Source organism: Gymnogyps californianus, chromosome 11, assembly GCF_018139145.2.
Source record: "Gymnogyps californianus isolate 813 chromosome 11, ASM1813914v2, whole genome shotgun sequence".
Classification (NCBI taxonomy): domain Eukaryota; kingdom Metazoa; phylum Chordata; class Aves; order Accipitriformes; family Cathartidae; genus Gymnogyps; species Gymnogyps californianus.
Window position 1 is genome coordinate 4,538,509 of NC_059481.1, and position 127,898 is coordinate 4,666,406.

Here is a 127,898-nt window from a genome sequence, read left to right on the forward strand (position 1 = left end):
CATAATGTAAAATGTATTCTGTACTTAGTTCATAACATGCTTAATTAAACTATTCACAGGAATTAGAGGCTGCTCTTTGCTTGGCACGCGGAAATCAAGAATTGATGAGGTTTTTCTAATATTCATTTAAATGAAAGTATTTCAGAAATAGGAGTATGAAAGAGAGAAATCTGGAAGGTATACAGAGAATTTAAAAGGAGGAGAATTTATTGAAGAATATCATGGTGTATTAGGGAGTGTCTTGTGTTCTCTGTGTGTGTGTGTCAAAATAATGGTATTCAGGGCTCTGAAATAGGTAGCATAGGTCTGAGGTTTTGTTGAGTTTACTGCAAACTGTCTTCCTCTGGTAGAACTTGGGATTTTGTGAATATTTATGTTATATTTATTATAAAAACTTCTTTTTTCAGTCACTGATCAAAACTGCAATTTTAGCCTGCAGAACTAGACTCTTCTAGTCTGAATGTGAATGACAGTACATCTGGTGACTTAACTGATGTCATACCAGTTTCCTTGAGGGTGAGGGCTTGAAAATACCTAAACATTTCTTCAGGTGATACAGCTTAAGGGAAACTTCAAAATGGTGTGTTGAACTGTTGGAACACTGGAGGAACCACAGCTTTAAGAGTGACACTTTCTAGGGAAATGTCACCTTGTGGAAAGTTATGCTGAATATTCCAAGCAAACAGGTTGAAGGGAGAGTTTTGGTTTGTTGCTGAGTTCTTGGAATTTATTAAAAAAAAAAAAATCACATTCCACACCCGTGAATTGCTTTATGCACAGAATTTTTATTTATTAGCAATTTGTTAACGTTCCAAGTACAGAAATGGTGTCCAGAAAGTTCAGATGAGGATAACTTGCATCCCATCCTAAATGTGCAAATTACCCAGAAGATGTATTGATGGACTGTTCCTCAAGACACCAGCTTGGTTAAATAGGATGCCCTTTGCAGCCCTTTCTGTGCAATGGGCAGAGCTTTCTATTCATCTAGCCAAACATTTCTATATAATGGAACTGCTTTTCATTTCAAAGCAAAACTTTTGTTTATTTTGTGCATTTTTTTCTATTAGAAGAATTCGAGGCTTTTGTTAAACAAAAAAAATACAAAACTACTAAAAGTAAGGTGTTGTGTGATAGTTCAGTTCCGCTCTTGGGAAGAGGAGTGAAAGGTTTTAAATGCTGTTTTCTGTGTGATCATGTAATTAAATTGATTTAGCACTATCTACCTAGAGCTTAAGATAGTACATTTGGTGAAAATTCAAAAGTAAATGTAGGATGGGGTTTTAACAGAATTCATTGTTGTGTATTGTCTTGCTCTTCTTTTACTTTGCCTTTTTTTTAAATAGTTTTACCAGCTCCTATCTGTTTTCATAATTTTCCCTGTGGAATTTTTACTTTCTTTTTTAATTTTTATTATCGTTATGTCTATGTTTATAGCAACATTTAAAACCAAACATCACACAAAATTAAGAACCTATTCTAGTCGTGTTCAGCTTGTATTAGATCAGACCTTTCACCATAGCTGTACTCTTCCAATGGAAGCTGCTGACCTGCGTTATCAAGTGCGCATTGCTGCAGCTGCTGGTGAGATCTGATATGAGGGGACTGGCTCTGAAGATAGACTGTGGCTCTGGTTTTAGCACACTGAATCCGGCCAGTACCTTCTCTTGAGATTTCACTCTGACATGAAGAGGGGAAACTTGAGAGTGGCTGAAGCCCCCTGAGATGAGCAGCTTGTCCCCATGAACTGAAGGAAAAACTGGCATGAGAAATAGTTCCCACTGGACCCTTCATATTGTTCAATGTAAACGTGTCTCTGAAATCTGCCTGGAAGTGGGAGGGGTGGGTAAGGATGGGGGCAAGTGGGCCAGTATGCAGATTGGCCATAAAATGGCATGTCAGGATGTTTGACCAAGCATTGCATAGGCTGTGTGGGACGGCTAGGCCCTCTGGCCTGCCCACTCACCGCCTGCTGCATGGCCTGGCTGGACTGCTCTGGTGCCTGTGGCTGGGTGCTGTGCTGTACACCTTGCCTTGCTCTCACCTTCAGGGCCTGCATCCCAGCCAGCAGCATCCAGCAGCTATTCAGGGCCTTTCAGGAGCTGAATACTCCTGTTTTTCTGCAAGGAGGAAAAATGGGCAGCTTGAGGGAATTAAAAATAACAGCAAGGAAAAACCTGTTCAGTAATCAGCTGAATGCTGAGGGAGGGGTGAGGAGGAGGATCAAATGGAGCATAGCCAGCTGTATGTGTTTGCCCCTTAGCACAGCATTTGGGCCTGGGGATTGATTATACCAAATCCTGAATGTGTGACCAAGCAAACACTTCTCCTTATGAGAGAAGATACAATTAAAGAAAGAATAAAGTTTCACCATTTACTTGCTATATCTACTTCAAAATGTTTATGATAGGGTTTTATTGGCTTTTTCACTTCTAGAAAAATTGGGGGGAAAATGTCTCAGCCATGAAGTAGCCTGTGTGCACAAGTTTGCCACAGTGTATTGACTGGCTTCTTGCCTCTTCCTCCTTGCTACTTACTCCTCTCTCATAGCCTGGCAGAACACTTCTGCTCTCTGGTCATATACTTCAAAAAGTACTACCCATCATGAGTGGGTATTGCAATTTAGCATCCCCAGCTAAGTGGACAGAATATGTCTTTCAGAGCATGCATTCTTCTTTTCCAAGGCACATCCACAGAAAATTGTCCCTTTGGCTTTTCCTGTCCCAAACCCATTATTATAAACCACCCAAATGTGCATTTGCTGTACATTCATAACACACAGAAGACCAGAAACACTTAACTCCCACCCCCTAAACCCCCCAAAACCACACCTCAACTCATTTTTGAGAAGCAATAAACAGGTTCCCAGCTCAATTTCTGACATTTTTCACAGCTGGATGATTATTCAGGTGTGAGTTAATTCTTTAATTCAGATGATTCAGGACAAATTAGAAATAGCTGCAGGTAGCTATGTGACTGGTTCCAGAAAACCATTTTTTTTCCTTTAATATTTAAAAAGTGAACGAGTATCTTCAAGTTGTGCATGCTAAGGCTTGTCTTGACTTCAAATTGTTGCCTGTCTGATTTTAGGGCTGGGCGGGGGGTTTGGTGGTTTTTTTGGGTGGGGGGTGGGGGGTAGTAAGTGCAGTTATAAAGAGAGTCATGTGCCTTTAACCAATAGTGCAAGAACAAAAGATGAAAATACATGCCTCTGTATTGATGCCAATGGCATCAATCCTAGTAATTTACCAGCATAAGTAGGTTGGGACAGACAAGATTACCCCCTAATCAGCACAGCTGTATTGGTCTTTTACTGACTTGTTAATTGGCTGAAGTGTTTATTAGTGTTCACAATACAAATGTTTTACCTCATCTCTTTTCTGGATGATTTAGGGCTGAATTAGCTACGGCAAAGAGGAAATGTCTGTTGGTTGCTCTGTGATTCTCTCTGTCAAGTCCAGGACTTCATGGCACATAGAAATCCAGATGCCTGTAGGCAGGACCTCTGGGCTTTTGGGTTAAACCCCTAGTATTGGGTTGTGGAGACTGGAGCTGTATTCCTGGCTCTGCTCCAAGTTATACCCTGAAACTCCAGAACAGCCTTGGAAAAGTTGCTTCATCTGTCTAGGCTTCATTTTTTACCTCTCTGAAATTAAGATGTTGATAGTGCTCCATGTGAAAGATTTCTTTCCAGTATTCATTTTGAAAGTGACCTATATATTGCCACGTCTCTCTTGTGAGTGGGCACTTTCTTTCCCCAGCAGCAGCAAGGTATTGTAGTGGTGGCAGCCCAAGAAGCTATGTGGGACAGCAAAAAGCAATGCTTGAACTTTACCAGTCTCTTTCTAAAAAGACCGATATGAGCAGGGGTTTTCTTGTAAAAGTAGAATATTAGGCAACATGCTGAGCTGGAACACAACCTGTGCTAGACATACTGGGATGAGATAATTATCCTATTTATACCTTGTGTTTTCCCCATCTAAGGGAAAAATGATTCCTTTTGAAAAACACTTTGAAATCTCACAGTGAAAGGTGCAGGAGGGTATTATTTGTGTTGTGGTGCTTGCTGGAAAAGGTTGAATGCAAGAACAAATGGAATTAGAGGAAACGTGAAAACAATGGGAAGAGAAAAACTGCTTTTAGTCTTACAGAGTAGTCATTGATTCATGAAAGCAGAAGGATAATTCCTCATTGTATAGCTTTCAGACAACAGTTAGAATATTCACTTCCAGTTAAAGACTAGAGAAAAATCAATGAACTGACAGAAACCAAAGAAGAGTCACTAAAAAAAGAAAAGTTAGGGAACTGGGGGAATAACTAACAGGAAAAGAGGAAAAAAGTATAGTTTAGTGAATTGGTGGAATGGAGCATAAGCGAGGAAGTGACATAGCTGTCAGTTAGAAAAGATGATAAACTCAGAGAAAAATGACTTACAAAACTAAATGCCTCTTGCTGAAAGAAATCACACATAGGATCTTGCATGGAACAATTATGTAAAGTATAGTAATATTTTGCATTTGCGCAAAAAGATTAATTTGAAGCAAGTTATACATCTAACTAGTGGCATTATGCCCATTTCAGAGAGAAATAAATAGGAAGGGGACTTATTCAAGGTCACATGGCCTCAATGAAAAAAATGGAAGCTTTCTGCTTAACCGAAGCCCTCTAGATAAACTAATTAAGTATTACTTTTTTTTCTCCTTATGAAAATGGAGACTGGATCAGTGCTGTGCTTATGACTGCATCAACTTTAATTTTAACCTTTATTCCTTAAATTTTTCACCTCTCTAGAATTTCCTTGAAGAAAAACAGAATACTAGTGCTTGCTAGAAACAGCTCAAGGATTATTTTGCTACTGAGTCCAGTTTCATATGATGCAACTCTTCGTAAATATTAACTCATGAAATACTGTGGCTACTCTTTTTTGGAACAGCAGTGAGTTTACCGTGCATTAAGTTAATGTGTACCGGCACACATCTCTTGCGTACTATATTTGGCAATCCTCCAGTACATCCCCCTATGTCCTGCCAAGACTAACCAGTCTGCCTCTGTTGCTCCAGGGCCATGATAGCTGGATAACCTCTCCACTTTAAATGCAAAGGGACAACTAGTCTCAGTCTGTTTGCATCTGTGTGCTCCAGTAGTAAGCACAAAGGTGATGTTAGAGCCCTGTGTTGTCTCTTTTCCGTGATTCCATCCAGAGGCCTTAGTTTGCCTTGCTCACTGAATAGGAAAGACTATGGGGGGAAGCAATTGTGACAAGTACTTTTCTTTTCCAAACTGTATTGCTAAAGGGATATGAAGTGGGGACACAACTGCAGGATTGTGCAACACTGGTTCTTAAAAGAAAGCAGAGGACCAAAACTCACTCATAAGGCCTTAAAGGTATTGTGAACAACTGGTAAGAGTACAGCTGGGGAGTGGCAATCCTATGAATGGTACTTTGACCATTGGTCATTTATTGTTTAACTCTTTCTAGTACCTTTATGCACGTAATTATTATTAGGACACGATATTTAAGCTGCACTTTGGCTGTGCACTGAATGCTATCATATTGAGCTGATGTGAATTACTAATCCTTTTGAAGTTCTAAAAACCTTCTTGCTACATATGCTCAAAATGTTTTATACCCATGCATAGATTAGTCTGGAATTAGTCTTGTGTATGAATTTAGTTGTTACTTAGTTGTTCATGTATAATCCTTTTATTTTCTACTTTATATTCTCATTCATTGTCTTCCAGTGCAAACCCCTCCTGTTTCCCATGTGTTTTTCCCATTTGTTCTCTGACACGTTTCCTGTTTTGGCCTGGCCAAGGGCATTTCTGAGGTGCAGAACGCTGTTTCACCCAGGCTGCCTTGTAACAGTTTGAAAAAGTTACCAGCTAGCTAAAGAAAGGGAGAGATGGTGATGGATTGAATCAGATCTTAAATTTGAGGTTACTTCAGACTGGTTCCTACTCTGCATTTCACAGTATGTTGGAATCCAACAGTAGAAGAAGGGAAGTGACACAGCCACCTGCAATCCTGAGCTCTGAAAGTGCTGATTATGTGGCAGCGATGATTTGTACTGGGGGAAGAGCCAGCTGGCCGTGTGGATGTGGCTTTCAATTGCTTTCTAATAAATAACAGTTAGTATGGCTCAGCTTGGTATGAACAGGAAGTGCCATGCAGAAGAACTGTCACTCCAGAACATGAGTCAGAAGATGAAATTAGTGACTGACACAGATGCATGTATTTCAATGCCTCCACATTTGGCATCCCTGCATAGGCAAAATGTTCTAATAACAGCTCCCCTCATATACCTTGGTTCCACAGGAAAAGAGCTAGTGTTGTGATAAGTAACCTATAGAAGACATAGGTGAATGGTATTTTTAGCCTAGCAATCGATTTTTCCAGACACTTCATAGATTGGTGTAGGCTGGCTTTAGTGATGTTTCTTAGTGTTTGCAACTTCCTCTTCCACACCTGTCCTTTTCTCACCTTTTAATTGGTAAACTTGCCTCTCTAAAATATTCTTTTTTTCTTTTGCCTCACGCAAATTATGAACTCATTGGCCAAGAGAAGTGTCTTGCCTTTGAATGAGCCCTCACAGAGAAATGATTGTTTGAAGACCTTTCTTTATTGGGATGAGTATACAAGACTCTTCTCATGTATTTCTGAACATTAAGAGCAACATGTATTTGGGCAAATCTGGGTCCTGGTCTAGTTAAGTGACTGCACAGGCAGATCACTGTAATTTTAATAACGCTCGAGAGTGACAAAGCTTTACCCACAAAGCCCTAATTGCAAGATGGGGTCACAAGTAACAATTTGGTGTCTTGTATCCAATCAAGGAGCTTATGTTCAGTGTCTTTTGCTGGTTTGGCCTTTTTCTTTTTTTTTCCCGTTGACCATTTATTAACTGGTGGGCACAGAAACATCCAATGTCCATTATTCTAGTTTTTGTCCCATTTTTGTATAAAATGATTTCTGAGTCGCATCCAAAAACATAGACTCCTTTCATTTCCATGACAACAGCAAGGCATGCAAATGTTAGCAATGGCTGCTGGAAAAAAAGTCAGTAAAAGCAAAACACAGTTAATTGAGATATTTCATATATAAATCCGATTTTTCTGTAATGATCCAAAATTATCCTGCATTGTGGAGAAGCAGTTAAGAACAAGCACTAGATAAAGAGCGTAGTCTAATGCTGAATGCTGGTTCCTGTCCTCGGCACTGCATTACAAAAAAAATCTTACAAAAATAGTGAGGATCAGAAGAGGATAAAGAGTTAAATGTGGTTACTAAAAATAAAGGATAATTACTGACAGTTCTAGAAAAAGAAAGACTTGATGTTAAAGTGCGCATCATTCTTTCATTATACCTTTCTCATCATTGCCTAAGATTAAAAGTACATTTGACGGGATTACATGACAATACATTTAAAACTAATAAATAATGCAGCAACTCATATAAAATAATAGGAAATCATTGATGTAAAACAGGTCTTGCAGAGCTGAATGCTAGAAGAAATCTGCCTTAGTCCAAGCGCAGCTGGGAAGGAGGAAAGCCAGGGGGGTGGGACTTGAGAGATCTGCAGTCATCAGGAGGGATTATTTCTGTTTTAAAAAAGAGGTGGAGCAAAGAGCTAATGGAGGTAGTATCTACAGCCTCCTTTCCCTTGAAACCTGCACGATCGTACGGGCTTTCTCCTGGCCTCCCTCTATGCTTTGAAGCTAAGATGGAGGCTGTCTTGGAAATAGAAATTGAGCATGAATATCCTGCAGTCAGGAGCGTTACCTGCTGAACTCCAGAAATTTGTAGGTTTTGAAGACTTCTGCTTATGCTTGCTGTGAAGGAGGAGGAGAGGATGAATGATGTTGCCCACTGAGAAGCTGTGATTCAGGTTTTCCTGGCCTATGTCTGGGGTTCTCCCATAAAACTCTTCTCAACTTTGTTATTTTCGCCCTGTTAATATGTAGCTGCAGATGGCTGGAGGGCTAATCTTTCCTCTGATGTGTCCTCAGGGTGCCCAAAAGAGTTTTGGGAGCCTCTGCAATTTCCAAAGGATGGAAATGCTACGTTTTCATTTAATGATAGTTTGACTCTCCAATGAAGTGGCTGATTTCTAGCGACAGCCATAGGTGATGTCAAAGCAAATGTACTTCTTGTTCCCCTTATTTATATCCTTATTTTTAGACCTATTGGTACTGCTGTAGACTAGGATGCTGTGGGCTTCATTTGGTTTCTCAGGAATTTTGACAATACGTGCTCGCTTAGTACAGGGAGATGGAATAGGCCTCCTCATCCTGCATCACTTGCCATCCTGGGTTTTCTTTGAGTCAGGGAGGTCCCGAGTGCCAGCTGGCTATAAGTGCAGACAGTACTTCAGGCAGTGTAGCCCCCAGTGGGTGGGGGCTCCAGCTCTAAAAGAGCCCTCCTGGACTCCCAGAGAAACTGGGGAAGTCACTTGACTTCTAAATGCTGTTTGAGACTTATCAAAGATTGCGGTTAATATCAAATATTAACAGTTGCTGTCTAATAAACAACCTTCATGTGAGAATTCAGAAAGATAAATTGCAATGGTCCTTTGGGACGTTGGCAGCATTCTATGGGCTGAAAACCTGATGAAGGTTAGGTATGCCAAACTGGATTTTCCTTTTTTTTGTTGTCCCTCTTCCCTCCACCTTTAGTTGGCAGCATGCTGTTTCGCAACAGTAATGATCGGAAATTACGTGGCAAAGATTTTCAAGGCGTCTTAGAGAATTAGGTACTTTGATTGCAACAGTCTATATTAGAGTCATCATGTATGTTTAAAAAGATACATATTCTAAAATGCTAGGAAGATTTTTAATCTAGAACACTACTATTAATTTGCTTCCTTGATTCTTCTCATGTTCTTGGCACCTCAGGTCCCAGTCTGGAGAGTGGCTGCATAATGTCTCCAGTGTAACTTAGATTCTGAGATCAATGAGCCTCTGTGGAAACAGACAGATACATCTGCATATAGCCAAATTGCAAGATGAAAGTCCTAGACTCTCAGTATTGCAAGGTGATTGATGGGCTGTGTCAAGACTTGACAAACAAAACGAGAACCTTGCAGCTTTACGAACTTCCTATCTAAGTGTATGTAACTTAAAAACATTAAACATTTACAAACCTAAGAAATTCCCTGAGAATTGTACAACACTTGGTTGCTGGTGGAGCCTGCAAGCCATAAAAACCTGCAGTTAATGATAAGGTTTGTCTTCATGCTGTGGTTAACCTAAGTATGTGGGTGTGGGGCATGTTAGCATGTTGAAGAGTACTGCTTAGTGTGTCTGTTTATTCTGCTTTCTGTTCTGTCGAATGGGCAGATCTGCTGGACATTTCTGAATCGAATGTATTTTGACGTACCTGTTGAATTTTTTAACTTTATTTCTTACACAGCATCCTTTAGCTGGCGTATTTTAAATACTTAAAGAATCCTTTAAAATGTTTTTATAATTTACCCCATTTTTGGTGATGTTTGTTTGCACAGGTGGTCTCATCAACAAAGAAGCTGCTGATTCACAGCAGAGTTTGACTGTGGCTTTAGACAAAAGATTAGCTGGTGCCATTAGGGGTACAAAACTAAAAAAAATTAAGACTTCTTGAACAAAAATGGGTTGTCTTGACCATTGTTCTGTGGGTTGATGTTACATGGGTAAGTTGCTAACAGAGACTTTTTTTGGTCTGTGTTTTTCAGCTTGGTTGGGTCACGGACTATTTTCAAAGCAAAGCATTTGGGTTTTATTCTGCTGCAAAGAATTATCAATCCATGAGTAGCCTTTTAGGGGGACAGAATAAAGAGCTGCGAATCGCTGGGATCTGCCTCCAAAGTTGCCAATGTCATTTCATCTAATTTTAGTTGGAACTTGTGTCATGAAGTGCAACAGCCCCTTCAGGGAGCTGAGCTCTACCCTTAGTAAATCCCCTAACCACTTTCTACCTGAGAATAAACTGTTAAGGATATGTGCTTTGGGCTGAGAGGGGGGCTTATACTGAGGAGAGATGCAGTAAAGATGGGCTGTAGGACAAGGACATAAGGATGGGAACACTGGTCCATCGGTACCATGTGTCTGAGGACAGCCATCAGCAGATGCCTAGGGAAGAAAAGACATGAGCAAGCACATAATAATGTGTCCCCAAATACTCTATGGCCTTCAGTGGTCTGCGGGTCAGGGAGTTTTTCAACCAGAGGAGACATCTTTCGTAATCTGTGATGGATTTTTTTTCTTTCTTGGTTTTTTCCAGTCCCTTTTTGGGTCCTGGTAAACTTTTGCTACATAGCGTCCTGCAGCAAGGTGTTCTACAGCTTAATTATGTGTGTATGAAGAAATAATCGCTCTTTTGCTTGTTCTGAATTTGACATCTGCTAGTTCTACTTGTTAGTCTCTAGCTCTTCTATTGGAAGAGACAATAAACAATTGTTCCCTGTTCACCTATTTCATGTCACCAATCTTTGTAAACTTCCCTTATATTCCTACCTTAGGCCAATGTATCGAAACATATGGAATTGCTCCTTGCACAGAAGTTTTTCTGTTGCTTCTCTTGTCAGTTTTCCCATTTATTTAATGAAAGTCATTAACAACGTATACTAATTCAGTCATGACATCCCTACCATTGTATGGACCATAACCAATCGATGTGGCTATAACTGAAATTTCTCATTGTTTTGTTTCTTGCCAGTGTGGCCTCACTGATCGTACGTGGTATGTCACTATTGCTGCCTGTAATTCAGACTTGATAGTATACTTTTCCTATTTTAGACCCAGAATTTCAATTCCCAGTGACACTTTTACTTCTTGCTGTTGTTATCCTGTTAATTTTGTTTAAGCCAAAGCTTTCTTTTTCAATATACTCCTGCTTGTCCACTGATGTGACCTGTTTTGCCTTTTCTGCACACTTCCTATCCCTGCATACAGCATCCATTTCTCTTCCTTTCACTGACTTTCCAATACCTCTATTTGATCAGTATCCTCATCTAAATTAGATATTTCATTCCCCTGATCTGTTTTTTAGATTGCATTTATGCAAAAACAGTTGTCTGCTATTCCTTGCACTTTAAGAAAACAAATAAACAACCGCTTTGGTAATGCTTTCATTCTCAATGCCAGCAACCTGCTTCCATTTTGACTGAGGAAAAGCCGTCCCTGCTGCACGTGCTGCCCCTGTTCCAGCCCTGCCCTGTGTGATGGGTTTGGGCTCCTCTCTTCTGCACAGCGATGGTTTGTTTCCTGGTTTCTCTATGGCTCTTGCCACAGAGTCCCTCACAGCCGTGTCGGGAGCCTCTTTGCCTCACCAAGCTCCTGCAGGCTCAGCAACAGCCGCCTGAAGTGCAGCCCTGCTGCCTTGGTGCTGCACGCACACCTGCACCACAGGCGCTCTGGGCAGCCAGCTGCCCTGCCCGTCACTCTGGCTGGGCTGCTGCAGGCCTCACTGGGGCGAGGTGGTGTGTTCCCTGTCCCTGCCGACAGCCCTTCTGTTCGGGGCTTGCTTTGCAACTTGTCTAGGCAAGGAGAGGAGATGCGGCGGCCGCCCGTCGGCAGGGGAGTCTTCCTGCTCGGCCGGGGGCTCTGGGCGTGCCCTGTCGCCCGCGGAGCGGGGCTGCCGGCCGCTGCGCGCTCCTGCCCGGCGGGCCGAGCCCCGAGCGCGCTACCGCAGCCTCTGCTAGTCACGGCCGCGCCGCTGCGCGCCCCGCGGCGAGCCGCCTGCAGGCCAGCGCGCGCAGAGGAGGCGCGGAGCGGGCGGCCACGCGCCCAGCTTTCCCGCGGCGCGGCCGGCGGCCGCTCGCGGACCTGCGCGCGGAGGCGGGGAGCGGCCGGCGCCTCGCGAGAGCCGCGCGGTAGCCCCGCGAGATCTCGCCGCCTCCCTCCCCCTCCCCGCCCGCGTCATGTTTTCTCTTTGACAAGCCGCCGTCGCCGTTGCTGCCGCAGGAAAGGACGCGGCTCCCGGCGCGGGCTTGCCGCTTGCCCCGGTCTCGCGGAAGACCCGGACTAAGGTCCGCCGCCTCCCCCCGCTGCCTGGTGAGCGCTCGGCTGCCGGAGGCTGACGAGCCCGGCCCCCCCGGTGGGGACAGGGGTGGGAGGCCTGAGCGAGCCCGGCGGGGGAGGGGGGTTCTCCTCAGCGCCGCTCCCCACCTAAACAAACCGCCGCCTCGCGGGGCGCGGCCACGGGGGGGGGGGGGGGGAAGCTGCAGCCCCGCGGCACCCCGGCACAGTCCCCCCACCTTGTCACGCGGGGCCGGCTGCACCCCCTGTGCTGCTGACGGGCTGTTGGGGGGGCGCAGGGAGGTGAGGCCGCAGCTTTAGCCACGGGCGTCTGCGAAGGGGGGAAGGTGCGGGCGGGGATGGAGGAAAGGGGGAGGCCGGTGGAGCCGGTCAGATGTCAGTGCCCTGTTGCTTAGGGTGAGAGAACGACGGGCGTCCAGCAGCTCTTTTTCCTTTGTAGGGAGAAGAGGAGGAGGCTTTTTGTGCCTCTTCAAAACAGTATAAACTATACAAAATCTGTGTTGTGCTTCGGCTGAGATCCTCGGAGCCTGTGCTTTTCCCCTTGAGCCTCATGAATGCGGTTGTGGTGTGGCTGTGCGTTCTTCCCCTAACTGTTAAATGCATCTCTGGCTGCGTGCATCCTAGGTGGATCTGGCTGGTGTCACAAAATTCTGTCTGAAGTGTGTCATGTTGGCCTTCATTAACTGTGTGTATGACTGCTGGTGTTCCATGTATCTCCAGACCTGTCATTTGAATTGTATGGTCTCCCCATGGCTTATTTGCTGGCTCTTACTTACAGTACTGAAAAATTATATGTATATTTTTATTTAGAGATGATTTATTTTGTATTCTAAAGTGATGTCCTAGGAGGTGGTGTTTGTTTTTTTTTTTAACTGCATACAGTTGATTTCTTTTAGAAGTTACTGTATACAAGCTGTTTTTCATGTTTTTTTAGGGGCAGAACCCTATTGTTATGCTCTCTCCCTTTCACAGTGTACATAGGAGAGGTTTACGTGCAGTTGGTGAAACATCTTCATCTTCTGTTGTTTTAGACCTGTTCTTCATGTTACATATCTAAGCTGATCGTTGCTTCATGGACTGCTTAATTTGCTGTAGCTGGGACCATGTGCTCTATATACATGCATAAGTATTACGTACGTACATGTATATATATATACACACGTACATATTGTGTCACGAGGTTGATCAGATTTGTAGTTTAGCAAAATGTTCTATACTGTTACTTCATAACAAAAAGTTAAAGCTATAAATTTACGGGTACTGAATTTAATGTTCCTTGTTAGAGGCCCCATATAAACCACATCATCTCCACTGCATAGAGATGTGGGACTGCGGAGAACTTGGATCTCAGGATTGAGTCTCACATAATTATGGGAAAGAACATAATAGACATTTAATCTGGAAAGGTAGATTGTATACCTGATCAGCCTGCTACTGCTTCCCAATATTCTAAGAGGAATCCATTAATTCTGTGAGAAAGATTAAAAGCTGTACAATGTTTATGTTCTACAGGACAGAAGAAGGGCATTGTCGGTCTCCTGTATTCTTGCACTTACAAGGAATTTGTTAGGTGGCTTTATACACAGTAGTTGTCTCAGAATGAAACATCTTAGGGCTCCTTGTCTCCAAGCATAAACAAACTTGTATATGAGGCTTTCCCCTCTGCTCTTACATTCTTATTTAAATGTATCGTGTATGTTTTATTCATTGTCTTAAGAATAACCATGTTTTTGTGGCTGGAAGTATGTAAGTTGAAGGGGGAGTGGGGATGTTGAAATTTTTTTCTGCAAGCTGTGTAAAGGAGGTATTGATATCTAATTGTTAATTAAGAATAATAGGGATATAAAGTCTTTGACTTATTTTTGCTGAAGGGCTGCTTGGCATAGTAAAACTATAACACAGCATTTTTTTATTCATTTAATCCTTGAACTGAAAGATAGTTTACCAGTGAAAGTTTTTTTTCTGTTATTTCAGAACTGAATTAAATGGATATTAGTTGATTAGGAAAGGATTTAAGTGGCCTGACTAAAAATTTCAGGTGTTTTTTGTCATTAATTTACCAATTTCAGATAGCCATAATCTTCCTTTTTTGAAGAAAACAGTGCAGGGGTGCTCTGCATGTTTTAAAATATTCGTGATGACTCGAGTGGGACCATTTTATGGATGGGAAAAACTACATGTGAAATTAGTCTTTGTATTTTGGTAGTAAAATTAAAAGCATATACATTTAAATACTTTTGTTTAAGACTCACTTTTAGCATTCCAGTCTTTCTTTCCATTTTTAATGTAATTATTCTTGTAATTATCATGGGGTAGAGAAATTTTAACCCCATTTTAGAAATAAGTAATGGAGACAAAAATTATATGTATTTCAGGAAGACTTGGTGGAGCGGGCATTTGAGTTCTCATCATAGGTTGTTATGAAGTCATTATGCTTTCAATACAACAGTCTTAATTTAGATACTGTACAGATACTCAATCTTCCTCTGTTTATATAACTTGAAAGATTTTTATCTTGCACTAGTATGTTTTAGGTAAATGTAGGGTGCATTTGTCTATGGCTGATTTGACTTCCTGGTGTCAAAGTCATCTTAGTGAATGGTGAGTACTGTGTCGGTTATGTTTCTTTCTCACGATTGGTTCTCAGAAGTACTCAAACTCTGAAATTGCTGGCAGGTTTTCTTTTTTTCTGTCTCCCTGTAGTGGTTGACATCTGGAACGTTCAAATCTAGTAGGTGTTTTCTCTTTAAAAACATCGCAAGTAGCCCTCAGAAAATGAAGCTCTACTTTCCTAGGGCTGCTGAAGTAACTGGCAGTGTGCTGCAGCTGCTTACTGTGCATCATAGTAACTTCACAGAAACCCTTGTAATTTCTGAAGCTGATAAAAAAAAAAAAAAAAACCAAAAAAACCCAACCCAAAACATCCTGGAACCCAGTGGCTATGGAATTTGCCAGTCAACAACAAGTGTAATTGTGGCCTGGGAACTGTCCAGGTATATTCTCTGGCCTTGACTGCCTGTTGTGATTGACCCGATGTCATCAAGCTCGTTGGGACTATGTTCATGTGGCTCAAGCAATCATGTTCTCTGCTGGAAGCTGGAATTAATTTACTGTTTAAAGAAGAGCCTACAGTTTGAGTCCTCCTTACTAGTAATAAAAATTTTTTGCTGTCAGCACTGCATAATACAGAAATTTCATCCTCAAACATTTCCTTACAAATGCATGAATTTATACAACAAAAGTTTCTTTTTCAGTTAGTTATACTGGGAGTACTCTGAGTCAAGAAATGGAAATGTTAACACAAAGTGTATGCTTTGCTTATCTTGCATTTAAGTTGCAGTCTAGCTCTTGAGTACTTTTTTTTTTTACTCTCTGAAATAAGAAATTGCATATTAAAGCAAAAATGGGCTCGACTGTATTTTAAAGTAGAATTACCTACACCTTATTCACTGTATTTCAGAGAGAGAAGAGATTCAAAAACTTGCTAAGAGGACCATCAGATAATTAGGTTGTAAGTCACCTCTGGAGGTCATACAGTCATAGAATCATAGAATGCTTTGGGTTGGAAGGGACCTTTAAAGATCATCTAGTCCAACTCCCCTGCCATGGGCAGGGACACCTTCCACTAGACCAGGTTGCTCGAAGCCCCGTCCAACCTGACCTTGAACCCTTCCAGGGATGGGGCATCCACAGCTTCTCTGGCAACCTGTTCCAGTGTCTCACCACCCTCATTATAAAAAATTTCTTCTTAATATCAATCTAAACCTACCCTTTTCCAGTTTAAAACCATTGCCCCTTGTCCTGTCACTACAGGCCCTGAGGAAAAGTCTCTCTCCATCTTTCTTATATGCCCCCTTTATAGATATAGAAAGGCTACAGTCCAGCTCGCTGCTTGCATCAGAGCTAACTTGAAAGTTAAATGATATCACTGATCTGGTTGAATTTTGAATATCTATACATACACGGGTTTTGCAGTCTCCTATCTATTGCTGACTTTCTCAATTTAAAATCATGATTACTGGTAAATACATCTTAATAATTTCTCTAGTTTTTACAAGAAAATGTCTGTTCCTGTGTCTTATGGTGGTTGGAAATATTACAACTACATGGTTAGTAGTAGTACAAGTTAGAAGTACAAGTGATCGTACCTTTGGGGGACAGTGGTGGTGGTAAAACTTCACCAGGGTTTTCAGCCCTTTCCCAATGCAAGATCAGGCGCCTGCCTTTCCTCGAATTGTTGGAATGTTTTTGGTGCATGGGGATGTCGTCTTCTCAGCTCCTCTTTTTACTAGCTGCTTTTGATGATTATGTATGTGGAGTGTCTTCTATATTCTCAGCTTTTGTTTCAGTATACTTCTATGCATCTGAAGAAGTAATGGATTAAATTGATTTTTGTAAATTTCTCTGCTGAACAGTAATAATAAACTTTTATTTCTGTTCTGCTTGGGTAGGTTTTGTACAGCACCCAAGGGTATAAGGGTTTACATTCACAAACCATGATGAGGTTTTCGTATCATTTTCTTTTGTAAACATAAGGGCAAAAGAGCAAATAGATTTAATTTCTTACCAACTTAAAAATAACTTCGTCCTCCTTTTGTCTATCTCCCAAAAGATTTTTGGAGTGACCAGTTATGACCAGCTGAAAGCATAGGATTATATTGGTTTCAATAGTAGACCTGATAATGAATAAATAATCCTGAAGGAACCTAAAATCATGTAGGAAGACTCAATTTGGAAGAACATCAATAGAACCTCAGCATGGCTTACTTGACAAATATTATAAAGCTAGGTGGAATTTAATGTTTGGAAAGACAAGTTGATAGTTGGCTGCAGAATTAATCTGAATTAGGATTTCAGTAATTTGGTTTCCATATGCTGAGAAGAAGGCTAATACAAGGAGGAAAGACAGTGGACACTGTGACCAGTGGAGGCAGATGTTCACATAAATCAATTAATGTTAGTGTGTATTTCATTGTAACGTTTTTCTTATGAGTGAAGAACAATCTGCTGTAGCTGCTGTTCCTGCTTGCTCTTTCTGGTTTAGTTCATTTTGCTCGTCATCTTATTGTTCCAGATTTGTAGAAGACCATGGCTTATTTTTTCTGCATTGTTTTACTGTCCATCTCCTATTATCTAGCACCTCTCCCTTTTTCCTTTTTTTCTGCTTCTGATGTCTCTTTCTGTCTTTAGTTTCAATTCTCTGTTAATTTGTAGTAATTTCTCTGCAGTGTCAGTATTTTATCATTTATCGTTTTCTCTTTTTCTTTCCCATGACCATTTTGTATAGATTCCCATTCACCTCAGACCTGTCATGACACTGTGTATAGACTAAATATATTGGCCAAAACCAACATTTGAGGAACATTACCTTGCACAGTGATCTACAGTGCTTTTTGGCATGAGTACAATATTGAACAAATAACTCTTTTAGGCAACATTATGTCCTGTTACCGTTGGTTTTAACTGTCATGGTTTGCCCTGGCCATAAGTAATATGGAATATCTTGCGGGTTTTGCATTGCTTGTAGTTTTTACATTGTTGGCCTATGACAAGGCAGGATTTTAATTAATTTTATATATTCCTGGTTTCTAAATTAACCTTTCAAGAAAAAGGCTGCAAATGTTGTTTGGAGCCCTGATATCTGCTGCTAAATCATATATATACAACCCTTTATTTATGAATACAGGAAAGCAAACAGTTTGGTTTTCTTTTAGTTGTATTTTCAGATTGTAAAACTTTAATAAGGATTGCAAAAATTGCTGTATTCTAACAGTTGGTAGCATGTGAAGCATGATTCTTACTGGCGCTTTGTGCCTCCTTTGTAAGATGTATGAAAGACTGCAGTGGTAAAAAGTTCAGGTAATCTGTCATTTTATGGAATGTTAGGAACTGTTAGGACTGGAACTCAGCAAAACCAGAAAACAGTCCTTCTGTTGCACAAATTCAAGGTACATCTGTATCTTGAATTCCACATTCAGTTCTGGATTCATACAGATGAACATACAGATATATATACTGATGCTACAGGTAGGTCATTATATCAATGTAGATGATCAATGAGCAATAAAGGAACTAGGAAAACAGCAAAGGAATGTGGTATGGATGATTAGAAGTATGCAGTGCTTCTGTGGAAAGAGAGAATCTTTGGTTTCAGTCGATACTGCAGAGGAGAAATAAAATAACCACATTTTTTGTGTCATAGTTGTATTAGGAATTGAACAGAATATTGAGATTATTTAGTAGACTTAGATACAGAATAAAGACTTTGATTTACTGGTAAGAATGTTACATTTATTTGAATTAACAAAATAATTTATAAGAGTGCTAAGTGCTTATGCTACAAAACTAAAATGTTGCAACTTTGAAGAGATTCCACTTGTATAATGGAATTGTAGTATTATCATCACAGTGAGGCAGTAAATAGAAACATATTGCTTCTGGTTTTCAGTCATATTTCAAATAAATTAACTGTTCCAGACCTGTGATCAGCTATGTATACAGAACTTTTGCTTTCTTAAGAACTTATCTAAAATAACATCCCAGAAAAAAGTTTTTGAATAGTCAGTCTCGCTTGCAGTGAATGAATTGAATTATATTCTTAATGGCCTAGTAGAATTACCTGATTATTCTGATTGTGAAATCTTTCCTGAGTTTTGTGTAAGCCACAAAAACCTTGATTTTTCTGGCCCATCCGCAGAAATTATTTCTCACTTTTGCAAACAAAGATTTAACTACTCTAACAATATTAAGAGCTATAGTGCGCCCTGGCTGCCATCTGTTTAAATATTAAATTTTCTAATCCTTTTCGGAAACCACCCAGGTGACATCATGCTTAAAGTACCTCTAGCACAGTTTACTCTAGTACCACTCGTGTTGAAAATAGTAAATGAAACTGCTGTGAACTTGAGAAAGATCATTGTCAGTGCACACACTGAAGAACTCTGTCCTTTAGAAATATACAAATCTGCTTATTTGTTTTGTTTATTTGTTAAAGTTTTTCTTTTCTTGCACTCTGTTTAGAAAATATCTTTACCTATCCATTGGGGAAAGGTGGTATAACATTACAGTGAAGCAGTAAATAGAATTCAGGCATACGAGTTTCACAACCAGTTCTTTGCATGTTCTTTAGTTTTGGTGTTTCCTGCCTTTGATTTGACTGTACAGACTTCCAGCTTCTTGTGGTACAAGCTTTTGTAATTAGGTTCCCATAAAATAAAGTTAAATGTAGTCAGCATCTTAGAACGGTTGCTGAATTTGCTAATTGCAGAGGGGGAGTGAGTGCTTGTGAGGTTTATTTTTCCTCTGAGAAAACTTCTGATTTTTAGGACATGTAATGTTTGCAGCTTTATAGGTGCAGTTTTTCGAGAGCTTTGCAGAAAATAAAGCTTTCAACTGCTTTTGTAGCCGTTCTAAGAGTCTGAGCACTTAGCTTCTGCCAGAATAATTGTTTTTGTCTGTGCTTGATTTCTGCTGTAGTCAGACTAAGTTAAAGAAGGATGTGGTAATATGGAGCTTCGTTAAATTCTGAGCTTGTTAATATCTTCAGTGTGTGTGCTAGAGTCTCTGATTTAAGAAAATGTATTTTCTTCATACTGATTGAAGATACTGTATCTCATTTTATGCATATTGATTCTCAGATTGTGGTTCATCAAGTGTGCTGTCTTCGTGTTTCCAGAATTCAGAAGCCTCTGGATCATACTTAAATGTTTTTTTCATTACCTTTCTAATATATATTTTCACTTTTCCATAAGTTAATCCTGTTTTTGCTACAGGATATTATAACTTAACCCTTTATAAGTACTAAAGTAATTTTCTAGCTCTTCCCACATACCTTCTAGCTTTTGGGGTAGACTGTTGAAGCTGTTTTTAATTGCTTTATACCTAATACATTATTTATGCAGGGAGTGAATAATCCTACACTTTATTCAGTTGACGCTGTAGGGAGAAATAAAATTAGCTAAAGTAGAATTTGGATAGAATTTTAAATTTAATTCTTCTAATATTCTAAGAGATGCTCAAATCTTTTTATAATTACAGGTGATAATATCTATGGTTTTTCTCTCCAGAAATATTGTACTAACTTACTGTTGAGTCATAATATTGCTTCCTACAACACATGATTCTCTCCTGTTATTTCTCTGGCTGACATGCCATGCTTTTTCTGAGCAGAAGAATATGACAGCGCTTTCCAAATCTTCAAGAGGCTTTTGTGTTTTGTATACATTTATAATTGTAGGAGTTTGTGATGATGACCTGATAGTCGAACCTTCCTGAGTTGTATAAGTCATGATGAGATACTTGTGTTAAAGAGATGGACCTTTTACAAGACACCGTGTTTCCAGTATTTTTGATTGTCATAAAGAAATGTTTGCAAAATATCTTAAAAATATCTTTTATTTTGAAAGAATTAAAAAAACCAAAGTAAATGGAAGATTTGTGCTCTGCTTTCTGTTTGAGTGCCAGACTGCAAAAATGCAAGCAGGTATGCTTACCAGGAAGTATTATTACTGGTTAAGAGAAAAGTAGTAGAGGAATAGACTTTCATGAGCCATAGAAAACTTTGAAACTTGTAATTGTGTTAGTTGAAGAATGATTTTTGTAAGTTTGAAAATCTCCGTGGACTGTGACAAGTGATGCCTAAAGACTAGGTTAGGTTAAAATATATTCCCCTTGTTTACTGTGTCCATTTGACAACACTTTATGTAAGATCAGTTTTGCTTTTTATGCTTGTATTACAATGTTTACTTGTTTGGACCTTGTACACAGGGAGGAAAGCATGAAGTTGTAAAATAAAAATTAAGCAGGAAGATTCAGGTGTATATATAAGCAATGGGAAATCACTGTACTTGAAGATTTAGCTACTTTTCTGAGTTGATTGTTCAATTTTTCCTTTTAGCAGTCTGGGCAGCAGCTGTACCTTCTTCCTTCTTATCTGTGGGCTTTTATTTTTATTGAAAGTCTTGATGGAATACCAATGATTACCTGCATTTGGCAATGAGGTAGAACCACCACCAAAAAAAAAAAAAAAAAAAAGCGCCCTAAAATCAGCTCCTCCCTTCCACACATTTAGACGGTTTCTGTCAGTTGATAAGCTGAATGTGTCTGCTAAGGACTGAAAAAACAAAACATGTTTTGTGGGGAAACTGTGCTGTTACACTCTCTACTTTTAAAAATAGTAAGATAATATTCCTGTCTTCCACTTTTTAATGACCTTTTGTACAACCTTCTTTTAAACAAAACAAAAAACCCTCTACTTTTTCTTGCCTTGACTCTCATGCTTAAATCTTTTCTTGCAGGAATTTAGAGTTATCTCTTTGGAGTTGCCTAGAGCTGTTCCTTATCTTCCTGCTCCTCCCTCAAAAAGAAGCTACAGTGTGTGCTGTAATCACTTTATATAGCTTCTGTCCCATCTCTACCTTTCTTTAATTTATCACAGCAGTCTTTCTCTTAGATCTATACACAGCACCTTCTCAGTAATTTTTTTTTTTTCTTAAATCTAAAGCCTAGAAGGGAGCTTCCTGTTTACTTATATTAGGATAAATTTGTCAGCTGCGTGGAGGCAGTTCTTGGATGACAAATTCAAATATCTCCCATAATTTCCAAGCCGACATGGAAAGGGAAGACTACGGAAATTCCTTCTGGGAAGTTGTGTATATGTTATGTCCAGGGCCAGTCTGTCCTGCGAAGCTCAGAAAAAGGACCTTTATAACCTTATAAGCTTTGAGCTTCAACCCCATGCTAAAGTCCTTTTAAAATTATTATTATTATTCCCCCCCTTGGAATATAGGAATATTTCCTGCAGTTCCCAAATTCCAAAGTCCTTTGACTGTGTTGAAGTTGAGAACTTCTGTTATTAACCTGGTTTGTAATGTTTTTTTCCCCTCTAGTGAGTTGTTCTTATACTTGCATTTGAAGTTGATCAAAGCTGTCCCACTTACCTCAAAGTAAGAAGACCTAAAAACTTCTTGGTTTCCAGAAGCTGTAGTAAAAATCTGAAAAAAATTAGTTCTTAGAGATTTGACAGTCTTCACATCTGAGCCAACCAGGTGGATTTATGAGAACTCTTTAGTGTTTGCTTTGTTCCCCTTCTAGAAAAATCTACGTTTTCCATAGATGATTTAGGAGGTGGTGGTAAGTGGCTAGAAAACTTACTGTTACTTTCCAGTCCCATTTTACCTTTTGTATGGTACATTATATGAACACAAAAATAGATTTTTACATAATTTGCCCTATAATTTCACTCTGATGTTAACTGTGATGTTTTGAAATAATTATTCCACTTTTGAAAATAAATACTTACACAGAAGTTACTGGTGCTTCAGTCATGTATACATGAAATACTGAAATATTATATACTACAAATATTGAAATACATATTTATGTATATATATAAAATACTGAAACATTTATAGTGGAATACCTATTTTGTTATATCTCCTTGTCAGTTTTACATCAGGGTATTGCTTATGCATCCATGCAGTCAGTGGCTTGGTATTGTATATATAAAATAAACAAGCTGGGATTAATTGCAAGATCAAGTTCCTCTTTCTGAGTGTTTAAATTGCTATGGTGACAGAGAGAAGAAAGGAGCAGTATTTATAGTTTATTGCTTCATAATTTATTTCCGTTTTATGGAAATAAGTTGTAAATTTAGTTATATGCATCTCCAGTCTCTTATTTTATTCTTATTTAAGATACAGGGATAGTTCTTATTTCCTTAGAAAATATGCAGTTTTCCTCAGTAAAAACATTTACTGTTTGGCCTGTTTCATTAGTGATATAAACTTAATCTTAATTGAAAGCTCATTTGTTCAATAGTCTGTTGTACTTAATGATTACTTGCAACAGGCCTTTCACATTTTAATACATGTGATTTATTAGTTATTTTAGGCAAGCTTACATCTCAAAAATGAATGTTTTAAGTGGTCTGTAAGAAGTAGCTGGTGGTTTCAGGCCAAATTAATTCCTATTTAAGAAAACCAAACTTTAATAACACGGAATATTTTAAATTCTTTAAAAGTATTTGCTAAGCCACTAAAGACTGCATTCTCTCACTGAAATATGACAACTTTCTTCTTTTTCTCTGTATTTTAACTCAGAAAGGAAGATCTTAAATGTATTAATTATTATTAGCATTTACTCTGTCTTGCTGAGAAACACTTGCAGGCTCTTGGTTTTGTGTTTGGTTTTTTCCTAGATGCGGCAAACACTGTCTAACCCAAAACCTCTTTAAAGTAATCAATTAAGTAAATAGATGAACAGAAATATATGGAAAAGGGGGAAATTAAATTTGTTGTAAGCTTTCATTCTCTCTGAGTTCTTGGCATGTAGAAATGCGTGCCAACCATTTAATTATTATAATTTCATAATGCTTAGAATTCCTTGTAATTTGATTTATTTGAATTTGAAATGCAGCCTATTATCTTCTTTTTATGCTTACTAATTATTGCAAGATGTGAAGACTTCATCCTGAGTTTAGAATTTGAGTGATAATAGCATCAGGTAATTTGTATATTTTGTGTTTGTTTACATAATGGGGAAAACCATGAACAGACCAGAAGAGGTAGCTGTTTGGTATTTTTGTGCTTGAAAACACAGAATGTGAAATATAGGGGGATGATCATTCATTATGCAGTGAGATGTAGCTTTGGAAGTTGTAGGTTCGTTTTCGGATGCTTTTTAAGTGGTGGACTGATAAAAGGAAAAAGAACATTTGTCTATGCTGCAGGTAAGTTCCATGTTTCTTAACATTAAAAGAGAGCTCTCTTAAGCATATTTTCTTTTGTTATTTAAATGTTCTACTCTCCTCTTAGCTTAGACCCCCCCCCGCCTTGATTATGTTCCTCTTGTTTTCACAGTTTCATTTTAAAGTTCTTTTCTTCTCATTCCCTTTCATATGATGTAAGAGAAAAAAACAGCAGTTAGTTTCCCAACTGAAGTGAAGGGTAACTAGCAGCTTTTTTTGTTCTACAGCTTGCAAGTATTCCAGTAGAGTATTTGATGAATCTGAGCCTTTTCTTCAGTTCAGTTGTAGAATCTGCAGCGCTGCCTGTGACTCACAGAGCTATTAAGCATCATTTTTCCCCCCCCCTTTAACAGTAGTTTCTAAGAGGGTGGTGGACAGATGCCTTTTCCTTCATCTTCTGTTTGGCAGCAGTTCTTTCTTTTTGGAACTGGCAGTAGTATGGGTAGGTTGCTGAATCTTCCTCCTAGCACTTGTTAATGAAAACCACTTTCTTGGCAGGCATTAAATTGGACAAGAAATACCCAAATTCTTTTGTCCAAATAATGTTTATAAGGAATGCAGTTGACCTTTGACCTTGCCCTGGGTTTTGCTGAAGGTAGTCTCATGCTTGTATCTTTGCTTTACTTTCTTTCATGCTTCTTGTTTACTCCTGGTGTAACAAAGTTTCGTTGGCTACACTTGATTAGCTTTCCACTTCCTTAAATGTGTTCCTGAATTATTTTTTTTTCCTCACAGAGACAACTCTTAGGCGGAGGTATTCCAGATTGGTTTCTAACTTAATAACAAAGAACTTGGAATTCTAAGCTAGCAAACACACTCTGAAGGCAGTCTTAGTTACCTTCAGAATTATTCTACTGCAGCTCAGTTGCTACCACTGCTATTTTGAAAAAAAATTCTACATCCGGGATACATAGAACTTGTTTTTTAGGGTTTGATATTTTTAGTTGACTAACTGATCAGCAATAGTGAAATATATGTGGGCATTTACTCCCCCAAAATGGGTATTTGCCCAACAGCAACTGTGGTTGTAAAAGATAGGACAAATGAGTTATGTTGCAAATTCTATTTACTTTTTTTTTTCTTTTTTTTTTTTTCACCCTTCTGAGGAGGAGAAAACAAGGAATAAGGGAAGGAGAGCTGGGCTTTTGTAGTTCATGTTTTGTCTATGTGAATAGATTTTTCTCCACCTGGTGCTGGAGAGATACATTTTTATATAAAGTAAAATATCAGAACTTTCTCTAATAATTCTAATTTAAAAACTTTGTTACATATCTGCAAATTAGGCAACAGGTAATGTTCAAGGCATTGTCTGGGTTGAATCCTAGCTTTTTTGAACCAGTGAGAGCTGTTCACTTGGAAGACTTGGAGATTTACTACATGTAAAATGTTGGCTAGTGATTTGACAGTAGGATAAGGTATTTTCAGATTTCTGAAAGGAATATTTTGTCTAATTGGAGTCCCAAAATATGAAAATATAAACACATAACCAAATGTGATAGGGCTGTTTTTAAGGAGGAACAGTTTTTGCAATTTCAAAAAGATCTTTTGGTTGCCCTTTTTTTTTTTCTGGTTTTTTTTGTTTGTTTTTTTAAAATAGAAATCCCAGAAAGTTCTGGGAACTTTGAATTTGGAACCTTGAATTCAAAGTGTTTTAAATGCTCCAGTGTTGAAGTGCTTTTATAAAGCTGTTGGTATACATTTAGACTGTAGGTTTGTGCTGCTGACAATGAAAGAAAAGTACTTCCTTTCTCCACTTCTTGTCACATGTTTCTGACTTCTCCCTTTGTGCTTAGCCATATGATCAGCTTGTTTAGAAAGTTGGTGGGACTACATGCTGGCCCACACTGCAGAATTGGTACCTTCCACATTGTCAGCTGACGTTGTAGTGGTTAGATGGAGTAAAACATCAGTGAGTATATTCACATGGTCTATGAAAGTCAAATGTATTTTCTTTTTGCCTGCACTTAAAAAGAAGTGAAATATCCTTGCCCATGCTCCAAAGCAATTATAAACCTTATATTTGTGGTCCTCAGGCAATGAGCTGGAGGAAATAAACCCTACCTATAAACTGTGCTAGCCGTTGTTACCTAGTTTCTGGTTAACTTCAGTGATATGTAGTCGCTATGCTTGTACTCCACAGAATGTTGTGGTTTAACCCCAGCTAGCCGCTAAGCACCACACAGGCGCTCGCTCACTCCCCCCTCCGGTGGGATGGGGGAGAGAATCAGAAGAGTAAAAGTGAGAAAACTCGTGGGTTGAGATAAAGACAGTTTAATAGGTAAAGCAAAAGCTGCGTGCACAAGCAAAGCAAAACAAGGAATTCATTCACTGCTTCCCGTCGGCAGGCAGGTGTTCAGCCATCTCCAGGAAAGCAGGGCTCCATCATGTGTAACGGTTACTTGCGAAGACAAACGCCATCACTCTGAACATCCCCCGCTTCCTCCTTCTTCTCCCAACTTTATATGCTGAGCATGATGTCATATGGTATGGAATATCCCTTTGGTCAGTTGGGGTCAGCTGTCCCGGCTGTGTCCCCTCCCAGCTTTTTGTGCCAGCCTCCTCGCTGGTGGGGCGATGTGAGGAGCAGAAAAGGCCTTGACTCTGTGTTAGCACTGCTCAGCAATAACGAAAACATCCCTGTGTTATCAACACTGTTTCCAGCACAAATCCAAAACGTAGTCCCATAGTAGCTACTATGAAGAAAATTAACTCTATCCCAGCCAAAACCATCACACAGGCATAATTTACATTTGTATTGAGAGAGCATTTTCAGGATTATATCAAATCAGCTTGTTACCATCAGTGTGTTCGGTTAAAGACTGCTACCTGTCACATCAAACTGAATGTTATTTTCAAGATGGACCAACATATTTCTTTTGAAAGTTGCAGTAGGACAGTTAGGTCACTACTAAGAGCTCAGATTCAAGCTTCAGTCTCTATTTTGAGAGATGCATACAAGGGGAAGAGAAAAAATCTATCAGTTTTCAGGAAAAGGAGCAGTATTTGCACCTTTCAGGTACATGAGCAAGTTTTGAAATTTCTGAATGAATAACAGCTGGTGTAAGCATAACATAAAGCAAATGAATGAGTCTTTATTCAGGGAACTTCTTAATGTAGCTAGATCCCCATGTATTGCCTTTTGAGAACACGCTAACTTTGTCACTGAAGACCAGAGTTTGGACATTTGCATTAATTGGCCTTACAGTTGCAATTCAGATCAAATGGTAGAAAATCCTTCCTGACAAATGAGAAAATGTTGCCTTTTCTTTGTGAACAAGGTTCTGGATGTAATAATACCTATCTGCGTCACTTGGAGGCTGAGCTGTTGGTGTGTTTTGTAGTGTGAGTAAACAGAAGGTGTGTCTAGTATGAAATGCAAAGAATGCTCGCTGCCTCTGAATGGTAGTTAACAGTTGTGGCTCCAGTTTTTGTGTGATAGACATGTGTAAGGATTTTGTCTGCTGTAATACAACTGAAGTTACTTGGGCAAGGCTCACTGAGGCACAAATAAGACTTTCGATGAAGGTGCTAATCTGTTTTAGAGAAAATCTGGCTGGAATAAAAGCAGGTGCTAAATAGCACAGGATGTGCTTTTTTTGGCGATATATTGGCAGAAGAGCTGTAGTATCGCTCTCTCTCCCCCCCCGCCCCCCCGGCTGAGAGAGAACGAAGTTGCGTTATATGTTATCTGTTGCACAAGCGTTACAGCTGTAGTAAGCACATCCTCTCACTAGATGGCAGAGAGATTCCCTCCACCCCCAAGAGATTTAGTTTTAAATTAGATCAAATAGGGCTCAGACTACCAAAGAACACAAACCTCTCCTTCAGAATATTATATTACTTTTTGGTGAAACTGTAATACATTAGAACTTGAAGGGCTAAAGAACAGAAACTGATCATTCAGAACTGGTGTAACCCATGGTTAATGATTATAAAACAGGAGTCAAACAAATCTGTTTTGTACACTAGGAAATAAAGCATTTGTGGGTTACTTTAAACAACACTTCTTTTAAAAAGAGCAGTTTGAAAACACTCTTTTGTTTTGAAAAAGCCTCCTTATTTATTACAGCATATTAAGCTGTAAGTTAGCTTGACAAAATTTACAGTTGACATCAAGAATCCTGTTGAAGAAACTGGAGGTCTAAATGCTACCAGCATTAAAATTAGTAACTCAAGTGTCTCTTTGGGAGCAGAGTGTTTTTTTTATTTATTCATTTTAAGAATTTTTCTCAGACTTAGACAAACCCTGGACTCAACTAGTTGTGATCAGTCTGTGTTCTTGTGTGTGAGAAGTTTTTCAAACTCAGTGTTAGTTTTTGGAATTAAGTTTTTTTTGTCACATTATCAATGCTTCTACTTTTGCAGTACTTGAACGTTGTATAAATGATAACTAAGAAACGTTGATTTTAATGACTTCATTGTTATTTCGCAGGCATGTAGTTCTTGTGGTTTATATTTTTGCTGTTGAGTTCAAAAGCTGTCTACTGAAAATACTGTGTTTATGAGGGTAAAAATATTAAGCAAGCAAAACAAGAATAAAAAAAATATTTTATTGGAATACAGAAATTGAAGTCAGTATCCTAAATCCAGTTGCAAAGCACTGAAATACTAAAATGCTGTTAGATTGCTAGTGAACAATAAAAATAGTAAGACATTGAAGTAGACAGTCTTTGAAATCTATGGGACATGTATAAATACGAAATGCTCAATGCATATTGCGCTTACACTCTTCTATAGATTTCTCCTACTTGTGCCAGGGTTCTGATCCAGAACTATGATTAGGATCTGGCAATGAAGCCCTCACTTCGTTTTTAAGTAGCTGGATATCCCAAAAGATAGTTATTCCAAAGCCATATTGCATTACTTTTTTTTTTTAGTCTTAAGTGTTGACAGAAGAGCCTGAAATTGCAAGATGAAAGGAGAAAACGAGAAGAAATGGACTGAAAAGTTTTGTGACACATGCTGCAGCAAGATATGTGAACTAGCTTGGATCCTGTAAAAACAGTATGACTGTATCAGCATGGTGCTGTGCTTGAGCTCGTAAGCCCTTCTAAGAAGCTGTCCTAATACAAGCTTTGCTTGTATCTCAGCTTAGTCTCACATAGGCCAACACTTCTAGACCATGCAAACACTGGTCTTTGCAGCAGCTTGCCTTTGGGTACCAGTGGCATTCATTAACGGTTTTGGTTAGAATCATTTTTTGAAGAATACTAACATTTTCCATTTCTGAGCTCTAAACAATATGTCTAGTATAGGAGTTCTAGTCATTGCTTTATTCTTGGGAGAGTACTGTCAGTTGTTTTTCGGTCTATGGAATTTCTTGTTGTTATAGGAGAGATGTGGACTGTTCAGCAGTTTACATTTTTGTCAGAAAAGCTACCCCATTAGGTTAACCTTGTCTATCCTTATAAAATACCAGAATGTGAGGGCAGGGTCACCTGTTGTATAATTCAATGCAGACATAGATCATCATAATGCTGAGATATGCTTATCAATTCTGCAACTTTTTAGTTCTTGAGATCTAAATCTTGAATTACCTTGTCTGTTAAATAAATGCTGTTCATATATACTTTTGAAATAATAACCTGGTAAACTAAAACTGTGGTTACTAATGTTCAAATACAATCCTATAGTACTTGGAAGAAGTGAATTATGGTGAGACATCTGTCATGACAAAGAAGATATGCCATGCATTGCTGCATTTATATGCAACAGTCTTCCCCCATACATCCTCATCTGTCTGTGAGAGAGCAGTCACTAAGACAGTGCTAGGCACTTTAAATAAATTTAAAAAACAATTAATTTACTTCATGACTCTTGCAAAATTGGAACAAATTTCACTTTGTGTTCTTGCTGCAGATTACTTAGCATTTATTTTTGTGGTAGAAATCTCTTCAGGGAAGATCTTTTTGTTAGCCTGAAATAAATGTTTTCCTAGTAGAATGACAATTTGAGACTAGAAAAATTCTCTGTGTTGTATATCAGAATTTATTGTACTCCATTTCAAAAGGGTTTGCTATTTCCATTAGAAACTCATTGCAGAATTTAACTGGGAACAAACTTCTGAGTTTTTCAGTTTAAATTCATTTGTGATTGTTTCATACCCATTTGTTCTTATGCTCATATTCTCCTTGTGCTTACTTAACCACTCCCCCTCTTTTTTCTCTGCTGTATTTATAGACCAGATTTAATTTTATTTCATTTTTATTATGTATTTATTTATTTTGATTTGCTGTGCTGAAAAGCTATGCTCCTAGTCTTACCTTCAGGCTAGATTCTCTGTTAGGGTAGATCAGAGGAATAATCTTTTTCTCTGCGTGATCCAGTGTCAATCTTTAATGAGTTCAGGATATAGGTGACAGAAATCCACCTGGTTAATCCAATTGATTGGCATTTTATAAAATTGTGTAAAAGTGCTTCCCTTACGTAACCTTCCCTAACCATTCTGGAAATGCTGGTTAATGCTACTCAGGATTGTATTTTCTTTCATGATGACTCATGATCCTTCTGTGATTCACTAGATTCTTCTACTTTTGAATCTCCAAATAATAGATTCTCTACTTATGGGAGATCTTTTTATTCCATAATTGTATAAGCTTGCATGTTTTACTATTAAATTTCAAGCTATTAATGTTACTACTTCTCACCTACATATGGTTCTTCGCATGTGACATACTCATCTACAGTGATAGAGGTGCCTCTGCACTTTTGTCCTCATTTTACCAACTTATTAATCAAAATATTACATTGTTGGTTTCAAGATAGAGAAGATCGCTTAAAGCTTCACTAAAAACTAACTTGATTTTTTTTTTCCTTGTTTTACCTCCAAATTTTGTCTTCCTAACATACAGTTCTTCTGTCAACTTATACCACCTTAATTTTTGGAAGTACTTTATTACAGCATCATTTGCATAAATAATACTGTATGCTTTTGAATATACAAGATGCCCTTGTGATGACTTTTTTTTTTAAAATGGCTTACACTTTCATTTTGAGTAGTATGGTTAAGAGGTTTGTGGTGACTGAGCATTGGGGAACTACAAGGCCATATGCACATTTACCATGCTGTCCGTGCCATACACCTATGGTGCGTCATCCCAAAAGAAGGACTATGTAGAGAAAATAATCTGCTTTTCCAACACTATATTCTCCATTCTGAAAGTGATCAAAGAGGACTTGTTGCCAAGTTCAGTCTGAAAGTTGATGCACTCAGATTAAATTTCAAAAAGGTCTGATATTCTGTAATTTATGTGTAGCTTTTCCATCTGTTGATTCATTTTAGATTTTGAATTTTAAAACAGTGAACAAAAAATGCAATCCCATCTAATTAATTGTAAACCTTGAAACTACTTTTCACTTAAGCCAAGTTATAAGTGGTTTAATATCAAAGCATTCAAGTTTCACACGTGGAGTTTGTAACTGAGGTTTTAAACCACCTGTGTAGAGCTCAGACCCTACTGCGTCTCTCAAGGGAACTCTCTTTCCTTTTGTTAAGGAAAAAAAGATCTTTCTGTTCAGTGAAATAAGTCGAACTGAGTTCAGGCAGTGCAAAAATCAGAAAAGAGATGTATTCCAGGGGCTAGTGCTAGCCAAAAAAAGCTTTGTGGTATGTGGCGAGGAATTCCATTTTAACCGTAGGATTCCCAGGAATTTTGTAGCAATTTCATCATAATGTTTCACTGAGTTTGAATCCATGTAAAAGTATCATGATTCATAATGTGTTGGGTTTTTTCCCTAAAATTGTCAGCAAAAAAAGATCTCTCAAATTCATTAATGTCTTTGATTTGAAAGAATGTTGTAAGCCATCACGTTGGTTTGGTAACCAGTTTGAACTTTCCTGGTAAACCAATGTTGTTGCATTATTAAGTTTTCTCTTTACCTCCATATTGTTAGTGATCCCTTCCTTAAAAATTTGTCCTGAAAGCTTTGAATACTTTCAAAGCATTACATTATACAATACATTAATGTAATGTAATACATAATTTTTGATACTGTAAATTTACTTGGAATAGTTGTAATCTGTATTTGACTCTGAAGAGCCTATTCACTGAGTGAATAGGACCTACATAATGTGCCACTCTAGCAGTCAAGCCATCTGTCCTTGTTTCCGTTTAACATTCTGACATGGATTTTAAGGAGATCTCTAGCTTATCTTAGAAAGGGGAAAGATTGGCTTGTGACAGCAGGACTTAAAAATGTGTTTGACAGGTTGAGCCCTTAGTTATGGCCTGAATTAGTAGTCTCGTTTATTGTAAAATGAAGGTTTACACTGGTACTCCATTCACTTGTACGCAGTTGTGTATGATCTTGTGCTTTTTTTGAAGTCTTTGTCCTCAGTTTTGCTGTCTGTGAAGAGAATGTTAAGTGTATTTTCATTGAAACATAGCAGAATTACATTTGCTTTGTGTGAATTTTTGTGCATATGGATTTAGAAAATGCAGACTTATACTAAAATTCTTACATCATGTTAAGGAAGTTGCACATATGCATGTACTTATTTGTTTAAAACGAAGATAAAAGTTAATCTGCAAAATGTGTTTTTTATAGTACTCCTAAACTATTCTGTTAGCATTTGATCTGAATTCCAGGTTGCAGCACTTATGTAGGTAAAATGGTGGAACTTTGGTAATTCTTGGTGATTAATCTTTTGCTACTTGCTTTTTTAAAGGATTACTAGGATTTGTCCTACTGTGAGTAATAAGTTCTGTAGATAATATTGCACACCTATTTACAGGTTTTTTTTCATCTTCAGGACTAATGGCAAAGGAGTAACCAACATGGCAGCTATGGTCCCACCTGTGAAGCTGAAATGGCTTGAACATCTGAACAGCTCCTGGATCACAGAAGACAGTGAATCTATTGCAACAAGGGAGGGAGTTTCTATCTTGTACGCTAAGTTAGTCAGCAATAAAGAAGTAGTGCCATTGCCCCAGCAGGTTCTGTGCCTCAAAGGACCTCAGTTACCAGATTTTGAGCGGGAATCTCTATCTAGTGATGAACAGGACCACTACTTGGATGCCCTTCTTAGCAGCCAGCTGGCACTGGCGAAGATGGTATGCTCAGACTCTCCATTTGCTGGAGCGCTTCGAAAACGTCTCCTTGTGTTGCAGCGTGTCTTCTATGCACTTTCTAATAAATATCATGATAAGGGTAAGGTGAAACAACAGCAGCATTCACCAGAAAGCAGTTCTGGATCAACAGATGTGCATTCTGTCAGTGAACGTCCTAGGTCAAGTACAGATGCGCTCATAGAAATGGGGGTTCGGACTGGATTAAGCTTGTTATTTGCACTGCTAAGACAAAGTTGGATGATGCCTGCGTCAGGACCTGGCCTCAGTCTTTGCAATGATGTTATCCATACTGCAATAGAAGTTGTGAGCTCTTTACCACCTTTATCTTTAGCAAATGAAAGCAAGATTCCACCAATGGGGTTGGACTGTTTATCACAAGTAACAACATTTCTTAAAGGAGTAACAATTCCAAACTCTGGGGCAGACACTTTAGGTCGTAGATTAGCTTCTGAATTGCTTCTTGGTTTGGCTGCCCAACGAGGTTCCTTGCGATATCTTCTTGAATGGATAGAAATGGCTTTAGGTGCTTCAGCTGTAGTAAACACCATGGAGAAAAGCAAATTGCTGCAAAGTCCAGAAGGGATGATCAGCTTTGATTGCTTTATGAGTATATTAACACAGATGCGACGATCTTTGGTAGGTGTACCAGCTTTGATTTTTCTACATTGCACATGTAGCTGCATTCTTAGCTTTAAATAGTTTCTCAACACTGAATGCCAGTTTGCTGAATAGTTTGCTTAATATGTTAAAAAAGGAGGGGGGGGGGGTGTGAAATAATATTTTTTCAGTATTTCCTTTGTTACCCACCATCTCTTTCTCTCCCTCCCTGCCCACCCATTTTCTTGTAGGTAAAGATGAAACAGAAAAGCAATCCCTGTGTTGTCTCTTTTGGTGTTATGCTCTAACTTCAGGAAAAGAATCAAGGACCTACTTGATCCACTTGCACTTTACATTTAAGTTCATAGCAAAAAAGTTAGAAAGTATGGAACTGTTTCTAAGGCTTGCTTTGCTGAATTTGCTTAAAATTCAAAGTTTTGCAATATGCCTTGTTTCCTCTTCAAAGTTATTTATATTGGATATTCCTACTCTCCAATTAACCTGGACCTTTGCTTATACATCTTTGGAGAATCAGTAAGATTTGAGATGTGTAGCATTTTTGCTACTGCTCAGAAATCAATGCAATAAGAAAATAGGCTAAATTGTTTAGAAGTACGGCACACTGCTTTGTATGTTGAGTGCTTACTTCTGGTTCTAGATGAATATTCTTTTTAAAGCTATGAAATTATTGGACAATATGCAATCAGAAGCTGTGGCAAGCTTCTGCCTCATATGCTCAGACTGAAATGGGGAACAACTTTTTCCCTGAAGTGGTCATTCTTTTCTCTCCTCTCAGGCTTGTAATGCTTGCTAATAAACAAGAATGGGGACCATGAGAAGAGCATGGCAGTGAAGGATCTGAATTGGATTGAATGTCCTGATGGGCAACTTTATTTGTTGTTCCTTTTGGACTAGATATAAAATTAGAGACCAAAATGTGCAAGATATGTAAACACAAAAATAATGATGATTAGTCATTTTGAAATAATAATCACTTTAAACACAAATTGCATGCATTTCAGAACAAAACAATATTAGGAAAAATTAACTCTAAACCCAGATATTTTCACAAAAATGAATAAGAAAGTTTAACTAGCACTTGTCACATTTTTGTTATCCTGAAGTGTATGCAGATATCACAGCTCAGGGGAGAAAGGTACTTTACTTATGCTTATAGAAAGAGCTTTTAATTTTGCTTAACTGTAAGAACAAATCCCTAATGTATTTTGTACAGGTGCACTGTTGCTGTATGGAAGTATTTTTCTCATAATAACAACATTTAACAATTGTAGGGATCATCTGCTGATCGAAGTCAATGGAGAGAGCCAACTAGAACATCTGATGGCTTATGTTCTCTTTACGAGGCAGCTCTGTGTTTATTTGAAGAGGTATGTCTTGAAACGAACCTTGACTTTAAGGTAATTGTAGTTTACTTCCCCCTCATGCACCTGATTGGTGTGTGCATGTGGTATGGTCCAGTCTGCTGAGTTATTCTGGAGTAGAAGAGGAGGGCAAAAAAAGGTGAAAAACTAAGATGCAGAGAAACAAAGTAATTTGGGCAAGCTAATGATATGGTGATGGATGATTTGTGTTTTAGGAAGAGAATCATATTGAGGGGAAATTAGAGTTGCATTAAACATTGTGACTATATGGAAAGAAATGAAAATGCTACTGAGTAATAAATCTCTCATTTTAATAGGTTTGTCGAATGGCATCAGACTATTCGAGAACATGTGCCAGCCCTGACAGCATTCAAACGGGTGATGCTCCCATTGTTTCTGAGACCTGTGAAGTGTATGTTTGGGGTAGCAACAGCAGTCATCAACTGGTCGAAGGAACTCAAGAGAAAATACTTCAACCCAAGCTGGCTCCAAGTTTTTCTGATGCACAGACAGTGAGTGATATTTATAGTGGTACATTATGTAACATTTAACAGCTTCATATAGTATGAAATTGGAAAATAGTGCTTTATTTCTGAGTGTCAAGTTGTAATGAAGGTATGGTGCTCAGAACTAATCACACAAGTTATTTTACTGAAAGTATCTCACTACTTTTATTGACGCCTGGAAAAAACATTCTGTTTTGTTTTTAATGACACACACAGATCAATATCCCTGTAACAAGAACGATTGAATTATCTAACTTGCTATGAAATGTATTTGCAGACACAAATTTGCTTGCCTGTAGGTTTGGGTTTTTTTAACGTTGTTTAAAAGGTATCTTAACTACTCAATCTTCTTTTCCATTGGTGGTTTTCACACCAAGGTTGCCTAGTTTAAAAGTCCAAACCAGGCTAACTGCTGGCACAGCAACCTTAATTAGCTTTCTGAAAATCAATATACAGTATGCTCTTTCTGCTGTCAGTCACAGATTCTGCAGTTGCAACTGAGCACTTCTATTGATGCATGACACAGAATATAATAGTTTGCTTTTCTGTTACTATATTGGCTTTGCAGTGTTGACTTAAGTAAAAGCATTTTTTTGGTCACTAGACAGTTTAGGTACATTTTCTGAAATTGTTTCTATTGACATTACCGATATATTTTACATGCCAATGGACTGCAGGACTAGGTATCGTAAAGCAAGTTTATGCATTCAAAAAACTTTGTTTAAACAAAACATTAAAACACAAGAGTGGAATGAGTGATCTGAATGAATGGGTTACTCTTTAAATAGTACTGTGTACACCAATACAGCATATTTATGTGATTTCCCACTGGGATAAAGAATTTTTTCTTTAACCTTCCTTGACTATCTTTGTAGGATTTGTCTATATGAAGAAGCTAATTCACAGTAAATAGGGCTGTCACTGTGCAGTCCACCACCTGCTTTGTGCTGTTTTATGATGTGGACACGCAGTGCCTTTATGCTTCAGATTTGAACCTGCTTTGCACTTACGGTGTGTTAAGATTCCTATAGGAAATTATTGCAGGGTTAGTTGGTTTGGTATTAGGTCATTCTTCAGTTGTGCGCTGACTTTCCGATAGAGGCAAGTTCTTACTTTCTTAAAAACTTTTAGTCTTATTTCTTTGGTGTTTATGTAATTAAAATGCATAGTCTCAAGTGGTAGTGGATTTTTAGCATTTGGCGTATTTCTGTAATGTTACCACTTGGTACTGGTTAAAATTAAGCAAAACCTACAGTGCTCTATCAAGCTGTTACTTTGTCTTTTTAATCTTAAGAAATTAAGATACCTTCAAAGACTGTCCATTTCCATCCGTGAGTCTTAGAGATCTGAAAGCAGCCTGAGTTCTGTAGTCTGTAGAAGAGATGCAGATGAATAAAATAGATAAATCACTGTTTACATCCTTTACCTCAAGAAAATAGATTTACTCATAAAATATTTTTCAAGAGTTTGAATTTTACTGCTTGCAGAAGTCCAAATTCTCCTTAATTTTTACATTATGTTATATGAAAGGGTTATGTAAAGAAACCTGACAGTCCGTTTAAAAATACAGACTTCTAGACCTATATGTGAATTTTACATTTATCTAATCTTTCTTTTTTACTATTTTAACCTTTTTGTTTATAGATTGAAGCTGGACAATATTGTACATTTGTTATTTCTACGGATGGTTCTGTTAGAGCCTGTGGTAAAGGCAGCTATGGGAGACTAGGACTGGGTGACTCCAATAATCAGTCCACACTGAAAAAATTGACTTTTGAGCCTCATAGGTCTATTAAAAAAGTGTCATCTTCAAAAGGATCTGATGGTCACACTTTAGCATTTACAACAGAAGGGGAAGTCTTCAGCTGGGGTGACGGTGACTATGGAAAACTGGGACATGGAAATAGTTCAACTCAGAAATATCCCAAACTTATTCAGGGTCCTCTGCAAGGAAAGGTATGTTTTGTATAGTAGAACACCTGTTTTTGTTCTGTTCAGTTGTGGTATTGTGTAAAATTTGAAATATATAAAATCTTAAGAAAAAGTTCTGTGTTTTTTCTAAACTTCTCTTTGAAGCCAGGTCTGCTTTCAGCAAAGCACTAAAACTAATAGCTGCCTCTAGGCATGTTATTTGGATAATGGCATTGTCAGTAAACCTTCTCATAGTCTTAAGAGTAAAACTTGCTCATGTGCTTTTGCTGAACTGTGGTGACATTCCAGGAGATGGTTGCTTTTGTTAGCTGTAACGTTAGGACTTTTGTATGCAACTTTTTGGTGGCTTCATTTGAAAAGTGGCTTTGTATTGTCCTATAAGGCCTTCTCTTCCCTATCTGTCTATGTTTTGGCCAGTGTTTTAAACATCCACTGATGCTTCTTTTTGCTGCTGTAGACTAGGATATCATTATGTTAAATTTGCTTGATAAATAAATCATGACAAGTTTTATATATCAACTTGTCTCTTTGTGTCCTGATTTCCACTTATCAAATACTAAATAGAAAAGATTGCAAAGATTAATTTATGTGTGTACTTGCTCCACACGAGTGAGCAAGTCTATTTATGTAGACTGCTTCTGAAACTTGACTTTCATAAGCTTTCAAACTTCCTATTCAATTTGTCTAAAAACTTGAATTTAATTTTTGCATGTAATGCAGGTTGTTGTATGTGTATCAGCTGGATACAGACATAGCGCTGCTGTTACAGAAGATGGAGAGCTATATACATGGGGAGAAGGAGACTTCGGAAGATTGGGTAATTTTAAAATTTCATGAGATGCTTTTGGAAGAATTCCTGTGTCTAGTAATGATACTATACACGTATTTGCCTTGTTCTGTTATTGTCCCCTCTAAATACACATACACATGCACGCATGTACACAAGTGTGTGTATATAGGTGACTGTGTTAAAACTAGTGCAGAGACTCTTAAAAGATTTTAATGCAGTTAATTTTACAAAGATTCTATTTTTTTAAATTTTTCTTTTCAGGAAAAGTTGCCTTTATTCATTCGTAAGACTGTATATGATTGCCACTGCCACTTAAATGTAAACAGTAGACATTTAAAATAAACTGGAGTTCTAGATAAACATGACCTAGTGATGGTAGATGGTTCTTTGAACAGTCATGAATAATAATATCAAGAGTCCGATTCTAATGTGATACTAATAAGGATACTTGACATTGTTTGCCAGAATAGCTTGATGTCCTTTTATTTTAATACGTCTAAAAAGTTAAATTTAACTGAAGCGAAAAACATAGTATTTCTATTTGCTTTTAAAGTTCACTTGTCTCTTTCATCATCTTTGCTGTACAGCTGGTATGCCTAGTATAAAACCATCCTTCTCAAGCAGGTTCAGTTGAACCAACAGATTTTGCAGATAAAATTGCTTCAAGTTGGGCTTTAGTTCCTTTCTGCTATCTTTGCTTTGAATGTCATGATCGCCAAGTAGAGGGGTGAAAGCAAGTAATTGACGGGGCAGAAGATGAGGACAGTGTTTTACAACTTAAACTGTCACAGTTTTTCAAGGTAATCAGTAGAAGTGCTGAGCCTATCCCTGCTATTAAGAAAAGAACACTGGTTTAGAGGTTTAACCTACAATTTTGGGGGGAATTGTGGAAACGTTCTCATTGAGTTTTAGGTTAACGTGGTGTTTTTATGTGCTTTGGGGAGCTTGGAGTGTGCAATGGTGAGTTCCAGTACGCAGCTAAAAAGTGGCATTTAATTAGGTCATAGTAACTTGTTCACATTTAAGCAGTTATGGATACCATGTAGTATTCTTTTCCCTGTTCCCCCCTTTTTCTTCCATATCTGCAGAATTTCTGTAGTTTATTAGACATGTAACTCGTGCTTATTATGAAGTAGGGGATACTGTAATGTATTTGGCTTCTGCAGAAAGGACCAGTTAGAAGTGTGACTGTCTAAAACTTAACTAGTTTGCTGGTTTTATTTGTCTGTGCAGTATGTATTGTATGTTTGTATTGACAGTAGTATGAGTGTGCCCTTATTTTAGCTTCCTCATGCTGTTCAGGCTACCTGCTGCCCAGTATTAGGAAGTATAGCTACCTAATCAACTAGTATTAAAGGTAATTGTACTAGTAATTATTTTTATTTCTTTTAAACTAGGTAAAAATAGTTCTATGATTTAGTGGCAGTAAGGTACGAACAAGTGTTCTGGAATATGTCTTGTAAAAATGAAATGTTTGCTGACTTTACTAGAGATCTCTTCCAAACCTTACTACAAATCTTTCCAAAAAGTGGGCAGAAATTATCGTTTGTGATGATTACAGTGTATATGAGTTTTGCAAAATCTTAATTACAAACCATAAATAGTAGTTAAATCTTCACAAAAAGAAAATATGTTTTTCTTTTTTCCTTAGGTCATGGTGACAGCAACAGCCGCAACATTCCAACTTTAGTAAAAGATATTAGCAATGTAGGAGAGGTTTCCTGTGGCAGTTCACACACAATAGCTCTGTCCAAAGATGGGAGAACAGTATGGTCATTTGGAGGAGGAGACAACGGTAGGTAAAACTAACATTTTGGTAGTAATTTTCATCTTATTCCATCTACCTTATAGCCTCAGTACTCCTTGCAGTTTGTTTGTTTGTTTGTTTTGTCATTTGGTAGCTGTTCAAGAAAAGGATTTTAGTAAAATCTAAATACAATATTTGAAGTTTAACTGCAAGATTATAGACTTTAAAAAAAAGGTATCAGAAGGAAGAGGGATTTCACAGAGCAGAAAGCTCAATGAATGCATAAACAATTCTGGAAAAAATGCTTTGCTGATAACTTTCAAATAAACTCACTCATTTGATATGGCAATAACTGCATTCGCATACTAGAAACTGTTGCATTTAAACTACCTCTTGAAGAAACATCTCCCATCTCAAAAATGAAAGGCTGCTAACCTTCATTGCCAGTAGATGCTTTGTCAACACAGAATCATTCATTTTCTATCATTACTGTATTTAGCTAAATTTGGTTATTCTACTAGATAAAATTTAAAACTCAGATTAAAATTGCTGAATTATTGCTTCCTAGCCTAGTGGGAGAAGAGGAAATGCAGACTACAGAAATCTCATAATCAAATTGGTGGTTAGTAGAACTGGGTAGGAATTTGAATTTCATTCGAAAGCTAGCTCTGACATGCACATATAGAATTGTTCCCACTCCTCTGTCTTCCTCTTTCTGTAATTTCAGTTGAAAAATCAGTTTTTAGCGGGACAGGCATCTTAACCTTCACAAAGTATTGGAGTTTGCTCTTCTGTTTCAGTAAATTACAAACAAATTGGCTTTTGGATAGTAATAATGTGGTACTAAAATATTGTTGTAGGAAAGCGAAAACAACATGAATCAAAGCATAACCTTTGTAGAAATTATCAGTCTTTGTAATACATTTCACATTTGATTTTGGTTTTTCTCCTTCCTTTTGAGGAACGTTTTTCTGTCAACACACTGACGTGGTCTAGTGACAGTCCTTGTTTTTGAGGTCATTTCTTGAAAATGGTGAAGTTGTGGAGATGAATAGCTGTTTTCAAGAGAAATTTAAAGGAAGAATAAGGGAATAAAAGTATTAATGGTTACACAAATGCACACAGCTGTTAGGAAAAAAATGCAGAAAAGTTGGGTTTTTTCCCAGTCGCTTTATAAAGTAATCTTTTGCCAAATATGAAAAGGTTTAGTGCTTTGGAAGGCTTTAGTAATTAAACAGCAGGCAATGAATAGTATACATATATGGAATTAATATTTCAATTTTTAAATACACTATGATAAATATATATTTCCTGAAGTCTGTAATTACTGCAATTGAAAGAGAATAGGTTTTATAAAAATTGTAATATGTTTTAATTTTAAAAATATACTCTGACATTTTTTGAAATCCTAAAAGAATTCTTTTTGGGTACTTCTAATTGTTGTAGTTTGTGTATTGAAAATACCTTCCACTTGTGTTCCCTCCTTTTGTAGGCAAACTTGGTCATGGTGATACAAATAGAGTATATAAACCTAAAGTTATAGAAGCCTTGCAAGGAATGTTTATTCGAAAAGTTTGTGCTGGGAGCCAGTCTTCACTTGCCTTGACATCAACAGGGCAGGTAGGCAAAACCAAGTTTTCACTCAGCTGATGAGAGTGGGTGAAGATGGTGTGGGTTCATTATTTCAGCATTTATTATTTTGACTGTTGAGAAAATATTCAACTAGTACTTAAATATCAGTAAAGTTCTTGATTAGAGATTGTCTAAAGTACTGAGATCCTAATACACTAGCGTAATTCAAAATGTGCTGAAGAGTCATGTAAAAGTATACTTTTCAAGAGTCTTGCTTAGCCACAGAAAACGAATTAGTTTTAGGTTAATAAATGTAACCAGAGCAAAATCAAGTTGGATTCAGGAAGTGAAGTGGGTTATGGAAGCAAAAAGCAGTGAAATGCTTGTAATTTTTAATGCATCAACCAACTCAGGTGGTAAAGTGATTTAATAGTTTTTTGAAATGTATGTGTATTTTAGAATATAGATGTTAACTGAAAGTTTTATTTCTAATCTCAAAAATCTCAGGAGAGCTTGGAGATAAATGTTTAGGTGGTAAATGAGGGTGCTTACTGGCATGATGTATATACATGTAATACAATAAGCATTTCTACACATGTAACCTAACTGACCCCACACCCTCACCCCACTGTGATTCAAAGGCAAGGGGTTTTTAAAGTATGGATTAGGAATGTTGAAGTTTACTGTAGCAGTTTCTTTTCTTGCAACAGCCTCCCCATTGATGTGCTCTGTGGCCAGTGATCTGAGTGGTTGGAGGGAAGAAGTGTAGATTATGTGAAATGTACGTTAGAGTCGTGAAAGTACTGTGCATGTTTTGTTGAAAGCGTAATTGCAACTATTGTGCAAGTGGTTATCTGGTATTTTGTTTGTTCACGGTCGCCAGTAATACAAATTTGACATGCTGATATTTTGTGGTTTGTTTGCTCTAGGTATATGCATGGGGCTGCGGTGCATGCCTTGGCTGTGGCTCTTCAGAGGCAACTGCTCTCAGACCCAAGCTTATTGAAGAACTGGCTGCTACAAGAATAGTTGATATTTCGATTGGTGACAGTCACTGTTTGGCACTTTCTCATGGTAAAAAGAATAAGGTGTAAAAATACATAGTCCTTCTCTTGATCAAAAGCAATTGTATCTCAGGTTTTGTTTTCTACTTTATTTATGTTTATAGATAATGAAGTTTATGCTTGGGGTAACAATTCAATGGGACAGTGTGGTCAGGGAAACTCCACCGGTCCCATTACTAAACCGAAGAAAGTAAGTGGTTTAGATGGAGTTGCAATTCAACAAATTTCAGCAGGAACGTCCCATAGCCTTGCCTGGACAGCTCTTCCAAGGGACAGGTAACAATGACATTGGGGGACAGATATAATTTTTTTTTTTTTAATACAAGTCCACTTTGGGGATACGTTTAACTCATTCCTGAAGGTGTTAACCACATCATGCATTTCAAGTATGCTGCTTGTAATGTTTTGGACTGCAGTCTCTTTTCTTCTCTCTTCCTCTCTCTCCCCTTCTCTTTCTCTTCCTCTCTCTCCTTCTCTTTCTCTTCCTCTCTCTCCCCTTCTCTTTCTCTTCCTCTCTCTCCCCTTCTCTTTCTCTTCCTCTCTCTCCCCTTCTCTTCTTTTTAAATTGTTACAGATTACAAGTGAAAGTATAGCAGCACCAAGGATTTAGATATTAGTTCTTTGTATATGAAGATTTCTTACCTGCTATTGGACAAAAATTACCTCTGTTTCCTAAAAATCCACAAGCTAGGCAGTGGGAGGAGAAACAACTTAGTATTTTTTATTTTGTGCTTCTGACAGGATTTTTTTTATGGCTTAGGCAGTTTCCTTTAGTGTAACAAGGAGCTGACTAAGCAGAAGACTTTGGGAAATGGGGAAGTTTAGACAAATTACTGATGTGCATTTAGACATCTTAACAAATTTCTGGATGGTTACGTGTTAACCTAAACTAAAACCAGGTACCTAAGTAAATAGTTTGGTTATTAATAAACAACAACTGAAATAATACTTTGTGACGCCAAAGACATGAGCAAGTGATTGAAGTGAACCAGTAAACTTCAGATTTATATATGGACTAACACAAAGGAATAGAAAACCTTAATATTTGGAAGATAATTCAGGAAGAATTTCAAATGCCCTGTTCTAAAGGGAGCTATCTTAAATCAATTAAGAAAATAGCGAGATTCAAATAGTACTAAGTGGTACTACCCCTTTTGAATTCTCCCCGCATTGTATCAAAGTCTTTATAATCTGGCATTTTTACTAAAAACAACTTTGTGAGTACTGGACAGCTTTTGTACTAATCAGATTAAACACATATGGCTTTATATTTATGGCATTGTAGGTGTTTTTGTCCATAAATGAAGAGTGTTTGATTTGTAAAGAACTTTACAGAAAAGAGAGCAGAAAATACCTTCAAGGATGAGGAAGTTAGTCTGCCTCAATCATATTAGTTTGTTCTAAGAAAAAAAATTGGTTTGGTCAAGTGTGTACTCAACCTGCTTAAACTGTTACTTTATTAAAGCAGTTAGAATATTTTCAGTGGTTAACGTACTTTGATGTTTGATTCCAGGCAAGTTGTGGCATGGCACAGACCCTATTGTGTAGACCTTGAAGAAAGTACCTTTTCGCATCTTCGTTCTTTTCTTGAGCACTACTGTGACAAAATTAACAGTGAAATTCCCCCTCTTCCTTTTCCTTCATCAAGGTATATACAGCATATGCATGTTACAGATTTTTATAAATGTTTTTTCTTTACAGTAGTGGTGCGTGGCTTAGTCTTGGTTAGTCTTTTCTTTAACAAGCATAAGTCTGGTTTATTTGCTCGTTCAGGTGCCGTTTGTTTGTATAACACGGGAGCTTTTCAGTGCCTCAAATGTAGCAGGATCTTTTGTCTGGAATTTATTTTAATTATGCACAATTAAATATTTTCTTTCAGAGTTAGCCTTTAAAACACATTCTTCTATATAGTTGAAATGCATTTACTATTTCTGTACATTACTTCTGCTTTGCCAGTTCTTCCTCCTGTAACCAGTTTGAGTGGACGCTTACTGACTGTAATCTAGTGATAAGCTTAGGCAAAAAAACCCTCTTCAAGTGATAATCCATCAATCCGTACTTTCAGTTATTGACTAACGCATGTATGATGCTCAGACCAGGAGATGTATAGTTGCCATTGCATTTTGAGTTGGGATCAATGCTCTGATAAAACCCTGTTTCTGTCTAAGGAATTAGGATATTTTTCTACAAATGTTTTTAGCATGTGAGGGTGGGCTGTTTCCTTCTTGCAGCTCAAGGTCTCTGATCACCTCTGGAGAACTAGAAATTGTTCAGAATGCATGAAAGACTTTTTTAAAGGTCATGTATGACCCTGTTGTTCAGGTTATGTCAAGTAGCGTAACTGTCTTCCATCTGAATGAACAAAACGGAGAAAGGCAGTTCAATTTTTTCAGGAGCTGATTGGCTATGAAACTTTGTAACGAGGTGTGGTATTGCAGTTACAGCAGTTTGCTTCTGATACAGACGCAGGCTAGTCGTGGACAATTTAGGATATTTCATGATCAGTTCCATGTGGGTTGGGGTTTTTTTGTTTTTTTTCAGATAAGATATTCCATTAGTTTTGAAAATGCAAGCTGCTTCTCACAAATGAGAGATTCATAGACATGAAATGTTGCTTAGGTTTGAAATACATGTGCAAGAAGCATTTTCCTTGCTTTGGATTTGGGGAGCTTTTATGCATTTCCACAAATTTGTCTTTTCTGGAAGATGCTCCAGAAAATTAAATGCAACAAAACTAAGCCTATCTTGATAATGCCACGTTGACTAAAACAGCCTCTTCACAAATCATCAGTAATCATTATTACAGTTTCCAGATTTAAGTCTTTTCACCAAAGGTGACGTTTTAAATGTATTGCTATAAAATATGAAAACATGAATGTTTCCTCACTGACATTTGCAAAAACCACTATAAATATCAAAGACCCTTATGAATCTTTTTTCCTTGCTACAAAGTTTTTCAAAAGTTTTCTTTTTTAAGAAGACTAGAAATTAATATCCTGACTTTTCAATCTGATTGTTGTACTCCTAAATCTTCTGAGAGAAGATTACATTTATTACTTCTTAAAAGTTTGGGGTTTTTTTCCCCCCTTTGTGAGGAATATATTTGTCTGTCTGTTTGTGTATTTGGGGATGATTTTGGCTCCTAATTCATGGGACTGCTTTTCTAAACTGAATGCCTCTTGGAACCATTGTCCACAAAGACACTTCTCTATTCTAGTTTTGGTTTTTGTTCTTTTAAGCAGATTGGCAGTAGGTTTTCAGAGGGGTTTCTTTAAAGTCCCAGTTGTAATTTACTTATCTTTCTGGTATGCAAAATCAAATGAGAGTTAAAAGCTTAGTGCACAAGTAAGTGAAAGGGAGTAAGGCTAATAATAGGAGAGATTAACAGTGGTGTATTGCTTTTTACAGGGAACATCACAATTTTCTTAAATTGTGTTTGAAGCTGCTTTCTAATCATCTTGCACTTGCACTGGCTGGAGGTGTAGCTACTAGCATTCTTGGCCGGCAAGCTGGTCCTCTTCGAAATTTGTTGTTTAGACTGATGGACTCTTCTGTCCCTGATGAAATTCAGGAAGTAAGTAATGCTTTTTTGTTTACGTGTGAAGATTCTACTACTCTTTTCTTTCTTCCTTTGACTGTGTAATTGGAGATTTGTCTGACTTTCTGAACTTGACACTCTGATGAACACAATTCTGACTTACCAGTTTTACTCATCTAAGTTAAAAAATTTAATCACCATCACTGTTTTATGATCTGAAAGCAGAGGAGAATGTTTGCATAAGAATTTCAAAAAGCTGCTTTTATTTTGTAACTTTTAAATTATTATTGCTTGTAATATGAGCCTAAAATATTAATGTTGTGGATTGAGTACTTACTTGAGTAACTTCTAAGATGACACTCTTACAGGAAATAGCAACTTACAAAGAATTTTTTATTGTTTTGACAATATGTTTGTCTCATTTCACTCCTTCAATGTACCACATATCTCTGCATCACAGAATAAAAGATTAATGTGCTATTGTGTGATAGAATTCTGATGTTAAATGAAATTAGGTGGATGTTTTGGATATATCATGTGTGATGTAGCGTGTTTTTTAAAGATACAGTTGAGTTGATGCTTCCCCCCTCCCCCCCCCCACTGAAAAAGTATTTTCTGCTACTCTAATTTTAGGTCGTAATTGAGACTCTCTCAGTAGGAGCAACTATGCTGCTTCCTCCGTTGCGAGAGAGAATGGAATTGCTACATTCTCTTCTACCCCAAGGTCCTGACAGATGGGAAAGCTTATCAAAAGGACAGGTAAGGTCAAGTAAAAATATGCTGTGCTTTGAAAGCAGCTGTGTATTTATGGGGGTTTTTTTGCTAGAACATTTTAAACAGTGAGGTGAGCCTCATTTGCAGAGTGCAAGCACGTTCTTGGTGAGATGCAGTGCAAAGCCCGTCTTAACAAAATCTGTAGGTAGCCTGGCTAAGTCAGAATCTAGTGAGGTAGGGAGCACTACATGTTTTCTCAAGTGAGGGCTGACTGCAGAAAGGGTAGGAATTGCTGTGTTAGAGTATCTAGACAAGTTTAAAGACTAGATATTTTTGAATACTAGCCTGATTTAACAAGTCTTGGTAACAGAAAATTAACTATTTTCTAGGAAGAATGCTTGTATAATGCTTTTCCTACATGGATTTCACCCTACTTTGCAAAGGTGACTGGGTTGTTCCTTTTTTCTTTTTCTTTCTTGAATGTAAAGAACAGGAATTAATGCAGTTTAGGAGACTTGCCCAGTATCCTGCAAATGGAAGGAAGGAAACTGAAGGAACATCTGTTCTTGTCCTTGAGGGCAGTAGGAACTGAAGCTTTAGCAGTAGTCTCAGGTTAAAAAATGAGAGAAACTATTACTCAGTTCTGTACACATAGGATCCTGGTCAAATCCTTTATTTTATACACTATGGAATAGACTGGTTTACACTGATACTGAAACTATGAAGAAGAATCTTCTGGTGCTAATTTTCTAAAGATTTCTGAAGATTAGTACCAGTACAAACTAAAACCCCCAAAAATTACTAGGGTAGAACAAGTTTAGATTTTTCAGGATTCATAACCAGCAACAGTGGGGAACAATACTGAAATTGAAGGTCATTACTCTGCATCTGCCACCTCCCTTGGTCTCTAATGTATGCTTGTCCTGCTTTTTATCCTTTTCCTTTTTCCTATGTATAGATTAGAATAATTGCCCCCTCACCCCCCAAATAATCAGATAAGTAGAACAGACATTGGACCAAATGCTTTCTCCAGTTTAATATCTGTCTCTTAATCTCAGATTTTTACTAGGTATGGTCATCTAATTCGGTATATTTATCTGTTCTCTAATACTACTAATCTGCAGGAAAAACTGTTTGGATTTTTTTGGTAAAGTCCTCCAGCTTATTTTCATGTCTCATTAGAGTATTTTTATTGTGTAACTATGCCTGATGCTTTTTTCTTCTTAGCTCATTATTTTATTTTCATTAACAAAGAGTGTTTCTTGTGTCTAAACATTTTTCTTTAGAGAATGCAATTGGATATTATTCTGACAAGCTTGCAGGATCACACCCATGTAGCTTCTCTGCTTGGCTATAGCTCACCATCTGATGCCACAGAAAGTTCCTCATTATGTATCAGCTATGGAAATCTCTCTGATCAAACGTATGCTGTCCAGAGCAGTCATCCGGATACTCATCTAGCTGAAATCTTAATGAAGACTCTTCTAAGAAATTTGGGATTTTATACAGTATGTATAGGCCTTGTATTTATTTATTTATTTATTTTAAATGGTAATTAATTTTGAATACGTAGAAGGGTTAAAAGTTTTTCCCCACTTTCAGAAAATCATGCTCTTTTTGTTTATCTAAAGTAGCAGTGCCATATGTATTTGTCCTGAAGTGGACTAAAATCGGTTAAATCATCTCGTAACATTATGGTTCTAATGTTGTTATAGTGGTATTTATTGTTTAACTTGGCTTATGTAAATGTAGATGGTTTCATATCAGACTGAAGTATTTTATTGCTCTTACTTTAGCTTCAAAATTTTTTGGAAGATAGAATGTAACACATCAAGTAAGTAGATTGTATGGAACCCTTTTTGTCAGTATAATCTCAGCCACCAAAGAAAGATAGGCAGACACCAGAAACGTGAATCTGTTTAATCAGCTTCTCTAGGGTGACTACTGTATAATCTTGCAGCAGGTACAGATCAACCATCTTATTATGCATAGTGTGTCAAACAGATTGTTGTTCTTAGAAAGTTTAGGGGAGCGTAAGAGCAAGTAACTGACTCGCCTTTTTATTCAACTAGCCAGTTAAATATAACAGCGAAAAGAAATCAGAGGTTTTTACTTCTCTGGCGTAGTATCCCTAGCTCCTGAGGATGACGGTTGGTAGTTTTTTGTTCTTTTCTGTAGACCTCCACCAGTCATCTAGATGGAGCTGTCTGCTTTGAATTTTCTACTTGAAACTAACTCATTTTTTTCAATAGATTTCGGAGTGAAGTCAAGCAGCCATCTACTTTCTCCTCCTTTTATTGCCATCCTAGATAATGCAAGGAAGGATTCTAATCTGAAATATTTTATGTGTCAGCCCACAATAAATTCTAAAGGGTTATTACTTATTTTACCATATTGTGATTTGGGGGCAGGGTGGTGAGTTCTTTCATCCAGTTATCCTTGGTGAGTTGAAAGAAAAATATTTCTGTATCTGAAAATACCCTTTTTAGAATAGAAATGTTTGCTTCACAGCTATCACAATCACTACTGTGACATTCTAAATGATTGTAATTTCAAGTTTGGTTGTCCCATGATCCACTTGACATTATCTGATTTCTTCGATATCAGGTGCACATGGTAAAGGTAAAAAGCTTCTTTTTAAGATGATAGTAAAGTAGTATAGCATTTGAAGACAGAGTTAATTGTTCTTTTTTTTTTTTCTTCCCCTTTTTGACTTAATAGGACCAAGCCTTTGGAGAACTGGAAAAAAACAGCGATAAATTTTTACTGGGTACATCATCATCAGAAAACAGCCAACCTGCTCATCTTCATGAGCTTTTATGTTCACTGCAGAAACAGTTGCTGGCTTATTGCCACATCAACAGCGTTAGTGAGGTATGTGTCCTTATTTTTATCATTTGGGGGGGGGGGGGGGGGGGATTAATTCAGTATGCGTGAGCACCAGAATGTTATAAGGTTCCTGTTGAAAATCTTCTGAGTATTTGAAAGCTAAACTGATTTAAATAATGAACCCCTTAAATACATTTACAGAATTATTCTTATGTTTATTTCCTTCTAGAATTCCAGCAGTGTGGCACTGCTTCACAAACACCTTCAGCTTTTATTGCCTCATGCTACAGATATCTATTCCCGTTCTGCAACACTGCTTAAGGAAAGCTCTTGGAATGGTAGTGTTGGGGAAAAACTGAGAGGTAAATGTTTGTGGAAAAATCAGTAATGGTGGCTCCGTAAGCTTCGGGCAGTTCTTGGTTGTTTAGATTTCAATAATAAAATATCTTATTTTCCCTATATCTGCATAAAGTAGACATCCCAAGCCTCCCCCAAAGGAGGAGATTAAGTGTCTACCCAAGGATAGCATCTGGTTCGTGTTTTCGATAGAACATTTTGCGTACGGGAAGAATACAGAATAGAGAGGATATTGTCTCTGTGCATTATTGTTTCAGTTTCATTAGTTCTAGTTTTCTCTTTTTAAAAGTACATTTTTTTTTTGAGATTACTGAAAAGTGTGGAAGTAAAATATGGAATGGATTAATAATTATTAAACAACCCCCCCAATTCAACGTGTACAGTTTAGACATTTTGAGACAGCTGAGGTATTTTTATGCAATTCTTTCTGACTTGTTAAATTGTGCTTGGAATGTAATTATATAACTATAATTCAGATTTTTTTTTTTTCTTCCCCCCTCTGTAGATGTAATTTATGTATCGGCTGCTGGTAGTATGCTCTCTCAGATTGTCAACTCATTATTGTTACTGCCAGTATCAGTAGCTCGGCCTTTGTTGAGTTACCTCCTAGATCTGTTGCCACCTTTAGATCGTCTTAATAGACTGTTACCTGCTGCAGCCCTTTTAGAAGATCAAGAATTACAGTGGCCACTTCATGGTAAGTGTAATAACTAACACACTTTTAATCTGAAAAATAAAGAATGGCCTGTCACCTTTTTGTAGTGGGAGTTTAACTTTCCCTTTAAGATGGCTTTTTTTCTTAAGCTAAGTGTATTGCTACATCTCCTTTTCAAATTCTTAACTGTATTAACATCCCTTGCTGTGAAATATTTTGAGCTGCAGGCAAATTTCTTTATTCTGTCAACCCAGAATGTATATTGACTAGAGTGGGAATCCAAGAGCAATATGGGAAATATATATTGAACTGAAAATACTAAGTTTGCAATACATGAAAATACCATTCTTCACTTGTAAAAGAAACACTGATTTTAGAATTGTAGAATATCTCAAGTTGGAAAGGACCCATAAGGATCATTGAGTCCAACTCCCTGCTCCTCGCAGGACTGCCTAAAACTAAACTATATGACTAAGAGCATCGTCCAGAAGCTCCTTGAACTCTGACAGGCTTGGTGCCCTGACCACTTCCCAGGGGAGCCTGTTCCAGTGACCAACCACCTCCTCAGTGAAGAAACTTTTCCTAATGTCCAATCTGAACTTCCCCTGATGCAGCTAATAGATAATTTTGTCATGATCCATTTACTTCATGTCCAAATTTTACTTTTGCTTTCCATTTCATGGTGTAATAGAATTTTAACTTAAAATCATGAATTAGCTGCCATCTTCCTGAACATGTGCCGCCAGGTATTTCTGGTGACAGGGAAACAGAAATATAAAAACAGAGGTAAAGCGACTGAAATTTGTGATAGGAGGTGCTATACTTATTTGCCATTCATTGAATTTTTCATTAATATTTTTGGCAAAGTTTTCTGCTTTAATTGAGTGCTGTTTCCAGTTGTATCATTTATCTATGCATGTTTATCAGAACACAAAGAAATATGTATTGGACAAAATAGGTGCTTGGGCAGAGTTTAAAAGAGCCTTTACTTCATTGAATATGAACAGTTGTACCATGAATGGTGATGGCCTTTGCTGCTGCTGAAGTTGTAATGTTAAGTGATCTATTTGTCCTAACTACTGTTTCTTCAGCTTACAGGTTGTTGTCTGAGGGGCAACTGGGAAATATTAACAAGATCTGCTGTTAATTTTACTAGTTTTGGAATTGTTTTTAACATCTGGGCAACAGCGACTAATTTGACAATTCATTGCTACTACTTTTAGGTGGACCTGAATTAATTGATCCTGCTGGAGTGCCCTTACCACAGCCTGCCCAGTCTTGGGTATGGCTTGTTGATCTAGAGAGAACTGTAGCTTTGCTTATTGGGCGGTGTCTTGGTGGCATGCTTCAAGGACCTCCAGTGTCCCCTGAGGAACAAGATACAGCCTATTGGTTAAAAACTCCACTTTTCAGTGATGGAGTAGAAATGGATATTCCTCATTTAGGTAAGCTGTTAAATGCAAGTGTCTAGTTGTCATTGTAAATATTTGTGTTTAGTTTTGAAATTTCTGATGATGTTTGAATAGGTCTGTGTACTTAGGGTTTGTCTTTCAGCATTCTTGTCTATTTACATAGTAATACAAAAAGTTGGAAAACGGGTATTTAAGTATATGCTGTAGTTTACAAAGGGTCTTGGAAATGTATATGGAAGAAAAAAATATGCAATTTCTCAGTGAAAGAAGTAACACAGACTTCACTGAGTTAATTTTAAATGTTTTACTCTTAGATGCTCAGCATTTAACAGACACACCAGGGGCTCCATTGTTCATATTAATTATTGGAAAATATTAGCTTAAATTGTATTCCACTTACAAAGTGGAATTTTTATTAATTGGAAATAATACTGTTAACAACAAACTTCAATCCTTCTGATCTACCAGAAGTGTTAATAGGACTCCGCATTAGTATTTCTAGTCATCCTTTCCTATCTGAATAATGCACTTGCTTCTGCTTCTCTGTGGCCTGTTCCTCTTAGTTCACATCTCCTTCTTCCTCTGTTTCTGAGCAGACTACTTCAAGACTTATTTACAAGACGTAGTATTTTGAAATGGGTCCATACAGTAATTGCAAGCATATGGCTATATAGTTCAGGTAGAATTAATGATACAGAATTATGCTATTGAAGCAGAGTTGGATAATGCTTCTAAATCTTCATAGGTTTTACGTAAATTGTAACTTTAAGTCACTTTTTTCCTTATCTAACATGAGTTTGTAGTTGGACAATGAGATGTCTTGATTTTTTTTTTAAATGAAGTGGAGAGTGAAAGCTGTTTATCTGCTTTTAGATAGATGCATGTAATCCTCAAAACTTGTGGAGTTTAATTTCTTAGGTATTTCCCTTCTGTTAGACAAATGCATGAGCTCCTTATTAGAAGTGGCCCTATCTGGAAATGAGGAACAGAAGCCATTTGATTATAAGCTGAGACCTGAGATTACAGTCTATGTTGATTTGGCCTTGGGTTGTACAAAAGAACCAGCAAGGAGCCTCTGGATCAGCATGCAAGACTATGCTGTTAGTAAAGGTAAGATGTTGGAAATAAGTGTGTGTGTGTGTTAAAAGCATATTGCATGCTTCAACTACATGCCTAGCAGAATCCTGTATTTTCTTTGGCAATGACTTTTAATTCTGTGACATGATAAACTTAATTTATTGCCATGTTCCACGATCTTTCTTTTGCATTTTCTGTTACTTATTTTTGACATTGATTCTAGTGTTTGGCAAACATGTAGTTCAATGTTCTTTTTCCCTCCAAACTAGAAAAAAGAAACTCGTTTGCTTACTCAGTTGTTGGTGGTTTTGTTTTCCTAGTAGAGCAGGGTGAAACTTGGAATTAAAAAGAAAAATTGATGGGGAAGAGATGGGGGAAGGCAAAGTAACTTGCAAAATGTGTTAGGAATGGGACAAAGGGGTAAGCCATCTTTTGTTTTTCAAGTCTCTGGGAGGCTGGCCTTACAGTATTGATGGTTCTTCATGCTTATTGCCTAAAACCTGGGTTCCTGCTCAAGCTTCCCAGGTCTCCTTTTAATGAGATCCACTAAGCATGGTGGTTGTACTGTAACTCTGCTGGATCCAGACATAATTTTCTGTAGCTCAGGCCAAGCTAGGCCAGATCAAGAAGACAGCAAACAGTATTGTGTGCCTGTTGAGAACAACACAGAGAATTCTGCTGCAGAATTCCACAGAAGTAGGAATTTCAGTAAAAAATGCTGGTTGTCTGTTTGCAAAATCTGAGATGAATGGGTTAATTTGTATTATTTTTGTTATGGAATTGGGTGGTTTAGAAGTTGATGTGGTTCTGCTCTGTTCACTATGCAAGCTGACTGAAAGTTGTATGGTAACGGTTAGCATAGCATCAAATGCAAAGTAATGAACTTGCTGAGGAGCGGGTATGTTAGACTAAACTCTATGTGGCCAGGTAAGTTTTTGTGATTTCTAAAGCAGTTTGCAAGGATTCGTAGATAATATTTAATTGAAAAAGATATTATGAAGATATTTGTAAGGAAGTGGGAAAGTAATATTTTTTTCCCCCATGGAAAATTGTGGTGCCTTCTGGAGATTTGCTTGGCAGTTAGGTTATTTTATAGTAGAACAATATTATTTTCATGGTTCATTTTAAAGTGAGGAAAAATTATTTTGAAATTTAAAAGTAAGTTTTTGAAAATACTGGATGAACCTTAATTTTGAGACCTGAAAATGTCTCTTGTTAATATTAGCAGTGAAGCTTGTGCTTAAGCTTGTGTTTGTGTTAACAGTTGGCTTTCATGCTGGAGATAAGGCTTTTTGATCTGAGTCTGCGAAATAATTCTTGAGTGTGGTTTCAACCACGTGTAAAAGAGCAGAAAGTCTCAAATATGGTGTGTTTCTAAACAAGTTCCCTGTAAATCAGTGGCTCGGTAAAGAGAGGAGCTCCAGTTTGGTATCCTTGCTTGAAAGAGAGGTTGCACCCTAAGTTCAGCTCTTTTGAGTCTCTGGTGGCAGTTTGTGTGCATGCCCTTGGCTGACTGTTAGACTTAAGTACCTTGAGCAGACCAAAACAAATTTGTCTGAAGCAGTGTATTTATGAGTTATTGATGCTAAACTTATTTCTTAAGCATTAAAACTACTTCTAAATTGAAAGATTTAAATGGGTGAAGAATTTTTTTATGATGTCACTGAAAATATATTTGTTTGTTGGAAACAGTAGCCAGTTTTGATGAATCCTGTCTATTTTCAGATTGGGATACTGCAACTTTAAGTAATGAGTCGCTCCTAGATACTGTGTCCAGATTTGTTCTTGCAGCTCTTCTGAAACATACAAGTTTACTTAGTCAAGCTTGTGGTGAAAGCAGGCAAGTAACTTAAAAAGCTGCTTTTAAAAGTTCAACTTCAATTTTTAAAAGAAAGTTTGTATGATTTTTTTTTTTTTCTGTTTTGGGTCTCCCTTTTGTAGGTACCAGCCTGGCAAAGCGTTGGCAGAAGTATACCGTTGTGTGTATAAAGTGCGGAGTCGCTTGCTTGCCTGCAAGAACATGGAACTTATTCAGACTAGGTCATCCTCAAGAGACAGATGGGTAAGACTGCAAATCTCTTTCCAGTTCTTCAGGCTTTACTGTGGATTAAGAAAATCTTACATAACGTTAGTTTCATATATGTTGCTGGTATTTGTGTTCTATCTTGTTGAAAAACTTTCAGGAGTTTTCAAATGAAAATGGACAATGTATAATTAGGAGTCTATTAATCTGTAGTACATGTGGTGTTAAATCAGTTGAAGCAAATGATTGATTGACAATATTTGACTCAAGCACAGCCTGAAGCTTAGTTTTACCTGTAAAGATGGCATGCTGTACCATAGAAGCCTACAGCTTAGATGTTGATTGCTTAGCTGTGTTGACCAGGCCACAGCTTAGTCTGGCTGCCATTCCTGAACCCAACTGAGTTATCTAGACCTTTAATCTCTGTCCCTCTCTGCACCTCCCTCTTCCCCTTCCCTGCCTTACTCACCACTTTTTCCTTCCTTCCTGGCCAGATTCTCCTCTTAGCCCTCACATTACCTGAAGGCTACTTGTCCTTGTCAGCCCTACATGAATGTTAGACATGATAGAACTGGGCCTGAAACTAGCATGATGGCAACTTCTGAATCGTTTTATTAAGCCAGGTCAGAATTGATGATGGAAGTATTCATTGAATTACTCAGGGCTGGGGACTGTTAGGCATTACAAGGTTGTCCTTAAAGTAGGATTAGGGTTTCTCTGATAGGATTTTTAATTGCTGTTTACAATCTTCAAGTGGGATATTTTTAATCAAGGAAATTCTCATGTGACGTCAGGATTATGAGACTTTTTAGCTATATTGTAAAGCACTAGTGATGCTTTTTAAAATTGTGTAGGTCTGTATCCTCCTTTTAATTAATATTAAGGGGATATGTGTCTTTGCCCCTTTCTTTCTCATGGTAGGGGTCTAACATATCTGCAAGAGATTCAGCACTTCTGAAGGCGTTAGGTGTAGTGTGTGTACACAGGACAGTATGCGTACATTAAGCTTGGTGGTTCTCTGGCTTACCAGGCGTACACAGGTGGTCATTTTGTACACACGTAATAAACCTGTTGCTTCATGTTTGTGTTGTAGCTGTTGTGTATGCTCACAGGCAGGTACTGTGCACTGTGTGTGCAATAAGTTCCATTACTCCCGGAAATCCTCAAGCTTATTGTGCAGATGCAATACAGCAAATCTAGCTGTATGCAGTAGTTTTGTTGCTTCAGGGAGATCTGAGATTTAATGCTATTGGGAAAAAATAGCTGGTGTGCATTTGCATAGTATACACAGGCTTAATGGTAGAATGATGAGAGCAAATAAGAGGTGCCAGGAAAATGGTGACCATGATTTGCTGCTACCAAGACCTTCTGGTTTTTTGGAAAGGAAAACTGCCAGGACAGGGCAGATGTGTATGTCCCAAGATTTGTAGGATTAATTACCTTCTAAAGTATTCTAAAACCTCTAATGTAACTGTGTGTTTTATATTTAAAGCTTTGCCTTCTTCAGGTTGTCTAAAGCTGTTTCCTGCATTGGAAAATTGTCTCTTAGGTAGTAAGTATTTGCTGGTCAGCATTTACATCCTCAAATTGAAAGAAAGCATCAACTCAAATATATCCACTCAAGCAAAAAGATTTTTTAAATTCAAATTCTAAGACTATTATTCTTGTGCACCTCATATGCTAATCTTTGATCTTGGGATGTGCATCTGTTTAATTTCATTGAAATAAAAGGGAGGAAAAGAACTGCAAATTCAGGACTGTTAAGAATAAAAATGGGAACATATTGGGTATCACTTTAAGTAACAAAATCTTGTCCGTCGAAGTAAGTTTTGTCATATTCATGTCCTTTAAAAAGGGAGAAAATTTTATGAGACAAAAGCACGTGGTTACTAAAAGCTTTGATGCTGAAGTGTCAAAGTTTGACAATAGAGTCTAGGTAAGCATTACAAGGAGACGTTTTTCTGCAAGTAATCTGAGTAGCAGTTATTAAAGCAAAATTAAACTTTCCAACCTAAGTATTTAAAGCCTTAAACAACAGACAGCTGTTTACATTTATTTCACACAGTATCAAAAGTATCTTTTTGATGGGGAAAAAAAAAAAAACCCTTATTAAATACCTATGTCCTTTTATGTTCATCCTTCATTTTGGTGAGAATTAATTTCACTGTATGTATATATATTTTTTTTTTAATCAAGATGTTAGATAACCAAGAATCTGCTGATGTTGATACTCAAGAACATTCTTTTACTCGCACAATTGATGAAGAAGCGGAAATGGAGGAGCAGGCAGAACGCGACAGAGAAGAAGGACACCCAGAACAAGAAGACGAAGAGGAGGAAAGAGAACATGAAGTTATGACAGCTGGTAGTAAGTACTAGTTACGTGTGCCAATAATGTAACGTGCTTTGGAAGAACAATATGTTTTTCTCTGTGAGGTAAAATGGAGAAATTATTTAAAAGATTATGAAAGATTTGTCTGCATAAACATTGTGAGAAGTAATGGTGTACTGCTTTTATTGGGTCAGAAAAGTCTTTTGATACAAGGGAACGTGAATACTAGGCAAGTAGGCTGCCTTTATGGGCAATTCTCAGGGCATCTGACATATACCAACACTTGTTATATGCACTGTCTACAAGACTAATAGATTTCATATTGTTTTCTCTAAACTTCTATTCAATAGATCTCTGAGTTTTCATCAGTGTTTATATATAGAATTTTTGCTGTGTTTGTATGTGTTAATCTTGTATGTAATAAGCTTTGAAGGGTAATGTTATTCTGAAGTTTGGAAACAAAACTGCTGTTGATAACAGTGGGCTGACTGAGTTGGAATTCACTTGTATCTTTGAATATTTCTTCTTGAAACTATTAAAAACTTTGAGGTTTTAGTCAAAGTTTGGTATTTGTAACACTATTTGCAGTACTTTCTCATGGATTTTCTGAAAAACTTGTTTAATTATTCAGAAGATAGCTTGAAAAAGGTGAACTTTTTAAACTGTTGTTCTACTGACTGGGGCTTGTAATCAGGCTCAATGGGGTAGTAAATCCTTAATGTTTCCAATTTTAGTGAAGCAACATACAGTCACACTCAATTGTTTTTTCTGTTGTTACCCTAGTGTTCTCAAAGACAGAAATCGTGTTAGCCTTTGAAAATTACTGTAGAATGTATGTAGCTTAAAAAAGCAAATCGGCTGACTTGAAGTATTTTCCATCGATTTTTTTTTTTTTTTTTTTTTTTTTCTTTTCCAAATATTGTTCCTCCGGATACTGTTAGAATGGTTGTCTTTTTCCAGTCTCTGCTGTCATCACCTGTTTTGCTGACAGAGTTTATATTCCCCATTAGGACTCCCACATTCCTGTTTGGGATCTTATAGACCAAAATGTACGTTACATCTTTAGTTTCTATATGATGTGTCATTGCATCCACAGTGCAGTAGGCTTTCCTGAAAATGTACTATGGAGTTGAAGTGCACATTCGTGAGATGATTTATGGTTCTAGAAGGTGTACACGTGTTACCTGTTCAGTAGAGGCAATATGCTTGTGCTGCTTGATATACAGTTATCCTGGGCAAATGTTTAGTGTTCTCAAATTCTACCTGGACAGGGTTTCTGGGTACAATAAAGGAAATGTATCCAGAAATATCCAGACAGACAGTAGTGTTACGTTCCTACAAATAAGTAGGAAGATGATGACTCTCTTACTGGAGATCCTAAGGGAAGCTGATCCTGACATGTAGAGTTCAGTTTGTGTCCTTGATGCCTTGCTGCTTCTAACTATTAACATCAATGAAGGAAGTGTTTGGATTTACCTTTACCTTTCCAAAGGGGAACTGAACTTTAAAATGATTAAGTCAAGAGAGCTTTAGGTCTTTGGACAGAGATGATACAGACTCTCACACAGCTTCTTTAGAAGAATCTGGCACTTAAGACAACAGCAGAATTAAGCGAAGTGAAGGCTAAGAATTTTGATAGGATCTTCATTGTACTGACCAAAGCTAATAAAAGCCTGAAACTGTTTCAGTATTGAATTACAGATATGCTGGTGTCTGGAATACAGATTTACAGAAACATTACTTTATATACGTCTGCTAAAAGGCAAACATGAAATAATCTCTTTCTCTTTGATGCTATCCAAACAGGAGTTGGGTTGCAGTAAGACACTGAAAGAGTGTTTAGTGTTCTGTCAAATTGCATTATCCTCTTCATTTTAAACTCAACATTATGTAAATGCTTCGTTTAACCTGTTTGCATGACTTCTTTTATAGCTTTGTATTATTAATGTATTTTTTTACTGTTGGAAAAATATTTGTTGTTCTTTGTAGTGGGGCAGTTTTTGGCCCAAGATGTAGACGAATATTTCGTTCTATGTAGTTTTGTCTAGAAGTTAAGACCTTCTTTTTGTGTTGCATGTTACAGAAATATTTCAATGTTTCCTATCAGCCCGTGAAGTAGCTCGCAGTCGGGATCGAGATAGGATGAACACTGGGACAGGGACTAGACTTGATGATCCACCTCCTCAGTCTCAGCAGGAACGAAGAATCAGCACTGATCTGACAGAAGGTCAAGATGTGTATACTGCTGCATGCAACTCTGTGATCCACAGATGTGCCTTGTTGATCTTAGGAGTAAGCCCTGTTATCGATGAGCTCCAGAAACGAAGGGAGGATGGACAGTTACAGCAGCCTCCCTCTACTACTCCTGAGGGGATCGGACTCATGACAAGGTGGGGTTTGCTGACTTGCTTAGAATAGTTAACTCTTGTCTGCTTCCTTTATAATTGATTAAATAACCTCAGTTTTCTTCTAAGGATTCTTAGAATTTTTTTAAAAGAAGATTTTTGCCTAGAACAATGTTACGTTTTTGTTGAGAATAGTGATTTTTCTCAATTTTCTTTGTCCACATTAACTAAACCTTAATAAAAGTTTTATTCTGTGTGGACCATATTTACTTTTCAGAGGTGGACTTAGTGATAAATAGTAATGAAGTCCAGATCATCAGGTGTACAGATAATCTGAGGCAGTTGGAAAAATTCTTTATTTTTCCTAAAATTTGTTTATGTGTTTGGATTTTTTATTACCATATTTGTATTTTCTTGAACTTTACCAATGTCCTATATAGTAATGTCCAAAAAAAAATTTGTAGGATATGTTTAAAAGCAAAAGTTTCAAAGCCTACTATGAAAAAAGTGTTGTTCATGATTGATTTTTATAAATATTCCTAACGTATTGGCATGTGTAAGAGACTGTTGTTAGGTATAGGAGAATAACAAAATAAAGCCAGACAGCTCATTGAATTGGAGAAGTATATAATTTAAATAGTATAAGTACGACATAATGTATTCTAATTTTCATAACCTGAGATATTCTTGGTAACACAGTTTTATTCTAAACTTGACCCATTTAAACTTTTATTCTAGACATCTTTGTGTGTGTGTGTATTAAAATATAACACAGGAATTGTGTAGCTGGTGCTACTAGCAAGCTCCTGAGTCTAAACTTCTAGCGTACAGAAACTCTGCTCTGATATTGATGGGGAGTTCAGAGAGAGATTACATGTATTCAGTACCCTTTTATTCTTTTTGCCTTTTTTTGCAAATCTAGTCCCTAAAGCATGGGTGGCTGCCTCTGTCGTTGTCAAAATGGCTTTCATCTCCAGCATGTCAACTTTAAGATGCATTTTATGGGTGGGTTTTTAATAAGTTCAGTGCTTTTTCACCCACTTTGTCTCTGTTTCTCTTGTCCTCTCAGCTCAGAAGTGTTTCTGTATACTGTATGTAATACTACGCAAGGCAGTTGAATGATCAGTCATTTGAGGTGGCTGTTTTTTCAGTTGACCAATAAGAGTGTTAAGAAGTAACAAAGTTTACTAATACCTTTTGTAGGCATAATAATTGAAATCATCAGACCACTTTTTTCCTCTTTGGTGTGGTCTTGTGATGTTCTGTGGTAGTCTGCTCCCAAATAAAACTGTGGTACCTGCTAAATTTGACTGTCGACTCTTACTGTTGCCTAATATTGGTATTTTTTTTCTCTGTGTGTGTGCGCATGAATGTGTGTGCACCTGAAGCAGGAGTGAAAGTCTTACTGCAGAAAGTCGCTCAATCCATGCAAACTCAAACTACAGACTGATTAAGTCAAGAAGTGAATCTGATTTATCTCAGCCAGAATCAGATGAGGAAGGTTATTCACTGGTAAGTAAACTAGCATTATGGATTTAGAGATTGTCAATAGGTGGTTAGGTGGGAAGTACATCTTAAACATTTGTTTAGTACTGTGTTTCAGTACTTTAGTTTCTCTTCTTATAACCATCATTGTTAAGAGAAAGTAATAGTGGTAAAAACCCAATTGAAATTATTGTAGCTCTGTTAACTTTCTCACTTTTATGGGTGGGGGATGCATTTTAAAGACTCAAATATTATGCATCACATACATTCACCTAAAGAAATGAGGCTTTTATTAATCTTTTAATCTAGAGTGGAAGACGAAATGTTGATTTGGATTTGGCATCATCACACAGAAAAAGGGGTAAGTTTTACTGTTTACCTAGTGAATATTGACCTGATAAATATGTTAGTATTTCTTATGTTAAAATGTGTTTGCAGTTAAATACAGTACATAAAGGCAATCAGGATGTTAAAACTGAGTATTTAAAAATAACATTTAAAATACTTATTACCTACTGTTTGTTGTGCTAAGTTCTGTTGCTTTGTGGCTTGGTTATAGTATTTCCTAGGTTATAACTATTTATTCTAGTTTCTAGAATTGCGGTATTCTTTGAAGCAAGTGAGGATTTCTGTGCGGTCAAGTGAATTAGGAACTTTCATTCTGTTTTCACTCCCATGACTTCAGGAAGAAAAAATAGGCAAAGAAGTTCAAGTGGAACACTCTGTTCTTGTGCTAACAATGACCTTTTACCATAAAATGTGCTTGAACATGGAGAACTCTTATCCAGAAAGTACCGCTTCAATTTTTGCATCCTCTCAACACCAGCACACCTACAGAACCAAGCAACTGCTTCTTCCATTGCTCCAATATAAATCAGATTTTTAGCTTTTGTACTGCTTTTTGTTGCTGCTTCATTCTGGGGAATCTCAATGAGCTTCTTCACAGAAGGTAGTGGAGGGAGCGAGCAAAGGATGTTTGTTTACACAGAGACCAAAAAGTCCCACTTCACTCTGGATAATGCGAAGTCTCTGCTAGAATCATGACTTATGTCTGTTGTATCTGTAAAAATCTTGGGAAGAGGTTAACAGGAATTAGGTTGAGTTATGATATGCCTTAATTACAGACGCCTTAAATACCGTTAGGTAACGTAAGAGTTCTAGTTTAATAGCCTTCATCATTAAGCAGAGTACTGAGAGGTTGCTTGCTTTTTAAAGTCTTTCGGAATTGTGAAGCAAACTATCAGTGGCAGCACCCATTACACTTCAATTTGTAAATAATGTGGAAAGGAATTCCTTGTACATGGGTAATCAATTGAACCAGTTGAGCGAGTAAAGAAATTTACTAAAGCTGTTCATACTGTGACAGCAGGGTATATGTTGGCATTCTCAGGGTTAGAAGGTCTGATAGCCTCTGTCAGCACTCTGATCTGCAGTATATTCTTTGAAACCACCATTTTTAGCTTTGCCATTAATCTGACGCAGAACTTTGCACTTGCTTTCCTCTATATCCTAAAAGTAATCCAGGAAATCATCTTGGGTTAGATCTGAGATACAATATATCTTATGGATTATGGTTCCCGAACTGTTTGTTAGACTGATGAGGCTGTTTTCGTCACGAGCTCCGGGAAATGAGGAATAATGCAAGAATAGAGTTTATCAACCAACCGGTCTATAGAAGCTTTTTATTACAGAAGAAGGTTCTGCACCAGGTGTGTAACACTGAGGAGAAACAGGGGTAAATGGAGTTGATCTATCCAGAACCTAAAGAAGCTCAAATAGCTCATTTGCAAACTGAACACTGTGACATGTACTGATACCTGTTTTCTGGTACAGGAGGACTTATTTGCTGTCCCATGGTACTTACAGATTTTCTGTCTGGTTTTAGCAACTGGAAGTTAGTCAGCGTACAATAATGAAAACTTTTCTACTTATGCTAGATGATACATATGACAGTTTTGCTTGATACCCAATACCAGACTCATCCAGAGAATGCAGGGTGCATTTACAGGGAAAAGTTCCTGATACTTATATCAAGGTCAGGAAAGATCTACAAAGATCTGTGTGATCAAGTGGACAAACTGTTCAGCTTGGTGCTATTTAAGGTCTTTCATTTCTTATGAAATGTCTGGTTTTGTGAATCCTAGTTATCTTCTAAAACTGAAGCACGCCCCAGTGTTTGGTGAAGATGTAACTTGCAGCCATTTTGGATTGTCCACCCCTTGTAACATAGCCAGCACACTGAAGTGCTAGAGATACTGCAGTGCCTATCAAGGATGTTTTGACTGGTAAAACCCTTTCAGTTTCATCTTTATTTTGTGATATGCTGTGACTAATAAAGGGGACATGTATGTTTGCTGTTACCTCAGCTTGAAGAATAGGAGAAATCTAAATTCTTACAGCATATTCACATAATACTGTGCTCCATCCTGAGTTGCTGGCAAAAGAGATTAAGGAGTTCCATCCGCATGAGCTATCTGCATTTGAATTTGCTACATTTGTTAAGAATTGAAGAATTAGAAAAAACCTGGTTTCCTGTTTATGGCAAGTAGACTGCTGTAGAAGAGATGACCTGCAGAAGACTACAGCATTGTTCCTCAAGATGTTCTCCAGCTGGATTTTTAAGTGCCACCAAAGTCAGATTCCCCTGAAGCAACCATTAGACATTTTGGTGAGAAACAAGCAGCATATTTTTTTTTTTGTTAGGGTTTTTTTTGAGATGTTCTTTCCATATTCACGTTTGTACCTAGTGCTCCTAGGACTTCTACATATGATCTGCTTTTGAGTGGAAGATGTGGAAGGTTTTATGTCCCTCTAAATGAGGAGAAGGAGAGGAAGGAAACGTATGCCGTATAGATGCTAGAGAAGATCTCTATTTTGAGTGCAGAGGATAGTTGTGCATTACAACAGAAGTATACATGGGAAACACTTCTCAAATTGCAATTAACATAAAGTAAAGCTTCCTGTTTTTTCTTGTCTCTATTTCTGCAAAACAGCAGTAACCATTGTTACTTTAAGGGACTTAGAGCTGAACTTTTCAAATTGCTGTTGGATTGAATGTAGAGTTGGCAGTGTTAGGTGGGAAAGAACAAGTGGAGTCTTACAGAAGAACCATAGGAACCACAGGAACCACTTCTCGTTTCTTTCAGTTGAAGTTTATTATTCAAAAAATGCAATCATGTTTCCTTTTACGTGTGGTTTTTAGAACAGTATCTTACTGTAGTTTGCAGCAGTCCCTTGAAAATATTTGTTCTCTTAAGTGTGTCGCCATAAACTGTGTGAAGGAAGTTGACAAACAGAGCTAATTGGAAAGCAAGGCTTTTTCCTTCTATCACCATTGTTTTTTTCCTGTAGGCTGTGCTGTTTTGGAGATTTAAAAGGGAATTTTTGCTAAAAAAGTTTCCTTAATACATGGGCATGAGGTTCCTCCCATCTCTTCTTAACAAGTTTACTATAATTTAACCACACTACTTGTTACAGAACCATGGCCACACATGATGTTTCCAGCTGAGGTTTTGTAGGGTTAATTTATCCTCAGCTATACTCTATGCAGAGTATTTGATCCTTGGAAAGTTGTCAAAATAATGTAGTGTGTATAGGGTATCAGTGAGTGGTTCTTTTGTAACAAGCGGGAGAGTAATTCCCTCTGGAGTGGATTGGCTTATTTTAGAACTTCTGTTAATTGAATGCAGCAACTCGTTATTCAAAATTCAGATCACATTTCCTTAATAATTGAGTCTCACTATTGGTTATAGTCTGATTTTTATGGTATGAAAGCTGTTCCTATTCATAAATTGCAATATAGAAAACTAGCAGTAGAAAAACTACTAATACTGTAAGTTGTTCCTATGGTCTTAGAGATGAGTATGGAAGGAAAGGATTCTCTTTTTACTCAATTAACATCTTAGTCAGTCCAATCTTTAATCTAATTGCCTTCTTCCTTCATTTATTGTATCTGTTCAGAAATATGATTCCAGTATTCCTACTTAAGCCCGAGGATCCTTTGAGTATCTTGTTCCTTGCTGTTACTTAATTATTTCTGAATTAGAAAACTTTTCCTTCCATTCCTGCAGAAAAAGTTCAATACTTTTGACATAACGGGTGATGAGCACGTTATTATTTTCCCCTCATTTCTAAGCCCTTTGGGTTTTTTTTTTTTGTTGCTTAGATTAATCTTTTTCAATTTTGCAGATCCAGAGAGCATGCCTCAAAATGTTGTACCTATCCTGTACAATACACTGCATTAGATACTTAACAGTAACAAATGCATATTTAACAGTGCAATCACAAACATAGTTACAGACAGATAAATGAGAGTCCTCCAGTCTTGGGTTTTCTTATTTCACATAAATCTTAATTCAGTGAATTTCAGCATGCTCGTGTGTACTGTAGTACTTTACTAACACAATTGGGCAACTCTGAAAAAAGCAGCAACTTAAATGAAATCCGAATTAAATTGAAATAATTTTGTGTACCTGTAATAATGTGAGTTCTGCATTTTGAAATTGAAAGATTGTGTTTGAGCAAGGGATGTAAACATGTCTTGGTGTATGCATGTGACTGTGTTAAAGGGGATATATTTTTTTTTTTCCCTGAAAAGGTGGAGAATTTAGAAAGTCTGTTACCTAGGCTATACTAATTCAAAACAAGAGTAAATATTTTTTTTCCCCAGACTTTGCTGCTTGATATATTGTTGTATTGATTGAGATGAGACTGATCATTTAAGTCTAAGTCAGTGTAATATAAGGAAGAGATTTTATGAATGTGTTACCTTCTGTTTCAAATGTCTGCTTTTGTCTTCTGATTCTTGTGTGGTGTAGTGTATTTACTCCTTTTTGGCCAGTTGAGCCCCAGAAAAAAGAAGAGCTTCAAGCAAGTAACTGATGGCATGTTTATTTTTTTGTCTTTATAGCTTCCCTACATATTTTATGTTTTATGAAGTGTGTATTGCAGCTGTGCCACATTCATTTAGAAAACTCATTATTACAAGCTGGCTTATAAGGACAAGTAAACTTTTTTTTTTTTACTGTAAGCTTAAGGTTTATTCTTATGTGCAACTATTCATGTGATTGTAGAGGCTTATGGAAGTGCTAAGCTGCAATCAATTCTGTGTAACTGATATTACACAGAATCAAGCTAAGCTCTAATATACAATCATACTTTTGATTCTTCTATTGATATTTAACATCTTCAAGGAAAAAAAATTAGTTTTAGATCTGTGTGCCCTAATTCTTAAATGTTTTTAATTCTGAAGTATACTACTTTGATTTCTGACATCTTTGTTTTTAAACTCTATACTTTTAGTTATAACTTCTCTTGTTTTACATTTAATCTGTATGTCATAATTGTTGGAATTTTCTCCGAATTTGAAACAATTTTAAATTGTTCTTACATTTAGACATTCTTGCATTTAATACTAAAATGATTAGCTAAGACCTCATCTTTTTTCAAATATGAAATAGTTTAGGTTTTTATTAATATATGGTGGGGTTTTTTTCTTATAAGATTTGTAGACTATTAAAACTAAATTTTCTTCTCATGTTCTGTTAATCCTTGAAAGGTCTCCTTTAGCTTATGATTGAAGATATTGGAAGTGCTTTTTGTTTCTTTACAAATCCTTTGATTCTGTGCTGTGCTTCATAGTGGCATAGCATAGCGTAGGACAGGTAGAGGATAGGAAGCTAATGTCACTTTGGGGTGCTTTAAGCTCTCCTGCTGTTGAAAAACTGTAGGGCTTAAGGAGGCTTTTTAAATACTTGTTGCGATGTAGGCAACATTTTGTGGACTTGGTAATGATTTAGCTATGCTTCCTGTAGGTAATCCGAGGCTTCATTTATCCTCTCCCTTGGGCTCTGTTCACCATGCATATGCTAGGAAACTCCTTCCTACATGAAACTGAGTATTTTAGCACCCTTTTATTCTACTCTGTCCTATTTATCTTATGTTTCTCACCTGCCACTTCAGCATATAACTTAGTTTTTAAGAGAGCTTTAAAACAAGTATTATAAGAATTAATATTAAAATTAGGGTAAGGTGGTATCTGTCTTTACTTTTGTTTTAAATATTGTCACCAGGTATAAATTGTAAAATTGAGTAACAGAATTTCTTTAAATTCTTTCATAGTAAACATGACAAAATAGGTTGTTCTCTGTAAAGCGGGTAATATTACTGTGTTACATAAACCAGCAGAAATTAGGAAATAAGATTGCACTTCGAAAAGTAGTGTTTAAACTTAATCTTTGCATTATCCAAAATAAATTTGTGTGCGTCTATTTTTGTCAAATACCTAATATGACCTAAGTACTGTGATGGTTCTTTCTGAAGCCATTGCAATCTGTTTAGTAGCAAATGTAAGGAATACCATGCAAATACACATGAACGCTATTTACAGAAAAGGAAATGGGATGTGAACAGGTTTTCATAATTCGTAGCCCTGACAATTAAATTTTTTGGCAACTAAGTGATTACCTAATTTACAAAGGAAAAGCAAGATTTCACAGTATTTTGAATTTGTAAGTTGCGTGAAGGTGCAAATTGTGACCTGCAGGTGCAGATTGGTTGACAGAATAATAGCATTTTACCCTTACCTCAGGGAAAGAATTGTGTAGAATGGTTGCTAGGAGAGTTGTCCTAAGTTCAAGAACTGATGTGTCTGTCTTTCCTTGTTCCTATGAGCAGCTGCTTACAGAGCTGTTGCAGGTAGGCAGTGTTTAAAGGAGGTCCTGAAACTAGTATCCAGCTGTTTCCATTGGAACTCAGCCTCCCTGATGACAGAAGGCTTTCAACAGATGAACTTCTATGAATTTGGGTGACTTTTTCTTGAAAATGGCTATGTTTAATAATGTTTGAGGCCAATACCCTGCAGACAGATTTTAAAAACTGAAGTGTTAATGTAGATGTGTACAAGTACTGTGAATGGGTTGTGATTCTCCAAATTATATCTGTAGCTCATTGTGCACAAGAGAGATCGTACTTAAAAATTCTATGTAGATTAGTTAAGATAATTCAAACTAAAATTTTGACATGAATTTAAACATACATTAGATTTCCACATAGGTCTCCAGACATTACCTGTCTATACAGATGGAAAGTTCTTTGAGCAGGGTCTGCCTTCTTGTAATACCTTGCATAGCTCCAGGTCGGCTAACAGCATTTACAAAAATAATAAAATACCAACTTCTGTGTTGATATGTATATTTAACTGATGCAGATCAGTTAACTGCTGATGAAGGTATGACCTTGGTGACATGGCACTCATTTGTGCCAGGGATAGAGTTCTAGCAAAACTCTTTTGGAAATGAGATCAAATATATGGTGATAAATAAGTTCCAGTGCTGCAGATTGATGACTGATGCGCATTTGAAGAAGTACATTTTTCAGTGACGGTAAAGTTTCAGGTAGTGTAATGACATGCTGATGTAATAGGAAATACTTGAAAACAGACTTGTGAAATTGCTAGATGACAAAGATATAGATCTAATACATGCTGTAGATAGTATTTAATATAGATGTATCTATTTATCTTGAATCATAACAAAATAAATGTTCTCTATTAGTCTAAAATAAAAACTTTGTGTTCCCTTCTGCAATCATGAATTCTGTAAATATTTCATCCAAAATAACATTGTGCTTTTTCAAAACTATGAAATATATAGTGGCTTGATTAAAACTAAAAAACACTCTTGTTTTATGGTTAGACCTTAAAATAAGTATCCAAAGTGCACAATTTCTGTTGTAGCAGATCTTTTCTTTACTATTTTGTCATTTAGCTGCAAAGCATTTTTATTCAGTGTTCTAGCTTTAAGCTGAGCAGTTTGAGTGGCTTCTATCTTTTTGTTTTCTCACTTGGCAGTGTGTTGCAATACTGCTTAACATGATTAAAAGAAATACAGCCTTTCCTTTAGGGAAATTGCTGTAAATTTAAATCAAGTGTTTTGCTCTAAGTTGCTTAATGCATGGTATAATTAATATCCATTTTCCACCTGTATGAATAGCAGCAGTTCAGTCTTTACGTACTATCAAAATATGTTACCTGGTGAACTGGAATTTATGAGACTTCGTTATGTATATCTTTAGGAGCAATACACAGTCAAGTGGAACCTTTAAGTGACTCATGGGCTCGGCTAAAACACAGCAGAGATTGGTTATACACTTCTTCCTACTCATTTGTTGAGTCCGATTTTGATCTCTCAAGATCCCTTGGAGTTCATACTTTGATTGAAAATGTTGTCAGCTTTGTAAGTGGAGATGTGGGAAACTCGCCAGGATTTAAGGAACCAGAGGAAAGTATGTCCACCAGTCCACAAGCGTCAATAATTGCAATGGAGCAGCAGCAGTTGAGGGCTGAGGTAAGTTTCAGTTTAACACCTTTTCTTATTCTTCATACATTATGCTCATTTTACGGATTTTTTTTTTTTTTTTCTTTTTCTTTCCCCTAAAAAAACATTGTCCAAATTCTGTCTACTAGGGACATTTTTCCTCTCTTTTCTGTTATAATATCTTAACTGAAACTGGGAACTTTATGTCAATAAACTCTAAAACGAAACTTAAAGAATTCCCTTTTTTTTTAAAAAAAAGTGTCGATGAGAAAACAGCTACCTCATTCATTCTTGCTTACAGTTGAAGATGATCTAATTCTAATTTCTAAGGATACTTGCTACTTAAATACTGTCTTTTGCCTGCCTTTATTTTTAGCTTCGTCTGGAAGCACTTCATCAGATTTTAGTGCTTCTATCAGGGATGGAGGAAAAAGGCAGTGTTCCATTGATAGGAAGTCGTCAAGTACAAGGATTTCAGTCGTCTTCGTTACTTACTTCTGTTAGACTACAATTTCTTGCTGGCTGCTTTGGTTTGGGCACTGTAGGACATGCAGGCGCCAAAGGAGAGAGTGTAAGATTGCACCACTACCAGGTATGTACTTTAATAGTTTCTGCTGTTTCAATAACTGGGTGATAAAAATGTATCAGTCCTTGTAATATTTATTTGTTTGACCCAGGATGGTATCAGAGCAGCTAAGAGAAGTATTCAAATTGAAATCCAGGTGGCTGTGCACAAAATTTACCAGCAATTATCTGCTACGTTGGAAAGAGCTCTGCAAGCTAATAAGCATCACATAGGTAAGTGAAAACTAGATTTGCAAAATATGTCCTCTAATATACAGTACAACAGCTTGTATGTTTAACAAAGCAGACTTTGATACTAGTGACCAGAATTCACTGAAGTATCTGTCTGACTTCTTTTCCTAAGAGAGAGAAGCTTTTTAACCTTTTTCTGTCTTAATTTTCTTCAAGTGTGAGGCCTTTTTATTTTAAGACTTTTAAGTATTGTCAGCCTTTCTAGTCCACATACTGCAGTCCTCCACAGTCACCCATGTCTTTGGCACTTCAAAGTGATTTTTAGGTTTTTCAGGGATAAGCAGTTTTCTGAAGAGATGAAAAGTCTCCAATCTTTTTTCCTTCCTTCAGTGAACTTTCTTTAAACCCAAAACCAAAGAACAGAGCATCTGCACCTCTTTGTGCCTTTGTACATGCACTGACTGAGAGCTTCAGTACAGAAGAGAGTTCTGTAATTTAGTTTGTTGGTAGAGCCTAATGGGCATTCTTACCTGAATTGTTTTGTTGTTTTACTTACAATTAAAAGTGGAACTGCAAGAAATTTCTTGAGCATCAACTTGAAGTACAAGTAGCAAATTAAGTATTTCACCCAGTTATCCTTACCCTAGAGAGAAGATTCTCATTTGAGATTTAGCCTCAGAACATCTACATCACAAACTAGATCTACATGATATTCTTTCTTGGACAGCCTTGACATAGAGGTTGCATTGAGTTAAAGGGGGCTACAATGGTACTTCAGAAAGACTACCTCAAAGTGTCTGACAAAGGCGGCTAACTCTTTACTTGATAATTTAATTAATGAAATTTTATTTTAAAAATAATCTGCTGTTGTTCTGTCTTAGTATTCTTACTCTAAGAAGCTTATTAATTAAAAAATCTTTATTTTAATCTTAGAAGCACAACAGCGTCTTCTGTTGGTAACAGTCTTTGCTCTAAGTGTACACTATCAGCCTGTTGATGTCTCCTTGGCCATTTCCACTGGTCTGCTAAATGTGCTGTCACAGTTGTGTGGCACAGACACCATGTTAGGACAACCACTGCAGTTGCTGCCCAAAACTGGTATTTCTCAGCTCAGCACAGCTTTGAAAGTAGCCAGTACAAGACTACTACAGATCCTTGCTATCACCACAGGGTAAGTATCAAATGCTCCCTTGCTTTCAGAAAATTTAATCGTTAAGCTTTTCAGCACTCTTCAAAAATAACTTTTATTTTGTGTGAGCTTTCTTTAGGACAATAAATGTTGTTCAGAAGCATATAAGTGAAGGCAGGGGAAAGAGTAGTCACATTATTCATAAGAAAGATGCACATAAGACTGATAAATATTTTTAAATTGTAAGTGAGGAGTTTGGACCAGAATAGTTAGAACTTTATGGTCTGTAAACACTGTATTCTAGTATTCCCCATTTTTATAGTTTGGCTTTGTACCTAGATCTGTTCAGTTGATATGATGAGGCTTTCTGTTGCTGTGTAAAAGTCATTTGCGTAAAAGCGATACCGATAATGTGGTAGAAGTTCTTCAGAGCAGTACATTGTGCTTCTTTTCAGAATATAAAGTAATTTTCTGAGGAATACTGGTCTCTGGTAGACCAGAGAACAGCATCCAAAATCCTATCAACACTTAAATGTTTAGTTTAACTCACTAAAGAAAAAAGCAGTGGAGAAAGTATTTTCTATTTGGAGCAAGAGTATTAATATTCAGTACATGCATCTTCATTTCAGTGTTCATACAACACATTGCATTTACCTACCAAATTGGTTATGTAAAAAAACCCCAATAACCCCACACCAAAAGAACCCCAAACCCACAAAAACAACACCCCATCTTTGCAAGTTGCAGTGGGATTATGTTTAATTGACTGTGTTTTTCTTTTTCCCCTCGGAAGTACTGGAAATCTATTCTTTGATTCCAAAGATTAGACGGTTTTAAAGTGTCTTAAAAATAGGGTTTGAATAAGAATAATCTGCCAAGCATATGGTGGAGGATGAAGAAGAGTAACCTCCTGCAATAAAATGAATTGGAATTAGTGCTGTGTTAGGCCTAGTTGTCACTTGCACTGAGTTTATAGTTGTGTCTTTATGTTATTGTTCCTTGGATCAGCTCTCAAATACTCTTATTTTTACTTTTTTTTTGTGTGTGTGTGTGTGTGTGTATAGAACCTATGCTGACAAACTGAGCCCAAAGGTGGTCCAGTCTTTGCTGGATTTATTATGCAGTCAGCTGAAGAACTTGTTGTCACAAGCTGGTGTGATGCTTATGGCTTCCTTTGGAGAAAGGGAAGGTGAGGAAGATGAAGTAGAATCAAAAAAGACAGATTCAAATGGGGATAATGAGAAGAGAGACTTCAGAGGTAATATCTTGCATCATTTCTGTTACAATTTTGAAATACCAGAAAACATAATAAAAGAAACCACTGAATGCTGAGGCCCTCACCCACACTACTGTATTCTGATTATTGTTGGGTCATTCTTAACTCTGTAAATTAGATTAAATAAAGTCATCAAATAATTATATGCTCAGTTCAGATTTATATAGACTTGATACATAAAGCAATTTAAAGGTAGGAGCAGGTTGAGAATAAGAATTACTCCATCTGGTTTGGAATTAGGAGGAGAATACTGTTTTCCTCAAAAAATGAGTTATTGGTAATAGTGTTTTTCATAAATGCGGTCATAGGAATTTAATTATCTAAATTTCAAACTGCAAGTAAATATAGCTCAATTCAGGAAGTTGTTGCATTTGTTTTGTATTATGCAGTTTTGCAGTCTGAGTGCATGGGAAGAAGTTGACCATACCGTATCATATCAAAGAATCTGCAACAAAAGATTTTCTGAAATATTAATATCTTCACATAATTTGCAGTCCCTTAATAAGCATTTTGAATTTCTGTGGAAATTGTGTATTTGAAGTTTTTAATTGCAGCTTGGTTTTAGGTGTACATATGGTTTTGGTTGTGCTTATAACTGTCGTCGCTTATAAATAATGCAATGGCTGATGAATTCATAAGATAATTAATTAATTAGAAATTAGGATATAAGGTCTTTCCACAAACATTTTCTTGTTAAAACTGCCTTGGAATGTGAATCAAGGGTGTGAGTAAGTATAGTGTTTCACATCAAAAATCCCTGTAAAACAAAAACGTACTTAGAAACCAATGGTTACATTTTATATTACAGGGATATTTATAAATAATCGTGTGTATCAGATTTATGTGGCGAGGTTTTGGTAGTGGGAGGGGGCTGCAGGGGTGGCTTCTGTAAGAAGAAATCAGGAGCTTGCCCTCATGTCAGACAGAACCAGTTTCAGCCAGCTCCAAAACAGACCTGCCACTGCCCAAAGCTGAGCCAGTCAGTGCCGCTGGTCATGCCTCTGTGATAATGTATTTAAGAAAGGGTAAAAACCGCTGCATAGCAGCTGTATGAGAGAGGAGTGGGAAAAATGTGAGAGAAATGATTTTGCAGACGCCAAGGTCAGTGAAGAAGGAGGGGGACAAGGAGGAGGTGCTCCAGGGTCTGGAGGAGGGATTCCCCTGCAGCTGGTGGAGAAGACCATGATGAAGCCGGTTGTCTATCTGCAGCTCATGGAGGACTCCTGCTGGAGCAGGTGGATATGCCTTGAAGGAAGCTGCAGCCCATGTAGAGCCCGTGCAGGAGCACGATTCTGGCAGGAACTGTGGCTTGTGGGGGACCCACGCTGGAGCAGTCTGTTCCTGAAGGATTATATCCCATGGAAAAGGATCCACAGTGGAGCAGTTCTTGAAGAACTGCAGCCCATGGGAAGGACCCGTTATGGAGCAGGAGTAGTAGAGTCAAAGTGTTATGAAGTGACCACAACCCCCCCACATTCCCGATCCCCCTGCCCTGCTCGGTGGTGGGAAGGTAGAAGAGTTAGGTGTGAAGTCAAGCCTGGGAAGAAGGGGTGGTTGGGGGGAAGGTGTTTTAGTTTTGTCCTACTCTATTTTTCATTGGCAATAGATTAAATTAATCTTCCCCAAGTTGAGTCTGTTTTGCCTGTGATGGTAATTGGTAAGTGATCTCGCTGCCCTTATCTTGACCCACAAGCTTTTCACCTTATTTTCTCCCCCTGTCTTGCTGAGGAGCGGAAGTGAGAGAGCAGCTTGGTGGGCACCTATCAGCCAGCCAAGGTTAACAGCCAGCCATCATGTAATAACTGATCATTGTATTTTTACTTACAGAACAGCTTGTTGCCACTAACAAGGACTGCTAATAAGGTTGTAATAATAAGGTTATAAATGAAGACTTTTAATTTAACTTCCTAGCTGCCCTCCGAAAGCAACACGCAGCGGAATTGCACTTGGGAGACTTTCTTGTTTTCCTACGTAGAGTTGTGTCTTCAAAAGCAATTCAGTCAAAAATGGCATCTCCAAAGTGGACAGAAGTACTTCTTAACATTGCTTCTCAGAAGTGTTGCTCAGGTATGATCTTTTCAAAATGTGCTCAATGGTTACTTGCATTTCTGTAGTGCAGTTTCTAAAAGTAGGTCCTGTTAGAACGTGTGTTACATAGTGAACAACTAAAACTAACTTCAGTAGATGTACACAAGTTACACTTTGGAGAATTGTGCACTGGTGGCATGCAGCTGGCATCATAGGTGCGTGCCTGATGCAGAAGTCACTTTCAGATTATTAACACATTGTTCCATCTTTAGGAGTTCCCTTGGTTGGCAATTTGAGGACTAGACTTCTTGCGCTTCATGTACTAGAAGCTGTATTACCTGCTTGTGAATCTGGCGTTGAAGATGATCAAATGGCTCAGGTCTTTATATTTTGTTATAAGCTTTTGCACCTGTTTCTTCAAAAAGTCTCATTCAACTTTTAAATGTTTCATAGGTTTATTCAGAATCCAAATCAAGTGAGGCTCAGTGTAGATATTTGCTTATCTAAGAGCACTAAATATTTCGACATTTATATGTACAAAGCAAAGTAAACCAATATAATATTTTTTTTGTTGTCCTCATCTTGGGTTTAAAATGATCGGAATTGTATTCTAATACACCAGGTTGTTGAACGATTATTCTCACTTCTGTCTGACTGCATGTGGGAGACTCCAATAGCTCAGGCTAAACATGCAATTCAAATAAAGGAGAAAGAACAAGAAATGAAGCTACAGGTAATGATGCTTTACTTTCTCTCTTGACTAAATGCAACTGAGTTACATTTACCACAAATATTTTGTTCTATTTCTGATAGAAGCAAGGAGAGTCTGAAGATGAAGATGAGAATCTTCCCATACAGGAAGTGTCCTTTGACCCTGAGAAAGCTCAATGCTGCATAGTGGAGAATGGGCAGATTCTAACTCATGGAAGTGGAGGTAAAGGATATGGTTTAGCATCCACTGGAGTTACTTCTGGGTGTTACCAGTGGAAGGTAGGTTACATAGGAGTGTATTTCTTAACTTTTCTTACTTTGTTTTGGAAATATACTATGATTTATGAACAACAGCTACCTATGTTTTTTCTCTCATGACAACATTCTTGAGTAAATGACATTTTGGCAGTGGTAGGTTTATGGTTGGACTCAATGATCTTAAGGGTCTTTTCCAACCTAAATCATTCTATGATTTTCAATCTAAAGTGAAGAGTTGGTGGCTGCTTTTGAGCACTGCCATTTGGGTATTTCAGTACATAGATTGGAGACTGTAAATATGTGTTGCATATTTTTAGAGGTGATGGTACTTGTCCGTAAGATCCGTAGTCAGCACAAATGTGCATTGTCTTGCAAAAGGTAGCTACTGAAATATATAGATTTTGAATTTTTTCTGTAGAAAAACACTTCACAAAACATTTTGTTTTCTTGCAAAAAGACACATCAGCCTGTCTGACTAGACGAGCTTTTAATACATCATCTGGAGTGATTTTTTTAGGAATATAGATACATACACAGTTGTAGTCCTTGTTAGTACCATCTTTGAGCATGACACTTTTACTTCTTTTTTTACTTGAATCTGTGTAAATCACTCACTATGAACATGAGGAGTAAAGCTTATTTATTTCTGTAATGTTATTTTTAGCACTTGTAACCTGACTTCAGGGCGTGTACATTTTGAGTCCAGGAAAAAAAACAACTTCTTTGTGTATTTGCATACAGTTTTCTTAATTACTAGTAGGTTAAGTTTAAATGACTTGTTAATGACTGACCTTATACACCAAGATGTCATTGTAGAGGTAGAGCATGATTTTAGCTTATTAGCTTATTATTTTTTATTTATTAAAAGCTTCTGAGTAAAACAGTTAAAAGTATACATAAATATGTGTAAGGTAAATTTTCATTGCTTTATTGTGTTAAAATGTATATTCTTGACTTTTTTCCCTGTTTGTTTTGTTTTGCCTGCTAGTTCTACATTGTGAAGGAGAATCGAGGCAATGAAGGCACATGTGTAGGAGTTTCTCGCTGGCCAGTACATGATTTTAACCATCGCACTACCTCAGATATGTGGCTATATAGAGCCTATAGTGGTAACCTTTATCACAATGGAGAACAAACTTTGACTCTGTCCAGCTTTACCCAAGGAGATTTCATCACATGCGTATTAGATATGGAAGCAAGAACTATTTCCTTTGGTAAAAATGGAGAGGTATTTAACATCAACTGTTTTTTTGGTGTTTTTTTGCAACAGTAATTTGGCATGGATATTTTATATAAAGCTAAGCTATAACTAATGCTAGTTAAGACATGTGACAGTTTCAGTACTTAAAAGAATTATAATACAGGTATAACTTTGTCACGTTTCATATTTTTGCTTGTTAAGGTGTTCTAAGTTTAATGTTTTTTGTTTCGTTTTTTAACTAGGAGCCAAAACTAGCTTTTGAAGATGTGGATGCAGCAGAGTTATACCCTTGTGTTATGTTCTATAGCAGTAATCCAGGAGAGAAGGTAACTTAAATGTTCATCTACATAGGTGTACTGGTTTTGGCTGGGATAAAGTCAATATTCTTCATAACAGCCTGTATGGTGCTATGTTTTGGAGTTATGACCAAAACAGTGTTGATAATGCACAGTGTTTTAGCTATTGCTGAACAGTGTTTACACAGCATCAAGGCTTTCTCCATTTCTCACTCTGTCCCTCACAGTAAGTAGATTGGGGGTGGGCAAGAGGCTGGCAGGGAGTGCAGCTGGTCAGCTCACTTAAAGTGACCAAAGGGGTATTCCATACAATATAACATCATGTGCAGCAATAAAACTGCAGGGAAGTTTGCCAGGGGTTTCTGTTGCTCAGGGACTGTCTGGGCATCCGTCAGCTGGTGGTGAGTGATTGCATTTTGCATCACTTGTTTTTCTTTGTTGTGTTTTATTTTGTCTTTTTTTTCTCTCTTATTTATGAAACTTTCTTTATCTGAACCTGTGAGTTTTCTGACTTTTGCCCTTCTGATTCTCTTCCCCATCCTGCTGGGGGGAGTGGCTGTGTGGGGCTTAGTTGCCTTACTGGGGTTAACCCTTAACAAGAGATCATAAGTTTATCCTTTCCCTTCTGTTCTTCTCTACATCAATGTTACAGATGTTGGGTTTTTTGGGGGATGGTAGCTAACAAGTGCTGAGAACATCACTGAATTTTGGTTTATGACATACATAGCACTACGTTACTTGAACACTGGCTAGGCTTTTCATAAATTCCTATATTGTGCAGTCTATTGTAAATTTAAAATGTATTTTATTATTTAGAATTGATTTACAGACTTAATGTTCTACATACAAAATTGCATTCCCCAGAAACCAGGGAGAATGTAGTATTAGGAATTCCAGATAGTCTTATGTGAGAAACCATGAACTGTTGTGATTTCAGCATCCTTGAGTTTGAAGGGATGCAGGCTTTAATCAGTGGTAAGGTGGATTTCCTAGGGATCTCAAGCAAAAAAAGACAATGTTAGTAATTTTTTCAATTTAGCAGGAGACTCCTGTATTTATAAAATGAGCTTCTTCAGGTGTGTTGAGAAGATAACTTTTAAACTGTTCTCTTTAAACACTTAGGTGAAAATCTGTGATATGCAGATGCGTGGTACACCAAGAGATTTGCTACCTGGTGACCCCATCTGTAGTCCTGTTGCTGCAGTGCTGGCAGAAGCCACTATCCAACTCATCCGTATCCTTCATCGCACAGACCGTTGGACACACTGCATCAATAAAAAAATGATGGAAAGACTGAATAAAATCAAAACATGTCTTAAAGAAGCAGGCCAAAAGCTGAAGAAAAGTCGCTCAATTCAAAGTCGAGAAGAGAATGAGGTGAGAGAGGAGAAAGAAAATAAAGAGGAGGAGAAAAGCAAACATAGTAGGCATGGTCTGGCTGACCTTTCAGAACTGCAGTTGAAGATGCTCTGTGTGGAAGTGTGGCCTGTTCTAGCAGTAATTGGTGGAGTTGATGCTGGTCTTAGAGTTGGAGGTCGATGTGTACACAAGCAAACCGGACGTCATGCCACCTTGCTTGGAGTAGTGAAGGAAGGGAGTACATCTGCCAAGGTCCAATGGGATGAAGCAGAGATTACTATCAGGTATGCTCATTTCCTACACTTTTCACAATGTAGTGGTGTTTTGTGCTTGGAAATCTTCAGAAGTAACATATGTTCTACATTAAGAGTCATGCTGATCAATTATTTTAAGCTTAGACTTCAAAATTTGGCTTTTTAAACAAATGTTATGAGTTAAATTTTTATGCTATCTAGTAATAAAATGCCTTGTGTATCAAAAATAAATTTGATAGTTTTTAATTGATAAGCTTCGTTAGACTTCTTAGATTTGGCCTCTAGGTTTCAGAGTTGGGATGTGACCAGCTTGACAGTTTTCCTAGATTTAAAATGAGCATTGCGTGTTTTAGAATTGGTATGTATTGGCTAACTAAAACATTATTGCTGTCTTAATTTATTATGGCTTCTTGGTTACGTCTGTAAAGAATACAGATTTTTTACAGGGGGTTAGTGCACACTTTTGTTGTACATGGTGAACCTGGTTCTGAAGAGAGACCTGATTCAGTTTATTAGAATTGAGAACAGGTGTCTTTGCTGCATTGTCATTCCCTTCTTAGGGGACTGGGAATTGCTCTGTGGGGCTTGAGGAGTGGTTGAGGTCAGGAGATGGGAGTATTCTCTCTTCTTAATGGTGGGTTGGATGGTGGTATTCACATTAATGCTGCCTCGAAGTAGTGTTTGTTCATTCTCTGACCTGCCTTAGAGAGCTAAAGGAATGCCCCTGTATTAGTTGTTAAAGCTCCGGAGTTGTTCTGCAGATGATGGTGAGAACCGGGGAGGAGGCTGGAAGGAGATACTCCCTTTTCCACCTATCTTGCAGACGTGCCTTCAAAGGGAAGGCACTTGGAAGGAAACTCTGAAATGACACTAGTGGCTTCTCTGGGCTCTCTAGTGCTCTTGCAGGAATTGCCTGTGTTTTTGTGTGGAAAAGATTCGATTCACTAAATTTCTTAAACTCCTTCTAGCTATAGTTGAAGCATATTCTTCTGGAGAAATTGAGCAGTAATTATTTTTTTTGCCACCAGTTACAATTATATTCTGAAACAACCGTTCACCTCTTAGAACTGTCACAACATTATGCCTATTTTGTCTTTATGCAAAGGCTATTGTCACTTTAACTAAATATATTGAAGTGCAATTGATTGTCGAATTTAGTTCCAGATATAAATTCTTTCAAGGCTATTGAAAGGCTGTTGACAGTATAGCCTTAAACTAAGTGTGCCTTTAAAATAATTTGAAATATGATTTGAGTGAAGTGGTACAGCGCTTGAACATAGGGAAGCTCTTGGTAATGCATTGAATTAAGTTCAGAATGTACCTTCTTAATTAAAACCAGGCTAAAGCTTGCTTTCATTTTTAGGCAGAAGTTTACATTGTAAGATGGGAAAACATTTTGGGATAATAAAAGGAAGATTTAAAGGTCCTTTATCTGCTGGATGTATGGAAAATACCAGATGTATGGAAATATGGGCTGGTGAATTTTTGTCCTGCTTAGAGTGAAAATTAGTCAAGTGTAACAGTCCTAAATATTACAAAAAATTATCACTGAATATAGATGGACAGATAGGCAGACATATATTATGTGTGTCTGTTGGGTTTTCTGACCTGTGTTTTTAAAAAGTCACTGTCCTCTCCAGGTAATCTGTCCTGACATAACCAGAGACAGAATTATCATAAGCTATCAGTAGTGTGCTCCTTGTGAAGAACAGTTGAACAGGAATGTGAGGTCAATCAAAGCTTTTCCTTAATGTGGAAAAAGTTTTAGGAGTGTTTTCTTTCTAAACTTTTATACCTATTCACAAATTCAGCTCAGGCATGATGATAAAATTTGGCTTAAGGTAGTTTTTATTAGTAGAAGTCTGTTACATATTTCTAAATAATATAGCAGAAACTTCTGTCAGCACAGAACTGATAGCTTCTATGATGCTTCTGGGTTTTAATGCTTGTTGTTGGAAACCTGTGCATGCTTTGTTGCCTTTACTCTGATACCATATCTCCCCGTTTTCTGATCATAACCTCATTTTCCCCGTTTACGTTTAATTTTTAGAATTGGTTTATTTTATTAAATATATTTTACATCTTACTTTGCCTACATTATTTCCTGTACTTTCCTCCTGTCTCTCCCTCACTTGCTTTTTCCTGTGTCATTCTGATCTTTATTAAAGCTTCCCAACTTTTTGGTCGCCTAGTGATACTCCGTTGTATAATCTGGAGCCCTGCGAACCGCTGCCTTTTGATGTTGCAAGATTTCGTGGGCTGACAGCTACTGTGTTGCTGGACCTTACCTATCTGACTGGTATTCATGAAGATACGGGAAAGCAAAGCATCAAGAGACATGAAAAAAAACACAGACATGAATCTGAAGATAAAGGGGAAATGGACCAGAAAACGGAGGGTGATGTTGGATCAGATGTACGATTAGGACAAAGTGCTGATGATAACAAAGGACATAGCACTACAAGTTCTAAGTCAGAAAATGAAATTGCTTCCTTTTCTTTAGAACCATCAACACTAGGTATGGAATCCCAACACCAACCTGCTGAAGGAAGAAAGAAGAATCATGAACATACTCCAAGAAATCATGATATAGTGCCGTCAGAAATCAGAGCAGTACAGCTATCTTATCTTTATCTTGGTGCTATGAAGTCACTTAGTGTTCTTCTTAGTTGTAGTAAATATGCTGAACTACTGTTAATACCAAAAGTCCTGGCAGAAAATGGTCACAACTCTGATTGTGCTAGTTCTCCAGTTGTTCATGAAGATGTTGAAATGCGTGCTGCCCTGCAGTTCCTGATGCGACACATGGTGAAACGGGCAGTCATGCGTTCACCAATTAAAAGAGCTCTAGGACTGGCAGATTTGGAACGAGCACAAGCCATGATCTACAAATTAGTGGTTCATGGGCTGCTGGAGGATCAGTTTGGTGGCAGACTTAAACAAGGTACATGTTCAAAATTATGGAAGTATAGTGCTAAATTATTTTTCTATTTCTATTAAAATTAGCAATGATAAATAACATAATCTTATAACTTTGTAGTGGTTATACTTCGGAGGAATCCTAATTGGACAAAGAAATTTTACAAAGATGTTCTACTGTTTTGTAGATATAATGCTGACTTTTTTGCCTTTTCCCCAGTCCCTTATTTTAATAAAAAGTGAATGCATATCAGTCAATCAGAAATACAAGAGTTTCTAATTTGTCTTTAATACTTTTTAAAAATGAGCAGTTCTGTATATACTTGTCAGAAGGATTTGTATGTGACGTAAATATCATAAAGTTCACTGTTGTTAGATGTGATTATATGCAGTCGCATTAACAGATGATGTTGAGCATGTGTATGTTCAGGGTGTAAGTAATCTGTCTGTGAAAATCTCTAAATCAGTTGTGGGGTTTTGGTTTTGGGGTTTTGTTTTCTGAGGGTTTTTTTCTGAGATATTTGGCACTGCAGTAACAGAAACTGAAGAGAAAATGTGTATTGTTCCTTTTCTTCTTAAAAATACGTGTATTACAGTCTGCATCTTCAGGGAAACCATTTCAATCAGTTTAAACAAAGGAAACAATATCTAAAATATTAAAGCTAATTATTACGCTATCTAGTTCTTTACTGTCTTAAGGACTTCTTCTAAATCAACCAAAAAAACGCTTCAAAAATCTGGTACTTACACAGCTGAGTTAAAAATAGCTTTATAGTTAATCAGCTCTGTTTCCATATCTGAGACTTCTTTCCCTTTTGAGTAAGAGAATAATCCTAGCTGTTACAATCATAAATCGAAATCTCTAAATCTAAATATCATAAGATCTAACCAAGTAAATGGCTTCTGTTGTCATCTGGAAAGACTTGTTTACTATTTACCATGTATCGATATGACAACAGCAAGAGCCGATAGACTGATTTCTTTACATAAGTCCATGAGTTATTGGCAGAAGTATTTGTATGGTGTGCATTTCTGCGCACTCCTTTCTTTGGCGGGGAATTTTAATTAATGATGGTTATTTTTGAAAGTTTAGCCACAGCTACTGTTTTGCTCTACATAATTATATTAATGTTCCTGTAATGTCCTTTTTTCTGTTGTAGAAGTAGATCAACAAGTAGAAGAAGGTGATCAGTCTCAGCAAGCCCAAACACCGGTTACAACCAGCCCTTCTGCTTCTAGCACAACATCTTTCATGAGCAGCTCTCTGGAGGATACTACCACTGCTACTACTCCAGTAACTGATACTGAAACAGTTCCAGCTTCAGAATCACCTGGTGTTATGCCTCTCAGTCTTCTTAGGTAAAATATTTTTATTTTCAGCATATATGATTTTGTGAGTGTAGGGAACCAGTTGTGTGGTTTATATTGTCCTGGTTTTGGATGGGATAAGAGTTAATTTTCTTCTTAGTAGCTGGCACAGTGCTGTGTTCTGGATTTAGTGTGAGAATAAAGTTGATAACACAGCGATGTTTTCGTTGTTGCTAAGTAGCACTTATCTTAAGTTAAGGTTTTTTAGTTTCCCATGCTCTGCCAGCAAGCAGGTGTGCAAGAAGCTGGGAGGGAGCAGAGCCGGGGCAGCTGACCCGAACTAGCCAAAGGGATATTCCATACCGTAGAACATCATGCCCAGTATATAAACGGAGGGGAGTTGTCTGGGAGGGGGAATTGCTGCTGGGGCATCGGTCAGCGAGTGGTGAGCAATCGCATTGTGCATCACTTGTCTTTTCTTGGGTTTTATTTCTCTCTCTTTTTTTTTTATATTCCTTTTCATTACAGTTGTTATTATTTTATTATTATTCTTAGTATTATATTTTATTTTACTTTAGTTATTAAACTGTTATCTCAATCCACAAGTTTTACCTTTTTTTTTCCCTCCTGCCTATCCCACTGGGAGGGAGGAGGGGGAGGCGGCTGCGTGGTGCTTAGTTGCTGGCTGGGGTTAAACCACGACAATATACAATGTATGTCTTTAGCTGTCTAAGCCTTTGAAAATGTTAATGTTTGTATTTACTGCCAAGAACTGCCTCTGTAGAGGACAGAGTTTAATTCATTACTTTGCCTTGCAGGACGTGTTACTATAAATAAAAAGCTGTTAAGCTTTTAATATACACTGTATATATATGTAACATCTGAATTCTTCAAGGCAGGAGAAGATACCTTCCTTATGTTGTCCTTCAGTTCTCATGTTTATTTGGTATAGTTTAAATTACAAATCTCTGAAGTTCTGTATTTTTAACGAATAGTTCTCCTAGAGTAGATCTTAGTTTGTAGGTAACATCCTGCAAGCTAAGACCTCGTTTCATCCTACCCTCACATACTGAAATGGAAGTAAGATAAAGCTAGTTAATCTGCAGAGGCTATTTGTGATGTAGAAGGAAGTCTGCTTTACATTGAATAGAGTCCTGTTCTAAGTGTATTAATTCTGTTGATGTATCTGACCTCTGTTCTTAGAGGTTTTGCAGATGTAATTTGACAAAAGCCAGAACAATGTCCTATTGCCAGGGCAGTGAAAGTAAAATACTTACCTCATTTATCAGTCAGGCTGAGTTCTGAACAAAGTGGGGAAATGCGAAGAGGGTTTACTTCTCTTTTATCTCCTAGGACAGCTCTTGGTCTATGAGGGGTTTTTTTAGGTGCACACTCAGAATTTAACTTTCCAGGCAAAGGTGGTAGGATTGAGCTATTCCGACAGGGTTTTTCTGTCCGCCCCAATGTATGTATTGCGCCTTTACCCTCACAAAACTCAATTGCTGTAAAGTATGACTTGCCAAGTGTGCTCTAATTTGATGTATTTCTTGTGTCAGACCTTTTTCAGCATAACTTTTTTAAATATAAGTGTGTATTGTTCTTTTTTAAAGGCAAATGTTCTCCAGTTATCCTACTACAACTGTACTTCCAGCACGACGTGCTCAGACTCCTCCAATATCTTCTTTACCAACATCTCCTTCAGATGAAGTTGGAAGGAGACAAAGTTTGACTTCTCCTGATGCCCAGTCTGCAAGGCCTGCCAATCGTACAGGTAAACTTAGTCAATATAGATAGAAATGTGGACAAGTTAGTAAATTCGCGGAAGTTCAGTGTAGTTTTTTAAGACATTGAAAACCACAGGATTGCTTTTTAATGCAACCTAACATGCAAAGCATTGTTGAAAACCTTTTAATGAGGACTTAGGACAAAAAGCTGTAGATTGTCTAGCTGTAGGCTTTATCGAGCAAATGAAATTAGTTTTTAAAAGCTGTGGAATGGATTACAAACTACATGTATAAAATGAGAATGCAGTATAATTGGTAATTACTTAAAAATGTTAATCCGATTTGGGCTTGTTTCCTTGGTTGTGTGCCACTGTTTAGTGCACTAATTTTCTAGCTTTTGTTAGGTCATATACCACGTAGAAAACAAGAATTGGTATATTTTATGATACATACACCAATATAGCTCCTTCCAATTAATCTTGTTTAATGAGATAGAAAGGGCTGTCCAAGCTTCATGCTCGTCATGCTGCTGTCTGGAATCATGTGAAGGTAATGGGAGGCTTCTGTTCATAGAAGTTTTATTACTGCCTGCACTGTACTACTCAAAACAGAAACTCACCCTGTTCCAGCGTACGTACAGAATGGAATAGCTAGGAGGCTAAGCAAATTGTTATGTGAGAATCTTGAGCTTCTAAAGAGCACAAATGAGTATTGTGATGCAAAGGAGATAATACCAAAAAGAAAAATACAAGTCCATATGTAGGTGTTTTGTATTAAACGAACGGAAGAGACTGAGTTAAAGTATATTCTTCAGATTTCATACTCAGTGCTGAGAAACAAAGTCCATGCTTTAAAAGTCCTGACTGATACAACTTTTTATTCTTGCTCTTATATCCATGCTATTAGTTGGGTCTTTTAGCTATTTCATTTGTTGCATAGCAACTTGTCTGCTCAGTTTCACATCTTTTTTTTTTTTTTTTTTTAAATGAGATTACTTGCTTCTAGTCATGATACTGTCTTTACAACAGTGTTTGTTAGTACATTGTTGATGCCTCCATTGATCAGACCTCACATTTACAGCAAATGATAAGGAGACTGTGTTTTTTGGGCAGTAACGGACCTTTTTAGAGTCCCTTGAAAGACTTTGCACAGAAATATAGCCATCATCTGGAAAGAGGTTTTTCAGATATGTCACCAGCTTAGTTGAGGTCTCTTTCTGTACCTTAAGAGGAATGTGTATTGGTGTGATCTCATAACATTTGGGAATCTTGATGATTCGGACAAGGATAACTTTATTTAGTCTACCTAAATATAAATGAAATAGATAATTTGATACAGTTTTAAATGGAAATAAACTTCTTAGAAATATCTTAAAAGAAATAGTTCTTTGAATATCATCAGTATCCTACTTGATTAAACAGAGGCTTACATAATATATATGTTACTAGTAAGACTGAACACTGTCTGGTTTCATTACTGAAAGTATCTTACTTTGTGGAAAGTAGTAGAGAGGAAAGTTGTTAAGGGCAATTATTCCCTTATTTGATGCTAATATATCGAAGTAAGGTCTAGTAAAGTAACACTAAAGAAAGATTTATGCACTTTACATTTAATGTTTTCTGTCTTTGAAGCTTTGTCTGATCCAAGCAGCCGACTTTCAACATCCCCTCCTCCTCCTGCCATTGCTGTTCCATTGTTAGAAATGGGATTCTCCCTCAGGCAAATTGCAAAAGCTATGGAAGCTACAGGTAATCTATAACTATAATATCAGTTTAAACTGAAAAATTAGATAAACAAGAAACATTTTTTTCCAATAGAATACTTAATTTTTAAGTTCTATAAACATTTATGGGGAAAAAATGGATTTTTTTTCTTCATCAATGATATAATACAATTCTAAAGTGTGATTTTCCTGCTTTCAGGTGCCAGAGGAGAAGCAGATGCACAGAATATCACAGTGCTGGCCATGTGGATGATAGAGCACCCTGGAAATGAAGACGATGAAGAGCCCCAGTCAGAAGGGACTGCAGATTCACGACATGGGACAATAGTCTCTGGAAGTGGTGGGAAATCTGGTGATCATTGTTATTTGCAGTCACCAGGTGATATCCCTTCTGCTGATGCCACTGAAATGGAGGAAGGCTTTAGTGAAAGGTAAAATGTAGTTTTCTTCTAATTGCTTGTAGTCTGTTGCTGAAACTGAAAATCTCACAAGTTCATTGTTGCTGACAGAACATTATAATGCCACTTTTGAATTTTGTTACAACATGAGTAAAAAAAAAGATGCAATTAAATAAGGTGTACATGCTGCATTTATTTTCCAGTACTGTTTGTGCACAGAACTGAGGAATAATGTAACTGAGCATCCTTCCTTCAAAAAAAAGAGGAAGGAGGAACAAAAAAAATGAGGGCACATAGCTTACATTTTACCTAGAAGAACTAGTAATAAAGCAGAATTTTTTTTTTCTTTAGTGTGTTCATGAACATGTATTTTTCTACATTTTTCTTTTTAAATTAATTCTTCGTTTGTCCACAGAGGATGAAACTGAATTGAAGTTTACATTCTCAGTCACCTTCACAACCTTAGATCTAAACTATGTATTAAACAAGGAGGAAAGGTGGTGGTTTTTCTTTTTCTCTCTCTTTTTTTTTTTTTTTTTAAATCCTAAAAGTAGTAGTTATATTTTTAAGTGACATCTGTTAGGAATCGTACCAGCTTTTTTGTTAGTAGGGAGGATGACAATTACAAGATGTATTTTGAGAACACTTTTGTTCAGATTCCTTGGTCCTACTGAGATATGCATTTTTAAGTTTCCTCAGTTACTTTGTCCCAGGTAAACTGTCATTTCATGGAGAACTCAGAGATTTCAGTTGGGAGAAATAAACTAAGCAACAAGTGTTACTAAGTAACTTAAATTCATGTTTTGCAAAAGATTTTGGGCAAAAGGGGGAATGACTGAGGCAGCAGCAACAGAAATGTTGATTTTATTTCTTTTAAAAAGGAGAAGAAACCTAGTTCGAGCTGTATTTAACGTTGATCGGGTAAAATGAGGGCTCTCCCAAAATTTCTGCAATGCTTAGGCACTATGGAAGCATTGAATAGGTGTTGACATTGCTGCATGTAATTTGTCTGAGGTAAATCTCACAGTCAAAAAGACAGTAAATATGTGCTGCAGTGGAACTGAAAATTCCAAATTCCCTTTTTTTCCTTCCATGAAAGAAAGAAAAAAAATGCCAATAAATAAGATCTTAGTATTTTTCCTTACTTACTGTATGTGGCTGTTTAAAACTTGGTTTGATTTACCTGTAAATTACAAATTCTTGTAGCCCTGATAATATGGATCATGTGGATAATGCAGCTGCTGCAAGTGGACCTCCTTCTAGAAGTCGGTCAGCTGTAACGAGAAGACACAAATTTGATTTAGCTGCCCGAACGTTGCTAGCACGTGCTGGTAAGTTGTCCTGGTTTCGGCTGGGATAGAGTTAATTTTCTTCCTAGTAACTGGTACAGTGTGTTTTGGATTTAGTGTGAGAATAAAGTTGATAACACAGTGATGTTTTTGTTGTTGCTAAGCAGCACTTAAGGATTTTTTTTCAGTTTCCCATGCTCTGCCAGCAAGCAGGTGTGCAAGGAGCTGGGAGGGAGCACAGCCGGGGCAGCTGACCCAAACAGCCAAAGGGGTATTCCATACCATAGAATGTCATGCTCAGTATATAAACTGGGGGGAGTTGGTCGGGAGGGGGGACGGCTGCTGGGGCATTGGTGAACTCTCCTTCACATATGTGTATCAGTGTATATTTAACTTAAGTGTTTTATGTGGTAATAAGTAGATTATGTTTAGCAGAAGAGTTAAAAACAAAGCAAAAGGAAGTTGAAAGTACAGTCATCTTTATTACATGCAAAATAAAAGTACTGCTTGCTTTCTTTTTTTTTTTTTTTTTACTTGAGCGGGATTATACCGCTCTGTACAGGCCCACAGGAATCAGAGTCGAAGAGAAGGGATATCTTTGCAGCAAGATCCAGGGGCACTTTATGACTTCAACTTGGATGAGGAGTTGGAAATTGACCTTGATGATGAAGCAATGGAAGCTATGTTTGGGCAAGACCTGGCTAGTGATAATGATATTCTGGGAATGTGGATCCCAGAGGTATTGGATTGGCCTACCTGGGTGTGTGTGACTGCAGCGGGGGCTGCTTTAACTTACTGCTTTTTGCATGTTCATATTTTTCAATTTAAAGTAACATGCATATGCGTATAGCCTGTTTGAAAATATCTTACTAAATGCCAACAATGCTTAAAATCTTCTTGTATTCTGTAGCTTTGCTTCTAGATTAAGAATAGTGCTTTCTTTTGTTTCTTGCTCTGCACTTCTACATGTAGATAGTTTTTCTTCTCCCTCCCCTGAAAGGTGAGAACAGAACTAGTATAGTTGTTGTTGTTTTGATGATATCGCTTAGAAATCAAGTAGCTGTTCCAGATTGCTTAGCTGCGTGAGATGTAATGTTTTGTAAATGTTTGTTCTATTTATAATAATAATATCATCTGATCTGTAGCAACATAATTTGCACTTCCATCAGTTTTTCTTAATTTAGTCATATCATGTATTTCATTCTCTGGGAAGGATATTGTGACAGTCGTCACTCGATTGTTGTGTAGCCCACTAAAAATACGTTTGAGGTGGAAAAGAAATACAATAACAGCAGCTTGTTAATCTTTGGATTACCCATGTCAAATTAGACAAGCAACCCACAAGGCTAAGCTTTCGTCTCCTAATTATGATGTTACCTGACTCTGATATGGAAGCAAGTTTCAGTATGCATATGGCATTTTTCAGAGAGCTTGTTTCACTGGAACATCATAATGAAATTACTGACTTAGGACAGAAATGTAATTATAGAAAAATGAACTTTATATTCAGACAAAACCTTGGAATTTATTGACACAAATTATAATTATTGTTGCTCAGTAAGCGTAAAGTCCGATTGTCTGGGAAAGCAAGGATTCTTTTTTCTTTGTTGGGTCTAGTCTCAGTCAAGTTGTGAGGAGAACCAGATAACTTAAAAGACAGCATTGAATGTGAACTAGCAGAGTTATATGTGAAAAGTTATATTGTCAAGAATTTTGAGTCAGATCTGAAATGAAATAGGAAAATCTCATCCTCTGAAACTTTACTTCCGAATGTTTTTTGTGTTCTCAGATGGTCAACTCTTCATTATGTCATAAATTGTTTATTTCTGCTTTGCTTTTGTGCAAGTTAACGATATAAATATCACTCTGTGTGTGTAACAGAAATGGGCAGGAACATCCACCTAAGAATATTGGCATATTTTCTGTCTAATATGAAGATATTTATTCTGTACGAATAACATGTACAAATCTTACTATGCAGCATGTTTGTGAATCTGAGGACAGAGAAGAAGTAGTGGTTTGTGAACTGTGTGAATCCAGTGTTGTCAGCTTCAATCAACACATGAAAAGAAACCACCCAGGCTGTGGTCGCAGTGCAAATCGCCAGGGCTATCGTAGCAATGGTTCTTATGTAGATGGATGGTTTGGTGGTGAATGTGGAAGCGGAAATCCTTACTATTTATTGTGCGGCGTCTGCAGAGAGAAATACTTAGCCCTGAAGAGTAAATCTAAAACGTCAACTTCTGAAAGGTACAGAAATACAAGATAGTGGAATACTTTGTGTAAAGAAAGGAAACAACTTCAAAATGTTTACTAGCATCAGTGTTTTAAGAATTTGATTGAAGAAATAAAAATTCCTAGCAGAATTTGTCTTTATTTATTTTAACTGAGGCTTAAAATCATTCTCTGTATTCAACAAATGCGTATTTAGAAAAAAGGTTGTCTTGATATTTCTATTTAAAAATAGAATAAATTAATTTTAATTTTATTATAATTTATATAGTTTATATAATAATAATTTATATAATTTATATAATAATTTAATTTTAATAAATAAAATTAATTTTTAAATTTCATTTAAAAAATTAAAAACAAGGAATTATTTCTTGGGATGTTGCCTACTCTTGTTGACTTTTGAAAACTTCCTTTTTCAATTTTGTCTGACAATTCCAGTATTTTTTGTGGGCCTTTCTCACATTAGTACTGCAAAATGCTTTCCCTCTCCACAGACACTTTTAGAAGCCCTTTTATTTATTTCTTTGTTAGTAGCTATTTGCAGAAATCATATATATATTGACCTAACAGTAAAATCACTTAATAGTAAACTAAATTTAAAATTATTCAGCATATATGTAAAATATTACAATGATTCCATTATTTTCTTTGTTATTTTTTCATATAGGTACAAAGGTCAGGCTCCTGATTTAATAGGTAAACAAGATAGTGTCTATGAAGGTATGTTTTTAAGTTGCTGAAGATATTAAATACTTCGCACTTGCACAGTGTTTTATTTTTCCGTAAAGGTACTTCCATGCAAATAAACCTGTCATGAAACTGTACATGAAGGTATACTTTAAAATCTTCTTCAGACTAGATGTAGTTTTTTTTGTTGTGTTGGGGTTTTGGGGGGTTTTTTGGTTTTTTTTTAGTTCAAATGAGAAAAAAATCAGTGACGTTTTTCCCATGTCTTCCGCCTAAGTAGCTGAAATGGCAAATACCAAACTTTGGGTGATAAGGTGTTGTGAGTAGATGTTATATCCAGAACTGCACATACAAAGCCTTATGTTCAAATATATTTCTTCAACTGCCTTTGAAGGAGAAGTTAATTAACATAAGTTAGAGTCTCAGAAGTATGCTATTAGGCTTATTCTTACTTTTACTACCTTTGTACTAGCTGAGAGTGTCCTGAGGATGGCTTTCACTTTAAACAGATTATTTCTAGTGACTGCAGAAAACCTTTCCCAGGTGATTCTTTGATTCTAGACCTTTCTGTGGCTTGTAGGGTTGCAAATTTATGATTTACCACATTTGTCTATTTAAGACTAAATGAGTGCTCTAGAACTTAATGGCAAGTCCATCTTCCAATAGATAAAAGGTGTTCAGATTATACTGTATGGGGGGTGAGATAGAGCCGGAGGGATCATAAATATAAATTGACTTCTATGTAAATGGTTGGGAAGTGAATGGAATGCATAACTGAATTGCAATTATAGTGCTTTTTCTTTCCACCCCCCCCACCCTCCCCACCCCCCCGGAAGGAAAAGCAAATGCCTGGGTGTACAGTTATGACCTAAGAACTCATGCATACTTTTTTGATAAATACGAAGACCAAAAATTTCTAGTATCTATCTTTACTATTCAGTCCTTTGGAATATGCACCTGTTATCATGATTTAAAGCACAACTGTATGTCTGCGCTTTTCACTATATTCCAGGTTTTGGAGTTGTCTTGTGCTAGATGTGATGACCTCTCATTTCTGTGTTTTAAAAAAGCAGCTAGTTTGATACTTCAGAGAATCTTCCATGAAACTTCTCTGCAGTAGAAATAAAGATCAAATTTAATGGAGAGGGGCAAGAGCGGGATTATGTTTTTCTGATTTACTATGTTGTGTCTATGTCAACATCAGAAGATGAGTTTTTGAGACTACTGTGTTGCAGATTACAATCCACATTTTATACCCTGTATTGGTTTCTTAATTAATTGAAATTATTTAGTATTTTAGCTTTTGTAACCAAGTCTAATTATATTTCTCCAATTCTAGAAGACTGGGATATGTTAGATGTAGATGAAGATGAAAAGCTGACAGGAGAAGAGGAGTTTGAATTACTGGCTGGACCCCTTGGGTTAAATGATCGACGTATTGTGCCTGAACCTGTACAGTTCCCTGACAGTGACCCTCTGGGTGCTTCAGTTGCAATGGTGACAGCCACCAACAGTATGGAAGAAACATTGATGCAAATAGGTAAATTTGAAATGAGTTTAATTCAAAGAACAAATGCCTCCCTTTTGGTGAGATTTTATAGGGGCAATGCAGAAATATTTTGACAGTCTTTCCTGCCTCCCACCATGAGGAAGTGAAGGCAGGTTCTAAATTGTCCTTTTATTACAGGGGAGTTAGAGAGAGGAGTCTAAGGCATTTATATTGGCAGAAGGCATGAAGCTGTGACCGTAGTCCTACATTGGATGCCAGTAGCATGTTTTGCAGAACTCAAAGATGGATTCATGGATTTAAGTTGGGACTGACTGACCAGCCTATTGAAATACAGGATCAATATTTAAGCTTGTAGGCGCCTCTAATGGAAAAGGGAAACAGAGGAATTAACATTAACTTGAGTATTGTCAAGTTGTGCTCATCTATCTTTGAAAATAAGGAGTAATTAAATTATGGAGTGTATTTTGGGAGTGTATTTTCCTCTCAGTCATTATCACTGTAGTTCTCTATCTATGAAATGTTAAAAAATTAATGAGTAATTTGCAAACTTAGGCCAAATTTGCTTCTGTGCTTATTATCATATGATAACGTTTTGTTTTTCTTTAAACACTAACGCAAATCATCATTATTTCCAAGGCTGTCACGGCTCTATAGAAAAAAGTTCTTCTGGCAGGATAACCTTAGGAGAACAAGCCGCTGCCCTAGTAAATCCACATGACCGTGTTATGGCTCTAAGAAGAGTGACAGCTGCTGCCCAAGTCCTCCTTGCAAGAACTATGGTTATGAGAGCGCTCTCACTTTTGTCTGTCAGGTTTGTGGCATCCTTGGCGACACTTCCACCTTTCCATTTGGAACCAGTTATCAAGTTATGTTTGATAGAGATGCAGTTTTAAGCTATTTGGGAAAGCGATACTCATTTTATGTACTTACATAATGCTATTAAGAGAAAAAGTTCTCTTGATTTTGTTCTTTTGAAGCCTATATTCAAACTTTATGAAAGAAACTTCTACATCTTATATGGAAAGTGGACTGCAGTAGTATCAGCCATTCAGAACGTAAAGATGCTGCCTTTGTCAGTGAGTTTTTGTTCAAGGCAGGTACTGGAACTTAGAGGTAAATAGTAGAGGAAAGAAGATGAAGTGCAGGAGTTGATGGGATATGAGGATTTAAAAACTGGCTTTGTACAAGATGCCTGTGCAGCTATGAAGACATCACAGAGATCTAACATGTACATGTGCATATTGTCATAGCATAACTCTAAATATGAATTATCCATATAACTTTGTTCATGAGTGATTCCAGGTAAACTCATGGATTTTTGCTAGGGCAAGTCTATAATATGGTTTTGTCTTCAGCTTAAAAGAAAAGGAGCAGAGGGGCTGCAGCTTCATTTCTCTTTCTTCCCCTTCCCCCTGCATGGTGACAATGTCCAGCTAATCAAACAGGCAGTATTCACTAATGGTTTGGGAATAGTTTTATCCAAACATAATGTTCTTTTAAAATGTACTAACAAAACCAAGAGCATTTATATTCATTTTTGACAGTGGTTCCAGTTGTAGCCTGGCAGCTGGTCTTGAATCCTTGGGATTAACAGATATCAGAACTTTGGTTCGTTTAATGTGCCTCGCTGCAGCAGGGAGAGCAGGCCTTTCCACAAGTCCATCCACTGTGTCAAGTTCAACAGAGCGATCTAGAGGAATACACAGCAAAACAAGCAAGCCTATATCATGTCTTGCCTATCTGAGTACAGCAGTAGGTTGTTTGGCATCAAACACTCCTAGTGCTGCAAAACTGCTGGTACAGTTATGTACGCAGGTAGGACTGTTATTTCAACATAAATATTTATATTAAACTACTTATACATGAGGTGAAGCAATCCATTTTGTACGTATTGATAATTTGTGCTTTTATCTTCTGAACTGTGATAAGACTGCCCTCAGTTTGAGGATCACCTTAGAGTTCTTGTTCATGGCTTTGGACAAGGGTATGTTTTATTGTTGGTAAAAATCAATAACTTTACATTTTTTTGCTGAGTACTCTTTTCAAGTGGAGAAAAATGGATGTGCTTTTTGTATTGACAGGGTTTTTCTGTTAAAGTTTTGTGTTTTTTAATTGAGTCAACTCTATGTGGAGCACAGATTGTTTATATTTAGAAAGAGACAATCTGCAGCTGTGGACATGCAGCAGGATTTCATATGTATCAGGAAACTTACACAATCAGAGTAATTAATTGTTTTGTTCCCCTGAGTTTGAAATATAATTGTGGAGAAATGAGTATTGGATGGGATGATGGATTTTATTACGCGTTATTGCTTTTTATCCTACCACCAGGTGCATAACTTTATAAAAAGTTATAAGCTATAAGCTCCTTAGTTCTTGCTGGTATTCTTGGTTACTTGATACTTTTTTCCTTTGTCTTTTTCCCTTTTTTTTTTTTTAATCCCTGGATTTGAATAGTTGGTTCCATTAAGTCCAGGTATTTCCCAGGGCAGGAGACTTAAATTCCATATTGTACATGATCTTTGCCTGTTAAAATAAAAGTGGTTGGGAGCTGAGAATTTCTGAAAAAAAATTGAAAATCTTTAAAACTCTGCATGATTAGTTCAACTAAAAATGTTTTCCAAAATTGATCTTTCTGTTTGTTCTGGTTATTTATTGTCTTTAATTATTTATTTTTAGAATTTGATTTCTGCAGCAACTGGTGTAAACTTGACAACAGTTGATGATCCAATTCAGCGAAAATTTTTGCCAAGTTTTTTAAGAGGAATTGCAGAAGAAAACAAACTTGTCACATCTCCGAATTTTGTGGTTACTCAAGCACTTGTAGCATTGTTGGCAGACAAAGGGGCAAAACTGAGACCAAACTATGATAAAGCAGAAATTGAAAAGAAAGGTATGATATAGCTTTGGTTTTAAATCTTAATTATTAAATCTTCAATTCCTCATTTATATTTAAGGAGAGACTTGCTAGAATAATGTGTAAGTAAATATACTATAAAAAATGTACAAAACTTGTTTTAATTAAAGTAATCTTATAGTTCAGTACACAAATTTTACTTAGAAATATGATCTTATTACATAATTGCATCTTTTGACACTTTAAAAAAAATCTGAATGGGTGTGTTTTCAAAGCCATATAGCTAAGACATTCAGCCTTGGTTGTGCCACCTAATGAAATTAAGGGGAATAACAGTTGATTACTGCCACCAAAGTACTGTTCTGTCTCTGAAGCAGAAAGTTGTGCTGCCCCTGCTGTGAGAGGTCAGGGAGCCAAAAAGCAACTGCTGTGCCTCAACACCAGGCTGTTCCTGTGTTAAAGGGAGGGAAGGACAGAGCAGTGACAGCAGCTTATCTCTGTCAGAGGAGGCATTTTCCTGTTCAGAAAGCACTTGCTCTTTGAACAACCATTTTCCATATGGTGGGAATAAGGCTATTCGTAATTCTATTCTTAAAGGGTTTTTGTGACATTTTAAAGGGGGGTTATTTTTCTCTTAGTATCAGAAGAGTGTATTTTCTAATAGTTAACATGATTGCAACGTTCTTACAAGACGTTTGTTAGTCTCTTTCTTTTTCTGGAAATTATGGCTAATGCTGTGTTCATTTGTGTAATTCTGTTTGGTACTCATCTAGGCATCATCTCATTGTTTTGTTTAAGCAGGTTTAATTGCCCATTTGTATGCCCATCCTTCCTATGATCCTTCTGCTGTAGGCCCTCTGGAGCTGGCTAATGCACTAGCAGCTTGCTGCCTCTCTTCAAGGTTATCCTCACAACATAGGCAGTGGGCTGCTCAGCAGCTGGTGCGAACTCTTGCAGCACATGATCGAGATAATCAAACTATTCCTCAGACCCTCGCTGATATGGGGGGAGACTTACGAAAATGTTCCTTCATAAAATTAGAGGCTCATCAGAACAGGGTAAGCATAACTTCTCCCAAAATTGCATGGATTTTAATACTCTCTTTTGTAGAATACAGAAAAAATAAAATACTATTATTTTACAAATATACTGACTGAAATGATTTCCCACAAGAAGTAATTTTTTGGTGATAAAGTTAGTTATTGCTTGAGGGTACCTCTGATGCAGAAAAATGCTTATCTTCTTTGAAGCTTCAATTAAAGGGGACATGAAAGTGTTCTTAACAGTACATGAAGTCAGCAGAATCACCCTAAGTCTTTTCTTAGACTAGATCTTAATTTGCATTAATTTTTCTGTCATATTAGTTAACGTCTTTGTCCGGTATTCTGCGCAATAGTGGCCTGTGGAGCATGGGTCCAAACAAAGTGTAGCATCCTTATAAAGCATGCTTAATTACAGTACACAATACTGTAAAAGTAGAAAAATATATCTTGTTTGATTGTTACAGTGTATTGCAATAATGCAGCTAACGCTCTGTCCCATTGGTTGATGTTTGCTTAATATTAGTGAACAAACATACCTAAGCTTTAGATTTAAATTCCAGTTTTGCCATGATTACTTTGGTATTTGTAGGTCATGACGTGCGTTTGGTGCAATAAAAAGGGACTTCTGGCGACTAGTGGAAATGATGGCACCATAAGAGTGTGGAATGTTACAAAGAAGCAGTATTCATTGCAACAAACATGTGTGCTCAACAAGCTGTAAGTTGATTCTTTATAATAGTCAGATATTTATTTTAAGCTGTAATTGTGTAAGATAATGAAAAGGGACAACCCGGCAATATCTCCTGCACTGACATTGTCTCATTTTTTTTCTCTGGGACCGTTGCTGTGTTTATGGCGTGCAAAGTAAATTAAATAGCTTAAAACTGAAAACCGAATTTAAATATCAAGCTGATAAGAGTCGGTATAAAGAGATCATGTTAAAGCTGTTTAAAAATATTCTTAATTAATTCATATAATGAGAAATGGGTAAAATAAAAACTGTAAGGGACTGTCATATTAAAAAAAAGGTGAATATCCCTTCAGTGGGTTCTAGTGGACAGTTCCAACATATAACGTGATAATTACGAGTGTGGTCATTTGAGTCAAGTGTGAAAAAAGAATGTGTGACTTCTGGGATTCAGGAACTGAGCGTAATTCTTCTTCATGAGAGTGTCTGGGAAGTACTTTTGTATCATTTGGATGTGTCCAAAAAAGAAGAAATTAAAAGGAACGACTAAAATCTAATTCTTTAGTACAGCTTAGGCGAGTTTAACTCAAGAGAATGAAGAAACAATAGTGAACTAGAAGGTTGTTTCATGATGATTTCTTAGTGGTCGTTTTAGTTCTTGTTTGCTTGCTACTGTTAGACGCTGCCTTAAAAGGAATAAACAGAATGATGTAACTTGACTTCAGAAGTTAGTAATGACAGCAGCATCTTCTTTTGACAGACATCTTCTATTATTCATGTGGCAGAAAAGTGTGCTTCCTGTACAGTAGATTCAGAATTCAGTACTTTCATGGGCTTCATTTCTAACAATCTCAATAATGACTTTAAATACAAATGCAACACAATTCTATTTGTATTCTTTATTGCAGTGGGTAAGTGTCAGTTCCTCTTTAGAGGTAGAATTACTTTTTTTAGCCCTTGGACATGAGCAGATAAAAAGGCATTATCCCTTCTTTCTGATAGAATTATCTCCTCTTTCTGTGAGAATACGTTTTGTTTTTCTGAGTTCGGAGGAACATTATTTAAGTGCTACTAGATTACTGTTCCCTGATACAGTATTACTACCTGTTATGTTAACTTTTTATGTTAATATTGTTACATGTGTTATGTTAGTAAGTTAATGTTGTTAATAATAGTTACAACATCCCAGTACCTGCTTTATTCACAAATGAAATGTCTCCTACTTAAGCAAGAACACGCCAAAGGTATACCTCCTGTATCTTCAAAAATACAGCGGTGATACAGTATTTGGCCTACAATATGCATCCTGGCAATATTACAGCCTTCATTTCCTGTTACTAAAATCAGTAAAAACTGTGCCTGTCGTGTATGACCTTAAGGGCAATAAAACATACCAGTGGCCCTGTTACAGTTAGCCAAAGCAAACTTTAAAATAGAATTTTAGAACAGTGTAACAACATTGTAACAGGAGGAAGAGTTTAAACTAGAATTGAGAGCAAGATGTACCTCTTTCATTTCTTTTGTCCAAGTTATTCTGTTTCATTTCATGACTTTCCAGAAAGTTTTGCCCTCACCAAAGATGTTAGATTTGTTAAATTTGAGATATAAATAGGTAAAGTTAAAGATAATTAAACTTATTTTTCTAATTGAAACCTAGCTTCAAATGTCTTACTGTGGAAATAACTAGTATCTCATTCTGTAATTTGAAGTGGTTTTAAATAGAATGTAGAACTATGAGCAGAAAAATGTATTATGTAAATCAGCAGTGATGGCAGGAGGACTCCAGTATTCAACTCAGATATTTCATGAATGCTGTGCTTTCTTGTCTGCTTAAAGGAAATGCCCTTTTTTAATTGCATTACTTTATTCTATTATAGAGAAGGTGATTCTGAAGAAAGTCTGGGATCACCCAGTGACCTTAGTTTGTCTCTTGTCTGTTGGAGCATCAGTGGCAAGTATCTGGCTGGAGCTACGGAAAAGATGGTGAACATATGGCAAGTCAATGGTATGCGCTTAACTACCTGTGAACACTTTATGGTACAACGTATTTCTAGGGAAGCTGCTAAGTTATTGAATATTTGTTTACCCAAGTATTTAACTGTGTGTGCTCTCCAGTTTAAATGCCTACCATCTTCCATAATGTCTTGTAAACCTGTTTAATTAGAGGAAGGCACTAACCACAAATGGATGTGTGGTGTACAGTTATTTCAGTAGAAGACTGGGCAGCATATGAGTCCTTGATGAATAAGAAGTGTTTAGGTGTGAGGCTTGATCACTCTTAGCCATTTTTGTCTGTAAATACTATCTTCCTATAGTCTGCATAAATTACCTTTCTAGATGCAACAGGGAGAATGCAAAAACTGACTGAAAGAGATGGAGGGAAGGATTACTAGAGTGATCAGCTAGCTGGAATGTCTTCTAATGAGAGTAGAATGAGCGAGCTTGGTTTATTCATTTGAACAAGAGCCTTGGAGGAAGAAGCTTCTAAATAAATACATTAGGAAGATAAACTCTAGAAGAAGCCCAGGGAGAAAAAGCAGCTATGTAAGCAAATGGATAGTGTCGACGCAAGAAGAAATGTAAATAAATTGGCCATGAATAACTTCAAGAAAGTTTCTAATGTTCAAAAGATTTTATAAGGAGTAATGACAACTGGGGAAGAAATACTATAAAATTAATTAGATAAATTTATGAGATTGCATTGTTTGATAGAGAGGACTGAACCTGATCCAGGAAAGGCCCTTTCCAATTCCATGATTCAGTTTGCGAGCATCTTTAAGTGGATTCTCTTACATTTTTACTGTCATTTGTGCTGCAATTAACTAATCCAGCATAATACCTTTAGAACTCCTTTGAGAGGAAGACTATTAATCACTTTGTCATTTATAATCTCTGAAACTTCATTCTATTGTTTTGCCATTATGAAAATCACCAGTTACACTGCCCACGTTTAATAGACAGTCCACAGGAAAAGTATAGATTTACTGAGTACTGAAGAATTTAGCTTCCTTCCTTAACAAAACTGTGTAACTTCACTGATAATTGAGATTTGTTAGCTAGATTTTGTGTCTGCGTAGGTTAGTGGACCATTGCTTCATAGTCCTGTAACTTACATGAATTTGTAGTATGTCCTACCTCTAAATAGGATCTCTTGATATTTTCCCATGGGAAGTATTTTTGTTGTTTTCTTTTCTTTATGAAGATGAAGTAGTTTTAAAAGACTTTTTGGGCTCCTAGGAGGAAAAGGATTATTAGATCTTCAGCCTCACTGGGTATCTGCTCTAGCTTGGCCAGAAGAAGGGCCAGCTGCAGCATGGACAGGAGATGCTCCAGAATTATTATTAATTGGTCGTATGGATGGATCTCTTGGTCTTACTGAAGTTGTCGATATTTCAACCATGCACCGGCTAGAACTGGAACACTGCTACAGAAAGGATGGTAGGTGACTGTATCAGTACTTAAGTAGAAATTAAAATTATGAATTCCCTCCCCCTTTTTTTTTAATTAAGCAAGTATATAATATCAGGTTTTCTATTATTGTTCATGGGATATGACTTCTGGTACCTTACCTGCAAGCATCATTCACTTGCATTCATGGGAGGAGAAAAGTCTGTGGGATCTCCATCTGCACCCTGATTCCCCTACAGCAGAGGCAAAGAGTTTGTAGCAACCTAGTCAAATCCTGACATTCCTTGCCATTGTATAAAATCAATATAAATTCTCTGTAGTGTCTGCTCTGTCTACGGATAGCATGTAGTCAGTGTCATTTGAATTACTGAATTATTGCCATTTTTCCTTTATAGTTCCAGTCCCAGGGGACATCAAGTAGCACATCTTTGGTAGCATTGTGTGGTTTTGCATATTGTTTCTTCAGGAAATTTGCAGATTTTTTTGGCAGAATCAAGTGAGGCAATATCTACGTGCTAAGAAAGGCTCAGGTTGTTTTCAGTGCTTTTCTTAGAAGCATCCCTGTCTCAGATACGTGTATAGGATTCAATCTACGTTTTTTCTTTTCCCTAGCATAGTTCTTTTCACCATGTCAGGAATATAAATTCAATTATTTCAATAAAAAGAAGCAGGATGAAAAAACTATTACAAAATAATCTCAACAGCTGGCATTACAATGGCACTTAGTTTTATCTTTACCACACAAATTCAAGAAAATTTTCAGACCAAAAATATGTTAAGTGACCTTGGTGGGGGGGAAGTTGTTATGCACTTCATATTTTAGACAATTGCATTGCAAAAACCTCCTTGGCAGGAGTGAAGTTCAATTTAGTTTAATTAATTTTTGTGTTGTCTGTTTATGTAGTGTCTGTCACATGCCTTGCCTGGTTCAGTGAAGACAGACCATTTGCAGTTGGCTATTCAGATGGAAAATTGCTAATAGGAACAAAGGAACCACTTGAAAAAGGAGGAATCGTTCTAGTTGATGCACATAAGGTAGAGTTAGTCTTTTTAAAACTAATGTATAATTTTTGTAGGTAAAGATCTGTTTAAGCTATTTTCTCTATTTGAAAGCTATTTATAAAGTCAAGTGCAGATTATTTTAAGAACACGTACCTATTTCTGATACACATATTAAACACAATATATTTTAAAGGAACAGCCTACCAAATTTAAAAAAAAAAAAGGAAAAATAAATTTTATAGCCTTTTTTGCTGTTAGAGATTGTGAAGTGTATGTATATACAGCGACAGAAGTGTATTAAGGACACAGCTATGCAGTCTGGATTTAAAAGACTGTAGTTCTTTTAATTTGTAGAAGTGCTCATAATAAATTTTAATTTTGCTTGTCACATGTTTTTGTAAAGCCTAAGTTCCTGTGCAAAGCAAAAGATGTTTTTCTAAATAGGCAGCCGCAAAGGTTTAGAACCTTTGCTTAGCTTGTATGTAATAATAAGTCATTAATAGTCCATAAATGATTTCTTAGGCTAAGAGGAGAATTCCTCAAGTGTAGGTGTAGTAAAAGCATCTTGAATGGTGTTGGTATTTGAAGCATGGTAGTCACAGAAGTGAGCGTGCTGTGACAATAAAACTATACTTGCCTTTTCCACTATGGGCTGTTCTCCTTTCCTACTTCAGTTACACTCAAAGCTACATGTGGCCTGTTGCCTAATATGTTTATGAACCATGTACCATTAAGGTAATTCATACCACAGTTTCATAATATAAAAAAGAAGGAAAAATTGTCTACTTCTTTGGGGGAAAAAAAAAATCAAGGAAGGTGTGCAATGAAAAAAGAACTTTTTTTTTTTTTTCCTATTCTTACCCTTTAGTTTCTCTCAGGAACCTAGAATTTTATTTTAAGTTGATAGTTCTGAAAAGTATTGTTATGATTTCGTAATTGCAACTCACTATCACTGTAACGATTTATTTGGGAATAAAATTTTCTTTGTTATTAACCATTAAACATTACATTAGCTCTGAGAGTTAAATTTTCTCTGTTCTTACTGTGTTATTTCATACTGACTTAATTTTTTTAAATCCGATAGGATATGATTGTTAGTATGAAATGGGATCCAACTGGTAAGATTCTCCTGACATGTGCCAAAGAAGAAACAGTGAAACTCTGGGGATATATGGGAGGATGTTGGAGACGTCTGCATTCATTGTCCCATCCAGCTCTTGTGAATGGCGTGGCCTGGTGTGCTCTTCCAGGGAGAGGACCCAAGTTGCAGCTTTTACTAGCTACGTATGTAATTCTTTTATTGTTTCTATAGCTCTTTTGCAGGTCTTGTGTACTAGTCTTTAGTGTCCAGAGCTGTCCTAGTTTCAGCTGGGGTAGAGTTAATTTTCTTCTTAGTAGCTGATACAGTGCTGTGTTCTGGATTTAGTGTGAGAATAAAGTTGATAACACAGCGATGTTTTCGTTGTTGCTAAGTAGCACTTATCTTAAGTTAAGGATTTTTTCAGTTTCCCATGCTCTGCCAGCAAGCAGGTGTGCAAGAAGCTGGGAGGGAGCAGAGCCGGGGCAGCTGACCCGAACTAGCCAAAGGGATATTCCATACCATGGAACGTCATGCCCAGTATATAAACGGAGGGGAGTTGTCTGGGAGGGGGAATCGCTGCTGGGGCATCGGTGAGCGGGTGGTGAGCAATCGCATTGTGCATCACTTGTCTTTTCTTGGGTTTTATTTCTCTCTTTTTTTGTTAGATTCCTTTTCATTACAATTATTATTATTATTATAGTAGTAGTAGTAGTACTTTTTTTTTTTTTTTTTTTTACTTTAGTTATTAAACTGTTCTTATCTCAACCCACAAGGTTTACTTTTTTTTTCCGGATCCTCCTCCCCATCCCACTGGGAGGGGAGAGGGGTGAGCGGCTGCGTGGTGCTTAGTTGCTGGCTGGGGTTAAACCGCAACAAGAGCAAAGGAAAGTTTGGTCTTTTTTGAAAATAACAGTCATTCAGTAAGCCAGTTGCCATGAGATCCATGAGGCTTCAGAATTCAAATGGAAAGAGTGCCTCTGGTCATGTTACCAACTGTTTTCTCCATGCCATGAGACCTGTGAGTGGTGGTCCTGGTTGAAAATTTTTTGCTTCATCCAAGTATTTTTTCTGAGAATATGTTGTTAGTAAAAATTGAGAAGCTATGGGGAGGAGGAGTAGGAAAAAATGCATTTACCCATTGGGAACATGCCTTTCCACTTCAGATTAATTGATACAATATAGTTTTATAGGAAGGTGGTGAAGACTACTAGTATTTTAAGTTAATACCAGACCACTGATATTTTGTTAGTTAATACCTTTACTTTGTTTTTCTGATTTATCCTGACTTCCTTTAGAGGATGCCACAATGGTTTGGTGTGTGTCTGGACTGTTCCCCAGGACATAGTAATCACATTGCAGTCCAGCTCAACTTGCTCAGAAGGATGGTGGGACCAAGATATAAGTGCCAAGGTAAAAGAAGTAAACTTGGTATTTAAGAAATTCTCTTTGCTCATTCCGACACTGGGGGAGAAGAATGTGAGCGAGTTACTCAAATCTCAACATCTCCTGAGAGAAGACATTTACTAAAAAAAGTTTATATTGCATTTGTATATGTGCAGGCATTTTGAGAACAGGAAATGAAAAATCACAGGTTTAAATTAATTTTATTTGGCTAAAGATTATATTGTGATGTTTTCATTTTTTTTTAAAGTTGATAAATTGATACTAAAATTTAATAAGAGTTTAAGATTTTTTCTAGATAAAATTAAGTCAAGATTAATTTCACCTATGTAAATTGTAATGTGATCTTTAATGTTGATGGCATTTTGTAAGGGGAGAAAAGATGATAATGTGACAAAGATTTATAAAATATTATCATAGTACTGGTCTTTTTTATTATCTTATGGAAATTACCCCATCTCTACAGATGATCAGTATTTACTGGAGCATACAGAAGCTGTTATGCTGTTCCGTTTTCTGTAAATAGTTCAGTGCTCTGTAACTATGAAATAATTTGCAGGATGGATACAGAAAAGCAGTAGAAGTCAAGTGTGTATTTCAACTGAGAGGACATATTACTCCTGTTCGGACTGTTGCATTCAGTCCCGATGGACTGGCATTAGTATCTGGTGGACTTGGTGGTCTTATGAATATTTGGTCTTTACGGGTAAGATCGTCTTTGACATGGCATGATTCTTTTTTTAGTATGAGTATCTAAAATGGTCAAGGCATCAAACTAGCTTTCTTTTTTTTCCCCCAGTATGTTAGAAACATTAGAGAAAGCATGGTATAAAATAATCGTATAAAATTATAAATAATAAAATATAAATTGAAATTGTACGTAACATTGAAGTATTTTATATTTTATGGTTCTACTATTGATTCATTCCGTAGGCTTGGTCATGGTAGTTAGGCTTTGCAGAACCAGCCACTCTCTCTTTATAGTTGGGAACAATATTCTCTTACTTTGAGAACTTTTCCAAGAGTCAGATAATATGGATTATTAAACACTTCTAAATCCTTAGTTATGTTATCTCCTTAATATGATAAAAATGCTAGATTTTTTTTTTTTTTTTGCTTTTAGTATAAACATTTCAGTCTTTAAATAGTTATTAAACAGCTTGGGAGAATATCATCCCTTAGGAATGTGATTGTATGCATTTAAACAGAAAAGTAGCTGTGTATATACACTGACTCAAACACTTCTTTCCTTAGGATGGTTCAGTATTACAAAGTGTTGTGATAGGTTCTGGAGCTATTCAGACTGCAGTATGGATACCTGAAGTTGGAGTAGCTGCTTGCTCTAACAGATCAAAGGTGACACTATGTGTTAAAGTAACGTTCTTTCAAATTTTTTACTAAAAGAAAATGCCGTTTGTCTGTCTTTATTTTTCCTTTCTTTTTTTTTTCCTTTTTTTTTTTTTTTTTTTTAATAGTATCCCATGTTTAGTCGGGGCGGGGGCAGAGTGGAATCCTTCTGAGCCGGTGGTTATAAAGGATGCTGCATACCGGTTACATCAGCTTCCCTGTTTAATGGCAGCAGCCGTAAATGGACAATGAAAATAGGCAGAAGACAGATTTCCCCCCCCCCCCCCCCCCCCCCCCCCCCCCCCCTTTATGCAGCATGAAGAAATGTTTCATTTCCCCCAGCAAATAAGATACTTCAGTGATCTTATTGATCAGCTCAGTGAGCGGCAGAATTTACTTAAGTGTTTGCTGTGTCAGGAACTGCTGGCATCTGAACAGAAGTTTCATAACAGTTGATTATTCCAAAAGATGGTATTTTTTGTGAATGAAGATAAATATGGCACAAGTTACGACTCCTGTTAGTAGAGTCATGCTGCATGTGGTTCTAAGTATTTTGGGATTCTTCGAAAGTCTTTTCTGAACTCAGACCAAGTATTGAAGGTCATATTACAAGGCAAATCCTAAACTAAGGTTACACCTACACTAAATCCTAAACTAAGGCTGCAGCATTCACTGAAATGAACTCTGCTTATTACCATGTTTACATTTTTCCTTGGGGTGATAATCGTAGTGTTGCTATGGGAATGCGAGGAAGCGGCAAATGGAGATGGCTGCTCCGTAGCATTTGTCAGCAGATTATTCACAAACAGACAAAAATGTTCAAGCTTGTGTGTTTTCTGGCACCTATGGAAACTAAGGTGATCGGTGATAAATCAATGGAGCTGAATAATCCTGCTTTAGGAATTTTTAATTTCTAATGTGTCTTGTGACTGCTGTTAAACAGGATGTGTTGGTGGTGAACTGTACATCAGAGTGGATATCTTCCAATCACGTCCTTGCAACGTGTAGGACTGCACTGAAACAGCAAGGAGTTCTGGGATTAAATATGGCTCCTTGCATGCGAGCTTTCTTGGAACGTTTACCAATAATGCTTCAGGAACAGTACGCTTACGAAAAGGTAAGAAGAGCTAATGTGAACATTTAAAATTCGTGTCTGACATGAGGTCACTGTTTGAATCTCAGCTGGTTTCAGTCTTTCACCACAGAGAACCCAGAATACTTTCCTACATCCTATTTGCAAATGTCTTTCAGTATTCTCAAAGCTAGTAGTGTCCTAATTTGAGAATATTTAAAATATTAGAAAAACTTCAAGCATGGAGGAAAGTATTTTTCTACAGGACTAGCTTTGAAGGACGCCTATTTCTGAATTGATTAATATGTTTTTCTAACTTTGCATGTTCAATTTTTCTCTCCCACTCCCCTCACCTTTAGCCCCATGTTGTTTGTGGAGACCAGCTTGTTCATAGTCCTTACATGCAGTGCTTGGCATCACTTGCTGTGGGCCTTCACCTAGATCAGCTCTTGTGCAATCCCCCGGTACCACCTCATCACCAGAACTGCCTCCCTGATCCTTCAGCCTGGAATCCCACAGAATGGGCCTGGCTAGAGTGTTTCTCTACTACCATAAAAGCTGCTGAAGCCCTGGCCAAGGGAGCACAGTTCCCAGAATCCTTTACTGTTCCGGACCTGGAGCCTGTTCCAGAGGATGAGCTTACTCTCCTAATGGTAAAATGTGCTATATTGTCTCAACAGTGAAGCATGCTGCTGTTGAGCATATGGTATGATGCAGTTAACTTCTCTGAACTGCGAAGATTTATATTCGTTAACATAAGCACCGGCAATAAGTTTATTTTTTTAATTAACTGGTTAGAATATACTGTAAAGATTGCTCTCTGTGTGTGTAACAAGCGCAAGTCAGTAGCATATTAAAAAAACAAAACAAAACAACGCAAAACTGTGACAGTAATTTTTGTATGTGATAGAAGCAAGAAATGTGGAGCTTTACAATGCTATTTTTAGAGTAACATTTTGGCACATTTCTACACCAAATTATTTTGCTAGTGTCAGTTGTCTTTATGACTTGGTATGATATGTAAACCAAGATAGAAATTTGGGATTAAGAATTTTTTATTAGCAAGCTTATAACATTCTAAGCCAGTGTTTGCAATTAAAACTTCAAAAAGCCCTAAGCATCAGTAAATAGGAAAAGATTACTTCATCATGAGTTTTGTTTGTTTTTCTTTTTTTGATTTGGATTGCAAGTCATGGATAACAGTGTCATTGCTAGATATGTGTAGTAAGGAAATAAACTTGGCCTGGGGACAAAAATACAGTATTTGAGTCTGCACACATTCATTCTTATTGCTGTACCATTTAGAATAATTTGCTTGTCAATATTGTTCTTAGTTAGAAAGGAAAATATGTATTAGGTAACAGAAGAATAATGTGCATCTCGAACTGAATGTGGTAACTGACTTTTGTTGTGTTGTAGGATAACAGTAAATGGATCAATGGTATGGATGAACAGATAATGTCTTGGGCAACGTCAAGGCCAGAGGTTAGTAAAATTGATGATGGGTTTGGGGTTTTTTTTATTCTTTTTAAACATCATAAGCTATTGAAGGTACTCTTGTTCTAAAGCGTTCTTTCATGCCGTTCCATAGGATTGGCACTTGGGAGGCAAATGTGACGTGTATTTGTGGGGAGCAGGAAGACATGGACAGTTAGCAGAAGCTGGTAGAAATGTCATGATACCAGTAGCAGCACCTTCATTCTCTCAGGCTCAGCAGGTGATCACTTAAAAACAGTCATGATTTAATGATATACCATGTATTGTTTATACAGTTTGTCAGAATCTCTCTCTAAATGTCTTTTCAATTTGTTGTTTGAATTGACGATAAAGTACCCCCAAAACATGTGTTTTCACTAAAGAGGAAGTCTTTAATTATTTGACAAATTCAAACCAAGAAGCCACTGAAATCTGACAAAACCAAATTGTTTGATATGAGCATGATTTGAAGATACCTGCACAGCTTTAACATAATATATGTGCCAATTTTATTTTCTGAAATAACATTGACATTCAGCATGGAAATGTCAAAACTAAATCTCAGGTAGGAGTATATTGTGATTTCTCTCACTGAAAGAAGGTTTGCCAAAACTAGTAGCAAATTTCAATGAAGTAATTTTTATTATGATGTGATTGACTAATAAAACTCTGTTAAACATGGAGTGAGTGAAGCGTTATGTTAATAGGGTGGTCACAAAGGTACTTGCAGTGTGACAAGAGTCTGTTGTCTTGATACAATTACAAAGAAAAAATTTAAAAAGTAGATTGCACTTTGTAATGCAGGTTGCTGCATCTAACAGAAATCATTAAAACTCCTTTGTGTCTTTCTAAACTAGGTTGTTTGTGGTCAGAATTGTACTTTTGTCATTCAAGCTAATGGCACAGTTTTGGCTTGTGGAGAAGGGAGCTATGGGCGACTGGGACAAGGAAATTCTGATGATCTTCATGTGTTAACAGTCATTTCAGCACTGCAAGGTAAAATTGTTGGGTTTGAAATGAGTCAATTCATAAAGCACAAATAAGCATTTTGGTAGTTAATATAATTATTTGTGTTGATGCTGTTTTGCAGATTTACACATTAAAATATTCTAGTCTTTAATTTAAAAATTGAACAAATAAACTAGATGTTCATTTTTCCTTAAGATTTAAGTAGTAATATGCTGAAATTCCTTAATTTTAAGAAGGCTTCAGGGAAAAGTGTTTGCTCAAGATAGGAACACTTCATTTCAAAACTAATAGCAGGCCAGAAGCATAGGTTGTACATGAGAAGACGAAGGTTTTGTTCAAAATAAAAATAAATGAATTGCTATAACAAGAAAACTGTTATTGTGGTTGGTTTCTTTCCCCAGGCTTAATTGGCTACCACTAGGGGCACTTGGATAAATGTATGTTAAGAGTTTATTATAATTTATTCTAAACTTCGTTTTCTCATTTTTCTTTAACAGGCTTTGTTGTAACACAGCTGGTAACCTCTTGTGGATCTGATGGACATTCCATGGCTTTAACAGAAAGTGGGGAAGTCTTTAGCTGGGGAGATGGAGATTATGGCAAACTGGGACATGGGAACAGCGACAGACAGCGCAGGCCTAGACAAATAGAGGCTCTGCAAGGAGAAGAAGTGGTGCAGGTTCCAAAATATTTTTTGTCTCCTACGAACTGCAGGCGTGTTAACCTAGTGCTAGGAACGTTCCAGAACCATTGTCAGTCTTGACAGTTTGAATTCATATACTGAGTGAAAACAGGCAACTTTTTACTTCTCTGAGCATTATGAGCCAAGTTGATAATTTCCAGTTGAAGGATGTTAATATCACAGAGCTCATTGTTGATGTGTGATGTTAATTGACAGTTGTTAATGGAGAAGACTAAAAATTGGAAAGAGCATGGAAGAGAGGGATGAGCAAAAGATTGTCAAAATACAGACATGACTTAGAAGTTTCCCTTGGTCCTTGTCAGGTGACTTTGACCTACAAAACTAGTCAGCGAGACCTCCTCCTAAGTACTAAGTGTGCATTATAACAATGCACAAAAACATATTTGACTTTGACTGAAGGTTTCTTTATAAAAATATAAAATATTCATACAACAAAAGCAATCTGCTTGCAGAAAACAGTAGTTGGTAAAAATAAATAAATAAATAAAACACCTGAAAGCCTTTCTTCACGCAAATATCCGCCTATCCTCCTCCTCAACATTACCGTTGAGAAGAATAAGAGATAGGTTGTTGGAGAAATCATTAATACTAAAATATCTGTATTTTAGCTCTTTATAAACTAAATATAGTTTAGAGGAGGAAAAGGTATTACATATTTACATGTAATAGCTAATAGAATTTTCCCCCAAAATTTAAAATGTGCGTAAAAATTACATTTATTTTGCTTCCAGATGTCATGTGGCTTCAAACATTCAGCTGTAGTGACAGCAGATGGCAAACTTTTTACATTTGGAAACGGTGATTATGGTCGATTAGGACTTGGAAACACTTCCAATAAGAAACTTCCAGAAAGAGTGACGGCGCTGGAAGGTTACCAGATTGGACAGGCATGGTTTATCTAAAACTAGCAATGTATCTTTGTTTAAAGCTGATGTTTTCAGCATGTTTAAGTATCCTGTTGTTTTTTTAACCTTGGCTTTTATTTTGATTATGATGGCAGAATTTGACTATGCGTAATTTTTTAAATAATTACTTTCCTGAGTCTCTTGATCCTCTTTCTGCAAAACTGCCCATGTTTTTTTAACATTTTAACGTTTCAAGATTTAGGCATTTTTAAGCATGAATTCATGAGCTATTCTATATTCTTAAACAATGAGTATGTGTAGCATAATACTGTCCTTTGGTTCTAGGAGCTGAGAGGAAGCAAATATCTCAAAAATACTACTGTGGTCCTAAATGTCTTTAAAACGCTGTAATAAGCAATGGAAGTTTTAATGGTTTTAAAAGGATACTTATTTTTTAAAACATGATTTTTCTTTTCTTAAAGGTAGTTGGGGTGTTTGAGTTAGTAGTAAGGCAGGAAAAACTGTAGTAATAACATATTTCTCTCAACCAGGTGGCCTGTGGACTCAATCATACTGTAGCTGTGTCAACAGATGGCTCAATGGTTTGGGCTTTTGGAGATGGAGATTATGGTAAACTTGGTTTGGGAAATTCCACTGCAAAATCCTCACCGCAGGTTAGAATTCGTAGAGAAATTATTCTTTGCATAAATTTTCAGTGTCGTTAAACGTGTTACACAGTGTTCAGAGTGTAATTTTCAGAAGTTAAATTATTAATTCCATCTTCTGTACTGTTCTAATACAATCTGGCATAAATAATTCTGATGATACGTTATGCTGAGCCTGATTCTTTAAAGGATTTCATGTAAATAATAGTGACCTTATCTCAGTGGCAATACAAATAGTGAAAATTTTAGGATTAGCATAAAGAAGAGAGCTTTCTTATTTTGGAATTTGGGGAGAAGGTTGTTTACGCAGTCACCTGCTTCCTCCCATGCCACTCCCCGCTCACTCCCAGTTAAAAAAAAGGTATTTTGAATCATTGTACATAGAACAAGGTGTTAGTTCCATTAAAGAAAAAGAGAAAACTGTGTCTCGATTTCCTGTATTAATTTACAAACATTAATTAGAGTAATCCTACAATGTATGCGTTGCACAGTGGGAATTATAAAATTTCTTTTTGGAAGCAGGAGTTACAGATGAAATTCATGTTTGCTTTCTGTTTATATCCTCATAATACCATAGCTCTTCTTCCTTTCGCTTACCCCTTAGAAAGTGGATATTCTTTGTGGAATTGGAATAAAAAAAGTTGCCTGTGGAACCCAATTCTCTGTTGCACTGACAAAAGATGGTCATGTATATACTTTTGGACAAGGTAGGACAATCTGGTATTTGGACCTTTCCATCTATAGGTTTGTGTGTATTGCAAGTGAAAAGGAAGAATATTAAGACATATTTATAAGACTGACCTAATGCTACTTTTTAGATTTGTGCTGACCTAATCTGAATTTTGGAACTTCAACAATGCAATTTTAACATACGCCTAAAACCCAGATTTGTAGCTCTATCTAGTTTGATCTCAGAATAGCCTTTCAATTTACTAAATTACTTTTTGAAGAGTGTTTTCCTAAGACTTCATTGAATTTCACATGTCCAAAAACATTGGGTTGCTTAAAAGTTTACTTTGTCTAATAAAAGCATATGCCTACACAAGTTGTTTAAAAATCTGGACAGGAGAATTTCCAAGTGCACTGAATTAAACATGTTTAGACTTCTCAAGACAGTTAATTCATATATATTATAAAACCATACATTTGGATCTAGAAGTCTTGTTTTAATAGAATTTGATCTTGTTTCAGACTTAAAGTGAAAATAACAGCTTTAGCAATATTAATGACCACTGTAGGAAGCACTGTTTTGTAGGAAACATACACTAGATTTCTCCCTAACCAATTGCACTTGTGTCCCAGTTCCAAGAGTGTGTAGAATTGCTTTTTGTCCCTCCCTGACTTCTGCCTGCAAGTGAAATTAACTTTTTAATGTTCTTCACATATATAGACATGTGCTTGCAATTTTAGATCGCCTAATAGGTTTGCCAGAAGGTCGCGCTCGAAATCACAACAGACCCCAACAAGTTCCAGTGCTGTCAGGAATCTTCATTGAAGACATAGCTGTAGGAGCAGAGCATACACTAGCTTTATCATCTACAGGGGATGTGTATGCTTGGGGTAGCAACTCTGAAGGGCAGGTATGTAGTATTCCCTGTTTATTTCTAACCTTTATAAGGCTATAGTTGTACTTTACAGATGTGGTTGGAATATCTTTATTTTGGTGGAAAAGAAAGCTTTTATTTTTGTTCTCCTCCTTCTCCCCCTCAGCCACAATAACATTTTAGGCATTTCCATTATTTTCTTTTTTATTTCCTATGCTCTTACATGGTAGCAGTTTGGGAAAGCACTGAAAACATTCTACCCAAATTATTCTAATCAAAGCTTTTTTAAAAAAATTACAAATTTTTTACCTAAGTCTTGAGCTATCATCAATGTTTTCAACATAATAAAATTTATGATTTACACCAGTCAGATCTGTGAACTCTTTAGATGCTTTTTGTAAAGAAAATATAAATTAACTCTTTTTAGAGAGTCATTTTTTAAAGTCAGAAAAAAAATCAGTAAATAATAAAGTCTCTCTTTTCTTTGGGACCCTAATTTTATCCCTGCTATTAAAAGTCCATTCTCCTTCCTCACCCCATGTATAACTCAAATTTTTGAAAGGACTTGAGCTTTTTGACAGTTTTGCATGCTACAAGTATAAGAGCGAGCCTCCTGATATATTAGCTGTTGGTGTTTCAGGAAGTTTGGGCAAAGTTCATCCTCTAATATTTCAGGATTGAGTTTTTGAGAAGGGTTGTTGAGCAAGTTGTTTAGTATAATTTCTGAGAGGAACCTCTTTGGTTTTTTGTTTGTTTTTTTTTTAATAGGGTGCTTGCTTTGTGTTTCTGGAAGAGAAAAAATTGTTAGGGTAAAAAATTTAGAGAAACTTCATTCTGAAAGCCTGTTTTATATGATTTTCCTTGCAGTGCAAAAAATTAGTTTTATATGAAGTGGAAAAAAAAAATTGCACTCTTATAATATGAATTTTTCACTTTTAGAATATGAAATTAGAGTATGATATGAAACTATCAGTAAAAAGTCAGAACAGCTTCAGTAACCTTTCTCTTTACACAAATTGTGTTTTCATAAACTATTGTAGGAATTTACGTGCTAGAACAAAAATCGTATTTAAATGGCACAGAAGAGACATATGAGCTATGTTGTCTATGCATGAGATAGACTGTGCAACGTAGATGACTTAGCAGCATAGATTAGTTCCTCAGTCTGCAAAAGAGCTTGCAAAAAAATCTCTAGCTGTTTTAACGTCTCTTTGACACCTAGATCTGCTACTCCCATTGAGTACGGATGCAATTTTCTATCAAAAATAAAAGGTAAATGCTAGCATAATAAAAGATATATACAGTAAATATTTTTTATCCCAGTATATGCTGTAGATAAATACAATTTTTTACGATTTGCTCTGAATTTTTGCTTAAAGAGTTTTAGTTGTTGATTCTTCTTTGTCCCTTTTACATCTGTTATAAATTGTCAGCTTGGACTGGGCCATACCAACCATGTCAGAGAACCAACCCTAGTAACAGTCCTGCAAGGAAAGAACGTTCGACAAATTTCAGCAGGGCGTTGCCACAGTGCTGCCTGGACAGCTCCGCCTGTTCCACCAAGAGCTCCAGGTAAAGAACTGAGATTGTTTGTATCGTCATTTGATTTAGTCTTTGTGTTTCCTGGGGGATGAGTGCAACAAGTACTTCTGAACATTTGGGACAAAATTTGCTTTGTTTTATATCCATGCAGGTTTTCAAATTATCTTAGTTTCTTAATTTTGCTACTGTCATGGTTTAACTCCAGTAGGCAGCTAAGCACCGCATAGGCTACTGCAAAGAAAATCAACTCTATCCCAGCCAAAAGCAGTACAGGTACCCTTTATGAAATAATGCTTTTTTTCTTTTTCTGTGGTAGGTGTTTCAGTGCCTTTACAGCTTGGTTTACCTGATGCCATTCCACCACAGTATGGGGCACTGAAAGAAGTGAGCATTCATACAGTAAGAGCAAGGCTCAGACTACTGTACCATTTTTCTGACCTCATGTACTCTTCATGGAGATTACTTAACCTCAGTCCCAATAACCAGGTAAAATTCCATTTGAAAAAAACCAGCTTAGCTCTGTTGCCTTATGCCATGTTGCTAGAGAGTTTCTGACCAGGTCAAGATGGATCTTAGTAACAGGTTCTATAGCTTTTTTGTAATAAGTAAAAAAAATACATCCATCCGGATTAAACCAAACTTTGTCAAAGTATTGTTATATCTTGTCGCTTATGCTAACATTGACGTGTCAATGTTTCAGTTTCCAAAAGCTTACTAGCCTCAAAGCTAAAACCAAAAAGTGCTAACCTGTCTGTTTCCTGAAACATTGAAGTGCTAGTGATTACTATGAAGGTTTTTATTCTGTAAAGAATGGAATTAGTATCCTTTATTAATATGTTTATTCTCATACCACTTTATTGCAGAACAGTACATCTCATTACAATGCTGGAACATGGGGAATAGTTCAAGGACAGCTAAGGCCCTTGCTAGCACCACGAGTATACACGCTCCCCATGGTACGCTCTATAGGAAAAACTATGGTTCAGGGGAAAAACTATGGGCCACAGATTACTGTGAAAAGGATATCAACCAGGTCAGTATTGTTTTCACAGGCATTGTATTAGACCTCAAACGAATACTGATATTCATACGTTTTCCATAACTTCTGGCATACTGAGCTCTCTCTGTACAACTTTGTTAATCAAGTGACTTCAGTAGCCTTTACGTGTTTATGAGTTACACTGTATGGCTGTGTCTCTTTCTTGTTTCTTCGAAAGGGGTCGGAAATGCAAGCCCATTTTTGTACAGATAGCAAGACAAGTAGTAAAGCTGAATGCATCAGACCTGCGCCTACCTTCCCGTGCCTGGAAAGTGAAACTGGTTGGAGAAGGAGCTGATGATGCAGGTGGAGTGTTTGATGACACTATTACAGAAATGTGTCAGGTATGAAGAGTCTATTAGTTCAAAATGCCTGGGTAGCAGTTTTGTTCTCTCTGGTGTCTTTTAGTATTTTTTCAAATTTCCTTTTTGCAGCATAGCACATACTTGTTCTTCAGTCCTGAGCCACAACACTAGAGCTGCCGACTTAGGGATGTCTCTGAGGATAAAGAAATCTTCCTAGATTGTGGCAAGGAGATGCCATAAGGCCCCACTATAACTAGTGTTACAGTAGGCCCCTTGGAATTCTGAGATGGCCCCTACACAGTATGGGAGCATTTTGCAGTCCCGCCATTCTGTCCAGCCAATACCTTCTATAAGAGAAGTTGTACTGTATTCCGTGATTACAGTACATTCCACGCATACAATACAGAAACACCTCAGGCAGGTGTTTCTCACGTAGCCGAAGATATGTGTCACCTCTCAGAGTCAGTGCTGGAAAGGAGATCAGTAGCAGAAAGTGCACATTTTTGCCTGTCTGTAACCAGGATATTGTTGCTGTTGTCAACATAGCTGTCTTTTCAGATTCCCCTGGAAACTGAAGGCTTCAGACTACCAGGACTAAGATAAGCTGGTCAATGCTAATGTGTACTGCTTATAGTTTTAAAGACGTGTCTCAGCCCTGTGACACAACTATGATTGTAGCCAGAAGGATTCAAGGCAATGCTGGCTGGAGAAGTCTAGTCGTTCCTTAATCTTCCAGGAGCCTCAAAACCCAAAGAATGACAATTAGTGAGGATAATTAGTGCCTCTGCTTAGTCCTGGGATAGGGCAACAGCTATGGATAGTGCTGGAACTGGCATTGAAGTTGGAGTTAGGATACACAATGGAAGAAACTGAAGAACTCCATTTATTAATGGAATTTCTGAAGCCTGTAAAACTAGAGTAGGGTTGATTCAGGTAAGGACTTGAGGCGTAATGTTTGGGTTCTTTCCTAGACAGTTTACATTAAACATGAGGTGTGATGAGGGTTTAGAACAGAACTCATTGAAAAATTTGCTTCATTTTTGGTTCTTGAAAAAGCTGCACCGGTACGGTCTACAGCTTATGGCTTCTGATTATTTCTGAAACAGGTGCCAGGAACGTATTACAGAGCAGTCACAGTAAAATAACCATTATAGTCTGATGTAAGGGCAGGTCATGAAATAAACATGTTTTTATTACTAAAACTCATCCCTACCATGTTTACTTTCTCTTAAATGTTTCACATGAATTTGTAAGAAGTATTCATCACTATAATGGAATATTCTGTCTTGTAATGCTATAATGTCATAATATTTCTGTAATAGGTTTGTTATCCCTGTGTCTAAGAAGGCTTTTTTGTTGTTGACTTTTAAGGAACTGGAAACTGGAATAGTAGACCTGCTTATTCCTTCCCCAAATGCTACAGCTGAAGTAGGCTACAATAGGGATAGGTAAGTTGTCCAGGATTTGCTTTTATTGCAGATGTTAGTGGTTGAAAATTAGAATCTTCTATTAACTGTTTTATACCAAATGATGAGACTTCATGATTGTCTCTAGTATATTTTTTTCCTTCAGGTTGTGATGTTACTTTATTGTGGAGGAGCGGGCATGGTTTTAACATAAACTTGCTGGATTGCTGATGGCAGAATTCAGAGTAACATGAAGAATGCCAGCCTTTGTGGTCAGGATTAGTTCTGCCTATCTCAGCCTCCATTATTTTAACGGCTAAAGACAACAATAATCTTATTTGGGCACCCCTTGCTGATAATTGTGCTGACAGTTACTATGCTGTGCTTAGAAATGTTTTGTCTTTTACTTCTAATGAAGTAGCATAGAAATGATACTAGAGTATTTTCACTGATTCTTTGTCCTTTCAGGTTTCTCTTTAACCCTTCAGCATGTTTAGATGAACATCTGATGCAGTTTAAGTTCTTGGGCATTCTCATGGGTGTAGCTATTCGTACAAAAAAGCCATTAGATCTTCATTTGGCTCCAATGGTCTGGAAGCAACTTTGTTGTATCCCACTCATCTTGGAGGATTTGGAGGAGGTAGATCTGCTCTATGTGCAGACCCTCAACAGCATTCTTCACATTGAAGACAGTGGGATTACTGAAGAAAATTTCCATGAGGTACGGTATGAAAGTTGGAGCTTTTAGGTTTATTCTGAAAGCGGTTCCATTATCAGATTGACCTTAACTTCAGTATTTATATAATTCAATATCTCCATTATTGGGATAACAAGCACTTCATATGCATTTGGAATAGTTCGTGATCTTATTATAGTTCTAGGTGACTAATAGTAAAATATTAAACTTAGATCACTAGAGTAACTTACGCTGAACATACTTCTCCTGTTTTGCATAACAGATGATTCCTTTAGATTCTTTTGTTGGCCAAAGTGCTGATGGTAAAATGGTTCCCATAATCCCTGGAGGGAACAGTATCCCACTTACCTTTTCAAACAGGAAGGAATATGTGGAGAGGGCAATTGAGTACAGACTCCATGAAATGGACCGTCAGGTAAGAATCTCGTTGTGACCCTATCCCCATTGTTAATGCGAACAGTGTTTTTGATTTATGCACGTGTCCATTACAGTTTATTAGGGAATAAGAAAAGCTTGGCTTTCTGCATCTCGCCTGGGTCCCCGTGGCTTTTTTCCCCCCACAAACTGGTTTGGAGTTTTGTTTTAGATTACTCCTATTTTTCTTAGTAACTGCTCAGTTGACAACAGAGCATTAGAAATCAGAACTCGTCTTTCATTAGAGTAGCCCCACTGCAACTGTCAGCCCCACTTGAGAAAGGAACCTGCAATTGTGCATGCTGTGCACTGTAATTAGACACTATAGCAACATAGAGACTAGCGAAAGTAAATATTATTGACAAACATTTGTTTAACTTAAAACTATTTCTCTTCTGCTTTAGCACAGAAACTACAAATATTTCATGATATGTTTTGAGAAGTGTCAATTACCTATTTGCGTACTTTTGTGTATTTTATCATTTCTATAGTGAAGCTTGTGAAAGCAGTATACTAATTACATGCCAGGAAGATTTTTTTCCTTTTTCTCAAGATATAGGTGCATGCATGACATTATCTGCATTAGAAAAGTAACTTTCTCATCAGAGGTACCAAATGCTAAGTCTTCTAGAACAAGTACGGACTTCTTACAAATATGACTTTGTTCCAGCTCAGATGTATGGTATTTACACAGTTTTTTGGTTTAGCCATCATCATTTGTGCTGCTAACTTGTATTTTCTTAAGTTCTTCTGGTTTGTATCAAAACATGTTCTTTGATGTGCAATTACAATTAAGAATACCTGTAATATTCTCCAGGATTTTGAGAGAGGAATACAGCCTTTATGGGGGATGCGTGGGGGGGGGGGGGAGGTATTTGGCAGATGTTTTATAATCCTCTTTATCCCATTTCTCAGCTGATAGGTGACTTTTGCATTTGGATGGTACAGTAAGTGGCAGAGTTAAGACAATTGCACTTCAAATGTCTCTTCTTTTTTGGCCAATAGGTGGCTGCTGTAAGAGAAGGCATGTCTTGGATTGTTCCAGTTCCTTTGTTGTCTCTTCTGACTGCCAAGCAGTTGGAGCAAATGGTCTGTGGAATGCCAGAAATATCAGTTGAAGTTCTGAAGAAAGTTGTGCGATACAGAGAAGTTGATGAGCAGCATCAGCTAGTACAGTGGTTCTGGCATACCCTTGAAGAATTTTCAAATGAGGAGAGAGTCCTTTTCATGAGGTTTGTGTCAGGAAGATCTCGATTGCCAGCCAACACAGCTGATATCTCTCAGCGATTCCAAATAATGAAGGTTGATAGGGTAAGATCCTGGTTTTGTTGGTTTTGTTTGTTTTTAATTCCTCTCTAGTATAATCTGTCCTTTGGCGATAGGAGACAGGTTTCCATAATTGTAAATTTACAGAGAAAGTATGGGATGGGATGTGCTCTGAGCTATTAAAACCAAACATTTTAATTGTGTAGAAGGACATACACTGCATGAATTGCATTGTAATTCATTTGGTGCATTTACTATAGTTACATGATTGGAGGTTGAGACAAGTTCTTGCACAAGAAACAAACTGGTCCACAGTCATTTTCTGTTCCAATCCCTTTTTTCATTTGATAATTTTCACTCATTTTTAAGTTCTAAATTTGTGTAAGTGGCAACAGATGACCACTAGTGAACTCTAACATCTTAAAACCTCTGTAATGAGTTTACAGTATATTACTTTACATACAGGATGCATTCATTTGGCATTACTTTTGGTTTTTGTGCAGTGAAGGCACATTCTCTGTGAACTACATGAATCAAAAACTTGGCAAAATCTAAGATAACAGTGGTTTGACTGTCATCTTTGGTTAGGTGTGTCTCAAATTGCCTCATGTTAAGGCACACTGTGGTATGTAATTTGAATGTTGCTTGGTATCTTCCAGTGGGCTGCTAAATAGTGCGATCAACTTTTCAAATAGTTGAATTTCATTAGTGGGTTGAATTATTTACAGAGCAGGTGATAGAACAGTATTTTTGCACATACTTACGGATGAAACAAGTGATGTAAACAAGGGAGGCTAGTCTGCTTCTTAAAAGGAATTTTGAGATAGAATGTGAAAATGCTGAATGATGGAGGCAAGGAAGGGAGGGAGCAATGAAATATGGATATGTTGCATTTTTTGGTTCATTCACAACTTAACAGTGTCCCACCTTTTATCCATTTCCACAGCCTTACGACAGCTTGCCTACCTCACAGACTTGTTTCTTTCAACTGAGGCTCCCACCTTACTCCAGTCAACTAATCATGGCAGAGCGTTTGCGCTATGCAATCAATAATTGCAGGTCTATAGATATGGACAATTACATGCTCTCACGGAATGTGGACAATGCAGAGGGCTCAGACACAGATTATTAACATTCTGTGAACAAAATCATCTTCCTTTTACTACAAATAGTGCCCTAAGTCCAATTCATTGTTGACATAATTTTACAGTAACCATAGATGTTTTAGGAGCATAAAACCAGATGTTAATAGACAGTGGCCACATTTTAGTTACTCTAAATGTAACAAAAAATTAGATGTTTTTATTTTTTTGTGATTGTAAAAAAGAAAAAAGGAAAAAGAAAACAAAAAAAGTATGATCAGCAAGTTTTTTTCTCCTTTTTTGGTCGCTTTTGATAAGTTTGCATGGAGACATTTTGGTGCATTTTTGTTGGGAATAGTACATTTGTAAGCCCTCCCAGTGAACATGAAGAGTTGTACATTGTGTATAATTGTTCATTAGCAAGGACAGTTTTACATGAATATTCACATATTTATTTTGTTTTAATTTGAATTGCCTGTGCAGGGTTCCTTATGCAGAGAAAAATAAAGCAAATTCAAGAATCGGTTGCTTGTATGCATTTGTGAACTGTGATTGGTTTACTCAATCTTCATACTTTTATATTTTTTCCTCAGGAAATTATAGTATTACAGTGTTTAGACAGGACGTGACATTTGAAGCATCTTAAAATGTTTATCTTCAGTGAATCTGATGTGTAGTACTGTGCTCTGCATTCTTAATGTCTTTGAGGTACTGGCTTTTTTGGGTATACCACTATTTATTCCTCGTACTTCGATACAAGTTAACGTTGTACCTGGTTCCTTCTTGATTTTCATTTAAACATTTTTCTCCTCTAGAGGAGTAGTTGTTGACAATAACATACTGCCACCTTGACTCAGAAACCTTTAAATCTTTTGTCAAAAAAAAAAAAAAAAAAAAAATTACCCTTTTTAATATACAGATTGATGTAGTTGATTCCTGACCAGAGTACAAAAAAATTAAAATGAAAGTGACAGGGTAGTAGTCGAGGCTATGGATTTTATATACATTCTTAGTTTATGCCTTTGGTTTTAGTAAATTTCAGGTGTTTGGTCTCATTTCGTTGCAGCTGTAATTGTATTATGATCAGCAGGGTGTGGCTTACACTGTAATGTTCATATTTGGTTAGGACAGTAATGTACTGTACAAAGAAATTTTTGTTCTGTGTCTTAGGGAAGTGCTGAAGAATAGATAATTCCCCAGCGTCTCTATCAAAAACGTGATTTGTGTCAAACTACAAATGCTACTTGATGTTCAGGAGCAGGATTTACCTGGGCTGAGGAAAAGGGTAGAGTCTGTCCCCAGGTGAGTCACTGCTGCTCTGCCCTGATTTCCCCCCCCCGCCCCCGTCATTCTCACTGAACTCCTTGGTAAGGATGCTGTGGGGCCTGAGAGCTAGCGAGAACATTTATTAACTTTATCTCACCTGGGACAAGACTGGTCCATCTGAGTCTGGAGAAGAGGGTAGAAATTCCTATTGTTTTCCCTCGTGTGATTGTTGTACGTTAGCAGGGATTGATATGGAAACTTCCTCCTTGTCCGAGACTGAACTGGTGTATTGCTGCCAGCTAATAGTGGTCAAAGGGCTGACGTGATAAGCTGTAAAAATTTGCAGATCCAGGTTTTATCTGGTGAAGTTTTTTTCAGTTGGGACTAGTTGTTGGCTCATGAAAAAGGCAAAAGGTTCTTGAGCTATGAGCAAGAACCAGACTGCAACATGAAACATCTAGAGGGGAGCTTTCAGCAGTTTTGGGAGAAGGAGGGACTCGGGGCTCTGAAATCATGCAGATTTAGTTTCCTGCCTCATTATGTATTATGGTTCCAAACTAGACTGAGATTTTGGTGTCTCGTCACTATGTTGCGGGGGAGTATATTCACATCTTGGTCTAAATTTGTAGGTGTAATACATAAAAAATATAAGTTTACAAATAAAAGGGGAAACTGCTATATAAAGTCCTGTATTATTGCCTACTAGACTTCATTTATGTGTCTGAATTACTGCTACTAATTTGTCAGTCTGTTTCAATCAGGCACAGAAAATAATAGAACTGTGCCTAAAAATTACAGTTGTGTATGGACTATGCGGTTGGCTTCTTGGATAATGAGGGTCTTCTTGGAGGCAGTTTACAGTAAAGTGAAAGAGGGTGTTGATACTGGTAAATATTGATGTTGATTAAAGGATTGTGCTTGATTGCTTTAATTGAGACTTTTTATTGATTGTGCTTGTCCTTTGAATATTCTATCTTAGAATCATGAAAACTATCAAGCGCTTAATTATTTTTATTTTATGCTACTGTTTGTTTTCACCATAATTATATTATTCATACATTCCTTTTAACCTGCTGATTGACATTTTTCTGTTGCTCAGGCATCTGAGTGAGACTGGAATCATGTTCAAGTTTCTTGCATAATGCTTCTTACACAGTTGCATACAAAGATAAAGAACGTACAGCACTGATTATGTCCTACTATTGGAGACCATCTGAGCAAGTTCTAACTGTATGTCAGTTTAAGGGTATTTTACGTATGCAAACCTCTCCCTATGTAGGAAGGGGAATAAATATTACCAGTGTATGTCTGCATTCTGTAGTATAAGTAGGTCGTATATGCAGCTATTTAAAGAAAAAAATATGCAACTCAATCTTGTAACAAACCTTCCAGTGGCAGCGTTGTTGCACTAGGAAGAGTTGGCTGTAGCAAGGTGGACTGCAAGCGATTTCCAAATGTCATACCTCATTTCCTTTCCACCTTTCAGCATTGGATGGGACATATGTGTATGACTGAAGCAGGGAGTATCAGTGGTAACAAATGCGTATCAGAGGTAAGAACAGGTGTGTGACAACGTGTTTGTCTAGACCCATTTCAAATTAATGTGAGGTATGGAGGTACAGTAAGCTTAGAAGTGTTAAATTCTAAACAGAACTAGAGAAAAACAGCTTGAAAAGCTTTAGCCACAAAAGTAGTGTGCTGGGTAGGTATTATATAGGAAAGCACTTAGATGCCAAAAGCCTGTGTCTCTTGTTGAACATAACGACCATTTGCTGCTGCTTATTTTTCGCTGTTTATGAATACAGCAAAAACAGTACTAACCTTTCCCTTACTATTTCCCCCAACTCTCAAGAAGCACTTTCTCGGGTTTATAAGGCTGTTGCTTCTTGAAGCCCATAATTTGTGTCTCTTATCCTGTTTTTACCCTGGGATTAGACAATTTCATCTCTACCACCTCTGGTATTTTCAATCACTTTTTCCTACCTTTTTTTTTTTTTTTTTTCCCTTTCCCACCTAGGAGGTACCTCCCTAGCCTTTTCGGCTGTCAGGCTATCAGACAGCTGGATAGCCCTTTGAAACAGGTAGGCACACTACAACAGAGAGAAGATGAACAGCCAGTCCCCAAGACTAGAGGTAGGCAAGTTACTTTAACTGGGTGAAACCTCACTCTTTCTGGAGCTAGCAGTAGTAGTGCTGGGTCATCTGACAGAGCTGGAATGTAGCAGTAGGTGGAATGTGTGTCTGTCATGCTTAGAGGGGACTGGTAAGAGCAGAATGTGTTCTTGAACAGTAGTATTCTCCAGAGAAGAGGTGAAAAATTGATCAGGTCAGGTCTGGAAGTTTGATTTAGATCGGTCATTTAGCCCTTTTGACTGGGTGATGAAGTTTAACAGCAAAAAAATACTGCTGCTGGTACGTAAGCAATTTTACTGTGCTGCAGGACTTTGTTTAATTTCCTTTTACCTTATTGCCAAGCTGAGCTATGTTATCACAATGGAAATCTGAAGGGTCTTCTGGATGTTGTTTTTCCCATATTGTGTAGGAAAAGGCAGAAACTTTTGATAACAAAGTCTTGTTTGCCATTTGCATCTGATAACCTGATGCAGCTTCCAAGCAGACATCTTGGTTTATGTCACCTTTCTTTTAGTACTTTCATAAAATGATAGATAGCAAGCCTTCCTCCCTCCACACCTGGTAAGTTAGGAAGGGTCTGTGAAGGGCAAAAAATATTTCAATAATGTTAAGAGAACTTTGACGGAACTCAAATGGCTTGGAACTAAAGAAAACTTAACATGCTTCCATCTTTACATAATACCCTAAGGGAAATGTAATCATTATATACTCAATTTTCAAATTGGATTGCTAAGTAAGAAAATTCATTATTGATGTTGAAAAATTTATCAACACAACTGTGTTCAAATCTTACCACGTCATGAACAAATGTCCCCATTCAAGGAGGGGAAGAGCAAAGTAATATGACTTTGAGCATTTGTACACAAATAGGCAAAGAAACAAAGTGGGCGAGTGTTCCAAGGCCCTTTTTAGGTCTGTAAAGTAAAAGACCACAAAAACCGCACCCCCACTCTTCCCCCAAACCCCCCCTCCCCCCGAGTCCTGATAGAAAACTGGCAAAAAGGCTAGACAGATGCAAACCTGCTTTCACATCTTGTAGCTACTTGAAAATCTGTTAGGTGTTGCATCTACAGAGATGTATCTTTCATCACAGAGTCCTTAGAGAGTTGGCATCAAGAGAAGGTCTTTGGTTAATGTGACTATATAGAATTCCTACCTTGTTTTGGCTTGTCAGCAATATGTGAAACTGGTGGGTTTTCACCAGTTGTGTATCCAAGAATTGTGTCAACATCCCAGTTTCCACATCACAATAAGTTTGTTCAGCCCAGCAATTTCCTTTCCAATTTGTAAATGCCGGTTTAGGATTGCCATTTGTCCTTCCTGTCAGTGCTTCCAGTTTTGTTCCTTACTTTGTAGTGCATAAGGGTCCTACGTAAATTTTAGGAATGAGTTAATGAAATACCAGAATATTACACTGTCATGCTGTTAAATATCTCTAAGTTGTGAAGATGCAATAATGAAATTATTTTCTTTGTCTTCTGAGTGAGTGTTTCTTACGGATACTCATACTGATCGAGTATTTCTCTAGAATTTCAGCTCTGTTTGACTAAGTTTCTGTAATGCTGTGATTTATTTCTTAGCTCAGCCAAACTAGAGCGTACCAAAGGATATCTGTGGATCAATTAACCAGGATGGAAAGGAGGAGTGAGTATATTCACTTATGTTGAGAGCTGTAAAGTCCTCTTTCCATTTTTGATGCACCACATAAAGAATGTTTTCAGGAGTTCATAGCTAGCTCATCAGTTCTTGCAGAGGAAAAAATAAGCCCTAGGAATGTAGTCTATTAAAATATTTCTGCTGAGATTGTTTGAAACTCACCTTCCTAGAGAAACTGATTGGAAATACAATTTGACAGTACCACTCTTGCAGTAAAAATTGACTTCAGGTGGAATTTTGGTAGCATGTTTCCTTTCTTTCTGTTCAAACATGAACGAAAGATAGTGCATCAGTTGAAATAAATCTTTCTTTCAAGACTACCTGAGACATCAGAGCCAAGTTCTCCATTGTGACACCCCAAGCATTTTCTCCACATAGCTGTAATAAAAGGAGCGACAGTATTGTAAAAAGAATACAGCAAGAAATTGGAAAATCAAACCAGTTATTCTTAAGTAATTGAGGCCTAACTTCAGAACTTGTTTCTACAGTTTAGATGCCAATGAGCGGGGGAAAAGGTCTGCTTTACTTCAGTAGTAATTTTTCACACATTCTTTTTCAGAGAGGTACTACAGTCACGCTGTTCTCTAAAGAAAAACATGTATCATGTTAGGTATTTGTGACAACCTTTAATAATTTGTTAAATAGCAATTTAAGAAGTCACAAATTCTGTTCCTTAGAGGAAAAGCTAGCTCTTGTAGTCTTCCAGTTATATAAAAGATTAAAATGCAGACAAGTAGCCAGTCTGCAAAGCTATACCTGTAGATAGAACTGTTAAAATGCAACGAAGCTATCGAATTATTTTAAACCATGATAGTCTTGATATACTTGAATTCCAGCGATGCAAGTTCCCGTTCGTGTGTGTTTAACTAGCAAATCTCATCAGTGTTCTGTTACCAGTGCAGTAAGCTTAATTATCAACAATTGCAGAGCCCCTCATGTAAATGAGAAACAGGCTTGCTATGGTATATGCACATAGATTGCTGTAGTGACAAAGTCTTGAATAATTGTTATGTAATGGAACAGAAATATTGACTCTCTTTATGGGACAGAACAGTATTTCCAAAAGTTAATATTTCTAAATTTGCTTTAAGGACACACACACTCAGGTATTCCTGCTCCGTGTAAGGCTTTAATTTAAAATTAAATCTTAACTGCTGTAGACTTCATGGTGATTTAAGCTGGAACTATTCAGGATCCATAGAGTCTGTCAAACTGGTCTGTATGCAGCCTTCTGTTTGATGGCTAAGCTGCACTGACATCTGGTCCTCTAGGGGAAACAAAGTTATCGATAGCCAGATTTAACCATCTGTCATTTTTTGTAAGCGTAAAATTCTTCAGTGGATTGTACTGAATGGGAGAGAGATTTAAGGTTCAGCTGCAGAGTCAGCAAGAAAATGGGCAGGATTATATATTATGGTGTGCTCCCTAGGAGTCAGAATTCTGAATTCACGTCAGAATTGCTGAGCAAAATGGAAAATGACGGAGAGCAGAATTTGAGGACATGCTCCCACACAGAGTAAAGCACAGGGTTTGAGACAGGGTGCTTTTTAAAAAAGGATGCTGTAGTTCAAACAGAACCCGAATTATTCAAGCTAGATTATCACAATGATTTTTCTGTATTGTTATAGGGAGACAGACTCAACAAGTAAAACTTTTGACGGGTAACTGCAGTACAGTTGACACAGTAAGGTGGCACTCAGAAATGTTTACTTTTCCTCAGGCAAAAATCTGTAAGTGCGTAAAGAGTCTTGGAACGTGATGTTACCAGTCCCGAGTACTCAATACCACGACCAAATCCCAGTGTGTTGTACCAAGGCAAATTTTATACAGCAGAATAAAACTCTGCCAACCTTTGGTGTCAAATTTTGTAGCCGATTCCATAGCAACCCTTCATTAAAAAAAAAAGCTACACTTCCACGTAGCAGAGCAGCATGCAGGAAAGTGACAGCCTTGTGGTTTGGGATGAAAATAGCTATTTGTTTTTTCCCTCGCAGTGAGAAACAGGTGTTTATAAAGATCTCTACTGTTGTGTGTTCCTAATTTAGCATTTAAAGCTACAGGTTGTAAGTCACTGTCTTTTCCTGTAGGTTAGTACTGTAAACTTGCATTTGTTCATATTGCCCCTCCTTTAATGTAAACTTTAAAAAATGACTTGGTGTATCTTGTCAAACTACATTATGCAAAGGGTCAAACTGTGTTTTGCGCACGTTGCCATGCATCCCTCATTTAATAAATAAGCCTGACAAATCAGCTACAAATGTTAATCACTGAGGAAGTCATGGTTGTCAGGTACTCTGCTTTTGCTAGGAAGATCTTACATGGCATGGATATCACCCTTAGCAGATGGAATGACCATATGGATATATCCTTTAAGAGAAATTTGTTAATCACTCTTTCCCTGAAATTTGTGTAAATCATACAATTACCCAAGC

General features: G+C 37.1%; 1 protein-coding gene across 7 annotated transcripts; it reads left to right on the forward strand.

Moving 5' to 3' along the window:
* The first annotated feature begins 11,974 nt into the window (after positions 1-11,974).
* On the forward strand, positions 11,975-120,934 carry HERC1 (HECT and RLD domain containing E3 ubiquitin protein ligase family member 1). Of its 7 annotated transcripts, none has more exons than XM_050903326.1 (78): positions 11,975-12,024; positions 32,508-33,462; positions 34,716-34,811; positions 35,123-35,317; positions 36,956-37,267; positions 37,964-38,060; positions 39,685-39,828; positions 41,273-41,400; positions 42,282-42,426; positions 42,521-42,692; positions 43,930-44,064; positions 45,825-45,990; positions 46,588-46,713; positions 47,955-48,176; positions 49,390-49,542; positions 49,727-49,859; positions 50,360-50,551; positions 51,733-51,954; positions 52,858-53,031; positions 54,724-54,838; positions 54,940-55,060; positions 57,218-57,389; positions 59,437-59,743; positions 61,090-61,210; positions 61,493-61,544; positions 69,257-69,528; positions 69,875-70,090; positions 70,176-70,296; positions 71,188-71,425; positions 72,448-72,641; positions 74,571-74,726; positions 74,960-75,066; positions 75,310-75,420; positions 75,501-75,677; positions 76,645-76,884; positions 77,100-77,183; positions 78,276-78,796; positions 80,935-81,710; positions 82,846-83,044; positions 84,604-84,764; positions 86,349-86,465; positions 86,640-86,871; positions 88,045-88,169; positions 88,667-88,887; positions 90,109-90,377; positions 91,030-91,082; positions 92,389-92,589; positions 93,196-93,370; positions 94,104-94,374; positions 95,239-95,452; positions 96,218-96,474; positions 97,049-97,176; positions 99,025-99,152; positions 100,385-100,585; positions 101,460-101,590; positions 102,642-102,841; positions 103,934-104,048; positions 104,599-104,745; positions 105,294-105,395; positions 106,330-106,503; positions 106,818-107,111; positions 107,878-107,943; positions 108,050-108,175; positions 108,792-108,930; positions 109,401-109,582; positions 110,338-110,493; positions 111,003-111,125; positions 111,721-111,823; positions 112,527-112,696; positions 114,094-114,232; positions 114,519-114,688; positions 115,066-115,235; positions 115,420-115,585; positions 116,918-116,994; positions 117,421-117,673; positions 117,912-118,064; positions 119,069-119,374; positions 120,276-120,934. In XM_050903326.1, the coding sequence occupies exons 2-78, from the start codon at positions 32,533-32,535 to the stop codon at positions 120,459-120,461; spliced, it is 14,643 nt and encodes a 4,880-aa protein (XP_050759283.1). In that variant the 5' UTR covers positions 11,975-12,024; positions 32,508-32,532; the 3' UTR covers positions 120,462-120,934. The 7 variants fall into 7 exon arrangements, with proteins under 7 accessions (XP_050759283.1, XP_050759288.1, XP_050759284.1 ...); XM_050903331.1 differs by having other exon boundaries at positions 96,269-96,474; XM_050903327.1 differs by having other exon boundaries at positions 92,392-92,589.
* The last annotated feature ends 6,964 nt before the right edge of the window (positions 120,935-127,898 follow it).

What these genes read in the sequence shown, in the direction of transcription:
- HERC1 (XM_050903326.1), top strand. Translation starts at nt 32,533, where the DNA reads ATGGCAGCTATGGTCCCACCTGTGAAGCTGAAATGGCTTGAACATCTG. An exon ending in CTGTTTGGCACTTTCTCATG is followed by an intron (nt 42,427 to 42,520) that starts GTAAAAAGAATA and finishes TTATGTTTATAG; the next exon opens with ATAATGAAGTTTATGCTTGG. An exon ending in TGTTGGGGAAAAACTGAGAG is followed by an intron (nt 49,860 to 50,359) that starts GTAAATGTTTGT and finishes CCCCCTCTGTAG; the next exon opens with ATGTAATTTATGTATCGGCT.